Below are 142,358 nucleotides of genomic sequence, written 5' to 3' on the forward strand. Positions count from 1 at the left end.
CTGGATGATTTTAAGCAGGGGTACAGTGGGACCAAGCTGCATTTTGGGGAACAGTAGCTTTGGTAGCACCGTGGAAGTCAGCAGGAAGGGGTGAAGCCTGGGCAGTGGTGGTGGAGGCCAGACTGGGGTGGCAGGAGAAAGGATGACAATGGATGAGACCTGGGAGCAAGGGAGGGCTGGTCTGGCTTGAGCGGCACCCTTCCATGGAGACTGGGCTAGAGGAAGATGACCCGTGATGTTGTCAGTAATTTATTTCAACTTAAACTTTGTGTCTTTCTTTGGTGGGATGAGTTTATTTATTCCTAATTATATTTGGAAATTGCTAGTTACTAAGTAATGGAGTAATTTGGTGGTTTGGAGTTTTATACAGTTAGCACTAAGACTTTACTTGGCCATTTGAGGGCTTAGGTTGGTGCTCCAAAATCTTTTACTCAGAAATGTTTATTTAGGGGCTCCTGGGTGGTTCAGTGGATTAAAACCTCTGCCTTCAGCTTGGGTCATGATCCCAGGGTTCTGCGATTGAGCCCGGCGTTGGGCTCTCTGCTCAATAGGGAGCCTGTTTCCCCCTCTCTCTCTGCCTGCCTCTCTGCTTACTTGTGATCTCTGTCTGTCAAATAAATAAATAAAATCTTTAAAAAAAAAAATGGGACACTTGGGTGGCTCAGTGGGTTGAACCTGGGCCTTCGGCTCGGGTCATGGGATTGAGCCCTGCGTCGGGCTCTCTGCTTGGTAGGGAGCCTGCTTCCCCCACCGCCCCGCCAGCTGCTCTACTTGTGATCTCTCTCTCCCTATCAAATAAATAAAATTTTTATTTTTAAAAAATGTTTATTTAGAACACCCAAATTAGGGACACCTGGGTGGCTTAGTCAGTTAAACATCTGCCTTCAGCTCAGGTCATGATCCCAGGGTCCTGGGATCAAGTCCCACATTAGGCTCCTTGCTCTGCAAGAGGCCTGCTTCTACCTCTGCCTGCTTCTCCCTTTGCTTGTGCTCTGGTTCTTTCTCTCTGATGGTTTCCCCAATAAAGCTTTTAGGTAGTGCTGTAATTCATTTTCTGACCCAAAAGATTCTTTAAACCCAAATCTCTTCTCTCTCTCTCTTTTTTTTTTTTTTAAGTAGGCTTCACGCCCATTGTGGAGCTCAACATGGGGCTTGAACTCAGGACCCTGAGATCAGGGCCTGAGCTGAGATGGAGAGTTGGATATTTAACCGACTGAGCCACCCAGGCGCTACCCCCTCATCCCAAAATCTCTTCTTGACTACCCCAGATATGTCGCATCTGTTGCTACAGGAGTACGTGTTTATCCAGTTCTGCAGAAGGAGTTCTGAGGAGCCAGGCAGAAGTCTGAGTCTGTCCCTCAGCCAGCTCCTGCTGCCCTGAGACCTTCCATACTTTGGAGCAGCCAGAGGTGGCCTTTCAGATCCTGTTTCCATTTCAGTGTCCACAGCCCGGCTCCTGCTCAACCCCCAGGGTGCTGGGAGAAAAGTTTGTGCTCCTTTGTTACAACTCTTACGGTTTGCTTAGAACTGCCTAGTCCTTTAAGTCAGTAAACACCAACTGGCTGGCATTCAGACTGTACATGTTGGGGTCCCCTTGAGCTCCCCTGTAAGGTAGCTGGGCCTCCCTGCATCCTCGAGTGGGGAACTTAGGGCGACTGCCGGTGCACCCTGCAGCATACGTCTGTCACATGAGCCAGTGAGGAAGTTCATCTTCTCTGCCTTCTCACCCTCAGATTGAATCAGCCCTGCACAAGGAGCATGTGATAAACTCTTGGAAAATGCAGGAAGAAGAAAAAAAACAGGTGTGGTAAATGACTTGGGAAATAGTCCTCCGTGCTGTGGTGGGCATGCTGTCTCCAGGGCCTTGAAGTTTTCTTGTTTTCGATGTTAATGACTCTGATCCAGGAATAGACTTGATCAAAGTTGATGTAACATGCTAACACCGAATGGCGGTTGCTCTGACATGTACGACTATCCGTTGTGCTCATTCCCAGGGGCAGAGTCACACAGGGGACCAGGGTGGGCCACTTGCAGGTGGAATGCACATCTTAAAGGTCACTGTTGTTGCTGGCTGTCTCTTTTGATGTAGTTTGCATCGTAAACTCTCAACCTTGGCTTACGGCAGCCCCTCTGGGGACAAAAGTCCACACCTCTGTGAACCCGCAGCTGTGTCTCTGGGTTAATTTTGGAGAGTATTTTGCTGGCTTTTGGAAGGGGAAGGAACCCCAACATTCTTGAGCCCCTCCTCTGTGCCAGGCCCTGTGCTGAGTCTTTCCCCAGTGTTGTCTCTGAGGGAAGCATCACACCCATGCTTCTCACCATGAGAACAGCCCAGGAAGGTGCTCCCTCACGCAGGGTCACACAGCTGATAAGTGGCATGACTCACTCTGGTGCAGACACATCCAAATGAGGAACAGTGGTGGGGACCTGGGTCTTTGCTGGCCGCGTTACAGATACTGACCTGGGTTCCTTTGGGTCCACGTAGCAAGAAGCCACCAAAGAGGAAGAGAACAAACAGTATGAAAATGAGTATGAACGGGCCCGAAGGGAAGCGCTGGAGCGGATGAAAGCAGAGGAGGAAAGGAGGCAGTTGGAGGGCAAACTCCAGGCGGAGGCGCTGCTCCAGCAGATGGAGGAGCTGAAGTTGAAGGAGCAGGAGGTGAGGGCATGGTCCTGGCTCCTCTCTAGCAGCTGCCTATCATTAGAAAATGGCGTTTTAGAAAGCTGTGCTGAGAAGGTCCTATGCGGGGGAAGGGATGAATCTAAGAAATGCAACAATGCTGGGTTCTCCCTTTTCACATGTATTCCCAGCTGTGGTTTTCCATCCTCCTAGGTTGTATGCCCAGATTCTAGAATGTTCATGATATGGAGAGAGTATTTCTCTTAGGTGTGTTTCCAGAGTGGCTGTGTGAGGACCTTCTTAGAGCTTGGATTTTCCAGGGCACTAAGTAGACTTCAATTAGTCTGATGTTCTAGCACACAGCTACACCTCTCCTCAGCTAGCAGGTTGGGGATCTCAAGGCATAAACTGTGAGGGTCTTTGGTTCAGGAGTTCAGGAGGCTCTTTGGGGATGCAGTTGCCCTGAGCTAGATTCCTGGGCTGAGTCTTCCCATTCAGACGAGGGGAAGCCTGTCCTTCCTCAGGCCCAAATGATTCAGGAAACAGGTCCTTAATGCCCATGATCTGCTTGATGCCAAGCACTGCCCTGGGCTCCAGAGACAGCTATGAGCAGGGCCCACAGCCCTGGCCTGCAAAGCTCCTGGCCCTCACGGCAGGAACTGTGTTGGGTGGGGGAGACAGGTTAAGTTACAGTAAGGCGTGGACGAGTGCAGGGTCCTGTGGCAGCATGGAGCATGGGTCTCATCCTTGTCCACAGGCCCGGGAAAGGCTCTTGCAGGAAATGAGTGAGCTGGGCCCAGGGCTCAGAGCCCAGAGGTGGGAGGGGGTTCTGATTGCCCACTGCCATGCCAGCCCTGTTGCCTTGCATTTGGTGAAAATACAGATGAAGAATGAAGGGAGCTCAGATTCTGATGACCTTAACTGGACTTAACTGTCATTGTCACCACAGGCCACCAAACTGAGGAAGGAGCAAGAGAATCTGCTAAAGCAGCGGTGGGAGCTGGAGAGGCTGGAGGAAGAGAGGAAGCAGATGGCAGCCTTCCGGCAGAAGGCAGAGCTGGGGTGTGTGTGAGCAGGGCCCCCAGTGGCTGCCCTGGCCAGGGGGGCGAGCCTCTCACTCTCCCAGACGTGCATGGGTATCCCAAACCAGAGAGGACACAGTCTATAGTAAGCAGCTGTCTGACCTCCAGTAATTGTTTATGAGACACTGAAGGCAGCCCCTGTTTTGCTCATTTCTAGACGCTTTCTGAGACATCAGTATAATGTGCAGCTCAATCGGCGTACGCAGCAGATCCAAGAGGAACTGGTGAGTCTGGGTTAGCCTGGCATTTCTTCCACCCTCTTTGGAAGAAGATGCTTTCCGTTGCTCAGTAGCTGGGTGTGCTCTCATAAGACCCCGGGGGAGATTCCGCCTTGCTCAGCCCTAGAGTCCCCGCCCATCCCCAGAGGGGTCTGCGGTGGTCTCCTCCCAGATACATGGACAGGATGCTGGGAGAGATGAGCAGTGGGGTTCTTTAAAAATCGAAGTGGCATTCCTCAGCGTATTTACCTAACGGCAAACCTCAGATACTGGGAGTGAGCTTGTTCTTTTGTACTAGGTGTCAGTGGGCTCGCTAGTGGCGCAGGGACAGGGAGAGTGAATGAGCAAGCCTGCTTGCCTCCACCCTGGCCTGCAGCAGTCAGGGTGGGCCAGAGGTGGCAGCGGTGCTGTGCTGGGGCAGCACGCCACTTTTCCCCAGCGTGTCTTTCCGGTCGCAGGACCTCCAGAGCCCCCTCGCTCTGCACAGCACCCCACTGTAGCAGTGTGCATCACAGCCCGTTCCGTCGCAGTCGCTTGTGGTTCTTTCTTCTTACAGCATGGCTGCAGTGAGCATTTTGTGCACATGTCTCTGTGCCTTTGGGTCTCCAGTATGTTCTCAGAAGTGACACTGTTGCCCAACAGTGTTCTGGAAAGCTGTGCTGCCAGGCCTGTCCAAGGGCAGGGACATGCGTGTGGCGGCAGAGGGGTCTCCCTTGGAAAGGGAAAGCTCCTGGGCCTCTCCTGTGTGGTTTAAAACCGTCCCTAAGTGATTCTACTGACTCTTCCCATCTCTCTCTCCGGAACCCTTGGAAGCCTCAGGAATGTCTGCTCTCTGTGCTGAGTGCAGGAGGGAGGGGCTGTGAGAGTGGGAGGCTGGGGCCACAGAAGAGCTCCCACCGCCCCGCTGTGCTTCCTCATCCACCCTCCAGGAGGCGGACAAGCACATCCTGCAGGCGCTCCTCGAGAAGGAGGATGAGAACCAGCGCATGCACTTGGCCAAGAAGGAGCAGGCCCTGGCCGACGCGGCGTGGATGAAGCAGGTCATCGAGGAGCAGCTGCAGCTGGAGAGGGAGCGGGAGGCAGAGCTGCAGCTGCTGTTGAGGTGAGAGGTGGCACTGACACTCTTGGCCTTTACTCTGGTCCCTCACAGCCACACAGGGACCACGGGGGTCTCCCTTGTGACCGAAACCTCTGCCCTTGCTCAGCTGTCCATAGTGCACGTGTTTGCTAACAGACCTGGCTTCTGGGGGTGTTTCCCTGAAGAAATCATTAGGGTTTAGAGTAAGGGTCTGTTCATTTAAAATTTTAGAAATTTGATGGGAAATTATTATAAACTGTGGAGATGCTGATACTACAGATGGTTCTGGACCCTAAAAATTCATCCAGGAGATTGAAATAATCAACTGAAAGGTCACGTTTACTAAGCACAGACTGTGGGTCAGATACTGCAGAGTGCTTTCCCGTCCTCATCTTACTGAATCCTGACATCCCTCGCATCCCCCACTGCTTATCTCTCATGTGAGCCAGCAGTGACCTCAGGAGCAAGGTGACAGAGCTCAGGCACAGCAGGGCTCCTCTCTCCAGGGTCCTGACTGCTGCAGTCGCCTGGGTGCTGGTCATCACAGTTGTGTTTTTTAAGGAGGCAGGAGCGTGACAGGCAGCCCAGAGCACTTACTGGAGGGACAGTATCTGGGAGCTTGTTCGTAATTGTCACCTGTGGAGAGTTGGGTGCAGAAGTTGGTGTGAAGGTTGGCCCCACAGGAGATGTGTGTGCGGAGCCCTTGGGTTCTTTTGTGGTCTTCTGCCATCGATGGTGGCAAGGAGCCTGCTATCATCTGCTCTGTGTTCCCAGGGAGGAAGCCAAGGAGATGTGGGAGAAGAGAGAGGCGGAGTGGGCCCGGGAGAGGAGCGCCCGAGACAGACTGATGAGCGAGGTAATCGCGACTGCGAGCACTTACCCTGCCAAATGTTCTGGAACGCAGGCTTCTCTGGTTGTCTTAAAGAGACTTGTAATGTTGTTATGAGAGTAGTATCAACTTCGTAGAAAACAATTCGTGAGTACAGGAAGTAAATACCAAGTCACCCAGACCCCCGGCACCTACAGGCACCATTACTTGGTTTCCTTCGACTACTCGGGTTTCTGTGCATGACGTGTGTCTCTGTGTGTTCCCTCATACCACGCTGTTTGATTTCAAGCATTCTAACATACTGCCACGTCTTGGAGCTGTTTTGACAACTGCATATTATATCACATGTGTGTGTTGTAGTTTGTGTTCTATTCCTTTCTTGGGGGTACTCTTTCTTTTTTCCCCTCCCCTAATTTTGAGGCATTACAAGAATCATTGCAGTGAACATCTTGGTGCATAAGGCTTTCCGTTTTCCATATTTAGGATGTTTTTTTCTTGGGGTGTGTAACCAGAAGTGGATTCTTGGAGGAACATAGCTGTTTTCTTTGTCGGAGTTACGGAATGCACATGAGGCATACCCCCATTAGAAGGAAATCTTTTAGGGGCTCCTGGCTGGCTCAGTTGGTGGACCATGCACCTCTTAATCCTGGGCTCATGAGTTCAAGCCCCACATTGCAGGTAGAGATTCCGTAATAAAAAAAAAAATTTAAAAAAGGAAATCTTTTTAGAGAAAAGCCTTCGTTATCCTTGTATTGAAAGTTAAAGTGGGGACGCCTGGGTGGCTCAGTTGGTTGAGCGGCTGCCTTTGGCTCAGGTTACGATCCCAGCATCCTGGGATCGAGTCCCACATCGGGCTCCTTGCTCGGCAGGGAGCCTGCTTCTCCCTCTGCCTCTGCCTGCCATTCTGTCTGCCTGTGCTCTCACTCTCTCTCTGACAAATAAATAAATAATCTTTTTTTTTTTTTAAAAAGGGGGGGTCACCTGGGTGGCTCAGTGGGTTAAACCCTCTGCCTTTGGCTCAGGTCATGATCTCAGGGTCCTGGGATCAAGCCCCGAGTCGGGCTGTCTGCTCAGCAGGGAGCCTGCTTCCCTTCCTCTCTCTCTCTCTGCCTGCCTGTCTGCCTACTTGTGATCTCTGTCTGTCAGATAGATAAATAAAATCTTTTAAAAAAAAGGGGGGGGATGTTAAAGTGGTTTAAAATGGAAATTAATTTTCTGCTTGTCATTTTGGAATCCATGAGGAGTCGGGTTCCCAGTGGTTCTCTCTCACTTTGGGACTACCCATACTCTGCAGTACCTTCTGTTTTCTTATTAAAAATGTTCCTCCTCGTTGTAGCCACTTACGTGTCTCCGCCAGGGAGCAAAATTGTTTGGTGTGGGAGGTGGCTTCCCACTGTTCCTGGTTCTCCAGGCCTGGCTGTGCTCTGGATGTTATCCTGTGGTGAGGCCAGGTTTCAAACCCAGAAGGTTTCTGGCACTCTAAGCAATACATTTAAATCCAAAAGGTTGAGGGGGCAACCCAGACTCTATCTCTGGTCATCTGTGTGGCTTGTTGTTTCTTTTTCTAGAACTGATGGATAGTGAGACTCACAACCTTGTTGCTATGTTTCTGTCCTGGGTAGGGAGCTCCATCCCCTCTAACCTTGTCGGTACCCAGCTGTCTCTCCCTGCCACAGAGTCTGTGTGCATTTTGTGTGTGGTGGGGACAGGTGGGAGGCAGGGCTGACACCGTGTGGGCCGCTCCTATGATCTGGACTTGGCTTCACCTGGCATATTCAGCCCTGAGGCTGAGGACAAGGCTGGGGCTCTCAGAACAGGTACCTGTTAGCATCACGCTAAAATCTGCTCTTTGCCTTCCCGCTGCGGATAGGTTTTGACAGGAAGACAACAACAAATACGAGAAAAGCTTGAACAAAACCGACGAGCACAGGAGGAGTCCCTGAGACACAGGGAGCAACTTATTAAAAATCTTGAAGAAGCAAGAGAGTCAGCTCGCCGTGAGAAGGAGGAGAGTGAAGAACTGAAATCGGCCAGGAAACAGGAGCTGGAGGCCCAGGTGGGTTCAGCTGGGGGTGGGGGGGGGGGTGATGGGGGGAGGCAGCCTCAGCCAGGGGGATGTGAGCTACACGCAGCAGGCCTCGCTGTGGCCCCTCCCCGCTGTGGCACAGGATGCCAAGACCCTTGACTTTCTTCTGTGGCCTGGCACTAGGACCTTGTCCGAGAAGCCCACGCTAATGGGCTCAGTGCATCTCTTTTCCTATCTAGCTGAAACCCCAACCCTCCTGATTAGTTCCAGCTTTACTCCAGGTCTTCTGTCTGTGTGGGAGTAAGACTGTCATGCCTGGCAAGCCTCTCTCTTTCCTGTCTGCATCTGCCAGGCTTTGGCTTGCTGGGGCACAGTTTATTCATTTCGGGACCTAATAGGAGCACAGAATGATCTAAGCACATGGGCACACCCAGAGCTTTTGTCTTTCCAGTCTCATAATTGCCCTTCCTTCTTGCGGCACTCGCCGGCACTGTTCCTTAGCTGGGATTATCCAGCTGGCACAGATCCACGGGCTTCCCCTCGTGATCCAAGGCAGGGCTCCGTCCCGGGAGCTTGTCCTGGGTGACTGTGCTCTCAGTGGCCAGGTTGCACAGCGGCAGCTGCAGGCATGGGAAGAGGACCAGCAGCAGGAGGAGGAAGAAGAGGAGGCGAGGCGGGCAGAGCAGCTCAGTGACACCCTGCTACAGCAGGAAGCGAAGATGATGGCCAAGCGGGGTTACCGGCCCAAGGTAGGAGTCTGCAGGGGATGGGCCATGCTGCTGAGCCACCACTCGGCCTGGCCTCTGCCATTCCAGGCCTGTTTGTAGCCCTGTGTTTGGCTCCACTTCCCAACCAGCGCCGGTTCTTCCTCGCTCCTCCTCTGTTTCTCCCTTTCTTGGCCAGTAGGGGACCTTAACATATGGTTCTTCCAGTTCTTGTTTGGGCTTGAGATGGTCTTACTCGGGTCCTGAGTGCTGAGCTGCGGGCCATGTGGCCCCCTCTGGGGCCGGGAGCCATCTGAGAGCCCCAGCACAGTGGGTGGGAGGTGAAGGAGCAGTGGTGCCAGGTCCTGGCTGTGCACATGGCGGATCCCAGGTTTCCCTTCCTCTCAGCACCTCTACCTGCCCCCTCCCCACTCTGTGATCCTCTCCTCTCCTTCCTTCCTTTCCCTGTCTCTCAAAGTACTTGAGTCACCCCTGTGCAGGACACCACAGGGCGCACAGAGAAGCAGAGGCTGGCACGCTCCTCCCAGGGAGCTGACAGCTAGAGCACCGGGAACCAAGGGATGGCCCAGCAAGCGTGTCGCTTCCCCTACTGCTGTACCATGGCCGTTCCGGTCCCCCTGGCACTCTGAAGTGCTGTGGTACCGAGACTGGCTCCTTCATGGTCAGATAACTCTGGGAAGCCGTCGAGGCAGGTAGAGCAGGTGCTACACTGGCAGCAGTTTTGTCCTACACTACACTGTTTTGTCCTGACTGGCTGGGGCTCTCGAGGTGCAGGGAACAACATGTTCTCAACTCACCTGACCATGGATCGGTGAGTCCCCCGGGACTAGGCTTCACAGAGTGCCCGTGGACGCGTTATTAAAAAAGGAATAGGGGCGCCTGGGTGGCTCTGTCAGCTAAGCGGCTGCCTTTGGCTCAGGTCATGATCCTGGGGTCCTGGGATCGAGTCCCACATTGGGCTCCCTGCTCAGTGGGGAGTCTGCTTCTCCCTTTCCCTCTGCGCCCCTGCTCCTATTCTCTTTCTCTCTCTATCTCAAATAAATGAATAATATCTTTAAAAAATAATAATAAAATGCCTTAGTTATGGCTTAGGGTCAAAGTTTTGTCACTTGTAAATGAAAAAGCCATTTATTTATACTGCGCTTTTAGTTCTTATTTAAGTTGGGCTTCATTCCCACTGTTCCTGAGATTGCAGATCTTCTCAGACTTGTGTTTTCTTTGTTTCCTCAGCCCTATGGACATCCCAGAATTGCTTGGAACTGACTCCATTGGTACCAGAAGCCCAGAGAGCAGGGATGCTGAGGCCTTCAATAGCAGGCACCAGACAGTTGTACCACATTCTGGTCAAATGTTCGGGTCACTGCGAAATGGTTCAGTGAGCCTCTTCGGGTCCACAGTTAAACAGAGCAAGGGCCTCACGAGACGAATGTGTTGTGGATAGGCAGCACCCAGCAGGAAGCCCCTTCCTGCCTTTCGTATCCGAGGATGGGGCTCCTGTAGTCACACGCTGACAGTGCTGTCACACAGTCCCCTCCTAGACTGCACCTGTGCTAGGAGCTGTGGGGTATGTCCTATTGCAGGATATATGGTTTCCTGTTGCCTCACGCTAATTGTCAACCTCCAGTGAAGAGTCCCTCTGGAGAGAAGTTTCTCAGTTTTTAAACTTGCTATTTTAATTTCATTATTCTGTTGAGAACAGACTCGAAAGTCTTGATGCAGTTTATTTCAGGGTTTATTAATTTCGTGGTCCCCCAAGGATCGTATCTTGTTTTCTGGAAGAAAAAAGCTATGAAACTCTGAGGTAGTCTGATGTGCTTCACAGATGCTTTCTGGAAAGGTGGCAAGAAGTGGGTCTTTCCTCCTTCAGGAAACGTTTCGTAGAGTTCCCGTAGAGAGCCCTGTGTGGGGTCATCCCAACGTGGATGTTACTGAGCCCCAGAAGGGAGCCTCAAAAGGCCACCTGGGTGGCTAACCTTTTGGCTGACACTTTGGACCTCTCGTGTCTTGGGAAGGTCTTGGCAGCATGCAGCCTTCTGGGATGTGTGTGCCCAGAGGAAGGAGCCCTTAGCCTGAAGGAAGTAGATCACACTCAACCAGATAGGCCAGAACTTCCTCTTCCCACTGTTCTATCAATGTGACACAGTTCTAGATTCATCTCTGCAAGGAGTACAAGATCCCTGCAGCAATAATCATATTTTTATGACTTGTATTTTTTTTTTCAGATTCTTCCTCTGAGGTTTCAGTTTTATTATATTGTATTTAAGATTGCACGTCTCAGTAAATTACAGCTAATTATAGGGCTATGTGCCAGGTTATTAAAAACCAGAGTTTATTAGAAAAACTCCTGTGTGTAAGGGCTGCATTGCCTTCTACATCCATTGTGCTGTAAAACAAATGATATATTTTTCATTTTCTTGTCTTGAATTTCTTTGGCTATGATCTCCTGAGCACCACTTTCATTATGCTTGCTCGTATTCGCTTCCCCTATTCAGATGTTCATTTATTGTGAAATAAAGTTCTGGTGTGACAGCATGGCTTCCTGGCTTCCATGGCTTCCCCTGTTCAGATGTTCATTTATTGTGAAATAAAGTTCTGGTGTGACAGCATGGCTTCCTGGCTTTATGGGCCCTGTAGAGTGAAAGGTTTGTACTGACTTAATCCACATCTCCTACAGCTTTGCATATTTCCTAAGACTGCTCACATTTTCTAGGCTATGTCAGTTTTTTCTTATGGAAATGGTTGTGTCTCCCCTCTAATTTTCACTAGATCCTCTTTTAAGTAAACCACAGGGAATTACTAGCTCCACTATAGATTTGATGTGGCCAGAATGCCTGGTAAGTAGGCACGTAAATATCTACTATTTCTTATTTTCAAATTTCTTGTTTTTGAAGCCTTTTTTGTGATGCCGATTTTCTGTCTAATTCATGTAAATGCTTCCTCTCCAAACTCGACCAAAATAATAGTCTCTAAGTTTCGAGCTTCCCTTGCCTTACCGCTTCCAGCATAGCCCAGAGTCCTCTTCTCTCGTGTATAGTTTGTGCTCTGATCATGTATGTATATTGGCCGTGTTGTTTCTAAGCACCTTTTTCTTTTTCCTGTTTTTTCTAGCACCTTTTTCTGTGCCCTGTAAAATTAGTGCTTTTTAGATTATTCTTCACAGGTTCTTCTATGAAGTTCAATTCCTTTGGAACAGATGGTGCTGAAGCCACTACTAATATTTTTTTTTTAAAGATTTTATTTATTTGTCAGAAAGAGAGAGAGAGTGAGCACAGGCAGACGGAGTGGCAGGCAGAGGCAGAGGGAGAAGCAGGCTCCCCACAGAACAAGGAGCCCGATGTGGGACTCGATCCCAGGACGCTGGGATCATGACCTGAGCCGAAGGCAGCTGCTTAACCAACTGAGCCACCCAGGCGTCCCCAGCCACTACTAATATTAAAGTAATTCTTATTTTTCTGTGTTTTCACTCTTTGTGCTCATTCAGCACATACTTCGAGTTGATTTTTGTGAAGGGTGTCAGGTCTGTGTCTTTATTCATTTTTTGGTCACGTAGATGTCCAGTTGTCCCAGAACCATTTGTTTGAAAGAATACTTGTGTCATCACAGTACCTTGGCTCCTTTGTCAGAGATCAGTTGACTGTATTTATTGTCAGTGTATTTCTGGCCTCCTTAATCTGATCCTTTGATCTATTTATTCTTTCGCCAGTACCATAAGCTCCTATAGTCAATACCACTGTCTTGATTCCTGTTGCTTTAAGTCTTAAAGTTGGGTAGTACAATTTGTTCTTTTCCTGCAATATTGTATTGGCTCTTCTGGGTCTTTTGCCTCTCCACATAAACCTTAGAATCAGTTTTTGATATCCACAAAATAACTTGCTGGAATTTTTTTAACTTTTTTTTTTTTTTTAAGTAATCTCTATACCTAATGTGGGACTCGAACTTGCAACCCCAAGATCAAAAGTTGTGTTCTCCACTGACTGAGCCAGCCAGGCTCCCCGCCAGTTGCTAGGGATTGCATTGAATCTGTAGATCAAGTTGGGAAAAACTAACATTTTAACAATCTTCCTGTCTATGAACATGAATGAAATATGCCTTTGTAAAAGTTCATTCATCAGAATTTTGTTTTCCTTCATATAGCTCTGATACATTTTTTTTAAATTTATACCTACAGTATTTCATTGTTTTTGGGTGCTAATGTAATTGGTACTGTGTTTTTAATTTCAAATTCCACCTCTTCGTTGCTAGTGTGTAGGAAAATAATTAATGTTTGTACATTAACTTCCTATCCCATAACCTTGCTATAATTGCTTATTGGTTCTAGGAGGCTTTTTTGGTTAATTCCTTCAGATTTTGTACATAAAGATGATCATGTCATCTGTGAACAAAGTCAGTTTTATTCCTTCCTTCCTGATCTGTATCTTTTACTTCCTTTTCTTCTCTTACTGCATTAGCTACAACTTCTGTGTTGAAAAGGAGTGGTGAAAGGGGACATCTTTACCTTGTACCCAACCTTAGTGGGAAAGCTTTGAGTTTCTCACCATTGGGTATGATACTAGCTATAGGTTTTTGTAGATTTTTTTTTTTTTATCGAGTTGAAGTTCCCCTCTCTTCCTAGTTTGCTAAGAGTTTTTATTACGAATGGGTATTGGATTTTTCCACAGATCTTGTCTTGTCTTTTTAAAAAGATTTTATTTATTTATTTGACAGAGATCACAAGTAGGCAGAGAGAGAAAGGAAGGGAAGCAGGCTCCCTGCTGAGCAGAGAGCCCAGTGCAGGGCTTGATCCTGGTACCCTGGGATCATGACCTGAGCTGAAGGCAGAGGCTTTAACCCACTGAGCCACTCAGGCGCCCCTCACAGGTCTTTTTTGCATCTATTGATATGATGTGATTTTTCTTTTTTAGATTGTAGATGCGATGGATTACATTGAGTTTTGAATGTTGAACCAGTCTTGTATACCTGGGATAAATCTAACTTGGTTGTGGTATATAATTCTTTTTATACACTACTGGATTCAATTTGCTAATATTTTGTTGAGGATTTTTGCATTTATATTTATGAGAGAGATTGATCTGTAGTTTTCTTCTCTGGTAATGTCTTTGCCTAGGTTTGGCTTTAGGGTAATGCTGGCCTCACAGAATGGATTTTGCATTTATATTCTGAAAAAACCTATGGGGAATTGGTATACGTTCTTCCCTAAATGTTTGGTAGAATTCACCAGTGAATCCATCTGGGCCAGCCTGGTACTTTATTTTTGGAAGGTTATTAATTATTGATTGAACTTCGTAAGTAGGTGTAGGCCTGTGCAGATTGTTTCTTCTTCTTTGAATTTTGACAGGTTAAGTATTTCAGGGAGTCGGTTCATTTCTTCTAGGTTATCAATTTGTGAGCATGGAGTTGGTCATAGTATTCCTTTATTGTCATTTTGATTTTGATGTTCATGAGATCTGTAGTGATGTCCCCTTTTCATTTCTGATATTAGTGATTTGTATCCTCTCTTTTTGTCTTAGCCTGGCTGGAGGCTTATTGATTTTATTGATCTTTCTAAAGAACCATCTTTTGGTTTTGTTGATTTTTCTCTGTTGAATTCCTTTTTTCTAATTTTACTCTAGTTAACATATACATTATGTAATAGGCTTACAGTTAACATATTTTTTGCTCCATCTGGGTTGACAATATAAATGAGGTTCTTTGGGCACTTTTTTTTTTTTTTCCATTTTTCAAACTGTCCATTTAGCCTAATGATATCTATTTCTTTCTTTTTTTTTTTTTAAATTTTTTTTTTATTAACATATAATGTATTATTAGCCCCAGGGGTACAGATCCGTGAATCGCCAGGTTTACATACTTCACAGCACTCACCATAGCACATACCTTCCCCAATGTTCATAACCCAACCACCCTCTCCCTACCCCCCTCCCCCTGGCAACCCTTTGTTTGTTTTGTGAGATTAAGATTCTCTTATGGTTTGTCTCCCTCCCAATCCCATCTTGTTTCATTTATTCTTTCCCTACCCCCCAAACCCCCCATGTTGCCTCTCAACTTCCTCATATCAGGGAGATCATATGATAATTGTCTTTCTCTGATTGACTTAAGTCGCTAAGCATAATACCCTCTAGTTCCATCCATGTTGTTGCAAATGGCAAGATTTAATTTCTTTTGATGGCTGCATAGTATTCCATTGTGTATATATACCACATCTTCTTTATCCATTCATCTGTTGATGGACATTTAGGTTCTTTCCATAGTTTGGCTATTGTGGACATCGCTGCTATAAATATTTGGGAGCACATGCCCCTTTGGATCACTACATTTGTATCTTTGGGGTAAATACCCAGTAATGCGATGGCTGGGTCATATACCCAGCTCTATTTTCAACTTTTTGAGGAACCTCCATGCTGTTTTCCAGAGTGGTTGCACCAGCTGGCGTTCCCACCAACAATTTAAGAGGGTTCTCTTTGGGCACTTTTGCTGTCATTCTGGCCTTTGCCAGTTGTAATCCAAGGAGTGACAGCCTTTAGGCCCAGGCTTCTCTTCACTACACAGGCCCTTCCTACATGATGTGAGCCAGGCCTATGGCTTTCAGCACTGTCTACCCATCAGTACATTCTGGATCTGTATCTCTAGTCTAGACTCCTATATCTACCACCCCTTTGGTATCCCTACTTCGATATGCATCTCAAAGGCACCTCCAACTCAGCACAAGACTAGCAAATGATCTCTCCTACTAAACTCCTATCATTAAACAAAACAACAGCAACAACCTGGCTCTTCTCCAGTGTTCTCAGATAAGTGAGTGGCACCCCCAACCATCCTGCCAGCTGCAGAAGCCATAAGCCTAGGGACACTGAATCCTGCTACTTTGAGCTCCAGCAACCTCCAAGTCCATTTGCTTTGCTCCCTCTGCCCCTATCTTTCATGGCTACCACTGAGTTCTGTCTGAAGTCACCCATCCACCTCGTACTTCCTTCTCCATCCTGCAGTCAGAGATCTTCTACAAACACACACCTGAAATGAAAATCTCCCACCTTCTTCAACAGTGTCCCTCTGCATCTTTAGACCAAGAGTCAAATGCTTTCGTGACCTCCCAGAGAAGGCCTTGCAGGGGCCCTCCCTGAATGTGCCATGCTGCCTCCTGGCCAGGAAAAGAACAATACGATTGGGATAAAGATGTTTCTTACAGCATTATTTATAAAAGCAGAAACTGATAACCTGGATGTCCAACACTAGGAGACTGTTTGAATTTGGGATGTTATGCAGTGCATTAAAAGGAAATGGAATGTTGGGGCACCTGGGTGGCTCAGTGGGTTAAAACCTCTGCCTTCAGCTCAGGTCATGATCCCAGGGTCCTGGGATCGAGCCCCACATCTGGCTCTAACCCTTTTCTTTGCCTGCCTCTCTGCCTATTTATGATCTCTGTCAAATAAATAAAATCTTAAAAAAAAAAAAAAGAGGAAATGGAATGCTTTTTTTTTTTTTTTTTTTTTTAATGTTCATGCTGTGTTAAACTGAAAAGTTGTCCCAAAGAGGGGCATCTGGCTCGCTTAGTTGGTAGAGCTGATCTTGGGGTCATCAGTTTGAACCCCATGTTGGGCTAGAAATTACTTAAAAATTTTTTTAATTAAAAAAAGTTATTCAAAAGCAGCATTTATATAATTTCCCCTTTAAGGAAGCAAAACACTCTCTTGGTATTTCTAAAGTTGGGATGATGACTATTTTTCATTTTGGATGCTTTTCTCTATTTTACACAGAGAATATAACCTTTGAAACGAGGGAGGAAATGTTTTTTTAAAAACCGAAAAAGGCAAATTCTAGAGATAATTAACAAAACTACCTGACAAAACTAAACAACTGTGCCTCTGTTCCTTAAAGAGATACTTCCTACTGTCTGGCAGGGAAAATTAAGGACTCTTTTCCAAATATGGATGTGGGAGGTTTCTGGTGAAGGCACAGTCCTACGATGGCCTCTAGGGCCCCTATTGAGTCCCCTGGTCTCTGAACAACTTGGAGGGATATTACGGAAAAAGGCAGTGTCGAAAGGTCATGTCCTGTGATTGCATTTGTATAACATTCTTGAAAGGATGGAGTTGCAGAGCTGAACAGATTCACAGTTGCCAGGGCACAGGATGTGACTCTCAAGGAGCAGCGTGAAGGAGACGCCTGTGGTGATACAGAAGGTCTGTCTTCACTATGGTGTGAAGGCAACAGGAACTGACATGTGGATATGACGGCATGGAACCACACATACACACACGCATATAAAGTCAGGACATCTGAACAAGGTCTGTGATTGTGCTGATATCCACATCCTGATCTTGATACTGTACTGCAGTTTGTTAGAAGTTATCATTGGGGGAAACTGAGCAAAGGGCACAGGGGACCACTACAATTTTTGCAACTGTTCTGTGAATCTATGATTATTTCAAAATAAAACATAATGCTCTAGTGGAGGGGAGGTTTCTTAAGACACAAGGAACACAAACCATAAGAAAAAGATTGATAAATTTGACTACATTTAATAAAATGCTTATTTCAGGGGTGCCTAGGTGGTTCAGTCAGTTGAGCATCCAACTCTTAGTTCTGGCTCAGGTTGTGATCTCCTAGATCGTGGGATTGAGCCCCAAATCAGGCTCTACTCAGTGCAGACTCTGCTTGGGATTTTCCCCCCTCTTCCTCTCCCTCCCCCTTAGCCCCTCCTCCCTCACTCACAGGCTCTCTCTAAAAATAAATAAATCTAAAAAAAAAAAAAAAAAAAAGCCAAACACCTTATTTCAAAAGACACCTAAGAAGGGAAAGATGTGCCACAGAATGTTAAAGGATGTTTGTAACACAGTAAACAAAGGACTAGTGTTCAAAACATTTTTAAAACTCCTATTAAGAATAATGAAAAATAGAACCTAATGGAAAAATGGATAAACACTCAAACAGGCATTTCACAAAAGAGGAAATCTAAATGGCTAATAAACCCGGAAAAGCACACAGCAATATTGTCCAAGAATGCATATTGAAACTGAGACACTACCATAAACCCTGTGGATTGACAAAAAATTTTTTAAAGATTTATTTTAAAGTCATCTCTACACTCAATGTGGGGCTTGAACTCATAACCCTGAGATCAAGAGTCACACGCTCTACCGACTGAGCCAGCCGGGTGCCTCTGGATTGACAAAATTGACAGCTTTTATATCACTGTTCATGAAGATGCAGAACAATGGGAAGTCTCACATTCTGCTGGTACAACACTTTGGAAAAAGGGATAAAAACAGCATTACACATTTGGAGATGTACGTTCTCTACCATCCAGGTCCATATATATCTCCCACAGAAGTATAGTCCTACATGTACCAAAAGACATATCTTTCAGAGTTTTTTAAGAGCCAAGAACTAGAAATAACTGAAACTTCTATCACTAAAATACTAGATTAATAGATCATGTGTATACAAAGCATGAATGCTACACAACATGGAAAATCTAAGCAGAGGCATGCACGTTGACCTAGCTGACTCACAAGATTGAGGAAAAGAAGAGAATACACCAGTAGGGTTCATTTACATGTTCAAAACCAGACAAAACACAGCTCTTACTTAGGTCTGGGAACACACACAGGGCATGGAACCAAAAGCTAGGAGCAGTGAGCACTGAAGTCCAGGGGAAGGAGGGGCCCATGGGGGCTCCTGGGGGAAAGGCAGTGTTCTCTTTCTTACCTGGGTTGCGGCTACCCAGGTGGTCACTTTAGAATTCTACGTGGATGCGGCCGACGTATTTCTGAATTTAGACCTCCCGTGGGAGGTGGTAGCAAACAGAAGTGCTGGAGTGAAGGGTGGAGGGTCTGGCCCAAGCGCTTGGGTTCTCTGACGCTCCACCTCCACCATGTAGAGGCCAGGGGATCCCTCTCTGGGCCCTGTTCGTCTGTGAAATGTGGAGAAGGGTGACGTGTGGATGGGCTAAAAGTAAATAACAAAAAGCGCAGAGCCCAAATGGACCTGTTTTCCTGCCAAGAGGAGGCTTCCCTGTCCCTAGGAAACAACCTGCCTGCACACCCTGGTCCCTGTGTCTGGACTTGGGTAGGATTTCATCTTGATTTAATTGGCAGAAGCAGGTCAGATTCCGGCTTCTAGCCTCCGTGGGGAGCTCTCTCCCCCTACTTGGAACGGGTGACCCCCCTGTCCACGCTGTGCTGGGCCCTGGAGCCCTCCTGCTTCTAGTGGCAGGTCCAGGGCTGCTGCTCCCAGAAGGGCTGACGGGGTGTGTGTCACCACGGAATCTGTGAGGTCCCTGAATCATGGAAACTGGTGAAATGGGCAACATCCTCCACTCACAGGTCAGTCTTATTACTTGAGCAGCAGTTACCGAGAGTTTCAATTTCAAACAGACCGAAAAGACTGGAAATATTTGTGGCAAAAGTAAGGAGGGCACACACATGGGCACCCAGATCCTGTTCCTCTAAGCCTGCCTGGGGTGGGCAGGGGACCACACAGACATGGGCATGGGCCTTCCTGCTCCGCCACTCCCAGGCAGGAGGAAGGTTGGATTGTAGGGCCACCAGGCCTGCTGCGTGTCTCCCTCCCACCTTACCTCTGTCAAAGTCACAGCTGGCCTTCATCCTCCTCTGCTTCCAGAAGCTCTGTCACCTGCCCGGCTCCCCAGCCACCTTCCTTGATGGTCCACCGCGCCAGCAGAGCCCCGTGGCGAAGAGCATAGGCCCTGCCCTCCAACTTCCTGCCCCACTACCAACTGTGCTTTGAGGTCTGAGCCTCAGTGTCCTCGTCTGCAAAACAGGGGTAGTTTCAGTCCCTACTTTATGAAACGGTATAGAGCGCGGTGGCTGCGCACAGTACGTGCTGGTATTCATTCAGCCCTCATTCAGAAAGGAAGAGCTGGGGTGCAGTGGGGAATTGTGGAAAGGGCCAGGGCCTGGGAAGAAGAGGGCTGGAAGAGGGAAGCCCATAGTTAAGTGTGAAGCAAGGGGAGACTCAGGCCAACCTTAGATCCAGGGTCAGAGTGGGGGTTCAAGTTAGACTTCAAATCTTCCCTGTTTGTAAAGTGTTCCAGGCCCGTGAGCCAGATGGGGCTTGCAGGACTCAGCCCCAGCGAAGGGCCATGGCTAGGGGTGGAGTTCCGAGGGGGATGGGTGCAGAGCTGGCCGTGGGGAGGGCAGGACACAGGGGTCCCCGTTACAAGAGTGGGGAATGGGGTGCTTGAGAGGGAAGAGAAGGGAAAGAGGAGTCCCAAAAGAGGGGAGGTGCTGGAAGGGGTGAGAAGAGGGATTTTGGAGGAGAGGCGGGTTCTTGGAGATAAGCTGCATTTGGGGGAAATGGGGCAGAAATGTTCCCATCTCTTGGGTCTGGGAAGGTGTGTGGCAAGAGCCTGGGCAGGAGGGAAGATGGAGGTGAGGTGGGAAGGAGCGAGGTTTGCACACGCCTCTCCCTGTCCCTCCTCCCAGCAGCAGCCCCCACCCCACCCCGGGGGACCTGCTCTGTGTTGAGCTGACCATGACCTGGTAAAGCTGTGGGGGAGCCTGTCCCACCTCACATGGCCCTGGTTTTTGGTGGGGTGGCTGGCTGGCTGAGGCACAGACCACAGTGTCCTCTGCCTGGCGTCTGTGGGCCACAGGGCCCGGCTCCTCGACACTCCTGCACGCCACCCTGCTGGGCAACGGGTCAGCCTCGGGTGTTGCTGAGCTGTCCCTGTGTTGAAGCTGCCCCTGCACAGCCCCATGGGTGAGAAAGCACTGCTAGTGGTCCTTGAGAGCCAGCGGACTGTCCTTCCAGGGGTCATTTGGCAAACGCTGGTGGGGTCCCAGCCCCCAAGGGCTCAAGGGTGAGACAGCCCTGCTTGGGGGGGCCCATCTTAAGAGTCACATGCTGACTGTGCTGCATTTATCCACATAGTCTCATGTCATGCACAGGCCCCCCTCTGATGCCTGAAATAGACCCTGGGGAAACGTGGCACCCCCCCGGTTTCACCTCCAATGAGGCCACGAGACTCCGCAGTCCTGGAGTGTCAGGGGCAGGAAAAACCAACTGGGTCGTTTTGTGTGTGTGTGTGTGTTTTTAAGATTTTATTGATTTATTTGACAGAGATCACAAGTAGGCAGAGAGTCAGGCAGAGAGAGGGGGAAGCAGGCTCCCCGCTGAGCAGAAAGCCTGATGTGGGGCTCCATCCCAGGACCCTGGGATCATGATCGGAGCCGAAGACAGAGGCTTTAACCCACTGAGCCACCCAGGTGCCCCCCAACTGGGTCGTTTAAGAGAAAGACGAACTGGACTACCGACAACTCACAGGCTCCTCCTCAGCGTAACTGCTTGGGGAGTAACCGTCCTCATTCCCGCCTGCTGCACAGGGACATGGTGAGGATTACAGGAGTCAATACCCGTCCGGACCCCAGCACAGCACCTAGCACAGTCAACAGCTGATACAAGCCAGTTGTAATTATGAAAAGCAGATGGCCAGGAGGTGCATGGTAGGGTGCAGTGGCCTATAGCATACTGCGGGCCAGGGACTCCGGGATCCTGGCTGTGTTCCAGTGAGCCCTGCTGGGGCTGTGATGTGGGTGCCCATGAGAACCCCGGCCTAGGAGGAACCTCCGGGTGTGAGCTGATGTGTGGGGCCTCAGACAAGCTAGCTCCCATAGGAAGGATGCCGCGTCTCCCCCAGCCTTGTTGCTTGGAAAGGCACGCACGATGGCCAGGCCCTGCTCCTTCTGTTTGAGAGAAGAGCCCCAAGTCACTGCTCTGGAGGACAACTCTTGGGGGCTGAGGGTGGCCCTGATGAACCCAGACATACCCCACCATCCCTGTGGGAACCTGTGCCATGGGCCTTGCTCTGAGAGTTAGAAGACTGGTGGCCTTAAGAGACCAAAGTAACCCTACAGCCCCCTCACCTGGTAGAGGAGGTGGGAGCACTGTGCCTGGCTGGCTGTCGCTAAACTTGAAAAATAAAAGTTCAGGAATGAACATATCATGATAAGATCAACGGAGCGCAGTGATGTGTAATTTCTTTTACAAAGCTACTTGCTAATAAGCAGGAGGGGGAAAAAGGTCTTCACTCCTGTAAATTGACAAGAGCCGCCAGGGTGCAGACATATTCACTACTGTCTCATTAAAGATGACCTTACAGGAGGAGAATGTTCTTGAAACTTTGGCGGAGAATCTGGAAACATCACCTAACAGCCAGGAAACACAGCATTACCACAAAGATACTACAGAGCCTGTTTATTGCATAACTAGCAGGCACAAATTTCAGAACGATTTTACAACGCTTACAGGGTTGTACAATAATTACAGAAACAGAATGTACAATAAACATGAAAGGTACAGAATAATGGGTCACATGGATAGAAACATTTGAACGAAAGGCATTTCGTTTTTCCTATGCAGCATTTTCTTTCATAAAAACAAGGGTGCCTTTCACAGGGGACAGGGAGAGAAGGAACATTCTAGGATTGGAGAGCTCACTGCCGCTGCGGACAGACACATGCTTGTCTCGCTCTTGGTTCTGCAGCTTCAGTCACTCCCGAGGTGTGCGTCTGTGGTTCCAATTGTGCGAAATATTATATTTGCTCTTTGGGCCCGATTCCCTGTTCTTTGGCAAATAAGAACTATTTGCGTTCCGAGGCAGAGGAGGACTTCAGGGCAGAGCTGTCTCGGTCGGCAAGTGTCCGTTTCATAAAGTGCACTTCCATCCTATCAGCTTGTGGCCCAGGGGCAGGGGGCGATTTGAGAACGAAGAGTAAAAAAAGGACTTTAGAGAACGCAGGCGTTAGTGCAAGGCATGGAACACATGTGCAAAAGGTGGTGAATGGCCGTCCAGACAAGGTGCGGTTTGCCAGCGGGACTGTGGCGCAGAAGAGGCTGAGGAAATGCGCAGGGTAGCAAAGGAGGCATCTCACTCCACCCAGAACTTTTCTGGAGTCCTGGCACTGGGTTCCCAGAGCAAACGTCTGTGGTGCTCTTGTGATTGGAAATGCTCTCTGGTCCCTGCACCTGTTGACCTTCTCTAGGGGCACAGAGACAAGGTCTTTCATCACCTGTCGAGTGTTGCAGTAAAGATGCCGCTGCACCCCCCCCCCCCCCCCCCGACGACTCATTATTTAGAAGCCTGTCCTCCCTGGGAGGCTGAGGCACCGACTCTAGACGGCCCTTCCTGAGGCCTCTGCATGGGCCCAACACGAGGGCAGGTGTTTGTCAGAAAGAGGAAGAGGGACAGCAAAGTATGTGCAGCACGCAGACAATGTTGTCAGATGGTGCTGGAACTTAATTTAAGGTAGGTGTCCCCTCAGCATCCGACAGGAACATGGCACTTAGGATTGTGCAGACAAGTGGATGAGTCTTTTGGAGATGTGGACCTTTCCCCAGGCTACTCAGTGCAGCAAAATCTGGCAAAAGCATCCACACCCCAGGACTTAGTAAACCAACACCATCATGGTGCTTCCTTCACAACAGCATCCGGTCAAGCTATGAAGATATTTGTGGGTCAAACAGTTCTGTGACAAAACAGGCTTATTTAGCATGTACTGAGGCAACTGTGATTACTCTGACTTCTTCATGTGTATGAATGAAGCACTATGGGACAGACTGTATGGGTAAGATGAGGACTAACAGCAACTTGACACAGGGTAGGGGCGCCCAGGGGACACGTAAGGCTCGGAAGTAAACCAAGCGTGGCCTCCCCACTGCAGCGGACAGGACCCCTCAGCAGAATCTGTGAGCTGGCCGCCTAGAGACCACAGCTCACCCCCGCTGTGTGCTGTGAGAATGTTTCGTCGCCAACATTTATAAATAGAGAAATGGCAAAAAAATATCCATATTTCTGGTGTCTCTTAAAAAAACCAAAGCTCTGTCAACCCCTGGCCCACTTTTCCACAAGGTGGCCCAAGTGGAGCTGGGGAGCTGCTGTCCCTCCTGGGTGTGCCACTGCTCCCCGACCGTCCTACGGCCCTGCTCTGTACCTGCCCACTCCATTCATCTCCATCAATGCAGCCTGGCCCGTCCCGTCCACAAAAACACCAAAAGAATCAGGGACAGGGACATGCTTTAGCATTCAGAGCAAGAAAGGTTGTCTTCGCAGTTTAAAAACCAATGTCAGTATGTTCTAGAACCTAAACCTGTACTTTTGTAGCTTCAGGATAGCTGGCAGTCAGCTAGAGCACACTCTCTGAGGAATTTATGAAAGAGGAGTTCTAATTTTTAAGTACCAGCGAGGGGGCGCCTGGGTGGCTCAGTGGGTTAAAGCCTCTGCCTTCAGCTCAGGTCATGATCTCAGGGTCCTGGGATCAAGCCCCGCATCGGGCTCTCTGCTCAGCGGGGAGCCTGCTCCCCACCCCCTCTATGACTGCCTCTCTGCCTACTTGTGATCTCTGTCAAATAAATAAATAAAAAAAAAATCTTAAAAAAAAAAAAAATTTAAGTACCAGCGAGGTAATGGAGGAGAAACAAAATCAGATTGTATAAACCTTACCTTATAAGAAGTCCTTAAAGGTGATGAGATGTGCCAAACAGGCCGTGGGAGGAAACTTTAAGTGGTTAGAGGAACTGAATTCTGGGAGAGAGATACATTACCATGTCAGGGAGTACGTCATTTCTCTTCCCACAATTTATGGCAGTGATATCTGAATGGGGTGGCACAGAATTAGTCATGGCTTGTGGGACACAGCACGTTTGCCACATGTTTGGAATGACACATCTGGTTTCCTGTGGGAAGGCAGAGCACTGAGCCATGTGTGATAACGTGGCCACGCTCCTACCTGGACAAAGCCAAATGACACGGGACGTGGGGGATGAGTGCTCACATGGCACCACAGAGACCTCAGGATGACGGTAAAAGAGACGGAGGTTCCAGACAGAAACATCAAATAAAAGAACATCTAACAAGATAAAACAGTTAAAAGCAAAGGAGCAGTTCATTGTTTCCTTCCAAGAGAGACTGTCACACTACTTTTAGAGAGGAGCAAAGTCCTTTCTCTATATCCGTGTTTGTAGACCCCCCTAAACTTAGAGATCCTTGAACTAGGGCTGGAAAATTCACTTATTGCACAATGCTTGCTTGGGAATAGATGAGGTGGATTTTTTTTTTTAACCCAACTCTCTCCAGAAAATGTTTCACTAAAAATCTCATTTATAATATTAACCCTAAACAGGCAGTTTTCAAAGGGATGGAAAAGGCCTAACAAACCTGAAACAATGAATCTATGCATTTGGAGGACTATGACCATCAACTCAACAACAGTCACTGACAGCACGACAGGACATCAGCGAGGAAACTGGCAAACAGGCACAAAATAAGGCAAGTGGGTTAAATTAATAGTCGAAAATTTGTTAGAAAACATGCAAAAATAATACTGAGTTTTTAAAAAAAAGTTTTAAACTTTCATTAAATGTTTGTTTCTGTAAAAACTGGCAGAATTCCACGTCTCAATTTGAAAGTGGACCTTAAAAAGCCAAGAAAATGCAAGGGCCGGCACTGAACTGTTCAGTTGTTGTTCTCTTTGGTGGTGATGGTGACCAGCTGCTTGGCGGCCTTGGCGATGTCGTAGGCGCACTGGATGACCTGCTGCGTGACCAGCTGGATGTCTGTGGGCGGGCCGGGCTCCCCAGGGAGGGTCTTCTTGCACTCGGACTGGAGTCGGTAGGCACTGGATGTCAGCAAGCGCAGGGAAGTCCTCACCGTGTCAGACTTGGGTTTCTGAACGGAAGAACACAGTCGCCTGTGTGAGCTGCATGGTGAACACCCAAGCGCAGGGACAAGCGTTCCTGAGGACAGCTCAAGCTGTTCCACGGGGCATGCAGTTTCGTCGTGCCCTTTCTCAGTGGGGGTGCTCAGGACACGGCAAGCTGGGCAGCCCACAGTGTGCGAGACGCCCAAGTGCTCCGACTCAAATGTCAAAGTGCTGTTTTAGGACACCCTAGTCTGAGCTGGTTTTTCAAAAACAGTAACCCGCTCGGGTGAGATATTCCAGATACAATTTTAATCTATTACTGCTTTGCCTCTCAGCACGGGGCTCACACATTCTTGCCTTATTAAAACCAATGTTCATAGGGGTGCCCAAGTAGCTCAGTTGGTTAAGCGTCTGACTTTTGGTTTCAGCTCAGGTCATGATCTGATCGGTCCTGGGATCGAGCCCCGAGTCAGGCTCCTCACTCAGTGGGGAGTCTGCTTGAGATTCTCCCCCTCCCTCTCTCCCCTCCTTCTCAACTCTCACGCACATGCGTATGTGCACTCTCTCTCTCAAATAAATAAATAAATCTTTACAAAACAAAACAAAAAAAGCCCATTGGTATGCACATAGGACAAAATGATCTCCAGGTCCCTATGACTGTTTGCATATTTGAAAACTTCTGCTAAATAAAGGTTAATATAGTATCAAGGATCCTGAAGAAATTTCTTTCAGTTCATTTAAAAGGGTCTGAACCAAGTAAGGAAGTGACTTACTTTGGGGAATAATGCTGCCATTTCAGTAACGGCCACGTGTATCCTCTCTGAGCAGGGGATATAGCTGCAAGAACATTGAAGAGGTTATTCAAAGACAGCAGAAGCACGAAGTACTGCAGAGATGGAGAGAACTCAGGGGCCAGAATGCACTCCATTTATATTCCCCCAGAGAAGGGGCTGAGGCTGCCGCCAGCTCCCCGTGGATGCCATGCCAATAGGAGCAGGGTCCCCATCCTTTCCTGAAAGTTCATTCAATCTGCTACAGTCTCCAGGTATGGAATGTAGGCAACACACAGAACTAGCTGGGGAAGCCACAGCCAGCCAGCCAGTCTGTGACGGCAGTCCCACCACTTCCGGGGGGTCATTAGGTTCTCGTATGCTTCACCTTTCTCAGTTCTTGAGAGAGAGAGGACTTCCACACCGAGGTCACAGAACTTTAAAGGACTGAAAAAAGTCCTTAAAATTCAAAGTGGCGCTTACACCTCAACATCCACACGTTGGTTAAAACTGATAGACACATCTCAACTGTTGGGGAATCAAAAGCTTTACTTTGGGTAAAGAGGAAACACTGAGGTCCGCTCTTTTATTGGATCACTCACCCACTTTCTCATGAAGCTGCCATGACTTTGCTTGTAATAATGGGCTAGGAGTACAGCCAGCACTTTCTCTGCCCGCTTGACAAGCTCTAAGAAGACAAAGTACATGGACTCCGCCTGTCCTCATCCTTTCCTCCGGCCACTGGCATCCTAACGGCCCCCTGGATGAGAGCTGAGAGCTGAGGTTTCGGGAACACTGACAGAATGCCAGCTCTGTTCCCATTTTTCAAAAGAGGAAACTGAGGCCTGGAGAAGCAGAGAATGTGTCCAAGGTCCCACAGTCGGTGAGAGGAGAGCCGAGCACAAACCCGACTGTCCAACACCTGAGCCCCGGCCCCTTACCACATGCCTCAGGCCTCTCCTGCTATCAGAGACACAACAGATTCACGCCTTTCTTTAGAGCAGGCCACTTTTCATTCATGACTGGTGACTCTAACTTCTTAGATGAGGAGAAATGCAGGGATGAAGACTTGGACTTCACTCGGCTTCTTATTCTTGGCACTGGGATGTGCAGCATATGGGGCTGGTCTCCTGCACCTTCAAAATATTAGGCTCCCACCCATAGTATGTGTTACGAGGTCCAGAGACAAAGACATGCTGAAGATGGACAGAGCAGCAGCTCTTAGCCAGCATGCTACCACTGGCCAGGGCTCTGGTTTCAGAACAACTGACCCATAGAGCCCGGGGTGTTGGGGGGAATGGGATACGAGAAAAGCTCACTAGCAGCCTGTTTGCAGCATGTTAGGAAATATGGTGTGAATATGCAGGTATAGCCTTCCACAAGCGCCCTTGGGGCTGTTTTAAAATTTCCTTTCCAAGACAGGGAATGAAATATCATTCAGCAACCAGCTTAGCACTTAAAGCCCTCAAGTAAATTCCTTCCCCATTTTTTAAGTCATAAAGTTGGCTTCTGCTTAAACACTGTCTAATAAGCAACCTCTGTATTTCATCTTTGTGAGAAATCTAGTCTCAAAACTATTTTAATTAAGACTGGCTACACTTTAACTAAATCATTACATTTTAAGAGAGTGGTTTATATTATCTTGAAATACCTTCAAATGAGAGATCCTGACTTTTACCTTTGTGAGCAGTTAGAACCATACTCCGTAGAGTAACAAAAAAGCCAAGGCAGAGGGAGTCATTTCCCTTGTAAATGAAGGGGTGACAACCCATCTGGACACACAAACACTCAGGGAAAAAGGCTGTGTCTAAGGCAACACTGTTTCAGCCACAAATCTTACTTGAACTAGTATGTCCATTAATAACATGTTAACAGAGACTCATACCTGAAAGATTTTTGCTTAGAGTTTTCATTTTAACCCAGATATATAATTCAGTCTTCCCTCTGCTACATAGAAGACAATTTTCTTAAGGACACCTCCCCAAAACTCTCTCAGTACGAAATATTTTAGGAAGTCCTCAATGAGCCACAAAAGAAAGCACATGCAGATAAATGAGAAAGTCGTCGTCCTCCTCACTCGGGGGAGTTCATGTTCACAACTTCAAGGTGTTATCCTTCCTCAAAAAAAGGGTTTTGTGCATAATATGTCGTACTCCTGATTTGTGTCTTTGTGCACGCATGTGTGCATGTATGAGAGACAGACAGAGACAGGCAGGGAGTGGGGGGTGGAGGCCCAGGGGAGGGACCAGGCTGAGGCCAGGTCAGGAGCTGTGGGCAGCTTGCTGGGCTCAAGGGACCAGGGCGAAGCCTGAAGGTATCTGTGTAGGCTGCTGGTCTACTTGGGATGAGCATAAGCAACAGATGAACAAGAGGAGAAAACAAGAGAAGGCATGGGTTTAATCAGTACAACGCAAAATTATAAAGGAAGTGTCCTGTATATGTCAGTAACCAGAGATCTTAGAACATTGAATAAGTCATAAAATACCAAATCTCTAGATCAATTATGATTTAAACTAGAAGAGTGAATTAATGACTAAACTCTGCATCATTCTCTCATGCTCTTAAAAAAACCAGATCATGGGCGCCTGGGTGGCTCAGTGGGTTAAGCCTCTGCCTTCGGCTCAGGTCATGATCTCAGGGTCCTGGGATCGAGGCCCGCATCGGGCTCTCTGCTCAGCGGGGAGCCTGCTTTCTCCTCTCTCTCTCTCTATGCCTGCCTCTCTGCATATTTGTGATCTCTTTCTCTCTGTTTCAAATAAATAAATAAAATCTTTAAAAAAAAAAAAAAAAAAACCAGATCATGGGGTTTTTGAATGGGTTTGTACATCTTAAAAAAAAAAAAGAAAAAGGAAAACAAGTACCTTATTGTGGTCTCTGATGCCAAAAATGGCTTCTGGGCAGATATTTCTGACAACTACTGAAGAGAACAATGCAATGTAAACATATTTTTTGGTTTGTTTGAAATACAGCGTGGCACTTCTGAACTATAGTAAATGAAAAGCAAAGCCTGTTGTCGACTGGTGGGAACGCCCTGAGGAGGGAGGCCATCTCGGTATTGGGAGTCAGTTAAAGACTGCCCTTCGGTGCGCTGTGATACGTTTACGCAGGGAGCTTGTGAGGCAGGGGGGTGTATGACAGGGAGGCTTGCCTGGGAAGGGGGTGATGAAGAGCCATGTAATTCTTATGGAAGGAGGCTGAGCAACAGCCTTCCTCTTTTCCTCCGAGGAACCTCCAGCAGTCCACCCAGAAGACCAACTCTCATCCTTCACTAAACACTGTCCACTCCTCTCCTGTTGAGTGGAAGAAATGACCCCGGGGGAAGTCAGAGGTGTGGAAAAAGGGAAAGGGAGAAGGGGAGTCTAGTCTGGCAGTGCTGGGATCACAGAGAAGACAAAAGATACTGGTGCATCTTTATGTGGAGTGAGAGAACAAGGAGGCCAAGAAGGTGGAGCACAGTGTTCCTTGAACAACTTACACTCTGCCGACTACAGAAGACAGTGAGATTGGTGAGGGCTTGTGCCTGACCTCTGTTGCTTTCATAAACTCAATGGGAGGATGTTACATGTTTCACAAGTGTCTCTTGACACGGCTGGCCACGTGAAACTAGGACGTCACCCAGAACAGTGAACGACTCATCAGAAGTTCTCAGAATTCGTGCTCAGCGAACAAAAGGTCGAGCTCGAACAAGAGCCAGTCCCTTCTTCACCATAAGAAATAACTCTGCAGGGGCCGCCCGGGGGGCTCAGTCGGTTAAGCGCCTGCCTTCGGCTCAGGGCATGATCCCCCAATGCTGGGATCGAGCCCCTTATCGGATCCTTGCTCAGTGGGGAGCCTGCTTCTTCCTCTACCTGCCTCTCCTCCCACCCCACTCCTGCTCTCTCGCTCTGACAAATATAAATAAATAAACAAATAAATTCTTAAAATAAAACAAAACAAAACTGCAGGATGTGGTTCTGCTCAGAGTAAGATGCCTCTTACTTCAGGAGCATAGTATTATTTGGGTGTCAATTAGATTCACTTTTATCTGTAACCACTTTGTTTCCTAGATGTTCACATATGCTTGCACACATGCACACACATATGTGCACAAAAAGGAGACCTAAGAAATCAAATTCGTGTCAGGATACCTTTTAAATCAGACAACTCTGCTCTAGCTAGAGATACCACAGGGAGCACAGGGGTTGGAAGAATCAACTACAAGCTCTAAGGAAGCTTCTTTCTTTCCTCTCGATATCCAGCACCAGGAATAGGACTAACCCTAACTAGGCTGCAATTCTATTTCTAGAGGCCTCTGTTTCCAATGCACTTTTCAAAAGAACATGGAAAATGGAAAATACCAAGTAAAAACCAAAAAACCCCCACTGAAATTTACAAATTTGTTCTTAAGCCTGTTACACAAACTGAACTTTTCAAAAAACCTTAAAAATAACAACATGCTGAAATAAACCCAACCCATCCTTGTTGGTAATGGAGCAGCATCTCTTTCAGAGCATGTGCACTTTTCCAGGTGGGATTTCCAAACCCCCTTACCTGTCATGTTTATTTTCTTGAGCTGCTCTCAAGAGCTCCTGTATGTTTTTGGTGATCTGTTCAGTTTTCCGGATGACGTCTTCCGTGCTGGGGAGGACGGGGCTTGGGGCTGTGTGGGGTTCTGCTGTATCTGGTACTGAGCCGTCGCCTTGCCACACCATACTCCTCTGCCTTCCCTTTCTGCCTGACCTGTGACCATCAGAAAGTGACTACATGTGACAGGTGCTTCTCAGCTACCTCTCTGCTTCTAGGAGCCAGTGCATGTGCACCTGCTGAATGCATGAGCTGGCTGCTTGTGTGGTTTCCTATATCCTGTCGGGCAGGAGACTCACGGTGAGGCTGCTTCCTCAACAGGCAGCTGCAGCTTACATGGCGGCTGCTTCATGCTACCACGGGGCTGGAAATTGACTTTCAGAGAAAGGGTAAAGATGGGGAAAGGGAGGAAACAAGTGGAACAGCAAGGATGTGCTGTTACAGAGCCATCCTTAAGCCAGCTCATCCCTTGGGCTACGACGTAGAATGTGACCTCATGTTGACTTAAGAATACTGATTTTAAGCACATTACAGCCTCAGAGACGTGTATAATATGCTGGTAAAAGAAAACCAGGCCCCTGGGGTAATAACAGGATAAGAGGTTGAAGTATGAACTTATGCCTCCATGTTTTATGACCTCCTGGGTCTGAAAATACAGAGCAGGCACATGCGGGAAAAAGTGCATCTCCTGAGCACGGCTACTAGGTCTCAGGTTTGAGAGCCCACCCCAGGGCAGTTCTCCTGCAGCTGTACCCTGTGTCGTCTGGGTCCGTGTCATTGGGGGTGTTGTCGTAGTCACTTTCAGGCGTGCTGTTCTGCTTCTCCAGCCTGGATGCCTGCAAGAGAGAAAGGCAACACCTGTTATGTTTCAAGCATGAGACATTTGGGAGCCTTGCCTAGGAATCATTACCTATTAGGCTACATGGCCTTCAGGCCCCAGATCTCACTTGGGACAGGAATCAACCCTTTATTGAAAATTTAGTAGAAGCTGAATAGTAGATCCAGAAATGATTTCTCTCCTTCTTGGCACCATTTTCTTCTTAGCTCAGTGGCAACTCCATAAACAGATCCCTGGTATAAACTAACGCAGACATGTGAGGCAACAAACTAAATTTAGTTCTCTAAGGAGTATGGAGTTTAACTAAAATACAATGCACACAGGCTAGCACTTACATACTCAAGACCTAGGGGACAACACCAAGGCCACAGAATCAGCAGAAAACCAGCACCAAGAACCTAGGTCCCGTCTCCTACTAACTCCAGTATTCCATGCCTGGGGCCCTGAGGATTGTCATTGCTCAGAACACTTAGGGCTCTCCAAGAACTGCCCTCAGAGACAGTTGGTATGAGCCACACAAGAAAACTGGTATTACTGTTGCATGTTGTTTGTGAACCAAAATGGATTAATCCAGCATGACACTTGGTTTCCAACCACTTTTATGTTTCCCAAAACATCTATCCCTTAGGATACAAATATTTGATGCACTTGTGGAGTTTCAAAACGAGACACAGATTCCATAGAGGAATCCTAAAAATATTTTGGGCAAACGTCAGCACAGTGAAGCACAGGTCTTCCAGGGTGACCAAATTTGGAGGGGACCACATTACATTCCCTTGAAGGGGGCTATGTTAGTTCTGGAGTGTTATAAAAATGATTTTCCCTCAGTATTTATTTTATCCACAATGTTTGGGAATTTCATCCTCCAGAACAGAAGTCAATGGAATCTGATTCAAAACCTAACCAATTACTTTGCAAAATACAAATACGAGCTATTTCTACCTTTACACCTTGAATTTAATCCAAGTTAATTGAAACATGGGACTAAGGAATTTTATTGATGCTGCAATAAATATGGCTAAAGATACGGCTGTAAATTAAGACCCTTGTTCAAACTTATGGAGACTTTGTATCTTCATCCAAAAGAATGGCTAGTGTAGAGTAAGCCAGTTTAAGAGTATATATGAAGTCTAATTATCTGCTCCTTGCTGGTAATGCTGCTTGGCCCTCCGAAGGCCCGATGCAGACTGGCAAGGCTGCCAGCCCCAGGGTGGGGAAAGACTTATTCATGCTGCATTTCGCTTTACTCTCCCCATGGCCTCCTTTTCCCCTCCCAGGGCAAAGACGCCCTTCCACTGTATGCTGAGGTTTTCCCATATTTGAGTGTTCCTATTTGGTTCTCTAATATAAGATGCTTGCCGGGTTCCTACTAAAATTCAATGTGAGCTCATGCTCTATCTACTCAAATTCATTTGGCAAATGATTTAAAGTGTTGGCTTGGAGCCATGTGGAGAGTCTGTAAAGCTACCCTATAAAATCTACAACAACCTTCCAGATCCCTGAGTTTTCCTCTCCTATCAGTAAGCAGTTCTGTTTTACCAGGTGCCTTATTCTGACCTGGCTTTATGAATCCATCAGTCAGTTACTGGATACTAGAAGTGTAGCTGGAAGACCAAAGCTAGGCATGTACCCTGTGCAGGAATAGGGAAAGCAGGCTCTTCTAGAGGTGATCCAAAATAAACAAAAATACCCCATCTTACCTTTCACAGGGAATGCTTATTTCCTTTAGTTTTAATATACACATGCACATACATGTGGATGAGTGTATGTGGATGTGTGTCTGTGTGTGTACATACACACATACACATACAAAAATGAAATGTAAAAAACTTGCATTTAAATAATTATTCTAGAAAATTCATCCAGAGCTGCTCCAGTGGAAAAATCTAGAAAACAGAATTAAACCCAGAAAAATCTCACATTTTTATAATCAATCTTTCTGCTTTCCTTGGTGTAAATGTGATAATTACAAATCAAATGCATTACCCCGCAATGATTAAAGTACCAGGTTTCATTCAAACATTTTAGAAGAGTTAACAACTCATATATCCAACAAGTACTCAGAAAATGTTCCTCAAGCACAGAAAACAACATATAGCAATAACCATCTGGGAAATCAGCTACTCACAGTCTTTCATCGTTGTCAACAAAAGCAAGGTACAGGATTTCAAATTAACCAGCATTTAATTATATAAAAACGATTATAAACATGCAGAGCTAAGATTAAGACCTATTAGTTAAAGTGCTGCTCTCTCAAAGCTGTTAATAGAAAAGTTACCTTATAGCTGGTGCTGGTTTAGTTTACTGAATAGATGTGCAGTTTTCTCTGAATACCATAATAGCTTAAACTCATGATGAAGCTGTCAGGAACAATCAAGATTATCAGTATAGGGGCGCCTGGGTGGCTCAGTGGGTTAAGCCTCTGCCTTCAGGTCAGGACATGATCTCAGGGTCCTGGGATCGAGCCCTGCATTGGGCTCTCTGCTCTGCAGGGAGCCTGCTTCCCAACCCACTCTCTGCCTGCCTCTCTGCCTGCTTGTGATCTCTGTCAAATAAATAAATTAATTAAAAAAATTATCAGTATAAATGACGTAACTGTTAATCTTGTATAAAACTGTCTCAGCAAGCAGCTGTGTATGGATTTTCCAAACTACCAAAAAAGATAAATTTTTTTAAAACAAATTTCACAGTGGGCAAAAGAGATTTACTTAACCCTTATTAGCAAAATTTCAAATGAGTTGTTTCATTTCTATTTAACTGTCCCTCAGTTAACTGAAAAATTACAATAAAAACATTGCAATTTAATTTCTGAACTCTTCAGAATATCAATACAACAAGAATTCCTTTTAATAGATTACCTCCAAGTGTTGAAAGGGCCTCGATGAGCCATATGGCACTGGTGGTGGGGAAGAAAGACTGTCATTCCTACTGATGTGGAAGGAATGGAAAAAAGCCTAGTGCAAACCCCACCCTGTCTGGGAGGGTACTGCGTCACCCACAGCCACCTTCCCTCCTCTCGAGTTAACGCTTCTGTTAAAGAAAGTGTGTCATGACCGGAATGCACATCTTCAAAGCCTGTACACTCTCCCCACTGTTTTCCAGCTTGACATCATGCACTCTTTGTGTAGGAAAGGATTTTTTTTTTTTTTAAAGTAGGCTCCACATTCAGCTTGGAGCCCAGTGCAGGGCTTGAACTCACAACCCTGAGATCAAGACCTGAGATCAAAGGTTGGATGCTAACCGACTCAGCCAGCCAGGTGCCACAGGTGTCTTTAAACTGACAATGCCTTTGGGAGCAGGAATGTCATTCAAGTTCCTAGGATACTTCGACTTACCAAAAGGTTGGGTATAGAGGAAATGCTTAATAAATGTGATTGTCTGGCTACTCCAAAAGGGGCTTACCTGGATCACATACTGTTATAGGGAATGTAAATCATACATCATACATACACAAATGATGTATGATTTACCAGCTGGACTTGACCAACTCAGTAAGTGATGAGCTCCATACTAACAGCTGCCTACACCTCCAAAGCTGCCCCGTGTTGCAATTCTGATGCAGGACACAGGGACTGCAAAACCTGGGTATGTCAGGTATGGCATGGACATAAAAAATGTCAACAGGCAAAGAAATAAAAAAATAATAAAGCATGAGGTCTTAGTGTTTTAGTTAGCCCAAGTATACCAATGTTAATCTGATAACTGTTACTCTCGACAAATTTGACACAATTACCCTGTTACGATATTTAACCAGCAGCCAGCTAATTTTCTGATTGTTTAAAGAGAGAGTATGTTCTGAATAAATGTTATAGGGCAAATTACAAACTTTGTTAATATTATTAAGTGAAATTGAGCAACATGGAGTTAGAGAAAAGGGAGACCGCCTCCTACAGACATGCATGCGTGTGTGTGTGTGTGTGTGTGTGTGTGTGTGCACACACGCATGTGCCCTTGGGCCGCTGTGGTGAGACACCTGGGGGAAGTACTGCCTCATGCAGGACAGAAGGGCAGTTAGTGGAGGGCCAGGAGAAGCACGAAGCGCCCAGGAGCACTGCCCCTCCTCCAGAGAGCAGACCGGTCAGAGTGTACTTAACCCTTCGGGCGCTTTCATCCCTCGACCAGGAAAGTGTGGAGGGGAAGGAAGGCAGAGACGAAGAGGAGGTCACAAGCGCACTCCTCCCGATCTGGAAGGGGAAAAAAAAACACACTCGGGAAAATACAAAACAAACAAAAAACCCTATCACCTACCCTGGCTTCAGCCCAGGGCTTCCCACTAAAAGAATCCTAAAAAGTAACTCACTGTGTGATATCAATGCTGAAATTTCTGTGACAAGCAGGCTCACTGCCATGCTGACGACACATCCCCAGAAATGTTTACTCCTTTAGTGAGATGCCTCCCAGAAATTACTTGGAATTTACAAAGCTACTTTTCCATAAGAGAAAAGATAACATCTAGCCTAATTTGTTCATTTTGTCAGTTTTTTTTTAATGGATAGCCTTAAATGAATATTTGTTTTTTAATCAGGATATACTTGAAATAAGAAACTATATGAATGGTTCAGTTGGTATAGGTTATTAATCTATTCTTCAGTACAGATACAGAACTTTAGCAATAAAATAACATTGCATTCTAAATGTTTCTAAAATAAAAAAGGATACTGTGAAAAGTGACAAAGTTGCTTTTCCTAATTTTTGTTTTCAGTTATACAAAAATAAGATTAAGTTAGTTTGATGGCATTTCCATTACACCAAACGTATCAAATCAATTGCCTTAGAATGTTTTAGCCCAAACAACTTAAAAAGCTGAAGAGACGCCCCCCCCACCACCCAACTACAACAACACTGAAATTTTATTGCACTTAAGCCTGACAAAATTAAACTAGGGCTTAATTTACTAGACCATATCCTTTACTCTGCATTTACTCAAAACCTCTTGGAGACTCCTATAAAATTTGACTAAAGAAATAACAACTTTCAAGTTCATGAAAGATAAATCTTACTCTCTGAAAAAAACAAAGTTCTAAAGGGCTGTAACATTTTGTCAAAACATGGGTTTTTAAAACAAATTAATCCAAAAGAAATGTAACATTTGACAACCTCAAAACACAATAGTTATTCCACTGTAGAACAAGGTGGTTAGAGAGCAGCCTGTTACAGAATGCAATCTTTGGCATACAATACTTGTAAAATTGGTATAGAGGTTTTACATTTCCCTTTTATGAAATGACACAGCAACATTTTCTCCATGAAGGGGAGGAGGAGGATGCAGAAGCTAAGCAGGCAGGCTGACCACACACCGAGAGGCTGAGGAGGCGCGGAGGCTTCCAGACCTACCCTGCACATCCAGGCCACACACACCACCTGCCCCACTGGGAGGGAGCAGAGAAGGCACGCTGAATTCTAAGGGCTCCATTTCACAGAGGGGCACCTATCTGTCTACATCAAAGAAGATGGCACTTCCTCTTGCTGGTGACCTTTACCATTTGTTTTAGGTTTCAGAAATGGGGAAGAAAGTTTGTTACAAAAGAAGTTACAGTACTGGCTGGCTGGGAAAGATATGGATATGAGGGAGAAAAGTTGGCGGGGGGTTGCAGTGCTGAACAGGAACCAGAACCTGAACCTTGCTGGAAAACTTTCAGCCAATGGCTCTGTCTGCTTGCGGGAGTATAATGAGCATCTGTTGACATGTTAATACAGCAAACACAAGGAGAACTCTCCTAGCCCAATTTGGCAAAGCAGAAACACAGGGATCTGCAGGTTCAGAAGAGGGAATGCAGGAGTCAGGCTGGACCGAGAGTGAAGAGCGTAAGCGCCGGTGGTGTTACTTACGTGCGCGGGGAAAGGCTGGAGTCTCGTCCTGCTCTCTTCGGGGTGGTTCACTTCTCCCATTGGGAGATATGGTTTCTGACCTGATCCCGTCTCGTACATGGACATGGGCCTACTGCCCCGGGCAGACGGACGTCGCTTTAAGGAAGAGTGGTTCGAAGTGTCTGTGTACTCAGAACCAGTTTGCACCTGATAAATATTGGTTGTGGCCTGTTTCCTGAGGTTCGAATTTTCACTCTGGAGTGTTTGAAGCTGAAAGAAATGTTTGGCAGTGGGACGGTGTTTTTCTATAGCAAGCAGAAAAAGCAAACACCAAGTAAACGCATACAACTACCAGCTTTAAACAGTAAGAACAGTAACAGCTAGCTGGGTTGAAAGTTACAGGCAACTACAAACAAGAGCTCACTCTCCTAGAATGAGTGACACACAATCAACTTACTTTATCACTCAAGCAAATTAAACAGGCTTGATTTCTCATTGCAGAAAAGTTACAGTTTGGACTTTTTAAAAACAAAATGTCTAACCACTTAAAAACTGGTCATGGTGGGCCTGGGAAATGTTTGCAGGCAAGCCAGACTCTGGATTCTTCTAAGGCTTTTTCAAGCAAGAGCTTGAGATCATGAAGATTTAGGTAAGCTGCTTTTCAAATGAGCCCTGAGCAATTTGCAAATGCCAAAAATGCCAGCAGACACCATGGAAGCAGCACAAAGATAACCGGAGTTGCTTTGCAAAGCAAGAAAGACAGTGAAGTTCAGCTTACGAAAAATCAGATGGGCTATTGCTTCCCAAAAAGCCAACAAGAAAAATTATGATCAACAAATTTTTATTACAGAATACTCTTGATATTCCAAACAATTTAGAACTTCTTAAGAAAGAGAGGGAACCGAATCATGGTACGTTTGCTATATTAACATATCACGAAGAAAACTGGAGGCCTATCAAACTACGTTAACAGCTTCGTCTGAATGCTCCACGTAGCACGCTTGCTTCCCTCTGGTGATCGATCAGCTTTCAGCCAGGGCCGGAATATTTGGCCTCTCTCCTTTGGCTTTGTCACCCAAAAATGCGACCTTGGCGGTGTCAGCTTTAATTATTCTAATCTGCCTGGCACCACCCTATTTTAGTTAGAGGCTGTCACTTGGAGACCCTGATTGCTCCTTCCATTCCTCACATGCAGGCTGCTTCATGGTGTTTGATGAGTTAGAGTTAAGGGATCAGCAAGGAATCGTGTTACTTCTTAGCATCTGGCATTTGAAACACAATTAACTGAGTCCCGTCTGCACAGTGTCCTTCCCCTCTGGTGCTCCTTCATCTTCCAAGACATTTTATAAGCTGGGTGTGGTGTAAGTTCAGCTGTCTACTCTTTGACAGAGACTGTAAACTCTGACCAAATTCCCCACCGGGGCCAAGGCTTAAGTCCGCAAGCAAACGTATTTGCACCAGAAGATCATTACTTTTTCAATAGCAAACCCATTCAGTGTTAGGAGTTACTTTCAATTTTTATTTAGAAAGCACCGATCTGTGAATTATACACCAATAGTGGCTGCTCCTCTTCATTAATTAGCATCTTTTCCAAGCAACTGTTAAATATGAAAGATCAGATACAAATCATGCTACTTTGTCAACTATATAGATACAAAAACTTTTACCTAACTTTGAAATAAAACCAACACATCTTTGCAAAATAAGCAAATTCTACATACTTTACAGTAATAGTGCCAAATTTTGAGGACAGTCTGATTTATATTGCCTCTGCCACAGAAATACCCTCACTTCTGTTTTTTCCAAGGATGATCCACTAAGGAATGACAGAGTGCTTCTACACCATAAAGGCTTATGGGGTAAAACTTCTATGTGCAACTCATTTCCTAATGAAAGAACAGCTGCAAAGTGACAAGCAGCCACTGAAAATTCCTACATTCCAGGATAGAGAGAAGCAGAAGGTGCCTATCAAACTATTTATTGGTGAGCCCATGTCCTAAAGGGAAATGGACACAGTCCAGAAAGTGAGGAGCAGAACCGCACATGCCCCTCCATGAATGACCAGTATGTCTGGTCATGTGACTGTCTGTCTATGTAAAAACCTTCTCTTAAGAGGTTTTTAGATAATGCCTTGTCATCCAAAAATGAATGCCTTGAAATCTGAAACTTCAACTTAACACTTGTCATGCCTCTAAAATATCCAGGGTGGATTTTACTTGAATGTATTTGAGAGCACAAGTTCCTCGTCTTGATTTTAAAAAATTTTAGTCCTCAGTATTTAGAGAGATGTCCTAGAATAAACTTGATTGATGCTATCTTAGTAAGAATCAGACTATACATGTTTGTTTGGAAGGAGTGTAACAGGAAATGAGAAGTTACAGGTAATTCAATAGCTCCAGAAATCAAAAGCATTTCTAAGAATTGAGGAGATAATCCATGAGCAATGGCAAATGATTTCACTTTGCATTTCTTAAGGCTCAAGCCATTTGCTTTCAGAGATATGAGGTTATCTCTGGCAATTTCTACAAATACTAAAGGAGCATTACAGCCAAAAAAAAAAAAAAAAAAAAAAAAAAGAAAAAAAAAGTGATGGTTAGCAGACTGATTTACACTGGCAAAGTCAGCATGTTTCAGAAAAAGTCACCTCAACAAAAATTATTAGTTCAATTAATGGGACAAACTGTAATTCATTAAACAAAAGATATTTCAGAAAAGACAGAAGTGCAAGCCCTGTATGATACAGCAGAAGGGCTCTTGGTCTACCCTGTTCACGGTTGCACACCAGCCCTTGATAGGGCCAGGCTGGCCCAGAACAAAGGGTGAATTAAAATCTGGTTGATCTTCAGGCAGTATTATAGGTTTGGGGCCATTTATCTAAAAAAAAAAAAAAAAAAAAAAAAACATCTAGAACTCCACACCAAAAGAATCCTAGACCAAGCCCCAAGCGAGAGTGTACTGCAGTGTCCTTCCCTGACAGGCAGAGGGGACAGACCTCCTTCTTCTAGTTCCTCGGGCTTCCTTTAGGGAACATGACTGGGAAGGCCCAGCCACACAGGGAGTGCACCTTGTCCTCTGTTCCTGATAATGATTCTGAAACATTACTCTTCAAATGGCAGAATTAAGACACAGATACATACTTTGTTTTGTTTCTATTTAAGGGAAGTGCACAAAATCTGACAGGGACAGCCTTCTCATAAAGAGTTGCACACATAATCCCCCTTTAAGCATACTCCTTGCTACTAGTAGCCATGCTCCTCTTAGGGGCTAATATATTCATGTATTTCTGACTCTCCCAAAAGGCAGTGAACGAGAACATGCCAGGCAATTGGGATTGTCTCTTACGAGTGTACAGCTCTCGCCAGTGCAAACGAAAATGTTTTCTTATATTTATGGAGTCCCTACCCCATGGCAGGCCCTGCTCTAGCCTCTGAGGATATCCTAAATTAGTAAGTACTGGGGATGTGGGGACAAAGCTGCCAGAGCTGGGTGGGTAACAACAGAATATGAGTGAGCAGGGATGGCACCCTCTGCACGGAGCGCTGAGAAGGGCTTCTGCCTGCTCTGTCTTCATGGTGTGGTTCTTTAGAATGAGCAATAGAATGGCGTGCATCCATGAGGGGCATCCGCATTCCCAGGAAGCACGGAGCAGTGCAAGGGTGGCCGCAACTAGGTTCAAGTGCCTGGGAAACTCACTCTCGACTTATTTCTAATCAAAACCACTTCATCTGAAATACCCAAATACATACTGCTTCCAAAAAGCTTGGCCCAAAGGTTTTTAGGTCTGTTACAATAACTGCTTTTCTTCCCTCTGCCCACCAGCATTGTGCCTGGGAGTCTTCTTTATACTACAGGGTTAAAGAGTCAATCATCCTGGCATTTATTAACATGTTACCTTTTTCTGCATAATTCTCAGCTCGTCACTCAAGTTGTTATTCACCTTCATTAGCTGTTGTATCTTGGCCTCAGAAGCCACTAGAGCGTTTTTGACCTCCATAAATTCCTGCACAGTGACTGGTCCATCTGATAAATCTGAATCTAGGCTCTAAAAATAAATTGGGGAAAATGTTCACAATCTGAGGTGACGATAACATGCAAGACTCACAGCTAAAGAATTTTAAATTCTGACCATGCCAGCTGGACTGCAAAGTTAATCAAAGCAAATCAAGGCTTCTGGGAGGAACACAAAAATAAAACATAAAGGTAGGGTTACTATAATATTTGAAAAATATCAGAGTCAGTATTTTCTAACAGAACAGGGAGTGTAGCCACAAATCTAGTCTGATGAGGACTCTCGGAGCATCTGTCTTGTATTGCCTGCCTGCCTTTCTCTTGCTCATTCCTTTTCCCAATACATTCTTTCAGTAATTCCTTCATTCCAACCTATTTGTATTGAGCATCAGGCAGTATTCTAGGGACTTGGGATATATAAAAAAAGAAAATAGACAAATATTACTGCTTCCATGGTGTTTATACCCCAGCAGAGTGGGAGAGGGACAAAATAAAAATAAGTGACTATCTAGTATGACAGCAGATGACAAGTGCTGTGGAAAACAGAGAAAATGGAGCAAGGTGAGGGGCTGGGGAGACAATTAGGGGTGAAGGTGGGTGCCTTTTAATGAGACAGGTGTGATAAGCCTTTGGGTAGGTGAGATATGAGTAACAGCTGGAAGGACATCAGTCCAGTGGCTGTCTGGAGGAATGTTCTAGCCAGCAGCAGAGCTTAGCCAGAGGGAGCAGGTGTGCAAGGCAGAGAGGACGCCAGCTGGTAGGATCCCATCATGACTCTGGCTTTTAGTCTGAATCTGGTGCTTCTGGGGACGCTGGGCAGGGGCTTATCAGATGGGACAAGTGACTCTTGCTGTCCCCTCTGCATTCCCTGTATCTACCGATGGCACTACCCTTCTTGTAGTCATGTGAGCTGGATAGCTCTGGACACATCTTCTGTAGGTCTACGTCCCTACTTCAAACATTTGAACTTATTGCTGAGACCTGTTTATCTGTGTTTGTCCATTCTCAAACGTTTGCTGAACTCCTCTGGGGCGAGATCTGAGGCAAGGTCTTGGGGACTCAGCAGCAGGTGGACCAGCAGGCCTCTGCTGCCTTCTCCTTGGGTCCACACTCCCTTGGCTACTGTGACTTCCCTTCCATCTGGACCCTCTCAGCATGGGCTCCACGGCAGCCTCTTCAGCAGTACCCCAATGGGGTTTCCTTCCTTTGCTCTCTGACCTAGCAAGAACCGTCCTCCCCAAAAAGAGGAACCCAAATTGCTGACTATCGCCCCCCTGCCCTGCCTAAGAGTTTCCTGGGCTCTACACTGCCTGCCAAGGTGGGGACTCTTCCATCTGAGGTCATGTTCCTCCATTGTGTGACCCCTGCCCTCTGCTACAGTTGTGTGTCCCAGTCCTTTTAGGCTGTCTCTACCAAGAGCAGGTTCTGCAAGACATCCTCCTTCACCTTCTCTCTGCCTAGATCACCCTCCCCTGCCTCCCCACATACCTAATCCCATGCATCCTTTAAGGCACATGTTCACAAGACACTTACACAGTGCCCCTTGAACACTTGTCCTTGCCAACAAGCTGGGTGTCCTCTAACACCCCTACCCCTGGCTTCCATTTGTTTCTTATGACATGTATCACTTTGTACCACTGACTGCAGTTCTCTCTCCTAACGGCAGGGGGCGGCCTCACAGGAAAGGGACTGGGCCTCATTTGGGAGAGTATGATCCAGAGAAGTTACTTGACAAACATTTGCTGAGGGAATAAAACACATCAGCCCCTCCTCACAAGTTTTATAAATCACAACCGAGGTAGGACTGTGATGCAGCAATCAACTTAGGGACACAGGATCCCCTATTTTAAAACGATTTACCTTGCTGGCCCAAGCTAGAAGTAAACCCATCTTTACCTCCAGAGCACTTTTCACAGTGGTTTACAAATAAGACGATTTTGCAGGAGGAAAGATTCCAAGAAGAGACATATTCTCCCTTTCTGTGTGCAATGTGTCACCTCACCTTCTGCCTGTTTGCTTTGCTTGCAGTAGCTTCCAGATCTGTGTCTTCATCTGAGGCCACACTGTCATAGTCTGGCTGGTCATTGTCTTGACTCTCAACACTGTGCTGGTTACTGATTGTTTTCAGTATAAGCTCCACATTGTCTATCAATAGAAGCAAATAACTTTTCTTCAGGCTTAAAAAAAAATTTTTCCCTAAAATCCACTGGGAGGAGTTTTGGGTTTAGCCATTTAAAGACTAAAAGAAAATGACAGAAATCCCAATATTATAGTCACACTAATGTAAACATCACAGAGCAAGTTATCAACCAGACAGAGGGCCTACCATCAACTGCACAGAGGCATTTCAGCGTCTCTCTGGGTCACTCACCAAATCTGGGCAAATTAATTAGGTGGTTTATGAAAGTACTGCTCAGACTGAGGAGGCAGGTTCCCGGTTTCTCATCATTCCAGGAGACAGAGTGTAGTTCCAAATCAGGAAACTAAAGTTGTAACTAATATAAAATTAACCGTGATTCAACTGTAAATGTCTTGTTTACAAGGTAATGTCACTGTAAGGACACTGTTAAAATGGAGCCTGGAAACTTGCTGCTCAAAAAACAGGCTCGCTGGCATTTAGTCCTGACTGCCAGAGAGAACGGAGAAAACAGAACAACCCAGTGGACAGACGCACGTGCACACCAGGGAGGTATGGCCTACAGGGGAGCAGGGATGATTCCATAGGCTCTAAAACATTTTGAATAAAAGATTTCACAAATTATCCAAGTCCCTTCTAACTTCTCTGAGGCAACTAACTCAAGGTGACCTCTAATTTCTAACAGGAATTTTAATTTTTCAAATTAATATTTAAGATGGATATATCATCTGAATTACCGAAGTAATACTCAATACAGAAAATCTGAGGGACACCTGGGTGGCCCAGTTAGTTAAGCATCTGCCTTCGGTTTGGGTCATGATCCCAGGGTCCTAGGATCGAGTCTAGGATCTGGCTCTTTGCTCAGTGGGGAGCCTGCTTCTCCCTCTGCCTGTTGCTCCTCCTGCTTGTGCGATCTCCCTCTCTCTCTGATAAATAAATAAATAAAATCTTAAAAAAAAGAAGGAAAGAAAGAAAAGAAAATCTGAAGCTAGTGGTAATCAATCATAGCTGTTGATTTATTTTGGTCTATACCTTTCCGGTCTTTTCCTAAACACATAAAGAGTCCATTTCATCACTTGTAGTTGATATGGTCCCTAAAGGTGTAAAGACTGAATTAGCAAATCTTGAACCACTGTTCCAAGAGGACACACAGGGGTAGGTTCCTGCCAGCCTTTGCTCATGTTTTTGTCCACTGATTGATATGGAACCTTACGTTATGTGTGTTTCTGCTTATACACCATTTTTTATTTTCATTTTTAAATTTTTTATCTTTTTAAAAAATTTTATTTATTTATTTAATTGACAGAGAGAGACAGTGAGAGAGGGAACACAAGCAGACGAAGTGGGAGAGGGAGAAGAAGGCTTCCCACTGAGCAGGGAGCCCAATGTGGGACTGGATCCCAGGACCCTTGGATCATGACCTGAGCTGAAGGCAGATGCTTAAGGACTGAGCAACCCAGGCACCCCAATTATACATTTTTTAAAAACATTTATTTAGGGTCTCCTGGGTGGCTCAGTGGGTTAAGCCTCTGCCTTTGGCTTGGGTCATGATCTCAGGGTCCTGGGATTGAACCCCGCATTGGGCTCTCTGCTCAGGAGGGAGCCTGCTTTCCCCTCCCCCTCTGCCTGACTCTCTGCCTACTTGTGATCTGTGTCTGTCAAATAAATAAATAAAATCTTCAAAAAAACCCCCCAAAACAAAAAACATTTATTTATTTGTTTGAGAGATAGAGAGTGACAGAGCATGAGTAGGGGAGGGGCAGAGGGAGAGAATCTTTCATGCAAACTCCATACTGAGTGTGGAGCCTCCCATGGGGCTCAATCCCACAACCCATGAAATCACAACCTAAGGGGTGCCTGGGTGGCTCAGTCGGCTAAGCGTCTGCCTTTAGCTCAGATCACGATCCCAGGGTTCCTGGGATCAAGCCCTGCTTCAGGCTCCTTGGTCGGCAGGGAGCCTGCTTCCCTCTCTCTGCCACTCCCCTAGCTTCTGTTCATGTTCTTTCTGTTAAATAAATAAATAAAACCTTAAAAAAAAATCATGACCTGAGACAAAACCAAGAGTCAGACACCCAAATGACTGAGCCACTCAAGTGTCCCTGTTCAGACACCTTTAATATACACTGCTGATTCATTAACAGTGAACTCACAGCCAAGAGCATTAAAACCCATGTTTGAATGAAACTTATCTAACACAGGTATTTTCTCCATAAGGCACATCACAGCTTTCTTGTGCTAAGGAGCCCCAGACAGCACTATGGAACTACGCTTGGGGGCCATTTTAAACAGCAGAATCATCAACAAAAAGCACAAAAATGTAAAATGTGGTACTAAGCAGACCTAAAAAGGCCACCTGTTAACAGTATGACAGTTGAGACAAAAAGACATACAAATGTTTTTGTTCAATTTTAACCAGGTATGTGAGTTTTGGGCAACTCAAATTTTTTGCCTCTCTGCACATGTCCATAAGTTGCCATGAAAGTGCTGATTTTGAAGTTACAGATAAGTTTTAGTAGATGAATTTGCAAATATGCAATCTGAAATAATGAGGATTATGTATTTACACAGTACTTAATGCAGTATATTTACTTGTACATATATATGTATGTGTATAAATGTTTTCCTTACAAAATGGGGATTAAATACTTAAAAAAAGACTAATCTATTCCTTTATGTTGTGTCATTATATATTCTTTGGGGGGGGGAAATGTCTGCATTATTCAAATATGTGATTCTATTTGTTTCTAATGTTTTCAAAAAAGTATTACATATTCTCACAACATCTGATTATTTCCCCTCAAATAAACAGAAATAGTAATACCAAATCAAAGAGTATATACATTTTGAGATTTCAAATATATGTATCACTGCACCTTCACCAAAATATAGTAGATTTTCTTAGAATTTGCTTATTCCTGGTTGAGCCAGTAAAATCAAAAACAAACTAATGTCAGTTAATGAACTGAAACCTTAATTTTTATGGTATGTATTTCTTCTGTTTAAATGTTTTATAATTAAAAATGTATTACTTCTATAATTAGAAAAAACCAAGAAGTATATAGTAATAGAGATGGAGAAGAGTGTGTTCTTAAGCACAGAGCTGGGACGTGGAGCTACTAAGCTAGACTCAATAGGGCATCTTGGAAATAGGGCTCGGTGCTCTCTACAAGTTTAAACCACAATAATTCTTACTATAGACATCTAAAGTTTAAAGCAACAAATTTTATTATTTAGAGCTCAATTCTGTTTGTAACCAATAACAGGTGGGCTGAAGTATCAATCAAGAAGGCTGATTTTTCTTCTGCCCTTTAATAAGACCTAAGTCAGACTTTTTAGGTTAATTTCAGGATGCAATTTTATAGGGAAGATAGGTGACCTAAGAGGAAAAAACATATTGGACAAATTTGAATAGCAGTTAACAACACTGAAATATTTATAATCCATCAGGGCTCAAAAGGGTAAACTTTTGATGATAATTGTTTTAGTTAACTTATAATTCTAAATTTAATATCTGTGTCGAGTTTAGAAGGCCAAAGAATCAAATTTTAGCAGCTTGAAACAGTTACCTTTTGAACCAGAAAGAGGACTGCCTTGCTGTCTCCTCTTAGCATCACTGAGAATGTCGATGACCAGTGTGGCAAACTCATGGGCGTTAAACCGAGCAAGTTTCTGTCTGCCCTGAGAGAGGAAATAATTGGAAATATTTCCAAATGTGAAAACATACACGTGGATATTCACATAAAACCAATCACATTGTTAGACTTGAGTAAGACTCCCAAGCAAAGACTTCCAAGCATGATCAAAATATCACCGCAGTCTAGGGGAGGCACACATCAACATTTTCCTTGCAAACAGGGCAGAGCCATCTACACAAGAGAACTAAATAATACCGTGCGCATTTATTTTTATGAACAAAACCAAAATATTTCTACCTGATGCTTTTTTACCCATTATCAATGCAGTTTTGAAGTAGACCCAGTAATGAAATACTGATTTGGAAGAAAATTCAAAATTTCAAGATAAAGTTATAGCCTAGATGCTGGAACTCCATCATTATATATAGCTGTTAACCAATAAAAATTAAAAGTCCTTCCCAATTTACTCAACCTTTCTCCTCCTGACAGAGGCTTAGGCTGTTTTTAATGCTCTATTATTTTATACAGTGCTTTGATGAAAATCACTGTGGATAAATCTGTTATTTTTATCTTACTAGCATACATTCCCAAATAAGGATTATGTATGGGAAAGGATGGACTTAATTTTGAGACTTCTAAAATCACTTAACAAATCACTTTTCTGAAGTCTACAGCAATGAAAACTCTTATCTGTAGTGTAAGAAAGCCCATTTTCCTATATCCTTACCAGCCTGGAGTAGTTGATTGATGAAATTTTAATGAATGCCTTTAGGTTGCTTTCTTGAATTACTAGTTAGGCTAAACATTTCTTCACATTTGTAAGCCACTTATATTTCTTCTGTGAATTATTTTACATTCTTTTCTAGTCTTTGATTTACATTTATTGCTTTTCTTACCGGTTTCTTGAGTTGTGTATATGTGTGTGTGTGTATGTGTAAAAGAAATTAACTTTAATCAATCAAAAAATTTAAAATACCTGGCCTCAGAAAATTAAATACCATATCAGCCCTTCCCAAAATACCACCACTGGTTACTTCTCAGACTCGGCCACTTGCCTGGTTCCGTGTTGAAGAGTACTCGGGATTGACCGGAAGGAAGGGGACGACAGTTGTCTCAGTTACCAGGGTGCTGTGGTTTTGCGTGGCAAGCCAGACTAGCCAGAGGAAAGAGCCAGAGACAGAATCTTATCACCACAAGTGTGCCACTGCTTCTCTCAGAGCCGCAGCTCGGGCGTCACGAGGGAAACTAGGGGAAGCACACTCCAAAACCAACATACACAAAAGTAAATGTCGACAACATGTAACAACAGGGCAGTAGAAGTACTGCCCACCAACAAAAGAAGCTTGTAAGAGAAAGCCACGCTTTCAGTCACCTGCATCGGTCTCTCGCCTGTCAACTTCATCGTACACATCCATGGCAAGTTCTTCAAACAAATGATTACTTAGCTGCAAGTGAAAAAAAAAAATACCAGGAACACAAGGGACAAGGATTAATGCTGGGAGAATGAGTAGGCACTGTGACTTATTCACCCTTTAATCTCCAGTGTCTTACCCAAAGCCAGTGCTTAGTAAATACCCACTGTCAAACAGACAATAATATTTCCAGAATAGTACAGATCCTCTAGAAATATCTGCCTCCCACAGCAGCCTCACTCCTTTGTGACAGCAGACAGGGGTGTGCTATAAAGGAGGGCAGAGTCATCTGAAATGCAGGGTCCAGTTCTCTACTCTCCGCGTGACATCACCCTTTAAAGTCCCCTCTTTTGCTCTTGAGCATTTGTCGGTGCCCACAGATAGAAAGGATCCTAAACGCATGGTGGGACAGAGATGCCAAAACATGCCATTTTCAGAATGTAAAACATGCCACTGCAGAAACCATCATCCAGTCTTCAGTAAGCCACTTTGCTATATTATTCAGGAAGGAGGCCCCCAATCCCGGAAAGTACTCAGCACCCCCCCACAAAGGGCAGCCTGTCTAATCAGCATGCCGTGCAGTGTCAGCCAACAGAATAGTCTCCATGCCAGCTGGCAGCCACTGGGATGGGAAGGATAGCTGGGTCTTCCTCAGTCCAGTTGAGGCTAAGCCTCCACCAGGATGGCTCCAGCTCTCTGCACTGTTTTCCTCATAAAACACATCCTGATGGTTGGTGGCTGTCACTTTTTAGTTGCAATGAATCTTATTCCTTACTGTGTTCCTTATGTCCACCCACAGTATCTGGCCCTGAGATGGGGCCCAGTAAATATCCAGTCACACAGTGACCAGAAGGTATTTTATGTGGCAATTTAAAAGGCTGGCTACGGGGCGCCTGGGTGGCTCAGTGGGTTAAGCCGCTGCCTTCGGCTCAGGTCATGATCCCAGGTCCTGGGTTCGAGCCCCACATTGGGCTTACTGCTCAGCAGGGAGCCTGCTTCCTCCTCTCTCTCTGCCTGCCTCTCTGCTTACTTGTGATTTCTCTCTGTCAAATAAATAAGTAAAATCTTAAAAAAAAAAAAAAAAAAAAGGCTGGCTAAACAGACCTCATGGGAGCTTGTTAAAATTGGTAGACTGTTGGGTGAGAGAAGCAGGATATACAATCCTATAATTAAGATTAAGCTTCCATTAAAAAAAATGACATGCATATAAAATAAGAATCAGAATATATCAAAATATTGAGCCTGAATCCATTAGGAATAATGTGAATGAAGATGATTACCCCTGTCCATTTCCCACATTTTCTCTTGTGTGCTGAATTTATATTTATAGTTGAAAATAAACTCTGAGAGCCTTTTGCTGAATAAAGTAATGAGGGACTGGGAACTTGAACTTGCCTCTTAAATATCCAGTCTCTTCCCAATAAGTGGCTACAAGCTAAGGTTATTATTACTCAGTAACTACAACAGCAAGACTGAAGGCTTACATCCCAGGCACTGTGCTGCTATCATCACATTAATACTCACGACACCTCTATGAAGACAGGAACTACTATTATCCTACTTTACAGACAAGGAGACTGAAGCACAGAAGTTAGGAGCTTGCTTGAAGTCACAAAGCCAGCAAGTGATAGACGCAAGATCCAAGTTTAAGTCTCTCCAATGTTAACACTTACTAATTTAAGAAATATATTAGTCTTCTATTTCTCTCAGCTGGAGAGAGGGAGCTATTTTAGGATAAACACTATAGTGGCACTGGTCCAGCTGTCCCCTGTGAGGGGGAGACCACGGGGTGGGGTCAACAAGTAATTACAGCAGTCCATCCTCACGGAGCATTTCAGATCTGCAGCCGCTGATTGATCATTAGCTCCCTTTCCAGGAGAGGATGCCAAGACACAGAGAGGTTAAGGAGCTGTCAGAGATGAGCTCTGTACCCGACCAGTCTGAGCCAGAGCCCGAGTTCTTGAGAGCTATACTCAACTTTGTTCCACATATTTATCTAGCGCCTGCCACATGTTGGAGATATGACCGACGTAACCCCAACTTTTGTGCAGCTCTCTCAGCATAGCAAATGTAAGTCAGTCAAAGGGAGCTGGAGTATTACCAATAATGTTTGTATTATTTAAAATAAAAATTGGCTTATATACTCTAATTAAAAGGAAATGAGACTATTTAGTGCTATCTGATTCCAAAGCTTGTCATCTTAATCATCCTATCATATGACCTCCTAAATTTAAGAAACGTGGTAAAACAGACACACATAACCACAGATACAGAACACAGAGACACCAAATTGCATAAAATACATTTATTTCATAACACAGTTAAATACTAGTAATGATAAATTCATTTTATGTAATATTTAGTACTTAATATATGAAGTGTTAGTAAAGGGTCTTCTGTGAAAAGAGGAACAAAGAGAAAGTCATACATTAGGGGAGAGGCAATTTCAGAGTCAGGCTTGGGGAAACTCCCTTCTACACTAGGTGGTCAGATTTCAGCTACTTGAATGACAAAAGGACTGGAAGCCCGGAAAGCAGAACACTGCAGAAAGAGAAGATTCCCAAAGAGGATCTGAAGGTGGTCTCGAAGAGTGTTAACCCAAAATGGAATAAATACATTCACACACGTGTACACGCGTGCACACACGCAGGAGGAACCAGATGGAAACCAGGGCAAAAACTGAATGGTGGGCACTGGATGACGCCCTTCAAGGTCATGACAAGAAGTTAAGAATCTTGGTTCTGATCCAGAGAGCTATGAGAACAGCCCAAGGCAGGCAATCTGATGGTTGAGGCGGCGGGGAAGCACCCTGGTGAGGCCTCATCTGTGGAGATCAAACTAAGAGGAAGCTGCCCAGAGAAGCTGATCTGTTGGGCCCCTGACTGAGGCTGAGATGGGCAGGCTGGGAAGAGGGATGCAGACGGAAGGGAGGCTCGGCCCTCAGAACTGGGCAAGCTCTGAGCATGCACCTGGGGAAGGACCACCAGCCCTTGAAAACAAACACTTAAAAAGCTCTGCTGAACAACGTGGGCTCTGCAAGACAGTGATGATGGTGGCCCAATCCCAAATGGCGGCCAAGTGGATCTGCGGCACTCACAACTCCAGCGTCAGCTCCTGCCTTTCCCTAGCGTCCTAGGTGGCTACCGGAAGGCACCCCTAAAAGTGTGTCCTACTCTTGAGAGAAACTAGGGAACTCTCAGGAGAACTAGGGAACTCTCAGGAGAAACAACTCCCTAACATCAAAGGCACAGTCTTCGCTTTCAGAATGACAGAGAAAAACGCCATTACCTGATGCAGAGCCGATAAATCAGATCTACTAAACTTAAGAGTACTTTCTGTCTCTTCTCTAAGTACTTAATGCTCTGCTTCGGATTTTATAACATCCCAGAGGAGGAAACAAAGTCATCTGTTGCAGCAGGTAATGGGCTGAGGACAGGTATCAGCAGGATGCATGGTTTCCCACACTGAACTTCACTAGGAAACAGAGATACTCACGGATTGAAGTTTCTTCTTAGCAGCTTTTGCCAATTCAGACAAATCCAGGCTGCTAAGAAAATGTACAGAACTAATAAGCAAATAAATAAAAAACATTTTTATGAGTTCTACAGAACCTTAAGATAGGCAAGGCATCAAGACATTAATTAACAGTTCAGGGACATGCTCAGAAACAAAAATTCTATAGCCCATTAGAGTTAGCGAGAAAACTTTTGAGCGTAAGAATTTGTAACTCCTTTTAGAAAAATCAAAGTCACGCAACATGGTACAGATAAAGATAGTCACTGAATAACTAGTAGACAAAAACTATTGATGGTTCGTACCCAGGCCCTTTATGTGAGAAGCCTCAATTCTTGAAGTATTTAAAAAAAGCATGACAGAAGGAAATATGAAAAGGGCAGAATGTGAAAAACCAGAATGGCAAGATTACATGTGGAATAACAGCTACCTGTTTCATAAACTCTTGACAGTGTTTGTGCAAAAGTAATTGGATAAATAAGGATTTCAAGTTCATTCCTGCAGCTGTGAACTTTGCTAACCTCACAGACCAGGGGTTGGCAGATTATGGCTCATTTCTTTGTTCAGCCCATGAGCTATGCATGGTTTTTACATTTTTAAGTGGTTTGGGGGAAAAAACCCCAAAGCAAAAGAAAAATATTTCCTAACACAGGAAAAATTATATGGCATTCACATTTCAGTGTCCAGAAAGAGAATTTTCTTGCAACTGATTTGCCCTTCATTTACCTAATGTCCACAGATGCTTTCGTCTACAACTGGCAGAGCTGAGTAGTTGTGACAGAGGCTGAATGGCCCACAAAGCCTAAAATATTTACTATCTAGCCCTTAAAAAATTTGCCAATCCCTGTTATAGACAAAGAATATCCTCTCTTATAATATAGAAATGTTCTGTGATACAACCTATCGACACGATATACCGTCACAACTAGCTAAAACTGTGACAATATCCCTAACTCCAATTTTACTAGTATGTCTGTTACTTGTACTCTTTCAAACTTAAGTTTTACATGGTGGTTTACTTACAGCCGTCTTATTTCCAAATTGTATAGCCGTAAAAGAGAAAAATGTATGGGCTTTGTTAAATACAAAGTATAATACACTTAAACACTATACAACCAAGGAAATAATAGTGACAGATAAAACTGATTGGTATTTCAGTGGCCTTACCTGTCTGCCATTTGAGGTATTATAAAGTGCTGTCCATTTTTGTGATCTGAAACAGAAATCAAGCCAGAGTTTTGTTTATATAAATACTGGTAAGATCGATAAAGGAACACTACCATAATTTTCTTAATTTATGTCTTGCCATCAGTAGTTTCTCATAACTATGAATTATTTGGGGAAGGGGCAGAAGTTGTCAGACTGACTACGAACTGCCTAAGACCTGGCTAGTAGCAAGAATCATATTCCCATTTTCTTCGGGCACAAAGGTCCACACATCATTAAGCAAAAAGGCTGTGCTCACGCTAATCCTACACTTCATTTCATTCCCAGTATAACTGATGATCTTTAGTCATGGAGCTACTTTTAGGGAGCCTAAATGAGCAGAGTGGGCTTTTGTCAGCTCTCCATGTGGGATGGAGGAGCACCCTTGGGCTTGGTGGCTTATCCTCAAATTAATCAATTAGCATAAAACCATCAAGGCTGGGGCAGATGGTCTTGGCAGATCTGGGTGGGGCTTCCTTCTCCTACAAGGCTTACAGAGCCAGTCCCAACCTAGCTTCTGGAGGACAATGATCACATGCCAATGAATAAAAAGCCATTATAAACATTCAAATATAGGTTTTTGTGTAACATCAGTCTTTATTTCTCTGGGATAAATACCCAGGAATGGGAATGCTAGGTTATGTAGGTACTAGGTAAATGTGTATGTAACTTGGTAAGAAACTGCTAGACTTTTTGGCACAGTAGCTCTATCATTTTGTTTCGCAGCCAGCAATATAAGAGTTACAGTTGCTTCACATCTTCCCACTCATGTTGTCAGTTTCTTTGGCAGGTTTTAAAATTTTAGTCATTCTAATAGGTGTATACTGGTGTCTTGTGCTTTTAATCTGCATTTCCCTAATGGCCAATGATGCTGAGCATCTCAACTTCATGTGCTTATCTGGCATCTGGATATGGTCTTTGCCCAGTTTGTACTGGGTTGTTTGTTTTCTTACTGTTGAGTTTTATATATTTAGGTATAAATATTCTGGGTCCAAGTCTTTTGTTAGACACGTGATTTCCTAATATTTTCTCCCAGTCTGTGGCCTGTCTTTTCATTCTTTCTTAACTGTAGCCTTTGCAGAGCAAAAGCTTTCAGTTTTTATGAAGTCCAATTTACCCATATTTTCTTTCATGGGTTGTGCTTTTGGAGTTACATGTAAACATTTTACATAATCCAAGATCATAAAGATTTTCTTCTGTTTTCTTTAGAAGTTTTATACTTTTAGGTTTTACATTTAGATCTATGATCCATTTTGAGTTACAGCCTTTATGCCAGGTGGAAGGTACTGAAGTTTTTATATCTGCATATAGATGTCCAGTTGTTAGAACACCATATACTTAAAAGACTGTTCTTCCCCCGCTGAATTGTCTTTGCAATTCTCAAAAAATCGACTGAAAAAATTTGTGTGGGTCTATTTCTGGATTCTCTCTACTGTTTAACTGACTTGTATGTCTGTCTCTCCTCCATAACCACGGTCTTGAGTTCAGCAGAGCTTTACAGCACAAGTTAAAATTGGGAGGTATGATTCTGCCCACATTCTTCTTTTGCAAAAATGGTCCCATTCTAGTTCCTCTGCTTTTCTGTGTAAATTTCAGAATTGGCACATCTATGTCCACAAGAAAATCCTTGAATTGCATTAATTTTACAAATCAATTTGTGGAGAATTGACACATTACTATTCTAACTCATAAACGCAGTTCTCTCTCCACTGATTCAGGTTTTCCTTGATTTCTTTCAGCAGCATTTGGTAGTTTTCAGCATGCAGAGCCCATGAATATTTTGTCAGATTTATTACCTAAGCATCTAATTTGGAGCTATTATAAATGGTATTGTTTTTCTAGCTTGTTTCTAATTGTTCACTGCTAATCTATAGAAATATGATTGATTTTTCATTATTTCCCTTATATTCTGCAACCATGCTAAACTCACTTATTTGTTCTAAGAATGTTATTGTAGATTCCTAGGGATTTTCTACATAGAAACCATCTTATTTATGACCAGTTGTATCTCTTCCATTTCAATCTGTATGCTTTATATTCTTCTTGCCTTATGGTATTGGGGGATTTCCAGTATCATGTTGAATAGGAATGGTGGGAGTGGATGTCCTGGCCTTGTTTCTGATATTTGAGCAAAAGCATTCAATCTTTCATCATTGAGGATGATGTTAGCTGTGGATTTCTACAGATTTTTTTTTTTTTTTTAAGATTTTGTCAGAGAGAGGGGGAGAGAGCACAAGCCAAGGAGAGTGGCAGGCAGAGGGAGGGAGAGAAGGCGGCTCCCTGCTGAGCAAGAACCACCCACCCCACCCCCGGTGCAGGGCTCAATCCCAGAACATGCTTAACTGACTGAGCCACCCAATCATCCCTCTACAGATACTCTATCCACTTAAAGAAGTCCCTTCTAATCCAAGTTTGCTAAGTTTTTTCTTATCATGAAGGAATGTTGAATTTTATTAAATTCTTCTTCTGCATCAACTGATAAGATTGATGGTTTTCTTCTCCTATTCTGTTAATATGATAAATCATATCAATTTTCAAATATTTAATTAGTTTTGGCATCTAGAAACCATACTTGGTTATTTTATATTTATATAAAAAATATATATATGTATGTGTGTGTGTGTGTATATATATATATATATATATATATATATATATATATATGGACTCAATCTGTTAACATTTTGTTGAGGATTTTGGTGTCTATGTTCACGAGGGCTTTTTTTTTTTGTGCTGTCTCTGCTGGGTTTGGTGTTAAGGTAATGGTAGCCTCACAAAATGAGTTCAGAATGTTCCCTGCCTTTTTCTTTTCTAAATATCATGTAGAACTGATGTTATTTCTTCTTCAAATGTTTGGTAGAATAGTCTCATTTTATGTGCAAAACTTGGGAGTGTGAATTCCTAACCCTTAAAAATGTCCACTAAGAATCATAATTGCAAAGCTAGCAAATCACACGAGTCATAAAACCTATCTGTTGATGGGGCGCCTGGGTGGCTGAGTGGGTTAATCCTCCACCTTCGGCTCAGGATGTGATTTCAGGGTCCTGGGGAGCCTGCTTCCTGCCTGCCTCTCTGCCTACTTGTGATCTCTGTCGAATAAATAAAGAAATATCTTTAAAAACAAAACAAAACAAAACAAAAAAACCTATCTGTTGAATTGCTACATGGCAATATCACTTCAACTTGTTCACAGTACTTACCAGTGAAGTCATGTGGGTTGGGGTTTTCTTTAATGGAATGTTTTAAAGTACAAATTAAAATTCTTTATAATTTAAGATTATGCATTTACCTCTTTCTTCTTGGGTAGGTGGTCGGTAGTTTGTGGCTTTCAAGGAACTGGTTCATTTTATCTAAGTTGTCTAATTTGTGTGCATTGTATTATTTATAATATGGCTAGACATTTATTTGTTTTTGTTTTTTTTTTTTTTTCAAAAATCAGCATTTGGTTTCACTGATTTCTCTCTACTGTTTTCCTTTTGCAATTTCATTGATTCCTGCTCTTATCTTTGTTATTTCCTACCTTCTGCTTACTTGGGGTTTATTTTACTCATCTTTTTGGATGAGTAAGCAGTAAGAAACTCATAGTTTCTTTTCTTTTCTTTTTTTTTCTTTTTGAAACTCATAGTTCCTTATAGAGTAACCTTAGCTGGAGGATTTGAGGGCTTTCTTGTGTTCTAATGTAAGAATTTAATACTATAAAATTTCCTCTAAGAATTGCTTTAGCTGCATCTCATAATTCATTCATCTGAAAATATTTTCTAATTTTCCTTGAGATTTCCTCTTAGACCCATGGATTATTTAGAACTGTGTTAATTTCCAAACATTTGGGAATTTTCCAGTTACAGTTTTATTACTTTTTAGTACCTTAATTCCATTATGGTCAGAGAATATACTCTTTAAGATTTTAATTCTTTTAGATTGGTTAAGCTTTGTTTTATAACCCAGGATATGGTCTAATTGGTTAATATTCAACATGTACTTGAAAGGAGTGTGTATTCTGACAATGTTGGATAGAGCACACTACAAATGTCAACTACATGCAGCTGGCTGATGGTTTGGTTTCAGTTTGCTATCTTTGCTGATTTTCTTCTTTTAAATTTCATTTTATTTGTTTTTTTTTTTTTTAAGTGGTCTCCATCCCTACTGTGAAGCTTGAACTCATGACCCTGAGATTAAGAGTCACATGCTTTACCAACTGCACCAGACAAGTGCCCCATATCCTTGCTGATTCCCATCTACCAGTTCCATCTATTACTAAATGAAGACTGCTGAATATCCAAGAATTGGGGATTTGACCTTTTCTCCTTTTAGTTCTATCAAAATTTGCTTCATGTATTTTGAAACCCTGTTGCTAGGTGTGTACACATTTAGAATTGTTACATCTCCTTGGAAAACTGTTATCTCTATCCCTGCTAATTTTCTTTGCCCTGAAAGTCTACTTTGTTCTTTTTTTTTTTTTTTTTTTAAGATTTTATTTATTTATCTGTTAGAGAGAGAAAGTGAACGCACAAGCAGGTGAAGCAGCAGAGGGAGAGGGAGAAGGAGGCTCCCTGCTGAGCAGGGAGCCCGACATGGGACCCGATCCCAGGACCCTGAGACCACGACCCAAGCTGAAGGCAGATGCTTAACTGACTGAGCCCCCCAGGTGTCCCTACTTTGTTTGGTATTAACATACACTCTTTAGCTTTCTTTTACTGTGTTCCCAGGATATATCTTTTTATACCTTTCTGTTTTTAACTAACTTCTATCATTATATTTAAAGTAGGTTTCTTATAGAGAGCATATAGTTATTAGAGCTCATTTTTAATTTTAAATCCATTCTGACAATCTCTGCTTTTTATTTGGTACATTTATGTCATTAACATAACATTTAATGTAATTATTAATATGTTTGGATTTAAGTCTAGAATTTTTGTTTAGTTTCTGTTTGAGCCTCAGGTTTTTGTTCCTCTTTCTCTCCTTTTTTCTCTTCTCTGGAATGTTTTGAAGTCTCTTTTGTTATTTGAGTAATTTTTAACATCTCATTTTATCTCTAGAGGTTTTGACCACCTTCCATTGTGTAGACTGTTTTTAATGGTTGTACTATGCATTACAGTATACATAATCTTTTCGTCTACTTAGACTATTTTGTCAACTTAAGAAGAATGTAAAATCCTCACCTCCATATTTCTTTTACCTGCTCCCCTTTTATGTCGTCCTTATCAATGTATCACACTGACATATGCTGAACACCCCACTAGACAAGCATTAAACTGCCATGCATATCTCAAAGATCTTAGGAGGTAAACAGTCTATTATATCTATCCAGATATTTATCATTTCAGTTGCTTTTCTTTCACTTCTGAAGTTCCAGATTCCCTATGGTATCATTTCCCTTTTACCCAAAGAACTTTCTTTCACATTTCTGTTAGAGCAACTAGTTCTCTTCAACTTAAAATGTCTTTATTTTGCCTTCATTCCTGAAGGTTATTTTCATTGGAAGAGGAATTATGAATTGATAGTTTTTTCCTTTCAGGACTTTAAAAAATTGTTCTACTTCTTTTTCATCTTGACTCTTTGTAGTTAAAAACCACAGCCATTCAAACCGTCTTTTCATATGTTGTCATTTTTTTTCCGCTTGGCTGCTTTCAATTTTTTTTTTGGTCTTTGGGTTTTCAGCAGTTTGATTTTCATGTGTCTGAGGGAGGATTTTATTGAGTTTATCCTGTTTGGGAATCTCTGAGTTTCTTAAATCTGAGGTCTACGTCTTTTGCCAAATTTAGAGTTTTGAAACCATGTTTCTTCAAATATTTTTTCTGCACCAGGCTTTTGGATCTCTTTCTCGGAGTCTGAGGATACAAATACGACCTTCTGATATTGTCACATAGGTCCCTGGGCTCTGTGTTCACTTTCTTTTTCCTCCTACTCTTTCTTCTCCCTATTGCTCAAACTGGGTAATTTCTAGTGTTCTATTTCAATTCATTAACTCTTTTCTGTCATCTCCAGTCTGCTATTAAGCCCATCCAGTGAGTTTAAAAATTTTCATTATTGTATTTTTCAGTTCAGCATTTCTATCTGGGTCAGTTTCTCTGCTGAGACCTTCTATATTTCTATTTGCTTCAAGAACATTCACCCTTACTTCTTAATGCATGATGTTGCTATCTGCTTTAGTCTTTGTCTGATTAATTCCAACATCTGTGTCATCTGGGGTTGGCATTTGTTGACTATCTTTTCCCCTGCAAGTCTTCGGAATTTTCCTGGTTCTTCCTATGTCAAGTAATTACAGTTGATATCCCAGACATTTTGTGTATGATGTTGTGAAACGCTGAGTCTTCTTTAAATTCTATGGAGAACATTAATATTCTCCATAGAAGAATTTTAGCAGGCAACTGACCAGGTTAGGCTCTGCCTCCTGGCCAAGTGATGAGAGAATAGAAAAAAAAATGCAGTTAGGATTCTCCTCACACTTTTGGTCAGAGATTTAGGCAGCTGTGCTGCCATTGCTGCAGCCACATGACTGCCTAGCGGCTAGAGTGGGGAAAAAGGAAGGAGAAAAAAACCCCAGGGGAACCCCCCAATTCTCTGTCTCATAAGATCCCATTTACTGCTCCATAGACCAGAGAGAGAAGGCTTCTTTGCACCTGTTATACAGTTCCAGATTTCAGGCTATCACAAAGGCCGAATCAGAAGTAAAATAAACAGGACACTCACCACCAGCTTGATGGTACTTTGAGCTCCCTAAACCACCATCCAGAGTCCTTAGATAGCTACTCCATGTTTCTGGTCCAGGGTTTTAAATTGTAGTTAGCAGGAAAGAAAGGGTGGAGTGTGCTTACCCCATCTCCCTGGGAACCACACCAGAGGCTCTTAACTCCATCATACAACCAAGTTATTAAGTCCATCATACAACCAGGTTAGGGAACCACTGTACAGGTGTATGTGGATATTCTAATCAGGGATTGGCAAACTTTCTGTAAAGGTCTAGACAGTAAATATTTTTTGCTTTGTAGCCATATGGTCTTTGTTGCAACTACTCAATCTACTCTCTTCTTTCCTTTCCTTCTTTCTCTCTTTCCTTCTGTAAGCTCTGCACTCAATGTGGGGCTCAAACTCATGACCCCAAGATTAAGAGTCACCTGCTCTGCTAAGTTAGCCAGGCAGCCCTCAATCTACTTAGTTCTGTGACAGTAGCATGAAAACAGCCAGACAATATGTAAATGAATGGACATGGCTATCTTGCATCAAAACTTTAAACAGTGACAGGCTAGATTTGGCCCACAGACCACAGTTTGCTGACTCCAGTTCTACTTCATAAATAAACTTGGCAAAGTTCATTTTTGGACTCTCTTCCATTCCTTTGATAGGAGAATTCTTCAAATAACTACGTAAGTTATTGCTCTGCTCTTCCATTCTTAGTCCCATTATGCACAAGAACTATAGGGCACATTCAATTATGCTCTTTGGTTCTTAAAATAGTTACTCCTCTGGAGCTAAAGTCTTAAAAACCAAAATTCCAGAAGTTTTGACTGACTATACCTTTCATATAAAACTGAATATGTTATAGTTATTTCAAATAAAAATCCTTATTTGCAATTTTCTTAAGGATATGTTGAAGCAGAGATCTTGGGTAACAGTGTTCCAACTTGTTTTTCCAGAGTTTTGTTACCTGACTGAAGGTGTAGAGAGACTGCTGTCCTTTCACTCACCTGGTCTCCTGCCACAGAGATAGAAGGCTAGTCTGTCAGTCAGCTCATACTGTATTTCTACAAGGCGTTCTGCCAGCTCATGGTGCCCTCCTTGCCTACCAAGAGAAAACAAAGTACCATTTATATTCCTCACCAGCCACTGGGTCTAGAATAAAAAAGTACAGAGATGTCTTCTAAGACACCTGAGCAATTTACCAAATGTGACTTCTCAGAATAATCAACCTTTTGTGTGAGGTAAACGGTCAAGGTCTACTTTGATTCCCACCTTTATAAACTGTTTTCACAATCTGAACTACCCCATTCCTTTATTAATTTACAGAACAGAATGCTTAATAAAGAAATTAAAGACTTAAGGGAGCGATAAAGAATAACTTCATCTAATGAGGTAGAAAATAAAACTAATAAATGGTCTAGAGTAGAGGTTCTCAAAAATTAACTGAAGTGTTTTTAAAAACATATAGAAATCTAGGCCCCCAACCTTGGGAATTCTGCATCAGTAAGGATGGGATGAGTGTGAACGTCAGTACTTTGAAGAAGGTTTTTCCCCTAGAGGCTCCTGATGCAGCCAGTCTGATTCTGGGTGAGAGTTTAGTATCCACTTTAAGGTTTGTAATTCAGGGAGAGACAGACCAACAGAATGCACAGCTCCCACTCATAGCTACTTTTACCTCCTAAAACCTTACTTTGCCTAACAGAAAACACAAGATCTGCCTTTCTTCATTCATGAAGTGAATGCTTAAGCTGCTTGAAATCTGTTTAGTAACCAGGCATATAAATAAATTATTACACTGAGAAACTATTATATATGCAAGGCACACGAGGAAACTACAAGGTAAGTGATAATAAGTATCATGTACCGAGGGCTCTCTTCCCTTAAACGCCGAAACTTTCTCTTCCCACCATTCAAGACACTATAGGACGTTCCTTCGATCTACCACATGTTTGATTTCTGAGATATGTATATTTTTTCCTCATTTTTTTTTTAAAGATTTTGTTTATTTGACAGAGAGAGAGAGATCACAAGTAGGCAGAGAGGCAGGCAGAGAGAGAGGGGGAAAGCAGGCTCCCTGCTGAGCAGAGACCGATGAGGGGCTCGATCCCAGAACCCCGAGATCATGACCTGAGCCGAAGGCAAAGGCTCAACCACCGAGCCACCCAGGCATCCCTCCTCTTTTTTTTTTAACAGCTGTGAAATCAGGAAGCACGCTACAATTGATGGTTTGTCATCATTTAATCAGCCGAGTTGTTCTCATTTTTAGTGGTATATGAGATAATGATGACTTGGTACAGTCAGTGGAGTCTCAGATCCAGGGAATACTATATACCTCAGCTCTTATTCCCAGACACATTGCTCTACCTAGTAAAGTCCTCTGCTGTGCTGAACATGCCCGTCCAGCTCTCCCTCCTGAACTTAAATCATGCCTTTCTTTTTCACTTGGAATGCTTTAGCCCCTCCTTCACATACCCAAATCCAACCCATTTTTCAAAGACCAACTAAAGAAGTTTCTTACTGGGACGCCTGGGTGGCTCAGTTGGTTGGACGACTGCCTTCGGCTCAGGGCATGATCCTGGGAGTCCCGGGATCGAGTCCCGCATCGGGCTCCCAGCTCCATGGGGAGTCTGCTTCTCTCTCTGACCTTCTCCTTGCTCATGCTCTCTCTCACTGCCTCTCTCTCAAATAAATAAAATCTTAAAAAAAAAAAAAAAATAAAAAAAAAATAAAGAAGTTTCTTACTGACCTAGGCCACAATGAAGAAAACTTACATATGCCTTTTAAGACCAGTTACCAATTCTGGCAATTAATTCCATATTATCTTGTTTCATTTAACTCTTTTATGCATTTATTGTTCATCTCCTCCATGAGAGAAGAAGAAGAAATTCTGGGATGGCACAGTTTTGGCATCTTACCCATTTTATCTTCTGCAGAACAGAATAGAGCGCTTTGCAGTTGATAAAAAGTTAATTTGGAAAAAGAAGGAAAGATGAACCATCTTCTATCATTTAAATGATATTCAAGACTAACTTATGTATTAATTTTTCCAGCATTTTACAAAGTTTTTAAACCAAGAAGAAACTGAAAAGGATTTTATGGCAAGCACCCAGATGTCTGCTACCTAAAACCTACAATTAACATTTTACTATTACTTGTTTAATCGCTTACCTATCTGCACAGATCTGTTTTTAAGTTCAAGCAATGACTAAACATATTAAGAAACTGAGGAGTGGGTTTTGCAATTCTTTTTTTTTTTTTTAAAGATTTTACTTATTTATTTGACAGACAGAGATCACAAGTAGGCAGAGAGGCAGGCAGAGAGAGAGAGGAGGAAGCAGGCTCCCTGCTGAGCAGAGAGCCCAATGCGGGGCTCGATCCCAAGACGCTAAGATCACGACCTGAGCTGAAGGCAGAGGCTTTAAACCACCGAGCCACCCAGGTGCCCCGGGTTTTGCAATTCTTGATACCTGACTATGGCTCAAATTACCACTGCGTTAGAAGTCATGTGAAACACTGGAAGCGAAGCACACTCGTTAATGGTTCTACCTCCTCTGACTTTGCCAGGCTCTGAGCTCATACGTATCTGAAATGTCTTCATCTGCAAAACGGCAGGATGTAAATCCTTAACTTAAAGGGGTTAAATGTTAATCATACACAATTTAGCCACCTAGCAATGAATCATACCCAACATAAATAATCCCTAACCAAGGCAGTGACAAGAATCTAGGTCTCTCACCTCGCGTAATCCACAGGAGTTTTCCCACTAGAATCCTGTGTGCCTGGGTCTGCTCCATACACTGCCAATAATTCCGCCTGTAAAATCTGCCCTGCTTTGGAGGCGACGTGGAGTGGGGTATTTCCTTTTTCCTGAGAAATATTAATAAAAAGTAGACAAACAAGCAAATTAAATAAAACCAAAGGCTACACAGACACAACCCACTTCGTTTCAATTTAATATCTGAATCAATTCATGCTTTTCTCACAGGGTGAAAGAAGTTGGCTTGTGCTCCTAAAGATAACAGCCTCAAACAGGTTTCCAGATTCCCCGTTCTCACACTTGAGTGGAGTTGCTACAAAACACAAACCAAAAAAATTTTTGTTACAAGTATAAAGAGTGGTATACCAGAGCAGCTGGCACATCATTTTCATATGCATTATATTAGTAATAATTAATCTTTATTTAGCTCAGGAAGGTGGAAGCAGCACTTCTCCCTTGCTGCTCACAACTACCCCGGGGATCTAACGAGGGGCCATGCCTACTTTACTGAGAAGGGAATGAGGCCTGGGAGGGCCAATCTGCCCAGAAGCATGATTTGTCTAGGTGGCGCAACCAGACTTGAAGTGAGAGGTGGTAGGAGAAGGAGGGTGAACACGGCTCTGCAGTCTCAAAGACTTGAAATTCAAACCATACACTGTCCAAGATACGTGACCTTGTGGAAGTTCTTTAAGCATTCTGAACCTCAGTTTTCTCAGCTCTAAAATGGTGATAAAAATGCCATGTATTCACAGGTTAGGAGTTGAAGATATAACAGAGTGCTTAGCATGGAGCCTGTTACACAGGAAATGCTCAAAAACTACTGCTGCTGTCATTATAAACATCATTATTATTTGCTTTTACTACTGAACCTAGGATGTTAGGGCTGCATTTCCTATACTGTGTAAGCTACAGGATTCTGCCTTATAGCACACCCTCTCCACAACACCATTCTTGGCCTTGTATGTAGTATTTCAAGTCTTTCTGGGTGGGAAATGGGCCTGAGTATACCAAATTTTGTACCACTGCATAAAAGCTCTTACATATGCAGAAGATGAGCTGCTTTCCTTCAGGTCTAACTTAGAATTGTCCAAAATGCAATAACCCTTATTGTAAGAACGCAGAAATCTACTCCAGCATCTATAGCCACACCTTATTTTTAAAATTAATGTATTTAACATTTTTAAGTTGTGGTAAAAAACCCATGCCAAGCCTTATTAATAAGCGAAAGTAACAGTTATAAATATTCTGTGCAAAGTTTAAAATTCTGATTGTGAGCACCCACACTGTGTGAACGTTTCCTAAGAGCAGTGCTTTGAAAAAAAAAAATGCATATTTCTCATGGCATTTCTGAAAAACATGCGAAGGCCCACATAAAGGAAGCCATCTACTCATTTTACAAGTATAATAAAGAATCCCAAGCACTACAGCTTTGAGTCATCCTGCTTCCTGAAGATCCTACTCAGTATGCAGTCCAGAAAACTAAAGAAGTCCCTCAAACTTTCTAGTCCCTTCTAGAAACAAACTCAAGGATGGTTCCTACTTCAAAGTTAAACAAAAAATTACAGAAGTATAATTTTAAAACATATATGAAAAATGCAAATCATTTTCTAGATACATACTTATTTTTCCTCTTTGCCCTTGTACTTCCACTAACATGAATGGCTGCCGCTTGAACTAAAATTAAAGATGAAACGAACTGCAAAAAGGGCTGTTATTAATTATTTAGAGTACAGAGTTTTTTGTTTTTTCTTTTCCTCCTCTTTAAGTTTTTTGCTTTCTTGTTTTTCCTGTTTTGTTTAGTTTTTTTTTTTTTTTTTAGATTTTATTCATTTATTTGACAGAGAGACAGCGAGAGAGGAAACACAAGCAGAGGGAGTAGGAGAGGGAGAAACAGGCTTCCCACTGAACAAGAGCCTAACACAGGGCTCAACCTCAGGACCCTGGGATCACGACCTGAGCTGAAGGCAGACGCTCAACGACTGAGTGACCCAGGCACCCCCTCTTTAAGTTTTTCCAAACAAAACAATATAACATTTTATCCATTTTAAAAGGTATGACCCACCTTGCTAAGGTCTTTGGCAGTCACGCTGTCATCATCCCGGCAAGGCAAGCGATGTACAAATGCTAACATCTGATACTTGGCTCTGATGAATTCCGCTTTATTAGGACTGGTTTGCAGGGAGGGAAAAAAAACAGCTCACTCGCAGCTCAGATGTAACATTCCCCATTCTTTAGGCTGTAAAAGGAAGAGGAAGTGACCCGCATCCCCTACTTGAGAAGAAAAGGAACAATAGTGAAGTAAGTTCCAGCAGGAGTTTAAGACCTGAAGCCTCAAAATGTCAATTAGTTATTCTAATGGCCAGGATTGCAGAGTATTTGCTTTTCAGAGCCTCTTTTTTTTCTTTGTAATTTTCTTAATTGACCTAGCAGCCTTGTGAGGAAGCAGCTGTTACATCCAATTGTACAGGGAGAGGCATCAGGCAGACTGGAATCCAGAACCTACATCTCTGGTCTGACTGCCTCTTGTCTGAGCACCTAAGCTTAAGTCTGAATACATTAACAGCCTCCAAGCTTTAGTTTCAAACTGGAGAAGCCACTGACTCGTGCTGTGCAACCATGCAAAAGAGATGGTTCTGTGCGGGGCCTTGTTCTCCATTTCTAATAGCAAAGAGCTCCGTGAGCAAATGGAGTGTAACCACCTCCTGTGCCGCCCTTGGTGGAGGCTGGTCCAAAGTAGCTGCACTCCTTTTAGTGGGCCCCAGGGGTTATGAAGAAATAAAAGTATTGATAAACATTCCACTCACTGTACTTTATCCTGTGGATTAGCTTTACGTCTTCCGCTCATAATAGAGGCAGGGTCCAGCAAAGAATGCTCCCATATAGAATTAGCACCATTATTATACAAGGTTTCAACCATCTAAAACCAAGCAGTATAAAATCATATTTTAATGTTTTTCCACAAATATTCACTGGAAATTGTAGTGACTGAACTGGGAAAACCAAGCCCTACTGCAAACATCAGCATGACGGGGATGTCCTACAAATCAATGCTTCTGATTCCAGAAAGAGAAGGATGACCCCTATATACAGGATTCAGGTCTGACCAGGAGGATGGCTAAGTACCTAAACGCGTTTGATTAAATTGTTCTTACATATTATGAAGAGCACTTTGACACTTGGGGCAGTGATCATTCAAATACAGTTTTGAAGATTCTTAACAACCCACGTACTGTCTAGACCTTCTGCCTAAGATTTTCCTTTAATCCACTCATTTTTAAAAAACTTTTACTAGCAATTATGGCTGGTGTGCTAGTTAAAGTTTTCCTATAAACATTAAACTAATGCAACCATTAAAATAAATATTTGAGGGGCGCCTGGGTGGCTCAGTGGGTTAAGCCGCTGCCTTCGGCTCAGGTCATGATCTCAGGGTCCTGGGATCGAGCCCCGAATCGGGCTCTCTGCTCAGCAGGGAGCCTGCTTCCTCCTCTCTCTCTACCTGCCTCTCTGCCTGCTTGTGATCTCTCTCTGTCAAATAAATAAATAAAATCTTAAAAAAAAAAATAAAAATAAATATTTGAGTATTACCTACATTTGTCTTGAGTACCACTGGTGGTTCCATGTGCCATCCTTTCGGAATTGTGTTTGTTTGTTTTTTTTTTTAAAGATTTTATTTATTTGAGAGAGAGACAGTGAGAGACAGCATGAGAGGTGAGAAGGTCAGAGGGAGAAGCAGACTCCCCGTGGAGCTGGGAGCCCGATGTGGGACTCGATCCCAGGACTCTGGGATCGTGAACTGAGCTGAAGGCAGTTGCTTAACCAACTGAGCCACCCAGGCGCCCCGGAATTGTTCTTTTAGGGTCAAGCCTGGCATTTTAAACTATTCATCTCTGGACTTTCTTCAGGCCCTATAATGAAATCTGTAAAGAAAGTCCTGAGAGCAATAAACACCCACTTTCACATGAGAAGGAGCTGTTAGAAACTTCTAAGCATGAGTTATTAATAAATCATACTTCCCAATTTCATTTCAAAGTATGACTCCTGACACTGCCCCATCTGGGTTTTTTTGCATTGGTGGAGACAGTGTCACATCGGAGACCCAAACCCACTTGTTCTGGTCTGTTGGTTTATATAGCAAGTTTAAGGGATATGTTGAGCAGCTGCCACAGATTTAGTAAAATATGTACTCAAGACAAATGAAGGCGAAACACATGCTTAATTCTGACTTCCAAATAGAACTTGAAGAATGTGCACCCCAAAATAGAAGTACAGGTGACATGACATCCAACCCCAAAGAAAACAAAGAGCTCACTTGACACTTACCAGGGTGTCAGGCATTCTATCGAAACATGTCAACCCAATTTGGTGTCTAAATTGTAACAAGAATTTCAAGAAGACTTAGATCAGACGTTTCAGAGATTTCTGAGGAGTGTCAGTCCATGCTTCCATCAAAGCAGGAAACGTAAGGAAAATTTCCCGAGACTGCAGCTTTCAGAAACATTTATTGTGGTATACGAAAAAGATGGACCATTTGAAAACAATTTCTGGTGACAGTCCAGAAAGTCAGCAGTGAAATGTTACCAGGAAATTTTAACAAGTATTTTTCTATCTATAATTGAGTTTTTGAGACAAAATTTATTTCTTAGAAGGGGAAAAAAAATCCAAATGAGGAATTCAGTTCTCACATACAGCACTAATAGGCATAGCACCTCTATTCAGTTACAACTCAAACATTTTTGTAAGATTTAAGTGTAGTAGGGGAATTTAGTTGCTAAAACCATGAACCCTACAAGCTCAAATTACAAACCATGAGAATTCTTACTGTTTACCTGCAGCAACGTGGGAGGCCACGGTGTGTGTTTCAGATGCCTTACTTGGGAGATGTGGCGCCCTAGGCTCCGATGGACACTGCAGCACTCGTCACATATAAAAGTTCCCCTATTTACTGATGCCCAGGAAGGATCTGGAAAGAAGAATGACATCTCAGTGTCGAGGATACCAGGTGGCTGCTATACTGCCAGATGGCCAACGACGATTGAGGTTTGGTTTTCCAAAAAAACGAGACGTTTCTGTTGTCTTATGATGCTAGTCAACATGCCGAGCTGGTGAGCCTGTCTGATGATACCACCTTTCTCGGCTGACTGGGTACCACACTGGTTGAGATTAAACACATGTGCTGAAGCCCTAAATAAGCAGTTGTCTCCTTTCTGGAGTAGGGCCACAGTCTGTAGCCCTAATGTGATCTACTGTCTCAGATGCCTGCTCCTTCATTCGACATAAGAGAAGCAAACTGGGAGAGGACGGATGAGTCATTTCAAACCAACCTCCACAAACAGCAAGATAACACAGCCATGTCAATGAATAATCCAGACTGTTATCTGAACTAAATGCTGAAGAGACTGCTACCCTGATCTACTGCCACACCTGTGCATGGCTGAAGGCCTGGCAGAAAGCTGCAAGCGACACAGTAACACTGGGTGGCTGTGGTGGCTCGCAGGACACACTGAGGAACCTGGCCTTCTCTGCTAGAAAATATTCTATGACATCCATTAGTCGTTTCAAATAAACTGCTGAGTCCCACCTTGCAACTGCTCTGAAAGAACAGAAGCTGGAATAACAGCTGCTTTAACGGGGCAAAGGTGTAAAATAAAAATGAGTAACATTTTTGGTGCGTGTACAATATTTCTTTCCCATGAAGTCCCATGGAGCTTCAGCAGACATCCTTTGAGATGAGGAATAATTCGCACTTGGTAAGGAGTGAGAATAATCCACATGGGGCAAGTAAACTGAACACATACACTTAGAAACCCCAGACAAAAACAGACTTTCTACATTTTGTCAGACTCACAATGGGGTGACAAAAGGTGCCTGGTCTAAGAGTTATATTCAGAAATTCTTCAATGTCCACAAAAATCTCTAAAATGCATGTACACCATCTTTGCCATTTTTAACAGTTTATTCAAATCCTTTCCAACCATATTATGAAATCAGAGACAAATCCTGGGAGTCACAGGGTGTGGTGGCTGCGAGGGTGGCTCTGGAGACAAGCAGTCCAGGGTTGGAACCGCAACTCTGCCACTTCTAATGATCTCAGATAAGTTATTTTTTTGAGCATCCTCACCACGGGTCGAATGGGAATAACAGCATACCTCAGAGTAGGGGGCATATAAAGGGTAAAGTTCGCTGCATATAGTAAGTACTCAGTAATGTCAGCTGTTACAACTTTCACAAATTATTTTTGAAGTACCATTCAGGTATTTTCAAGAGGCGCTGAAATTCTTGACAACTGGAAAAAGTTTTGATTGTCAATACTTAAGACTTCAATTGTTTCAGGTGAACACTATTATTATAGGGAAAAATCTCAAATGGAGTTTTCAGATAGTTGAGCTCAAAGAACAAACTATTTAAAATGAACTAGATTTGGAGCACCTGGGTGGCTCAGTCGGCTTAGGGACCGACTCTTGATTTCGGCTCAGGTCATGATCTCAGGGTCGTGAGATCAGGCTCCACACTGAGCACAGAGTCTACCTGGGAGTCACCTTCCCTCTGCCCCTCTCGGTGCATGTGTAGGAGTGTGCACAGATGCACACTTGTGCTCTCTCTCAAAATAAAATAAAACAAAACCTTTAAAATGAACTAGATTCATTAAAAAGAGATTCATTAATGTTGCCATTTAAAAAAAAAATTGCTAAGATGTGATCATGGTAAAAGGTTTGCCGTGAAATAAAACAAAACCAAAATAAATCAATGAAGTATAATTCTGTCAGTACTACTATACTATTCTGAAATGCAAAGACTGAAACTGTCAAGACCAAAGATCCCTACAAAGATACATAAGAACACCGTTTTTTTGGGGGCGCCTGGGTTGCTCAGTGGGTTAAGCCTCTGCCTTCGGCTCAGGTCATGATCCCAGAGTCCTGGGATCCAGCCCCACATCGGGCTCTCTGCTCAGCGGGGAGCCTGCTTCCTCTCCCAATCTCTGCCTGCTTCTCTGCCTCCTTGTGATCTCTGTCTGTCAAATAAAAAAATAAAATCTTAAAAAAAAAAAAGAACACCGCTTTTTGTAGTTTGGTACTGATACTTAAAAAAAATAAAAAGACTATTTTGAAGCATAGCTTTTGTTTTCACATATCATTCAGAGGATTCACAGTGTTCCTGAAGAAAATTAAATAGGAGTAAGACAACAAGGATTTAATACACATTAAGCAAGGTTCTCAATTCATCACTTTAGCATCATGGATCACAGTCCCATGGAAAAAATATTAGAACATTCACAGCACAGCAAAATCAAAATCGAGTTCATATGAATGAGGCTGGGTGAAACCGTTGCCTAAAGGTAAACTGTTTTATGCTGGGGCTTCTTCCCCGGACTCCACAATGGGGAGTTCCTCCCCAGGAACACCACAAATGGACCTCAGAAATGTCTGTGACCCCATTAAGAAATTGAATTCTGGATGAAAGAGTGACTACATGTGCATTTTCTGGGGAGAAGGCCTCAGCAGTCATCAGAATCTTTAAAGGGACCCCTTCGAGAAAAAGGCAACTCTCTTGACTGGGGCTCTGCAGAAAAGGCAGCACAAATTCCTAGCTGCTCAAGTTCACACAACATTTCAAGGTAGCCTAATTATATTCAAAACAGGAAGGAAGTGACTCAAGTCTCTGTAGATTAGGCATTTGAGACAACAACGAAAATGATACAATGGAAGAGAAAATGTTCTGAAATATGCACGAAATGCTGCAGAAGGGCAAGACAGTCATTAGCGCAGCAATGGAGAAGCAGTTTTCCTTTGTTCCCTATCACCTAAGGAGTAAAGAATACACATTCCAAGAGGAAGTCTGAACCTAGACTCATGTGAATGAAACACATCACAGAAAGTTCAACTGAAAACAAGAAAATAAGGAAGTGGAACAAATAACATTTTCAGAGAATACGATGGAGTCTGTATAACCCATACTGACTTGAGGTCCTCTTTTTCAACTCCTCTACCCCCTTCCCCATCTGCGAAGGAAACTGGTAACCCTACTTGCACTACACAGGCCATAAAGGAACCACATAAGGTCTGACTTATCACAGTACTATGTAAAATCAGTCTCCACTGCCATGCAACAAGATGAAGTTTGGAACAGTTGCAGAAAACACTAGTGTTCAATGATTTAATTATAAGGGTTAATTGGACTTTATTGTAACGAGAGAAGCCATCTTACCTTTGAATTACTTCAAATTTCAAAGCAGGTTAATCCAAGCACCAAGAACAGCACAGAGACCTGTCAATTCGGTTTCAGTTGCTAAGAGGGATCTGAACTCTAAATCTGAAAACGCTAAATCCCTTATGCAAGGAAGAACGGTTTTGACCTTTCAACACACCCATGTCTATCGGGCCTGAATGCCCAAATGTGTCTGCTGCCAATCATTTTGTTTTGTAGGTTGTAATTAATGTATGATTTAGAACCTCAACTCCAGTTTTAAGAGACAGCAAAGGTTCTGTACTAAACAACGCAATACAGAAAAAACTTAGATGAGATGATCCTAAGAATATTCATCGACTCTTCCTTATCACTGAATGTGGGTCTCCCAATTATCACCATCGGAAAAATGAGGAAATTAAGGCTGGGCCACATGAAATCACCAGTCCAAGGTCACCCAGAGACAAAACCTAGCTTGAACCCAGGTCCTTAAGACCCCAAAACTCGAGACCGGTATTGCCTCCCAAGCGCTGGTTGTGTCTGCAAAACCCCGGACCTGGAGATTCTCCCCCATGGAGGTGGAGCGGGAGACGGGCTCTTAGAACAGGGAAATAGGGGTGTCCTATGGAGAGAGAGTATCAGGAGACGGAAGCGGCGAGCGCACCCACCCCAGGCAGGGCCCCCTCACGGGGCGGGGTCCCGGGGGCTGCGCGGGGAGCTGGGGGAACACCTGCAGCCTCTGGGGGCCGCAGCCGGGAGAACGCTCGCATTTTACTTCTGTAATTGGCCTTCCTGTGGATTGCCCAAGCCCCTTCCTGTTGGGGAAGCAGCCTCGACCCCGCAGCCTCCCCGCCCGGCCTGGGACAGAGACGAAAGGGGATGAGACGGGAGGGAGGGGCGGGAGGGCGGCGGGTCCCTGGCCCGCCCGGCTTTGACAGGCCCCGGACGGGTCCCGCCCGGAGGCCGCGCCGGTGCCTCCTCTTTGGAACCCGGGGTGTGGGGTTCGGACGCCCGGACCCGCCCGACCCAGGGGGCGGCCCCTGGGCAGGGGTCCCCTCGAGCAGAACTGAGGGAAGCGGGCCCGGCCGGTGCGACTCACCCGGCCCGCTGCAATCAGCGCACACCTCGCTGCTCCGAAGCCGCTTCGACATGGCTCCCGCCTCCCACCTGCCAGGAATCAGGGTCCGCGGGACAGCGAAGGCTGCGGCGGAGGCGCTTCCGCTCTAACGGGTCTCCCCGGCGGCGCTGGCTGTGGCGCCTCTCCCCTCAGCGCCTCGCAGCCGCGTCGCAGGACGCACGCGCGGGGAGGCGCCCTTCGCCGAGGGGCAGATCATGTGACCGGAAAGGGCACGCTGCTTTGTCGCCATCTTGAGTGAGGGCAGGTATGTGCCTGAGCATCTTCTGCCCTGCCTATATATTTTCTCCAATTTGGGTTTCTCTCTCTCTTTGGAAGTCCCAGCACTGATTAATACCAGGAGAAGCAGCAAAATCTCGTGGCCAGGGTTCTGCAGCCACATGTTTCCCGAAGCCATCAATAGTCAAGTCACTTAGAATAACTGGTCAAGTTCATTCACTTATTCAATAAATACTTACTGAGCATGTACTCTGTTCCACATACTGTTCCAGGCACAGAAGACATAACAGTGAGCAAAGACAAAATTTCCTGTTCTCATGGCGCTTACATTCTATTGTGGTAGATCTACAACAAAATACATAAAATAACCAACACTAGGTGTTTCTTTGGCTGCAGTTTTAGTCTCATATGCAAAATGGAGATGATGTGTTCTCGACCTCTAGTGCACGATTTGTGTGTGTGTGTGTGTGTGTGTGTGTTTCCCCTTTGGCAAGTCTTGCTACATAAGAATGTTATGCCCAAGTTTTCGCGTCTGAGAGACCACCAAGGAGCCAAGCACCCGATGCAATCACCCGAGGGTTTATTTGACAAGCTTAAGCTTGGGCCCAAGTATACCGGCACAGCGGAGTAGGGACTTGGACACCGCCCCCCCCCAGAGCTTAGTTAAGACAGGGCTATTTATGGGTTCCTGTTACTAAAGCAGGGTGGGGGGGTCTCTGGAACTAAAGCAAAGTAGGGGAAAGTTCAGCCCTTGGGCACAGGGGTCTGAAATGGCTGCCAGAGCTAAGATGGCTGTACCTATGCTAAGGCTAAACCTGAGGTGGAATGGCCTTGATTTTTCTCGGCCTCCACAAGAATAATCTTTAAAAAGACATTTTTAAAGGATTATAAAGAAGAAAAAGAAGAGGAAGTCGATGAAAAATATCTGACAGAACTCATATATGGTCAATGGAGCTAAATATTTACTATCTGGCTAAGGACAAATGGAATAATTTATAGAAAAATGTGGTGTGCCTGCCTCATTGTAAGCACTCAATAATAGTAGCTCCTGCTATTTTTGGTATTTAGTATCTACTAGTTTCTTTCTTTCTTTCTTTCTTTCTTTTTCTTTCTTTTTTAAAAGATTTTATTTATTTATTTGACACAGAGAGAGAGACCACAAGAAGGCAGAGAGGCAGGCAGAGAGAGGAGGGAAGCAGACTCCCCGCTGAGCAGAGAGCCGGATGCGGGGATGTTGCGCTGGATCCAAGACTCTGAGATCATGACCTGAACTGAAGGCAGAGGCTTAAACCACTGAGCCACCCAGGCGCCCCTTACTACTAGTTTCTAATCACAACTTTTTGTTTTTGAAAATAAGAATAGATGACCTACAGTAATCTGTAGGATACATACTGTGAGATAAACACAATGAGATGAGTTTAATCAGTGTGAATGAGAGAAGAGATGCGACCCTAATACTGTGAATACTTATTGTATGTATTACATGTAAATGCAGCCATGATCTGCATTTGGGAAATACTGGATGCCCATTAAGGGCCAGGCACTGTTTTGACTTTAGATACTCTGGTAAGCTGCCATTTTGGAGTTCTTCAACTCATGAATAAGAGATATGTCCAATGAACATTGAATGATGAAAAGAAAGATTAAGTTGTGTAAGGCTTCTGGAAAGATAGGAAGTCCTCAAGAGGTCTTAGAGGCCCTGGATGTTGGTCTACCTCTCCATTTTGATAAATGTGTGGTGTAGGAATGACGGGAATAATTCTCACACATTCCACAGCAAGGGCCTCTGGATCATATCCTGGTGCTCCTGCACCCTGCTTTGTTCCCCAGACTCACAAATCTTCCCGACTCAACACGTGTGGAGAACGGATTAGGCCAGGATTCTTGAACAGCTGTTGTGGCGGGCATCTGAGATCTGGATGCACGCAGGCTGGGGAGGGAGAGGCTATGCTTTCAGGATGCACTGAATAACTTCACCCGGCTGTGTGGTCTAGTTGCAGACAACTGTGCCGATAACTTAGGCTGGGGAATAGCTGTTAAGTTGACTTGGCTCTTCATTGAATCAAAGAGCTGTAGTGTCTGAGGTTGAAACTCAAAGAATGAACTTAATATTTGCAGACTCTGATCAAGTCTGGGTATTCTCCGTGAGTCTTTTTAGCCATAATCCAAAACTCGAGTGGCTAGTATGAAAAACCAATGCCCCTCATATGTGGAAACCACACTGTAGGTCACTTTGAATCCTAACTCGGTGTGGAGTTCTGGTAGAAAGTGGTTCTCAACTGGGGATGATTTTTCTCCCCCAGGGGACATTTGGCAGTGTCCGGAGACATTTTGGCGAGTAAGTGCTACGGCATCCAGGGGATAGAAACGCCAGGGATGTTGCTCAACATCCTAGAAAGCACAGGACAACCCTCACAGAAAGAAAATTACCGAGTTTACAGTGTGCCAATGTTGAGAAACCCTAAGGAAGAACAATCCCCTTGTTAGGCAAATCTTCGATGCCACTTCTCCAGAGTTTGTAATATTCCCTCTTTAAAATTGTTGGGTGTTGCCCACTTCCAAAATGGCTTCTGGCCAATCATGGAAGCACTGCCCAATTCCAAAAAGGCTGCAAGGGAGTCAGTAACTGGAATGGTTTGGTCCAGGCCCCAGCGGCCAACCCCTGAACCCAGAGCTGATGGAAGAGGCCCAGTTGTGGACTGAACCATATGAGACAGCTGGAGCAGGGGGATAGAGGCTGGTGAGGGATAGGCCGAGTTGTCCGTGTCGAGATCCTGGGCAAAGGGAGAGAATGCTAGCTCTGTTTTGAGATTGCACTGTGTTTTCCGGTGTGTAGTTGGGGGTGGGTGCAGTCGGGCCGACTCGGGCCGTGCGTCTGGCCTCGTCTCCCTCCGCCGCGGCGCGCGGTGGTTCGCTCCGCGCACTTCCCTGTTTGGGGCAGTTCGGCCCGCAGAAGTCGGTTCGGGAGCTGTCAGCGCGGGCGGGAGCGCGGCGGGGCACAGGGTGGGCGCGGCCGACCCCGTCCCCGACCCGGCCCGCGACCCCCGACCTCCCGCGCGCCCCGCACCCGGCCCGTAGGCCGCCCCACCGCGTACCGCACCCCTCGCTCACTGGCTCCGTTCTCTCTCTCTCTCTGGTCGGCCGCCGGGCGGGCGGGCGCCGGAGACCCCGCCGGGGCTGAGGCTTGGCAAGCGGGCAGTGCAGGCCCGGCTGCGGCCTTCTCGCCATGTCCTCGGCCCGCGACAACAGCGGCCACTTCCCCTTGCACCTCCTGGTTTGGAACAACGACTACCGGCAGCTGGAGAAGGAGCTGCGGGGCCAGGTGAGGGGCGGGGCGGGGGTCCGCCTGCGGCGAGGGGCGGGGAGGGGGGGGAATCGGGGGTGCTTCGTCCCCCAGAGCCCATCTCCAGCTCTCTGCCTTCGGGGTCCTGCAGACCCCTTCAGTTCTGCAGCCTGCGACAATAATAATAAGAGATGTATCGGAGTGGTTGTTGGGTGCCAGGCCCTGTGCCGAGGGCTTTAGGAACATTATAATATTTTTTTTTTTGCCTTTCCTGCAGACCTAGGAGGTAGGCACTGTTATTATTACATTTGCCAGCGAAGGAAACTGAGGCTCTCAGAGGTTATGTGCCTTGTGCAAGGTCGCCCACTTAATAAATGCCAAGTCGGGATTTTAACTCTGGCCGGCTGGCTCCAGAGTACACTGTCGTAACCAGTTAGGCTTTCCTGCCTCTCCCAAAGAGGTAAGAATGGCACACACCGCTCACCCCCGCGCCCCTCCCCGCCCCCGCCCTTTTCGTAAGGAAGGGCTTGGTTGGGTTTGGAGTCCAGGTTGTAACTCGCCCTGTGACCTTGGGCAAGGCATTTTCCCTTTCTGGCTCTCGGAGGCTGATACATCCCAAAGTTTGAGAATCACGGGGGCACAGGATCCTTAAAATCCCTTCCTGTCCTCCAGTGCTTTGATTCCTTGTCTTTTATTTCTTGCCATCTCTATAAATCAGTGGTTCTCAGTTGGAGGTGATTTTTGACACACACCTCCCCACCCCCAATGTTAATGCGTGGAGACAGTTTTGGTTGTTACCAGTGGGGAATGGGTGCTACTGGGATCTTAGCGGTAGAGGCCAAGGATGCAGGTCACCATTCTCCAGTGCGCAGGCCAGCTCTCCACAACTGAGAATTATCTGGTCCAAAGTGTCAGTAGTATTCTGCGGGAGAAAGCCTGCTTTTAAAGGCATCCCAACAATTCGGGGAGTTATTGGTGTCCTCAGGTTCCAAGCTAATGTACTTTGCCATTAGGATAAGGATTTGTAGTTATTTGGTGTAATTCTTGTTGACTTTGAAGTCGTGATTTTTCAGTGGCTCAAAATCGATGCTAATTTTCAAGAAATTTTAAAGAAAAAGGAGCACTTTTGGTTGGCAAAAATTGAGCAAGGTCAGCATCACCCCGTTTGGTGAATGGTTACTGCTAAGTGAGTGTGTTCTTGCCTCCTGCTATATTAAAAAAAAAAAAAAAAAAATCTGCTGGGCACTTCCTGGAAGTCAAGAGTTGGTCTTTTTTCATTTAAATCCTCTGTCCAGACAGAATAAACTTTTATTGTAAGAGTCATTGGTCTTAATTAGATCACGCCCCCAGAGTAGATGACTCACCATTAGGTGTCCTAGTATACCTGGTGATTTCATTCCCTTTCTGTTACTAGATGTGGCGCAGAGGGAATCCTCCATCATTTTGCTCTCAGCTCTCAGCGTTCTCACCTTGGACACTTGAAAAACAACCAGAGAATCCTGCTCTGTTGTGCATCTGCACTTCCTCAGTGTCCCTGCTGCCCCAGCTTCTTGTGAAATACTGAGATAAAGTACAAAGAAAGTCGCAGAACTAAACTCCCTTTTGATAGAGAAGTTGGTTGCCACCATTAAGCCACACACTCTTTCAATGCTGATTTCTGGAAACAGCAGGCTTTCTATTCATCGGGAGTGAAGAAAAGAGCTTGAATGCAGTGCAGGTTTTCTTTATAGGAAAAACTTGTTTGATAAGAACACAGGCTTGGTTTACAGTCTAAAATGTGGCATAGTTGAATTTTCTCCTTTTCCTGTAGGCTGTAATTGATTCAAAGTTCTCTGTGCCTCTTATCTCAAAAAATGTTAAGGACATTCGTGATCAGAGAATTACAATTCTGCAGCAGATTTTCCTGGAGTAAACTGATTCTTTGCACCTTATACTGTCAAAGTGTGGGGGGGGGTTCAAAGGAAGAATATTAATACTTGCCAGTTATTTGGTTTTGACTTTGTTATCGGTTTTCCCCATAGATCATTTCATAGTATACCAATCCTTTCTGAGTAAGAGGCAATTGAAGCAGATGAATCATAAAGAACATCTGTACTGTGAAAGCTTGACTGTCATGACCACATAACCCAATCTCCATCCTAAAGCTTGGCCATTGAAGGGGTAGAGGTTGGGTTGGCTTCAAGGGGTATGCTTGGTACAATGCTCTGCTTTCACCATCTTGAAATTCTTTTTTTAAAAAAAGATTTATTTGAGAGAGCATGAGCAAGAGCAAGACAGCATGGGAGGGGGCAGAGGGAGAGAGAGAGACTCTTGAGCAGACTCCCCGCTGAGCCATGGAGCCTGACTTGACTTCACAATCCTGAGATCTGACCCAAGCTGAAATCGAGAGTTGGAGCCTTAACCAAGTGAGCCACACCAGGTGGCCCCACCGCCTTGCATTTTCATTTCTCACTGCACCCTGCAAATTATGTAACCGGTTCAGGGTTAAGAAGTTATTCATTGATATCATTAAAACATGTGGTAGGAAATATTTTGTTGCTTTCATATTTGTGAAGATTCTCTTGATTATGAAATAACTACGGAGGTCTGTGACTTACAGGCAGTTGGGTTAATGGCCAGTACAAATACTGATAACATTGTGAGCCTAGGCAAGTTATCTACACTTGCTGAGTTGTTTTATCATCTGTAAAAATAGGGAGAGTAGCCCTGAAAGCCTACCGGTTTGTCAGGCATTGTGCAGAAATGCTTTCTGTGCAATTTCAGATTTAATTCTCACACCAGTATGCCGGAGTGAATGCTATCACGATTCCCATTTTACAGATAAGGAAACCAGGTAAGGTGGGGAGGCTCAGCTGCACACTTAGCCACTGGCTGAACCAGGGTGTGAACCCAGAAGGTCCGGCTCTGCCCTGATGCTGTATTCTTAACCCTTCCATTCTGCTGCTTTTTCCATAAGAGTCCCTCCAGTTCAGAATTGTGGAAGATAAGCCAGAGAGCAGATCTGAAAACGCAGGCACATCATAAATGAGAGTGATCCCATTTATCCTCATTGCTGCTGTGATTATTGTAATCGTCCTGGGCATTCAGTTTCTTTTATGTATGGCCCAGTTTTTCTGCAAGGAACATGTACTGGCTGCAGAGTTAGAAACAAAAAATTCCTATCGGCCCAGCAACACAACCAGCTGCTTCACTCCGTTTGTTTGCCAGTAAGCTTCTGCGGTCTGTTCCTTCATTCCTCCCATCCCACGAGTGAGACTCTAAGAGGGCACACTGGTAGCTGCAAGAATTGTATTTTGTTCTAGGAACAGCAGCACAGAATCAAGTTTATCCAGATGAGGAGGATAGGCGCGTTTCCGAGGGCGCGTGAGTCACCCCCCATCCCAAGGTCTTGCTGAGGGCTGGAGTGTGGAGTTTGCCAACTCTGCAGTTGTTTCAAACTTTCCATGTTGGCTCAGCAGGGGCATTTTATTAAGTGCCTCTTGATGCATCAGCTCTACTGTCTTTAATATTCAGTGGGGCCTTGAAGCCGGTGCAGTGGAAGTGATTTGTGTCATGGTTATGTTGTTTGTCATTTAGCTAGAGAGGTCTGTTAAACATCCCTGGCTTTCTTATGGATGCTGGAAGAATGGGTGAACACTTAAACGGATGTATGCAAAGGTCAGTCAGTGCATCTTGGATGGGGGGAAACCCAGGACCCAGTAGGGTGGAGGGTGGCAGATGCGGCCCGACTCCAGGGCCGGCCCCCAGTGAGGAAGCTGGCAGGTGAAGGGACACCATCAGGGCAAGAAGAAGAGGGTGTTCTAGGCGGCAGCAGTCCTCAGAGCTTGACGGAGAGCTACCCTGGGGTTCTTACCCCCATCTGCCGCAGGCTGAGTGGGGCCCTGGGCACACATTCAGGTTGGTGCCTCTTGGCTGGAGGCCTGCCAGGAGCCAGGGGCCCAGCATCCAAGATGAAGAGCTAGAGCCTGCTCTCACATGGTCCTCCTTGGCCCTTAGAGGCTCAGGCTCCCTTGAGGGAACTATGCCTATGGATACCGTTTCCTGCTGGACTTGGGGTGGGGGCATCAGTTTGGGTCACAGCCGCAGAGGACCAGAGCAGCCTGAGAGATGCACAGGAATGAGAGTGGACTCTGGAGAGAGTGGAAGGCCGGTTCGCAGCCTCTTGGTGGAGGGCTCCCCGCCCCCAGGTGGCAGTGAGGGTAGATGAGGCACTTACTTCGTGCTGGGTGCCGAAGAACAGAAAGGTTGAGCACTGCACCTGAGGCTAGTCAGGGGCCTGGCTGTGGGCCTGTTGTCTGGCTCTGCAGCCTGCGCTCAGAGCTCGGCCTTTTACTGCCTCCGGAGGGCCGCAGGATGTAAAAAAAAGTAGGCTTGCTTTGAGCAAGCCTAGTCAGTGGGCTTAAATTCTTAAGTTAGCAATTAGGATGGAGATGGGCAGAAATCTCCCTGCTTTTCTTCCTCAGGGGCACTATTACAGTTTGAACGGGTGGGTATTTTTAATTTGGTACAGTTCATGACTGGAGAAACATAAAGGAAAACCTGAAATGATCAGCTTCCAATGTGAATTCTAGTTTAGCTCTGAAATCTCTTGCTCACTGAGCTAATGTCATTGGTTGGAGACCCTAAGCCCCACTATTAACTGTAATGAAATCTGAACAGATCCCTTTTAGGAAGAAACTGCTTATATACGCTCTGTAATGTGGGTATATGATAAGAAGAGCTAATTCTTCTTAGTGCTTCTTACAGGGTTAGGTATTACGCCTTTACTCTTGTAAGAACTCCATAAGGTCGATTCCCGCCCCCACCCCGTTTTTTATTCCCAGTTTACAAGGGAGCAAACTGAAGCTCTGGAGAAATTAACTCATCCAACAGTATATAGATGATAGATTCATTTTATATATTACATGAAGCACATACATACATACATAGGTTTTTTTCAAACATCTTTATTGAGCTATAATTCACTAATCATACAATTCACCCATTAAAGTATAATAACACTCAGTGGTTTTTAGTGTCTTCACTGAGCTGTGCAACCTTCACCAGCATCAAATTCCAGAACATTTTCACCTCTCCAGAAAGAAACCCCGTACCCTGTAGCCACTCTCCATTTCCCCTCCACCCCTCCAGCTCCGTGCGACTGCTAATCTACTTGCTGTCTCTTTAGATTTGCCTATACTGGACATTTCCTATAAATGGAATCCTACAGTATGTGGCCTTTTTGTCTGGCTCCTTGGACTTACCATGTGTGTGAGATTCATCCACACTGTGGGACAGATCAGGCCTTCATTCCTTTCTTTGGCTGAATAGTATTCCATTGTCTGGGTGTGCTGGATTCTGTTTATCCTTTTACCAATTGATGGATATTTGTCCCTGCTGAACTTTTTGGCTGTATGAATAATGCTGTATGCACATTTGTGTACAAGTTTTCATAGGGATGTATGTTTTTATTTCTCTTGGGTCGATACCCATGAGAGAAATGGCTGGGTCATATGGTTACTCTGTGTTTGACTTTTTGAAGACCTGCCCACCATTTTTCAGATTGGCTGCACCATTTTGCATTCCCACTGGCCATGCGTAAGGGTTTCTAGTTTCTCCACATCCTTGTCCACATTTGCTGTCTTTTGGACTGTAGTCATCCTCATGGGTGTGAAGTGGTATCTCATTGTGATTTTGACTGAGATTTCCCTAGTGATGAGAGAAATTGAGCCTCTTTTCATATACTCATTGACACTGGCATATCGCCTTTGAAGAAATGTCTATTCCAGATCCTTTGCCCATTTAAAAATTGGGTAGTCTTTTTATCCTTAAGAAGTTCAAGTTCTGGGGCACCTGGGTGGCTTAGTGGGTTAAGCCTCTGCCTTCAGCTCAGGTCATGGTCTCAGGGTCTTGGGATCGAGCCCGCATCGGGCTCTCTGCTCGGCAGGGAGCCTGCTTCCTCCTCTATCTATGCCTGCCTCTCTGCCTACTTGTGATCTCTCTCTCTCTGTGTCAAATAAATAAATAAAATATTAAAAAAAAAAAAGTTCAGGTTCTTTGTATAGTCTCGATACTAAGTAGCCCCTTGTCAGATAAATGACTTACAAATATTTTTTTCCCCTTTTGTGGGATGTCTTTTTACTTTATTTATGATATCACATGAAGTACAAAAATTTTTAGCTCTGATGAAGTACTATTTATCTCTATTTTCTCTGGTCTCGTATGCTTTCGGTATTGTATCTAAGAAGGTTTTGCCTAACCCAAGGTCACAAAGATGAACTTCTTTGTTTTCTTCTAAGAGTTTTATTGTTTTGGCTCTTCTATTTGGGTTTATGATCAATTTACAGCTAATTTTCATGTATCATAATATAAAACTTCATTCTTTTGCATGTGGATATCCAGTTGTTCAAGCACCATTTGCTGAAAAGATTATTCTTTCCCCACTGAATTATTTTGGTGCCCTTGCTGAAAACTAATTGACCATAAATGTGTAAGTTTATTTCTGGACTTTAAATTGTATTCTGTTGATTCTGCCTTTCTGCCAATACCACACTCTTGATTGCTATAGCTTTGTACACAGTTAAATTTTGAATTTGGTAAATGTGAGTCTTCAAACTTTGCTCTTTTCCAGATGGTTTTGGCTATGCTGGTCTCCTTGTACTTCCTTAAGAATTTTAGGATCGGCTAGTCAATCTTTACAAAAAGTCAGCTGGAATTTTGATAGGTGGTGCATTGACTCTGTAGCTCAGTTTGGGGAGTACTTTTTTTTTTTTTTTAAGATTTTATTTATTTAGGGACGCCTGGGTGGCTCAGTTGGTTAAGCAGCTGCCTTCAGCTCAGGTCATGATCCCAGCGTCCTGGGATCGAGTCCCACATCGGGCTCCTTGTTCTGTGGGGAGCCTGCTTCTCCCTCTGCCTCTGCCTGCCACCCTGTCTGCCTGTGCTCTCTCTCTCTCTCTCTGACAAAAAAAAAAAAAAAAAAGATTTTATTTATTTATTTGAGAGAAAGAGAGCATGAGGAGGGGGGTGGGGCAGAAGAGAGGGAGATGCAGACTCCCTGCTGAGCAGGGAGCCAAATGCGGACTCTATCCCAGGACCCTGGGATCATGACCTGAGCCAAAGGCAGACACCTAACTGACTAGGCCACCCAGGTGCCCTCAGTTTGGGGAGTATTAACATCTTTTTTTTTTTTTTAAGATTTTTTTTTTTTTTTAATTTATATATTTGACAGAGATCACAAGTAGGCAGAGAAGCAGGCAGAGAGAGGGGAGGAAGCAGGCTCCCTGCCAAGCAAAGAGCCCACGATGCGGGGCTCGATCCCAGGACCCTAGGATCATGACCCAAGCCGAAGGCAGAGGCTTTAACCCATCCAGGCTCGCCTAGTATTAACATCTTGAATATTAAGTCTTCTGAACCATGAACATGGATGTTTTTCCATTTATCTAGGTCTTAAATTCTTTAAACAATGCTTTATAGTTTTCAGATTGTATGTTTTGTACTTTTATTTATTCCTAAATATTTTATTCTTTTTGATGCTATTGTAAATGGAATCGTTTTCATAATTTCATTTTGAGTTGTGTTACAAGTGTATAGAGATACAATTGATTTTGTTTCGTTTTTCAAAATGGAAGTATAATTAACATACAATGTTCTATTAGTTTCAGGTGTACAACATATTGATTTGACAGTTCTATACATTTTTCAGCACTCACCGTGATAAGTGTAGTCACTACCTGTCACCAAACAATGTTATTACAATATTATCGACTGTATTCCCTTTGCTGTACTTTTCATCTTTGTGCCTTACTTATTTTATAACTGGAAGTTTGTATCTCTTAATCCCCTTTATCTATCTTACCCATCTCTCCATTCACCTCCCTGCTAGCAACCACTAGGTTGTTCTCTGAGAAATATAATTGATTTTTGTATATTGATCTTGTATCCTCCAATTATGCTGAACTCCTTCATTAGTTCTAACCTTTTAGTGGATACCTCAGGATTTTCTGTGTATAAAATAATGTAAAATATGAATAGAAATCATTTTACTTCTTCCTTTCTAATCTGGATGCCTTTTCTTTCTTTTTCTTGCCTTATTGCTCTGGTTAGAACATCTAGTACAGTATTGAATAGAAGCAACAAAAGAGAATGTACTTGGCTTGTTCCTTATCTTAGGGGGAAAACATCCAGTCTTTTACTGCTAAGATAACGTTAGCTGTGGTGTTCATAATGGGATGCTCTTTGAGGAAATTCCCTTCTATTTCTAGTTTGTTGAGTGCTTCTTGTTTTTTTATTTTTATTTGGTATCATGAAGGGGTGTTGGATTTTGTTAAATGCTTTTTCTGCATTGTTTTAGCCGTGTTTGGGCCACTGTAACAAAATATCATAGAGCGGGTAGTTGATAAACAATAGAAACTTACTTCCTGAAGTTCAGGAGGCTCTCAGTCCAAGATAATGGTGCTGGCAGATTTAGTGTGGTGGCTGGAGAGGGCTCTCTTCCTCGTTCATAGCAGGATCTTTCCAGCTGTGTCCTCACATGGTGGAAGTGGGGCTAGCAAACTCTCTGGCCTCTTTTATTAAGGCACTAATTCCATTCATGAGGGCCCCACACTCATGACCTAAGCACCCTCCACAAAGGCCCCACTTCTAATACCATCATCTTTGAAGGGTTAGCATTTCGACATAAGAATGCAGACTACATTCAGACCGTGTGCATCTATTGAGATGGTCATGTGTTTTTAAAATTTTATTCTATTAATTTGCTTACAATTGATTTTTTTTTTTTTTTACTAACAAGTGAGGACACTCATTTAGTTATGCTTTTAATGAATTATTATGTACTTGGAGAAATTTTTTGCTGTACTAGGTCATCTAGGACAGTCAACTGATTCTTGAAAGTGATGAAATTTTGATAGCACGAATTAGCAGAAAAACATCTGCATATTATAAAGTAGTATTTTGCTACCCCCATTTAAAGTTTTTTGCTTACAATTGATTTTTTTTTTTTTACTAACAAGTGAGGACACTCATTTAGTTATGCTTTTAATGAATTATTATGTACTTGGAGAAATTTTTTGCTGTACTAGGTCATCTAGGACAGTTATTCTATTAATTTGATGCGTTACAGTAATTATCAGGTGTTAAGCCACTTTTGCATTTGGGACAAATCTCACTTGGTCCTGGTGTTTAATAACCTTTCTGTGTATTGCTAAATTTGTTTTGCTACTATATTGTTGAGGATTTTGCATCTATATTCATTAGAGGTATTGGTCTGTGGTTTTCTTTCTTTGGCAATGTATTTATTATCAGGATAAACCGGGCTCATAAAATGAGTTGGAAAGTTTTCCTTTATCTTCTATTTTTGGGGGGGTGGATTTGTGAAGAATTGGTATTAATTCTTTGAATGTTTGGCAGAATTCACCGGCAAAGCCATCTGGGCCTGAGCTTTTTTAAAGTTCAAACATTACTGATTCAGTCTCTTTACTTGTTACAAATTATTCAGATTTTCTGTTTTTTAAGTCAGTTTTGCCGGTTTGTATCTGTCTAGGAATATGTGCCTTTCATTTAAGCCTCTAATCTGTTGGCATACAGTTGTTTATAGTATTCCTTTTATTTTTTATTTTTTAAGGTTTTATTTATTTATTTGACAGAGAGATCACAAGTAGGCAGAGAGGCAGGCAGAGAGAGAAGGGGAAGCAGGCTCCCTGCTGAGCAGAGAGCCCAATGCGGGGCTTGATCCCAGGACTCTGAGATCATGACCTGAGCTGAAGGAAGAGGCTTAACCCACTGAGCCACCCAGGCACCCCACATAGTATTCCTTTTAAATACTCTGTATTTCTGTAGAGTTGGTAGAGACACCCCTTCTTTCATTCCTGCTTTGGGTAACTGGAGTTTTCTCTCTTTCTTTCCTGGTCAATCTAGCTGTTTGTCAATTTTTTTGATATTTACCAAGAACCAATTTTCAGTTTTGTTTGTTTGTTTGTTTGTTTTTCTGTATTGATTTGCTGTCCTCTGTTTTGCTAATTTCCACTTCAATCATCCACCGTCTTTAATCCCAGTCCCCATAATATTCTTCCTTCCTTCTCTCTTCACATGATTCTCACGTGAGAAAGAGGCACAAGAGGCTCCGAAGGGCTACAGTCAGCAACACAAAATGTTGCTGCTGTCTGGCTCATACATAAGTTTTTTTCCTATGGTCCAAAAAAAATAGGACAAAGTCAACAACTTAATGAATTTGGCTTTGATTTTACACATCATATCTAGTGGTTGCCCAGGAGCTTGAGTGTCAGTCCTTGGTCCGAAATGTTAGTTTTGTTCTGGGGTGTGAATTGCATAAAATAGAATTTGCCCTTCTTGTTTGACAAATATCATTAAGCATCGCCTCTCTCTCCGGCAGTGTGCTAAAACCCAGCCCCTTTCCCATAGACTGAATTGTTAGGTGAGGAAACAGTTTATATCACAGATATGTAAAGAGGTAATGAACTTGTTAATTATGTCTCTCCTGCTAAACTGCAACTCAGGTAAAAATCTTTAGCTAGATTACTTTTTAAAAAATAATGGTTTAATGCAAATTAGAGACCAGGGTTGTGGAAGTTAGGGAATATGGGATATGAGACTTAGATCCAGCCCTTTGGAAGATGATCAGTGTCTCTGGTGAGAGGGACAAGCCATGCCCTTGGGGAAAGCCAGGGAATCCTGGGAGGTGCTGTGGGCCCCATTCCAGGAGATGTGTTGGTATTCCAGCGCCAGAGAGAACGCTGATGCCTGGGATTGGTCCAGGAGGACGTGTGCTTGCTTTGCAGAATGTCTTCGGCCACTGCTGTCATTCCTCGAGAACAGTTCCTGTCTTCACTGCACGGTAGCCATGATGCCCTTTGCAGAACAGGGAGGTTCAGTAGCTGTTGGGCAGTTGCTGTTTAGTTCTGCTTACCTTTCTCCCATGTGGCCAGTAAGTGGAACATTCTGGTTATCTTTGGAGGCTGCAGTTAATGCCTGCACAACAACTAGCATCTCAAATCAAGATAAAAGCACATTTCCTGAGAAATAGTTGAGCACTTAAAATGTTTTACATCCTAGAAGTCCCATGGTGGTTTATTGTGTCCTTGGAAGAACGTTCAGAGCCATCTTTGGAAGGCAGCCTTCGGTCATTCAGACTGAGTTCAAACCAGAGAAACTGCCACTTGGCTCTCCACCCAGCGCAGGTTGGGGGAAGGAGGGCGGGAATAGGAATGAAGAGTAGAAGCCAGATGGCTGTGTCTAGCATGGGGAAGAAAACCTTTGAGGGGAAATGGACAACAGTGGCATGCGTCTCTTCTCACATTTACCTATAAATATGTCCACGTCCCTGTTTGGCAAATCGTGCTCATTGTAGGACCTGTGGATGCTGCTGCTTCAGGGTACTTGGAACTCCATACAGAGCAATGAGAGCGGCGTTCTGGTGGGAACCCAGCTAGAGAATGTAGTTTTAGTCTGACCCCAGTTCTCTTCTGTGCTTTCCGTTTGGTTAAAGTCCTCTACTTCCTGTTCTAGACCTAATAACATGCTTGAGAAATCCCCCATGTTCTGTGTCATGGGCTGGTTGCATTCATTAAAGCCCCGGCTTTATTTAGTCTTCATTTGAGTGCTGTGGAGGGCATAAGATGTGCCTGATGATCCGAGGCCTACGGCCAGTGTTTATTAGGTGCTTCACTTTATAGAAAAAGGAACTCAGTAACCATCATCTTTATTATAGTCTCAAATTAATATTTCAGCCACTCCTGCATGCAAGCATTCTTTCTTCCACACACTGCTGTAACGTGCAATTTTCCATTTTATACTAAATTTTATCTCTCATACATTTCTTTATTTTGATTTAATATATACAGTTACATAAATGCCAGTGTTTACTTCACAGAATGTGGAGGCTCTGGATCCACGAGGTCGAACCTTGTTGCACCTTGCTGTTTCTTTGGGACATTTGGAATCTGCTAGAGTCTTGCTCCGACATAAAGCAGACGTTACGAAAGAAAATCGTGAGGGATGGACAGGCAAGTATATTTTGAAAATATCTGAAAGCCTTTTGTTTCAGTGTCTCTTTCTGAATAAAGGCGAGTCTCAATGATAATTTCCCTTAAGTTATCTTTATATTAAGACTCTTTCTCTCTTGGGAGTAGGGGCCGGGGCGAGGAGATGTGGGCCTCAGAGACCTGCGGCACAGTGGTCCTAACTGTGTCCTGGGCCAGAAGCCCTCAGTGGAGGGCGACTCCTATCCAGAAAGGAGCTCTCAGTGCAAACCCTTCCATTGCACATGAGTGTGGAGGCCAGATTCCTCCTGAGGAATGTGATGGTAACTCCAGTGAATATGTCAGGATAGGCAAAATGAAAATGAAATTATGGCTGCTTCCGGGGATATCCTGGCATTTCACTTGCTTGCAAGCTCTCTGTTGGTCAGAGTAATTCTGTGTTGGCTGAGCAAAGATACACATAAGCCCTACCTGCCCGATCCACATATAACCCCAGTTGTGTGATCACACAGGTAAAGCCTGCTCTCTGAAGACACTGTCAGGATTTCAGAACGAGTGGTAAGAGAGGGGGTGCAGGGGGAGGATGGAAGTTGGCTTGCTCAAGAGGCTACAAGCCCTGTATTTTCTTTTCACTCAGTTAAGAGCTAGCGATAAGCAGTCATGGTTGTAAAAGTAAGGTGGGGCTGTAGCCTCTCTTGCTCTTTGAAGAAAATGTTTGTCTTTGATCTGTAGACTCTCTTTGAACTAGCTTAGGAGTCTGTCAGAGTATGAGACTACTGGATGATGAAGTTTCACCTTTTTGGTTTTCAGTTTTACACGAGGCTGTGAGCACCGGTGACCCCGAGATGGTGTATACTGTTCTTCAGCATCGGGACTACCACAACACATCCATGGCCCTTGAAGGAGTTCCTGAGCTGCTCCAGAAGATTCTTGAGGTATCCATAAAAATGTGGCAATGCCATAATTTGAGTTAAATGCTGACAACATAGCTGGAGAGACACAGTTAGACGTCCACATGTACCTTCCCACGAATGTAATGAATGGTAAATATGGTATATTTAGTACCAAAGGGCATTACCCCTCATCTATTAAACGTATGAGGTCTTTCACAGATTTTGTTTCTCCGTCACTAGACCTACCCTTCTAAGTGCGGCTCAAGAGTTGTAACTGAACACAAATGGACATGAAGCAATTTGTCTAGGTAACTGTTTTCTTAACAGTGGCGTTCTAAGCATTGGTCATCTTTTTTTTGAGAGAGAAAGTGTGTGCGCACATGTGAGTGGGGGCGGGGGGTGGGATGATGGTGCAGGGGAGGGCAGAGGGAGACAGAATCTTTAGCAGGCTCCCCACCCAGTATGAAGCCTGAGACAGGGCTCGATCTCACGACCGGGAGATCATGACCTGAGCCGAAATCAGGAGTTGGATACTTACCCAACTGAGTCCCCGCAAGGTGCCCCTGAGCATAGGTCATCTTGAGGAAACTGTGATGAGCATTGGTTACTGTACAGGGATTTCCAAGGCCTCTTGAGGCTCTGAAGTGTGTATGCACCTTCTCCTTGCCACTTGTTGATCTAGGCATTAGCATTTTGTGACTTCTGGTCCATTGGCTTAATTTATTTACAGCCATTGGCTTTGGGCCCGTAAAGACCGTTATCTGTGAATTAAAGCGTATGGGCTCTATGACACTTGGAGGTCATTTTTGTGAAAATTTACTTCTAGGCTCATGGACTGTTTTGCATCATGGTTGCCCTTCTCCAGAAAGTGTCTGTTACCTGCAAGAACCATCTTAGGAGCCAGTCATGGAATGTTCTCAGAGCTGTGGGAGACAAGAAAGTATTAGTGCTTCAATTTCCGTATCATTTATTCTTAAGCACATAAGGGAGCTTCCCAAAATATCTCCAAAGATATTTGCTAGATAAATCCACTTTACAACTTTAGTCAACATGTTTCTTGAGAAAAATTAACAGCTCTGTTGAGAAAAGGAACAGCTTTGCTGTAAGACAATCACTGCTCATTATCTGAGCACACTTTTTAAAAAATGTATTTCTCTGACACTCAAGCAAAATTGTTCCTGGAGTTACTCATTTTTCACAGAGTACACAAAACCTTCCATGAAATATGAAATAGTTGTCTGCATTGTTTTTAAGCTGCGTTGTGTGTGAGTGTGTGAAAGATCAAGGGGATTTCTTGTTTTCTTGTCTAGCTTACTGGAGGAGGAACTAAAAACACATTCGCCCACTTGGCGAACCAGAAACTGACTTAATGTGGGGTCACTCTTCATTTTAAAAATGCCACGTAAAGGACTTTCTGTTTTTTAATCTGTACTGAGCCATACCAGTAACCTGCATTGGGTTGTGTTCTCTGCTTGAAGTTAGACAGAGCCTGTGAATGACCTGTGTGCCCAGTGGCACCAGATGTTGTTGCTGACATTTTGTCTTTTAACATTGGCTCTTTAAAACAAGCCTCCCCCCCCCCCCCCCCCCCCCCCCCCCCGCCTTGTCTGCTGCCCCTCGGAGAGCCTTTGCCCATCACTGGAATCCTGGTTTTACTCTAGGGTAGATTCTTGGTCTTCCTTTCTATTGCTTCTGTAAAAACCACGACAAAGCCATTGTGGACAGAGGGGGAACAGAGCAACACCTGGAATTTCTAGCATTTCTCTTCTTGGATGGTAACTGTTGGATTTCTTAAGTAAGCTCTCCAAGAACCTTCTGTAAGAATTCAGGGCAGATCAGAAAGTCATCCTAAACAGGACTTCTCTGGTGGTGTAAAATTTTATAAAGCCCAATTCTCAAAGTTTAAGAGGAAAATGAGGGCAGAAGTCTGTTAACTGGAGGGAACATAAACTTCTTGGAGAGGTGATGTCTGGCAGCCTCCTCTGGTTTGGAGGTCCAGTAAATATGAAGCCCTTCCCAGCACACAAAACCTGTTGCAGTCAGGCAGATAGAATAGATGGAATTGATGTTCCTTTCTCTTTGTTCAGAATAGCCTGTTACCCACATTGCATGGCGGTGCCTAGGCCCATCTTCTAGGCTCATCTTTCTGCTACTGTTAGGAACCAGACTGAGTCCTAAATCAGATTTGATTTTATCCCTCTCTAACCTTGTTGCTCTTAGTTAACTTTATTAACTGTCTAGACATATTTTATATCAAGATAAAATAACAGCCTGCATATAAAATAAGCCTTTACTTTGATGGGTTTGCATTTTATGTTTCTTATTTTCTGTGTTCTCTCCTCCTCCCCACCCAAACTTAAACCCCCAAACTTAAAACCTCATTAACCCTTACCATGTTTGTGTTCGGTTAATAGTGCTAAGGATCATTTACTTTAAACCTTTGTCCTTCAGGCTCCAGATTTCTATGTGCAGATGAAATGGGAATTCACCAGCTGGGGTGAGTGGCTCTGGGCTTGTATTTTATTTGTTTCCAAAATTATTGAGCCTGAATATACGTTTACTTTTCCTTTATAAAAACAGAATGTTTTTTTTTTTTTCAAAATATTTATTTATTTGACAGAGAGAGACAGAGAGGGAACACAAGCAGGGGGAGTAGGAGAGGGAGAAGTGGCTTCCCGCTGAGCAGGGAGCCCGATGCCGGGCTTGATCCCAGGACCCTGGGATCATGATCTGAGCTGAAGGCAGACACTTAACGACTGAGCCACCCAGGCGCCCCGAATGTATTATTATTTTTTTTAATCTAAGAAATGTGTAGGAAAGAGTAAGAAAAAACAGCCACCTATAGTCCCACTTAATTGCAACTACTGTTAATGCTTTGGATATTTTCCTTCTAGTTTTCTCCTCCACTCATAGGGATTTTTCTCTCGAACATCTGTAAAGATAATATATAGACAATTTTGTCTCCTTTTTTTGTCACTTAGAGCTGATACCTATCCATATTATTAGGTTTTTTAAATGGCTAAAATTTTAGTAAGTAGATTTGCCATAATTTATTACTCATTTCCTTATGTGGTTCAACTTGTTTCATTTAAACTTGTTATTCTATGGAAGAAGATGAGACAAATGTTGGGATAGCTTAGTTTTTTTTACAAAATGGATGTACTTCTCTAAAATCTTATGTAAGGCAAGTTGACTGACAGTAATTTTCATAGATGTTCCACTTTTATTTCTTGTAGATCAGTTAATGACAGCTCTTAATTCCCAGGTTCCCAGCTGTTTCGCACCGACTTTTCTGTCAGGCAAAAAGTCATATTTGTAATGAAACATTTAAATGAAGTAAAAAGTATGTAACAGAAGAGAACTTCAGGTTCTTCTGGAAACCTTACAAGTTCTTTTCAATGCCGAAGCAGCCACAGATCTTAGCTGTGTTAGGTCTGATATTTTGAAGGGTGGATGTGGCAATGTGGCAAGCCATAGCCACGTGGCCAGAGCAGCGTATGTGAGCGAGAAGGCCAGGTGGACACGCTGTATAGCCCTGATGGTGGTGACGGTCACAGAGAGATGTTCAGTTTTGGGATCGAAAATACCTCTGGGAGATTCATTCGGGGTCTTCTCTGGGTAAGACATACACCTGCACTTTTATAAAGAGCTATAGAACAGAAGGTCTATTTTTTAAAAGTGACCACCTGGATCCTCAGTGTGGGAGCCAAGCCCAGTTCTGTCTGACAGTCACTGTCCAGCCACTGCTTCCTTTTATTAAAGTCCCAATCCTGATTTCCTGGGCCTTTATGTTCTGCTTGGCCCTCAGGTTTCTCCTCAGTAGTACGTTTCTCTTCTCTAGTGCCCTTGGTTTCCAGAATATGCCCGAACGATGTGTGTCGCATTTGGAAAAGTGGTGCCAAGCTGCGTGTGGATATCACATTGCTGGGATTTGAGAACATGAGCTGGATAAGAGGGAGGCGTAGTTTTATATTTAAGGGAGAAGGTGAGTGATTCTGTTCTGTTTTCATAATCACTGCTCACGATAAGATATAGACTGCTTTTTGACCATCAAAATGTGTTTACATTCCTATACTTTATCTGACCCTGTCTGGGGCTTTTTTTTTTTTTTTTTTTTTTTTTTTTTTTTTGGTTATTCTTGTTAACTTTACAGCTCTCGATTCCTCAATTTTATTTCTTTTTGGGGTAGTTCTCTTGATTCTCTTGCCCGTATCATTTACCACCCAATACTGTTACCCTTTTGACATGCGTCTGTCCCACATTCCTGAGCGTTGAGTGGGAGACTGTCGTGTATCTCCTTATATTCACTCAACAAGCAGGTGTAATCCTCCTGATGGAGGGTGAGAAAAATTGTATTGCCAGCCCAGCATGATACATAAACAATTTACATTAATTATGTAAATTGTATATTTGTAAGTTGTATGCACAGATGTGTTGCCAATGAAAAAGGCAAATTGTTTTTAATGCCTGCAGTTCTGAGGAAGATGGCCTATGGGCTGTGGAAACTGGCCAGATAATCCCCATGTAAGTAGGTAGTGAATAATCAATAGTCTTTAGGTTTTATCTGATAGCACTTGAGGGGAAAAATGTGAGATGATGCATTTTAACTTTTGAGGCTTCCTTGTTTTTGTGTCTTCTTTGCCTGGCGCTTGGTTACGCTCTTGTTTCCATTAACAGACAACCGGGCGGAGCTGATGGAAGTCAACCATGATGACCGAGTGGTCACCACTGAACACTTTGACCTTTCCCAGGAAATGGAGCGCCTCACTCTGGACTTGATGAAGCCAAAAGGCAGGGAAGTTGAGAGGCGGCTCACAAGCCCAGTCATTAACACCAGCCTCGATACTAAAAATATTGCTTTTGAAAGGTACGCATTTTGGTTCTGCATTTTAACATCTAATCCCTTTACGGCTATCTTTAGTAGCATGTAGATATGAATCGGAAATTATGGGTGGATTAGGATTTTTCTAATCTGGCATAATAAACAGTAGTGGGTTTTAACATTGCTTTCTGTTCTAACCAAGTAAAAGCCATAGCTGACCTCCTCTTTCATAGATCATTTTTACAGCACATTGGTTACATCTTGGAGAAATGTCTTCATATTCTTTTATGGGCCCTTTCTAATGGATTTTATTTGAATTTTTTGTTTTGGTGTTTGGGGATCCATAAGACTCCCTAGTCCCAAACCATGGAGCTTTGAGTTTCTGGAAGCTAGAATTGACCCAGTATTGATTGTGGTTGTACTGATATTAGTCAGATTCACACTTACTGTATAGTTTAATGTGGCCCTTTCCCCCTGTGAGGCCTGAGAGTTTAGAGAAAAAGTCTGGAGGAGTTTTCAGTTCTTTTCCAGATTCTACCAGAAGAAACTTCTGGAGAGGTTTGTACCTTGGTTAACCTGGACGAGAACTGGTCATCTGCCTCTGGACCGGGCAGAGGCATGGAGAGCTTTTGAGTGTAGGGGAAGCAGAGGCTGTCAGAGCTGTTGGCCTGAGTGTTTTTACCTCCAAACACATTGAGCTGAGGGAGTCTGCGAGAGCCCTGAGTGTTTGCCTAGGATGTCACATCCAGCTCTCTGTAATCCAAAGCAGCACAACCTGAGATAACATGGACATATATTATCCTGGATTTAGGCTTTCTTTACTTTTAGTGAATATACTACCTTTCCTCTCTTTTTCTTTTCTTTGTTTCCATAAAATTAGTTTGTAAGACTGAGAGTTTTCTGATGAGTCAAATATAAGACTGAAATGCCCCTTTCTTTGAATTTAGATTGAGCAGTGGAATTAGGGCATCCGTTAGTAGCGGAAGAGAAAACCCAAGTATCAGCCTGTGTGGTGTCCTGATACCGCTGCTGCTTGGGTAGTGGTACCCCTGTGAGGCAGGGTCAGCGCCCCATCACCAGCCTTGCCAGGTGATAGCTGTCTACTAGGGACTGACTGTGACTTTACCTGGGAGGGTTTGGGGCAGACCCCTGAGGCTTGGCACACACCTCTGCAGACACCTTCAGCTAGGGTTCTGTTGGGAAAGCTGGGAAGAGAGGAGCCTGCCCTCCCTGCTGCAGCCCAGCTGTGGAGATGGGGGTGAGAAGAACTGAGTGCCACTGGCAGGGCCCCTGAATGACTATGTGACTTTGGGGAGGTGGCTTGGTCTCTCCGGATTTCGGTGTCCTTGAAAGAAAGAAAGGAGTGAATCTTGAGATATGCTGTTAAAGTCCCCATGATCCTAAGATGTCATGAGAAGAGCTGCTGTTCCCTCTAGTTCATTGGCAGAGTTGGTAGAGTCAGTCATTTACAAAGATCGTGCTGATTACTGGCTGAAGGTAGATGGTATATGAGGGCACGTTCCATTTGTGTGGAGGACTAAGGCACATCTGATGGTCATATGGTTACTAGGTTTTCAGAAGGTTCAAGCTAACCTCCTTTTTTGCAACTGACAGTGGGTCTCGGAGAAAGGGTTTCTGGAAGACGTGCTTTTTTTGGTGGTGCTCAGAATTAAATATGCAGTTAGTGAGTTTTGGAGCCACTCGAGTGGTAGAAATGGTGCACGCATGTCCTTCCTACTGGAGGTGGGAGTGTGTGTTTGATTGAATCTGGAAGGTGTGCTCTCTTGCGATAGTCGTTCTTGTCCGTCTCTTTCCTCTCTCTGATCTGTTCCTGACAGCCTGAGGCTTGCTTCCTGCATGAGTTTTTGGCCTCCCTTATATACCCTCTGGCTGAAGTCTGGGTTGGTCTCGTCCCTGAAAGATTAGGCTCTGCCAGCCTTAAACAGAACATTCCCTGCCACCCTCAGAGCCTTTCTCTGCATGGCTCAGCAGCCTCCAGGCTGCAGCATTGGCTCAGTGGCCCCTGGTATGGCAGTCTCGACAGAGGTAAAAATGGCAGAGGGGGAGCTGGTGTCCCCCTGTCATTTTCAGATGCCTCTGCATGTAAAGTTAATGAAGTGCCAAGGAGTTATTAGACTTTTGGTTTTAAATTAGGACGCTGAATTTAATAAGCAAGCTGTCAGAGGGGGAGTGGAAAGGGAAGGGGAGCAGCCAGGACTGCAAGCCAAGCAGATGCAGAGAACTGAGCAGCATGGCGGTCTCCAGGGAGAACGGCGCAGCTCCGTTTCCCCAGCAGGCCCGCAGGATGAAGGAGAACAGACTGAGTCATCCTTTGGTACCTCGGAAGACTGTGTGCCAGGAAACAGTTCTCCCCAGGCCAAAATATCAAGTGACTTGGTGAAAGACAAGGAACTGAGGACTGAATCTGTTAACTAAAAGGACTGTCTTGATTTTCAATTCTTGATGACTAAGAGGGGACTCGGGTTTATGATTCAGTGTGGACCCTAACCCCTTGGCCCCTAGATTTCAGTTTTGTTTTTGAAATGTGAAGTGGAGATAGCTAGCATTTGGTGTAATCCCTTTAGGGTTTCTCGCTCTCTGTCCATGGGTCATGCTTCCTTCATTGTGGACTAAATGGAAAGGTGAAGCTCTGGTCCCTCCTTTCTCTGATGGGCTGTAATGTACGCATAAAACTTTGCATACCCCATCTGGACTAATAAAGCCGTTTGAAAACACGAGATGCAAATGGCCTCTATCTTTGTTGTGAGTTGGCTCACCTGCCAGTTCCCGGAGCTTCCTGCGTGATGTCCCACTTCCCTCTGGGGTCAGAGCAGAAAGCAGGCAGGCCAGTTCTGCATGGGGCCAAGTGCAGCATGGAGCTAGAATGTGATGGAGTGGAGCTAGGATGTGATGTCCTAGACAAAAGGGCGGACCAGACTGGTCAGGGCTCCCCTCTGAGTGGTAGTATTTCCCAGGATGAGCTGCTTTGAAAATGAACCACAGCCTCTTGGCCGCTCTTGGCTCTAAATGCATTTTTACCCAGAAGTATGTTGAGTGGAATAACTGGGTTTTCAGGCACCTTGACCAACGCCGTAGTGGCCGCTGGAATGCTGGGCTACTTTAAAAGCAGTTCCACAGACCTGGAATCAATGCCTGGGTTGAAAAACTGCTTTTAACATAACATCCTTTCCTCTGCTGCACCAAACCTGATAAAACATGTGACTCCCAAGCCATTTTGCAGGCATTAATGGCTTCTCCAAGCAGCTCGCCACAGTGATGAGTTCCTGCCCCACCTCCTCTCTCCGGAGGAGCAGGATGGTCTGTGCCTTGTTGTTCTATGAATTCCTTGATTGAGATGCGGCTGCTCATGGGGATAGAGCTGCTGACGTCCATGCCCACAGTTACGATGATCCAGACAAATGCCCAGACCCAGATCGCACCTCGTGGCGAGCCCTTGGACGCTGGTCATCTTCATTTCTTTAGGACAGCTGTCTAGTCAGTGTCACCACGCTTGTCCCCTGTGCTGGCGGTTCTGTAAAGAAGCCAAGAGTGGAGGCTTTCTATGCCAGGGGTGAGGCGAATTGATTAATAACTGTGGGAGGGGGTGGGGCTGTGTAAGCCATCTGTCACCAAGAGCATCCTTTTGTGGACAGTAGGACCATATTCACCAAGTGGCCTTCACTGCCTTAAGCTGGGGGAAGTAAACTATACAGGCGGCAGGGATAAATCTGAATGGCATTTTGTACATGTAGAAATTTGTGGTGTTCACTTTTTATCAGAACTAAATCCGGATTCTGGGGCTGGAGGACAGATAAAGCAGAAGTTGTTAATGGTTACGAAGCAAAGGTAAAAGGAAACTCTTAAAATAAGATTTAATATAGCTATTTAGCTTCTATGCAAATGAGGAGTCTGTTCAGATTGTTTTCATGCCTCTGCCGTGGAGATGCTCTGGGGAATAACGTACTGCTTGGCGTCTCTCAACTTGGATTTGTATCTGATCTGACGTTCAGAAAATAGAATAGCATGTCCCGAGGAGGCCCCTAGGTATGCCAAAGAGAAACAGTAGAGAAGTGAGTCTGGGTGCCATTCTCCCCCTGGGGAGTGACCATTCCTTTAATTCTTTAAGGATGAAAAGAAAGGATTAGACTTAGACCTGCATGTTGATCTTTTTTTTTTATAACCTGAGTGGGTTTAAAGAAAAAAAAAAGTAAAGTAGCTTTAATAATCTCTCATTTTCGTAGTCAGCCTAATTGTAACCAGTGGCTTGACAGCCCACTCGCATGACATCAGTGCATTATACAGTTGTCAAGAGTGGAGACTGGTGTCTTGTCAGCGGGAGCGCTCTGCTTGCTGGTTTCTCTGTAGCTGTGCAGTCTAGCAGGGATTGCTGGCTCCCAGGGCCGGAGTCGGCTGCTGCAGGATCCTCTGGTGACCTCTGAGCGTGCAAAGACACTTAGCGTCATGCTCAGCAAGATGCATTTAGACACAGTCACTCCAGTGCTGTGTGGGTTTCCTCTAGTCTCTGATCTTGCAGGAATCCACATACATGCAGGAGGGCACATACAGTTAATTCCGTTTACCATGAGATTTGGTCTTCCAGAACCCCACATTCCTCAGGCGTCCTTGAGAACAAGAGCCCTGACTGGTGGTGAGGATAATTTTTTGTCTGTAGAGGGAATAGCTTTTTAAATAGTGACTTGCCAGTTTCCTCGTTAAGTCTTAATGGGTATAGCGAACCTTGTGTTTGTTCCGTTTTCCTTCCGCCCAGCAGATGGCTGTCTAAGTCAGTCCTGTTATAAAATCACCACAGATAGTACAGAAGCCCATGATGCGGCTTTGGGATAGGAATAGCGTGATAGGAATCCAGCAGGGAGGCCTAAATTTCAGGACCTTTGTTCGAGGGTGTTTAGCAACACAAAGGGCAGGCGGGAAGCTGCAGCCGTACCTATTCACTCCTCGGTATTTAAAACTGTCAGAGATGCAAATTAACTGCTGATGCATTTCTAAGTTGATAGCTTATATATTTTTCTCTGAAGGATCCTAATGATTGTCAACCATTTCTCATTTTTATTTTGCTGAATTTTTTTTTCTTTTTTCTTTTTTTGGCTTCAGCATTCTTGCTCTTGCTATGCTTATTTTTTGAGTTTTGATTCCCTGTGTCACTGTTTTCTTTTGCACACGTCTCTCAAGGTTTACACAGTAAATAATGTGAGTGTGATAACCAAAATCCGGACAGAACATCTGACTGAGGAAGAGAAAAAGAGATATAAAGGTAATCCCCACCTTTTGTTTGACCTAGAGAGAGAGAGAGCCTTTGTTGGCTTAAGTTTTGGGTTGAATGTGGTCAGGTCAGGCTCATCCTAACCCTAACTCCTTTTTACAAAAATTTCCTTAGTCTGGCCCATTCTTTTTTTTATTTTTTAAAGATTTTTATTTATTTATTTATTTAACAGACAGAGAGAGAGAGAGAGAGAGAGAGATATCACAAGTACAAGTAGGCAGAGAGGCAGGCAGAGAGAGAGGAGGAAGCAGGCTCCCCGCTGAGCAGAGAGCCTGATGCGGGGCTCGATCCCAGGACCCTGAGATCATGACCTGAGCCAGAGGCAGAGGCTTAACCCACTGAGTCACCGAGGTGCCCCTGTCTGGCCCCTTTTTGAAGATATTACCTATAGTTGGCTTCAAGTGGAATTAAAGCCATGCAGGAGGGTTTGTGCTTGTGTTCTGAAGAACAGTTGCTGGATCTGACATATAGGTAGATAAGGGTATTGGAGACTAGTTCTCCCTGGAATGAGCGAGTCAGTCCAAACTCATACTATGGAAGATCTGGACAGAACCTGGACTATGAGCCCAAACTCTGCCAATGCGCGGTGGTTATATCCGAGCCCCACCAGTGGCCTGTTGTTTGGCCTTAAGTTACCTACCCTCTGGGGCTCAGGTTCCTCAGCAGTGAAATGGGGGTGCTTGGGAGGATGGGACGAGTTGCTTCATGTGAACCTTTGGAAGGTTCCCGCAGAGTGTGGCAAGCACATGGTCATTGCTGGGTGCCTCCACCACCACCGCTGTTATTAGGATTCTGGTTTGACAGATGAGAACTCTTTGGCCCCCCACCCCAGGCTCACTCCTAAACCCAAACTCTTTCTACTCTAGTTCTTGTAACTGTTGCTAACCTAGGTTAGAAACCCTAATAAAAAATGTCCTATGAGGGATAAATTAGCTGATGGTTATTATAGATGATTTTACCAGCCTGCCCATAAATGGACTTCCTAATGTAGGTAGCTGAGATCCAGAACTTTAAAATAGGACGAGAATCTCTTTATGTAGGCACAAGTAAGGCATAATAGTAGACATTAAACTTTTCCTTCCTTCTCTAGCGGACAGGAACCCACTGGAATCTTTGCTGGGAACTGTGGAACACCAGTTTGGTGCTCAAGGGGTAAGTGGAAGCAGCGAGCTCTCAGGTTCAAGAAAGGACATGACTTTGCTGTGCTGTGATGGCATTTACTGAACCTGACCAGGCCTCTCTGTCTGCAAGGCTGAAGAGCACTCCTAGCTGAAATCGGAGATACTCTTTGGGAAGAGAAATAAATGAGTCTTACAAATACAGATTTTAGAGGAGGGTCATGACTGTGGAATTCAGGTGCTTTCTCTCTCATCAAACTTAGAAAGGATTCAGGACTTTCTGTTTTAACTGAGCACCTTAACAAACATTTTCTTATTTGATCCTTATGAGAACTCTGTGGAGTTGGTATACTGGCTGTCAGAGGGTCAGAAAACTGAGATTCCCTTTCCAGTGTCCTGAGCAAGAGCCTGACAGAGTTGGAATGTAAGCTCCAGGTCTCCTAGGTCTTATGTGCTTTCAGCCATTTCTCTCTTTTTTTCTTATTTCCTGTCAGGAGATAAAAATGCTAAAGAGAGTGGAGAAACGTTTGACATGGAGAGACCTGTTAGGCTTCCTGTGTCATTTCCTCACACCTTTGTGGATTTTCTTGTTCTGTGTCATAACTTAGTTAAAAAAAAAAAAAAAAAAGAAAGTATGTGTGGGGTGCGGTTGGGGGGGAGGGAAAAGACTAGAATGTCCTGATCCGTAGCTGGTTAACACATCCACCTCTGGGGCTGACTGCCGTAGGTCTCCACTTGTGAGCACCAATTGGCATTTCTGATTCCCCTGAGTTCTGGCTTGGCAGGACCTCACTACGGAATGCGCCACCGCCAACAACCCCACGGCCATCACGCCTGAGGAGTACTTTAATGAAGAGTTTGATCTGAAGGACCGGGACATTGGAAGGCCGAAAGAGCTGACGATTAGAACGCAAAAGTAAGAGGGGCTCAGCGGCCACACGGATTCTTGTTTCAGAAGTTGTACTATTGGGGCGCCTGGGTGGCTCAGTGGGTTGGGCTGCTGCCTTCGGCTCGGGTCGTGATCTCAGGGTCCTGGGATCGAGTCCCGCATCGGGCTCTCTGCTCAGCAAGAAGCCTGCTTCCCTCTCTCTCTCTCTCTGCCTGCCTCTCCGTCTACTTGTGATCTCTCTCTGTCAAATAAATAAAATCTTAAAAAAAAAAAAAAAGAAGTTGTACTATTTCGTGGGGTCGTGTTGTCATTTTTGTGTCCCTTTCCTTTAAACATCATTTGAATGTTACTTTATCTGAGAAAACCAAATAGCAGATTTTACACCTTCTTATTAGCCCTTTTCCAAATGGAGTAGAGATGGGATATAAGAATTCCTTGTACTTTTTACTGCCAGCAAGCTTCAGCTGATCCAGTGGAAAGATCCACCAGTGCTCAGTTCCTTCACGCTTGCTGTCAATTCCAGCTGCTGCAGGGGGAGGTCAGCATGCTGGGCATTTCTCCTGATGGCCAGATCTCACGGTCGTGCGAATTCCGCACAGGTCTAGTCCCTTCCCTGCTCCACATTAAGAGAAGTACGGTGGCTGGGAAGGCTGCATTCAGGAGGAGGCTGGTGCTGTCTCGCCAGCTGCATGCAAGTCATTCACTTTCCCTGTCTGGGGGTGTTGGCCTCACTCTTATCTTGGTTTGTCTTGCAGATTCAAAGCGACGCTGTGGATGTGTGAGGACTTTCCGCTCTCTCTTGTGGAGCAGGTCATTCCCATCATTGATCTCATGGCCCGAACCAGTGCTCATTTTGCACGGCTGAGAGATTTCATCAAACTGGAATTCCCACCTGGATTTCCTGTCAAAATAGGTACTGACTACTAAACCACAGGAGCACCTGCAGGTTCTGGCCATTTCTGTGGGTGACGGAATGTGCTTCAGGGCACTGGAATGTTTTTTGTTTTTTTAAGATTTTATTTTTTTTATTTGGATAGAGGGCAAGAGAGAGCACAAGTGGGATGGGGGATGAGGTGTGGTGGGGAGAGGGAGAAGTAGGCTCCCCGCTGAGCAGGGAACCAGATGTGGGACTTGATCCCAGGACCCCAGGATCATGACCTGAACTGAAGACAGATGGTTAACCAACTCAGCCACCCGGCACCCTGGCACTGGAACATTTTAGGCAAAAGTAGCAGACAGTACACATAATGGAGGAGGTCACAATGATCCTTTAGCTTAATATGGCTTAAAGAAGTGTCATTGGGAATGAATGGAAAACATTCATTGTTTTCATGTCACACTTAACTTAGGCATCAAATTAGATTGTTTCTGAGGAAGACCTCTGACGCCAAGATCTTTGATACCTAAGTATGTTTTAGGGCCTGTAGTGGAATGTATAATCCTATACACAATACATAGAACTTGCGAGGAATCTACAGTTCGGATAGTTGCATACTGGTGACACATTCTTCAGTGCGGGCTCAATCGCTTATTCACTGTGATCTAGGAAAGCTGCTTAACCTCTCTGAATCTCAGTTCTCCCATCTGTATATTGGGAAGGGTAGTTATGTTAATGTATTTGATGTGTACAAGCACAGTAGGCACTCAGTAAATGGTGGCTATTATATTCTCGTAAAATTTATTTATAAAAGATTTTATTTTGTTAGAAATTCCCTTGTTTCATGTCTTAAATGCACGGATTACATTTGGAAACGTCAATGGCTGTAGCACTGCTGAAGAAACTGGATCTCAAAACGTGGAAGGGACCCAGGCTGATACAGGTAAAAAAAGAAAAAAAAAAAAAAAAGTTAGGCTTTGTGGTTTTAAAAAAAAGCACACATCCAGTTAATTACTGATTATTCAGTTTGACATTGGAGTATCTTATGAAATAGATCTCTGCACTGAATGAAAATGTTAGATTTCTTTGAGAGTCAGTGTAAAAACTTGTAGAATATGACCCCACTTGTATTAAAAAAAAAAAAGCATAGTTTTAAAAACCAGCTCTATTGAGGTGTACTGTATATACAGTAAGATGCTCCCACTTTAAGTGTGACAGTTCAGTGCTTTTGGACAAATGTGTGTACCCACAGAACCACCACAGTCAAGATGTAGAGCATTTCTGTTACTTCACAAAATTTCCTCAGGCTTCCTTGCCATCCATCCACATTATCTTTTGGAGGCTACTGTAAGTGGATTATTTACTTACTTTCCAGTTACTCGTTGGTAGTATATAGAAACAAAACTGATTTTTTTTTTTTTAGTTGTTTTGTCTATTTTACTGGGGTAAAATGGTGTTCTGTGTCTTGGACTAGTTGAAGGATACACAGGCATTTACTATTTTTTGAGAGAGAGGGACAGAGAGCATGTGTAAGCTGTGAGGCGGGGTGCAGGGGGAGAGAATCTCAAGCAGACTCTATGGTGAATGTGGAGCCTGACTCAGGGCTTGGTGCGGGACTCAATTCCATGACCCCAAGATCATGACCTGAGCCGAAACCAAGAGGTGAATGCCCAACCGACAGCCACCCAGGTGCCCCGTTTTATTAACATTTTTAGTTTAGTTTATAGACATCTTACTTTGTTTTATATGTTTACTGTATTTCATAGTAAAAAAAGGAAAACTACAAAGAGTCCTTGGTGTGACTATGTATTATTCACACACATACACACACCACATTTCTCAAAAAACATGCAAGGGAACACTGGTTACCTCAGGACTTTGGAAATAAGAGAAAGGATGTAGGGAGACAGAGATCTTTATTTTTTTATGACCATGAGTTAATTTTATTACTTAAAGAAAAAGACCGAAAGAAAAAGGCCATATTTTGGTATTTTTCTGTCAAGGTTATTGTTCCTCAAAATCTCTCTCACATAGTAGCAAACCTAGATCTTAATCATTTTAATCCTTTTGTTTTTTAACTGAACAAATTTTTATACATTTAAAATTTTAAGTTTGAAGTGGAAATTTATTTTGCTGATTCAGGCACCGGACTCTTACCCTTTGTGTTTCAGCTTCCCACGTCACAAACTTTGAGGTGGATCAGTCTGTATTTGAAATTCCAGACTCTTACCACATTCAAGACAATGGCAGAAATGTGCATTTACAAGATGAAGATTATGAGCTAATGCAGTTTGCCATCCAGCAGAGTTTACTGGAGTCCAGCAGGAGCCAGGTGCATTTAGCGGAACAAATGGCAGGGCACGGGAGGGCTCAAGCTGTAGCTGACTTGTGAGACTCACTGGACATCACAAGCTGGGCATATTCTCTGGTGTACACAGAGGTCCTATTTTCTGCACCTGGTCTTTCCCAAAAGCTGCTTCTCTGACACCATGTGCACAGCCCAAGTCAGCATCATTCACAGGGTGTCTCCCGACAGACTTCCTTCTCCTCAGGTTCACCCACACAGCCCACAATCACGTAGTTTTCAGAGCATGCTATCTGATATGCTAGTACCAAAACCGTAGGTTCATGCTAGCTTCCCCCATCCTGTTTTTTTCTGGAATATTGTCCACATGTTGGTCGTCTTGTAAGAAGGCATGTGGATTTGAATCCTAGCTTCCTCCCGAGGGAAGACCAGTCATTGTGTTGTGGTTGCTCAGTGTGTGATGAAAATGGTGGTTGAGTCTTTGTTAAGTTTGTTTTTTACTCCTGTGTTTTACTCTGTTGCAAAGGGTATAAACCCAAACTGTCAGGGACTCTAAAGGGTAGAGCTAAGGGTGGGGCAGACCAGAGTAAGAACAGGTGCCCTTGGTCTCCTCAGATGGTTCTTCCTCCAGGTCTCACCTGCCTGGGACAGTGCAGGCCTTGAGCTCCTCCTCCCCCGATGTCAAGTCCTTCCAACCCTGCCCTCTTGTGCTTTTCTGATTCTGCTGTGGTGGGCTGTCTTTCTGTGTCCCCCACCTTTTGGTGTCCTGGGCTCCTGCTCTTTGTTCCTTGGTTCCTTGTTTCCTTCCATCGCTCATTTGGCACATGTTTGCAGAGTGAGGATTCTTTGATGAAGCAGGCCCAGCCCCTGAACTCACAGGCCCCCCAAGGTTTGAGGGTGGTACCCACACTCCATCGTCCAAGCTCCGGTTTTTGGCATTATGGTTTTATTCTTAAGACTCCAAGGTTGGGCAGTGTATGCCTTTCCCCTCCTCCATTCCCCATCAATCCATTCTTGGAACCATTCAGTTTTCTGAAGCTGCTGGGCCAAGGGCCACACCCAGAGCCAGCATATTCCCTTTGGGAGGCCTCCTGGGAGAAGCCCAGCCCCTGGACCTCACTGTCTCTCCAGTGCACTTTCCCCTTCTGCAAGTGAGCTCATTGCTACCCCCCTGCCCAGTATCTGCACAAACCTTGTTGACCATAAGTTTTGCAAGGTGGGGGTGGTGGCCAAAGTCAAAGCTGACAAATGTTGAGTTATGTATTGTCACCTTGCTTTACAAGAATGACCTGCCTTGTTCATTTAAACTTTGCCCAAGGTTGTTTTTGATAGATTCTGGGTCAAGTATGAGAGGCTCTGGCCGTTAAGCAGGGTAGTGTACCACATTCCACCTGACATTTAGGTGTCGTTTTTGAGATCACCCCAGTTTCTGTTCATTTTTCACGTGGTGTTACCAGTAACGGACATGGAAATAAATTACATTTTTGTTCTTGTTGCTTTTGTCACCTTATCAGTATGATGCCTCCTTCTTCTAGGAGGTATTCATGTCCATCATGTTTGTTTTTCGCAGGAACTTTCAGGACCAGCTTCGAATGGAGGGATTGGCCAGACACATGCCTATGACGCCCAGTATGAGAGGTGACTGGCGTGACTCTTAAACTGAGGCCGACATGGGACTTAGTGTTGATCCAGTTGGTGACTAGCCACAGGCCAGTGCCATTGGCAGAAAGGCTCCCAGTAAATGCTTTTTGAGCAGTGTGGTCTTCTGCAAGGAGTATATGCTCACAGGGTCTAGATGCCCTCAGCAGGAAGTAGATAGTTTTAAGAATGAGGAGACTTTGGGGAACAGATACGGGGATGAGTAGATTGCCTTTTTAAAGGAGAGGGTAAAGACTGGAAAGATTTATTTTATGGAGTATTTTTATGTACTCCAGGCGTATATGAAAGCCCACTGAAAGAAAACTTAGGTTTTGCTTTAAAATAGATCCAAATTCAGTTCCTGACCCCATCCCTTAGCATCCCTTAGCTGGGTGATCCTGGGTGGGTTTGCTCACCTCTCTGAGCCCCAGTTGCTCACCTGTACACAGCACCCTGCCTCCAGACGTAGAGGGGACTGAATGGCACCTTGCCCGTGGGACGTGTATGAAGTGCCCAGTATGGTGCGTTCTCGGCAGGCAGTTAAATGTAGGTGCTGCTGCAGCCCTGATGATACTGGTAATTGGTTTCCTTTTTTCGCCTCTTTCCCCCAACAGGGCCATCCAGGAGAGCCTCCTCACCAGCTCAGAAGGCCTGCACCCCGAGGCTTCGAGCGAGACGAGCCGTTTTGATAGCGACCTGCAGCTGGCCATGGAGCTCTCTGCCAAAGAGCTGGAGGAGCGGGAGCTCCGGCTCCGGGAGGAGGAGGAGGAGCTCCAGCAAGTCTTACAGCTATCTCTCACTGAGAAATAGACTTTTCTGCTCACAGGCTGCACAAAGCAGAGGTTCTGGGCCGCACGCGAGTGCTGCATCACTAGTGCGGGCGGAGGGACTGCACCTCGCATGCATGCAGCCAACAGCAGCTGCCCTTCCTTCTGCAGAGGTGCCGGACCAGGGACTCCCAGGCCCATCCATGACACTCCCCCCGGGAGGGGCTGGGGACCAGCAGGCCCCATCTCCGGGCTAAGGGGAGGAGAGCATCGTCACTTTCCATTAGATGTATTGGCTTGCAGGTCACGTTTTTACTACCAGCTTTAGACAAAAACCCCAGTCCCCGCAAGTTTGTAGATTAATTTTTATCAAGGAGTGATAACAAAACAAGTTATTGCAGAGTCAGGGTGCTTTTATATATGAGAGCAGCAGCCTTTTTAGAGCGTGGTTTATGAGAATTTATGAGACACTTCTTTACAGTTCACCAAAGAAATGGATAGTCTGTGCTGATCTATTCTTTTGTTTTTACCTTTATACAGGGTTTCTAGGACACTCTCACTGCTCCTCCTCCATCTCCACCTTATTCCATCCCTCCCACCCCCGCTAGAGTCAAAGAGGAGACATGTACAGGATATGTTTTAGATTAGGTGTAACTATTTGCATCACATTAGGATATACAAATGACCACGGATGTTGCCTTAGCCTTAAAAATTACCAATAGTTTCAAACCACCTCACTCCACACTGAGGGGTCTGATTTGAATTTATAAAGGCACTTCCTTTGAGAGCAGGATCCTCCAGGCTAAATCCAAGGCAGCTAATCCTGGCCCCGAAGGAACAGCTAGGAGAGCCTGAGGCTTGTTCTCGGAGGCCGCAGGCTGGCCAAAACATCAGACAGCACAGAACCAAACTAGGTGTGTTCCGCATCTTCCCTAGTGACAGATTGCCACGGAGAGGCCAAGGGAGACCCCACTACAGGCCTAGGCTCACTAAAGAAGGGGTGGCCTTGTAGTTAGAAAGGGAGCTCCAAGCGGAACTTAATATTAAGCTCTGTATTCAAAAGGGAAAATGAGGATTCTGCATTGCTTTTTAGAGTTCAAATCAACATCTTTCTGGATAAATATATTTTTTAACAGAATCTTTTTATTATTTTTAAAAGATATAAAGACAACTACTCCCATCAGTAGCAATACAAGGTTATACATTTTAACCAGATTTTCTCAGGCCTTTTTTGGATACCTTTAGTAGTTTAACGATTTTATCTGACCCTTCTGTAAATAAGCACTGCACACCACACAGAAGAACCCCGGGGAGGAGAACCGAGGGCGCCCTCACTCTGGCCCATCTGGTCGTCCCCACAGGCTGACTGACATGACCTGGTAACAGTGGCCTCCTCAGCTCCCTGTCTCTTTCCTGTCTGCTGTGCTGCTTTCAGGATGGGAAGAGACAGAAACTACGTTGCAGTTAGCATCCGTAACCCCCAGTTAGTGCTGCCAGTAAAATGTTCTTAGTCACAGAGGATTGTGCTCTGGATTCCACATAACCACCTGCCTTTTTAGTCACGGTCCCACCAGAATTCCTTCTGTTGGGCGCACACACGGCCAGTATACCGCGGGGTCATGTTTGTTTCCAACACACAGCTTGGCATTCTGTTTACTCCGTGTTCACCCTGAGTGAAGACACTTCTCGGGAATCCATCAGGCCGCAACGATTACTCCCTGAGGTGAACCAGCCATGATTTCTGGGTTTGCATTCCACTGTCCTGGTTCCGGAGGAAGGGGACTCCCCGGGAAGTCGGTTAAAAAGGGACTGAGCGTTCTGTCCATCAGTTGCAGCATTTCTCATCTATGTGTTCACTCTCTTAAAATGCAAATAAAGACTGCTTCCCGAGAGGGTGCTCGGACAGTATCCTAGCCAGCCTTTGAGTCTTTGTTCCTTTTCACAGGGTTTCTCTAGTAGCTGAATGTCCCCACACTCCCTGTTACGTATGTGACTCCAACAGGAGAATGCGTCGTGCCACCTGGCGTCCATTACCAAGGTGACCTGCTCCTCTCAGCCTCCCCACCAGGGTCATATAGTCCACATGCCCCATGCTGCTCATTTCACATAGAAACTGAAAAGCCCACCAGCACAGGGGCTGCTGGGAGAGACTGCAGTGGTCCTGCTGGAGGTGGCCTGGCTCCTCTGGAGTCCGGGAAGCCGTGCCAACTTCAGATCGCTCATGGGACTGAAGATGCTCTCCCCTCTGAGGCTGAAGTGCTCTGTGAGGCTGATCTTAGAAGTTCAGGTGATAATTAGGGCTTCCAGATTTATCCTACACCCAATTACTTTGGTATTAAACAAGAAACGGGGATGGGGGTGTGTGCCTGGGGCTCAGTCGGTTAAACCTTCAGTCCAGGTCATGATCTCTGGGGCTTGGGATCGAGTCCCTACATCTGACTCCCTGCTTAGTGGGGAGTCTGCTTCTCCCTCTGCCCTTCCTTCCTCCCTGCCCTGCTTGTACTCTCTCAAATAAAAAAAAAAAATCTTGAAAAGACACATAAAAACACAAACGGAGGCAGTGACCAGTAGAAAAACATCTGGGCTCCAGAAATGTGGCCTTGGTATTTCCAGGGAGATGTGAAGGAGCTGCTTTGCATTGGGGGAAAGTAAACAATACTGAGCCAGTGGGGCACTGTGAAGAAAACTCATTCGCCTTAGGCCAAGAGGCAATAGCTTAGGCAATAACTGGGGATTACCTAATTAAAAAAAACAAAACAGTTTCTTCACCTTTAGGTTCATTAAAGCTGAGGTGGTGCAGTACCAGCAGGAAACAGAGCCAAAGCACTTGAGATACTCTGTTCCATGAGCAAGCTGAACACACCATACGTAACATGGTGTTGGGCCTCTCAAGGAAGGGAGGTCTGCTCTTAATAATGACCGGGAAGAGATGGCCAGACTTACTGTAACCAGGGTTTCCTGCTAAATGCCGAAGACCTCAAGGAAGGCAAGTTGCACGACAGCTGCTTCCCAGGACTATCTGCAGTGCAGCTAAGTGTTGGGGTTCAAAGTCCAAACTATGCCCACATCTGGAAAAGTGTAGAATTCAGATTGGGGTCCAGCTGAAAAAAATGTAATATTAGTAAGACTTCCAGAGCCCCCAAATCCCAAGCAGCACTCACAGATTTATTCATCTCAAATTTAAACAAAGTTAAGATTAATACTAAGATAAGCCATTTTTATGGTTGGTATAAATGAATACGTTCATTTGGGTACACAGTGCGTATTCTGGGCACAGTTCAGTTTAGGGGGCTTTGGCTGCCTCCCCCCAACCTCGTATTCCCAGAGACACAGGTAAAGGAAATAATGGTACTTCAAAAGTATTAGTGGTCAGTCCTGGTGCATAAAAGTTTTCAGTAGAGTTCTGTCTCTCTCTCTCCCAGAATTGAGGTTTGTATCCTTACTCATCTCTGTAATAAGCCTCTTTCTACAAAGATTACTCTGTGTCTGACTTCAGATTGAAATTTCATGCTGAACAGGTGGTAACGTTGGAATGAAGACATAGGCTGGGTTTTGGGATTTGTATATGGAATAACTATTGCAAGGTTGTTTCTGAAAATTGGGACATGATTCTATTGTAAGCTGCCTAGTTATCACTGGGCAAATAGCAGGTTACAAGGTTGGTTTATGGGCCTACCAAGTTTTCACTGTTTCCCTCTCAAGTCCTAAAAATGCCAGTAAATTTTTAGGCAGCATATCAAAATATGGTATTCCAGATGAGGTGGGGATGTGCCCTCCTGGGACTTAGCTGTCAGTGCCAGCCGCTCAGAATCCCACCTGCTCCTCCCTGCAGTCCGTCAGTAACCCTGGTTTTTTATGGGACAGGCCAAAGGTGGTGACCCCACCCTTGTCACCACTGGTTTCACAGTGTTTGATCTTCACCATAATTAAGAAAGATAAGGTGTGTATAGCACCACTTTGCAGGTGAAAAACCGAGGCTCTGAAGAAGCGGGGACACAAATCCAGCTTCAGACCCCTGGCCTGGCCTGAGAGCTTACTTACAGCTCAGTCTCCGGAAATAATACCTTGCCTTGGGGCAACTGTCTTACTTCACATATATAAATTTTAAAATGCAACTCCACAGCACTTCCCTGAGTAGAGCAGATGCAAACACACACCTGCATTTTAGACGCTTAGAAAATAAATCACTAGGAGTCAAATAGCATGTAAGATTTTACTTTAATTTTAATTGACACTTTGCTCAAAACCACAAAACAGTAAACATTTCAGCGGCTCAATGTTAGGGTTACACACAAAATCCTGATGTCCGACAGTCACAGTATCCTACGTTAGTTATTTCACATTCAGTGTGGGTTGTTAAAAAAAAAACCAAAAAAACAACACACATCAGTGAGGTGACTGGAATACAAGACAAGCATTTCAGTTCAGTAACAAATTAAGCGTAGCACCTTTAAAATAAATACTGTTAACCACTTTGTAAGTATGAAAGTATTTCAACAGGAAAAAACAATCCATTTCAACAGTGCAAAACAGCAGCATTTTCAAGGTTGAGATGAAATCTGTGTAAACACACATCCACCTGCCTCTCAGCCTCCTACTATGAACACACACTTTTGTGGGTTGAGGACCTCCCCACCCACAGCTAAAAAGAGCTCCTGCTGAGTTTCTTTTAGATTCCAAATCTGAAAAGCTGCCACAAGCTTTAGGCCAGGAGCTGGAAAGGCTTGAGTGCAGCCCCAGGGAGCTCGATGTATTTAAGCAGGATGGAGCTCTTTTTCAGATGGGCCAACCAGTAATCAGCCCAACTCAGAGCCTTCCAGCCCCAGGGTGCTCATGGTCACAGGCCTAGCTAATGTGGCCTGACTTCATCGGGGGCATCTGGGTGCAGACCCAGATGTGGCACGAGGACCGATGGCCTAAGTTCCCCACAACTGACACTGCTTTGCAACCAGGGCATTCCAGGCCAGCTGAATCTAACTAAAAACACGGGTGACTCTTAACCCCACTGTGACCAAATGGTTCTCAAGTACGAAATGTCTACATGTCAAGTCTTCCATTTATGAGTATTTTCCAATATTCGGGATGAGTCCTTTCCAGTGTGGTTTTCCCACCACTAACATAGTTAGCTGTTTTCCCATCTTTATACTGAAACTTGTAGCCTCAGGTCCTTGTAACAAGTGTTAAGTGCAGCCAGATATACAAAGAAACACCGAGAAGCAGAGTCAGTTATTTACATTACAGTGTTAGGAAAAAAATAACTGCCAGATGGATGTTTTTTCTAAATCATTGCACATTTACCAACTGTCCAGACTGAAGGTCATTTCCAAGTGGTGAAGTTCTAATTCCAACTTCTCCAATGACCCATGTGCAACACAATTTATACTTTCCCCCAATACTTGTGGAAGAACTTGGTCGCTCAGCTGTCACCGACGGCGAATGGGCTTGTAGACACAAAATGCCATAAGGATCACGGTCACTAGCAGGATGCTGAAAATGGTTCCCATCAACACTGCAAAAGGAAAACAGGTTACCTCCTAATGGCAGCTCCATGTTGTCATTCATCCACTTTTTGCCAATAATTTGCCAAATGCCACTCAGTGCCAGGCACTGTGCCAGGTGTGTGGGAAACAGACACCAACAGATTCTATCTAAGGATGTTTCCAAGTAGGTGGGGGAGAAAATGTAAACAAGTAAGAGCAGCTCACAGGGCCTGAAGAAATGTGACAATGATAGGGGTAGAGCGGTGAGGAGGGGTTAGGGTAGGTAGGGCAGTGGGGAAAGCATTTGAGGAGGTGACACACAAGCTGGGACGGTGATGAGAGGAAGGAGCCAGCCCCGTGAAGATCTGCAGGGACAGCACTGTGGCCCCAAGGGTCAGCAAAAGCAAGCGCTTGGGGCCAGACAAGCCTAGAAAGCCAATGAATAGAAAGAGGTGAGCATGGCTGAGGGGGGAGGAAGGGAGGCAGGAAATGAAGCCAGAGAGGAAGGCTGCAGCCAGTTCATGCAGGGCCTCGTAGACCACGATGCCAACATGGGTTTACTGTAAGTTTAAAGGGAGGGCCAAAGGCAAAGAGTGACATGATGTGATTCACGTGGGAAACCAGATCCTTCTGGCTGCATGGAGAACCACCCGATTATAGGTGACAAGAACAGAAGCAGGGAACCCAACGTTTTTAAAGCCATTCATAAAAACTGGAGATGAAAAAAAGAGTAAAGCATTTTAATCTCCAGAAGAGACAAAGGCCTTCGGATCCAAGAAGCAATGAACTTCACAAACCTATTCCATTCCAGAGAGTAAATTTCAGGTCTAAAATCTCCAGGGAGCTCAAGTGAGAAATGGAACCTACAACTAGGTTGAGCCCCGGTAGAGGACTAGACCTAAGGACTGAGGCTTTAACGTAACCAGCAACCCATGGAAGGGAAGGGCAATCCCATTTGTGTGACTACCTCAGAGGTCTAACAAGAGTTTAAGATGTTACCTTTACCAAGCAAGTGTACATTTGTAAGTATGTGGGCCCATCCCAGGTTCCAGTGGGAGACTAACCATGGCTGTTCTCTAGTGTGCCTACTGAAAAAACAAGATTTGACCAAAGTTTTATTTAAATCAGTAATCTGGGGGCACCTGGGTGGCTCAGTGGGTTAAGCCTCTGCCTTCGGCTCGGGTCATGATCTCAGGGTCCTGGGATCGAGCCCCGCATCGGGCTCTCTGCTCAGCGGTGAGCCTGCTTCCCTCTCTCTCTGCCTGCCTCTCTGCCTACTTGTGATCTCTCTCTCTCTCTGTCAAATGAATAAAAATTAAAATAAATAAATAAATAAATAAATAAATCAGTAATCTGGGGTATTTGTGACCCCTACAAAATGCCCCCATATGGAACCCAGTTATTTAAATACTGACCATACAGAAATACTTTTTTTTGGTGAGGAAGGGGAAGAAAGAATGTAGGTGATACAGACAACCTACAACTCATATAAGCTAAATGTCCTATCTCAAAACAGGCCTTGTTATCTAAATACCTGCCCTTATTTGCAAAGTTTTGAATTCCACGAATTTCTAAGGTTCTCACTGTAATTGGACCTCAAGTTGCCTTATTCCATTTAAACCATTCTCCTGCATTTGACATTCTGAAAGGACTCTCAAAAACAAAACAACCCTCTTTCTCCCCCCACCTTCCCCCCAAAAAGCCCCCAACCAAATTCCCAAAGCAGGAATGTAGGAGGCTGGAAGTAGAGAACAGAATCTCAAAAAGCATTTGAAAAGGTTTAAAATGATGGGTTGTTAGGTACATAATGCCCGTGTGGATAGCTATCCATTTGGGGCTTGATAGATTCTCCCATTCTTCATCTTTGTCCTCTCCTGCACTTTACACATGGTATTAGCTGCCTGAATGGCAGGCTCAGGAAGAACCTAAGACTACTTGGGTCCCTCCTTATTGGTCACTTCCAATTGCCGAACTTCATTTCCTACATCTATAAAATGTGGCAAGTGAAACCCACCTCAAGAGGGTTTCCTGAAACCTAACTGTGGTATCCTATGAAAAGCACTCAACAGAGTACAGACATAGAACATGCAGACGGTAAGTGAAAGCCGTTATGATGACCAAAACAGGCAACACGGCACAGCGGTCATGAACTCAAGGTGTGGGGTCAGACTCAGACAGGCTCCCATCTATACTGACAGGCTATGTGTTCTCAAATAAATTACACGATCTCTCTGTTTCCTTCTCTGTAAAGATGGAGACAAAAATACCCCCTGCACAGGATTGTTTAGGGTAGTGTTTTCTACGCTATCTGTAGTAAAGGACTAGTTTTTATAACTTGTGGCCAGTCCCAGGCCATTACTATGTGCATGACTAGTAAGCAGCTCCCTCTACCTATGAAGCAGGTCAGTCCATGGACACCTAGGTCTGGCGTTTACTTGCTCGGATGTGGTGACAGTGTCAAATTGTTAATTTTGTTAAAAACACTAAATTTCTGGGGCGCCTGGGTGGCTCAGTGGGTTAAAGCCTCTGCCTTCGGCTCAGGTCATGATCCCAGGGTCCTGGGATCGAGCCTTGCATCGGGTTCTCTGCTCAGCAGGGAGCCTGCCTCCCCCCCCACCTCTGTCTGCCTCTCTGCCTGTCATCTCTGTCTGTCAAATAAATGAATAAAATCTTAAAAAAAACAACAACAACACTAAATTTCTGTAGTCCTCTCTTTGCAGATAAATAATTTGGAAACCGCATTGGCCTGCAGACCACTCTTTGAATAGTATTATTGTTCAGCAGTGGTTCTCAGCCAGGGCAATTTGCCCCCAGTGGACAGCTGGCACTCTTTGGAGATATTCTGATTATTCAGACTGGGAGTCAGGTGTGCTACTGGCATCTAGCGGGTGAAGGCTGGAGATGCCCTCAACATCGTACAGTGCTCAGGACAGTGTACCTTACCTCCCCTGCAAAGAACCATCTGGTCCACGATGTCACAGTACCACTGTGGAGAAACTCTCCTGCTCCAAAGGATTAAGCAGCAGAGCACGTGGAAACCACTCAGCAGAGTGCTAGGTACACAGTAAGTGGTCAACACAGACATTCAATTCAAACGTAAACAAGTCTCAAGATAATCCAAAAATTATACTATTACGTGGCACAGAGATTCAGATATATCATTGAGGAATAGAGGAAAGGAAGGGCTTTGGCAGAAGAGGAAGTTATTGGGAATTTTGCGAAGCTTTAAGCTCCAGGACCCCTTCCAAACCCATGTACACCGTATATACTTGTGTGTGTAAATAGGTGTCTTCACAAAACCTAGGTTCCAGTGCTAGTTTCCTACGTTCTCTGAAAGTCCTGTGCCCATGAAAACTTTCATAAGCAGAAATGGCATAAAGCAAAAAAAGCTGCCATTAATTTAAGTGGAAAAAACTGAGCCTCCCAGACCCCAAAAATAACTTTGGGCTTTTCTGATACCTTTAACTAAGGGATACACAAAATAAATCGAGAACACGCACAGATACTCAGACACATTTCAAAGCTGTAACAGCATAATGCTAAGAGGCTGAGTGTAGTTCCGGGATCGGAGTTTGGTGCTGTCACTCTCGCTGCTGGGGGTGTGCACTGCAGAACACCTGGTGAGCTCTCTTTTCACTTTTTTGCCTTTTTTCGTAAAAGGGAAAAATCCCCTTCAGATTTCTTTAGGTTAGCGAAAACAGATACTCATTCGAAAAGCAGGCTGTGTGTGTGTGTGTGTGTGTGTGTGTGTGTGTGTGTTGGGGGGGGTGTACCAGTACTGGCTGCCACCGCTATCCTAACTGTGTAAACGTGGGCAAATAACTTCACCTGAGTTTCCTCTTCATCCGGAAAACGGGGCTGCACTCCTGAGCTTTCTCATTAAGACACCCTTGTTGCCTAGCCTGGGCCCACGCAGCCAAAGATGGGGCTCAACAACGAGCTCATTCATGCAACCAGCACACAAGGAGAGCCTATCTGGTACAAGCCTGGCGCGGAGTGGGACGGGCTGAGCACAGCCGCAGCTGCAAAGCCCTCCCTCCCATGTCCCCTCTGCCCGCCGCCATTCGGCGGGCAGCCGCTCACCCAGGTTCTGCCCACGCAGCACAGCGTATGGCCGGCTCCGCTCTGGCGGCTCCATGGGGCTCGGGGCCTCCGCCTGCCCCGCCAGAAGGCTGCCCAGGCCGAAGCACAGCCACCAGCACACAAGATGCGCCATCTTTTCCAGGCCGCTGGGGCGGAGAGGTCACTTCCACCGAAAGCCCCACTTCCGTTCCCTCCCCCCGCCCCCGCTCCTTCCGGCGCTGCCCCCGCCCAGCTCCCCCCATCCAGCCTCCCCCCCCCCATTGTTGCCAGGGTAACCATAATCCCGGCGGAGTGATGCTCGGTCCCGCGAGGTTCCTCCGAGATTGACATCCCTCTTTGGCAAACGTTTTTAGTTTGCCCGGGCCATTTTTTAGAGGGATCACTGTTCCCTCTGGGGCAATGTCCGTCTCCATCACCACTCCGCCGTGACCAATGTTCCCCTTTTTGTGGGCGCGGGGCGAGCCTCTTTCCGTAGAGGGCTTTTGGGTCCGTTTTGGGTCTATTGAAGTTTTTTTAATGAATCCATGTATTTTCTTATTAGATCTTCGCTAAAGGCCCAAGAAATATGTTATGCCCCAATAATGGGTCCGTGATTAAAGGAGCGAGACTGATACAAAGCGAAGGTCAAGCAAAGCTTTATTTTGCGCCAAGCATCAAGAATCTAACGGAATGTTCGGGGCCGCCCCTCTTACAAGAGAGGGTGACCCTTCTCTGTTTCACAGTCTAGCTTTTAAGGGCAAAGGTCATGCGGTCGGGCCTGGCCACACACAGGTGACCAATGAGATTGTAACACACACAGGAAACTCCACAGTGATGCTAGGTGACCAATTGAGTTACAATTTACCCTAGTAGACATTTGATTTAGCTTATCACACCTTGGTTAGGATTGGCCCCAAAAGGCTCCCAAAGGGCGGGGCCCATAGTCCTTGGTAACCTGGGAGACTGTATGCATCCCCCCACTGATCAGATGTTTCCACCTGGCCTGACCCACACTTGTATCTGGGCTTTGTTACCTGGAGCTGGTTTCTGGGACTTGTTTTAAGTGAATCCCCTGGGGGAAGGGGAGCAGGGACAGTTTCTAAATAGGTCCTTACAAAGGGCCTTGGGTCTCACCTCTGAATCTGAGTGTCTGTATACCCTTCAGACTGAGAACCCATGTCCCAGAAGCTTTAATGAAAGCCTCTTGCTAAGTAGGTCCTTACAAAATAGACACTGTAGTACCATTTGACAAATGCCACCTTCTCGGGAAACCCTTACCCGGACATCCTTTTCTAAAATCTCCTACAACAAAGTGACTACCCCTGCAGCCCAGACAGTGAGAAACTGTCATCACGCTGAATTCTTGCTTTTCTGTGATGGACTTTCCTTCAAAACACACCCCCCAACTTCCTCCTTCTTTGTCATAAAATAAGTCCCTCTCCTTTGTTTGTTGAACTTGTCTATGGTTTTGCCATAGCTTGCAGGTCCTGAATTGCAATCTCTCTTCATCCCAAATAAATGCATGTAAATGACATGATACGTTATAAGTGATTGAGCTTATTCTGTTATTCTGGATTATTCTGTTATTATTATGGAAAATATGTCTTAGAAAAGTGGGCTTAAAATGGATCCTAAAAATCACTGTAGTCTACAATAGTTTGTGGATTATTGCAATGCCTAGCTTTATTTTCTTTCTTTGGCTGCCCAACATTTAACTATTTCAGTTTAAATGCATACACCCTTCAATAAAAGGACTAGGAAAAAAAAAAGAAAAAAAAAGGTGATTGTTTAATGAGAATGTACCATGTGTAATTACGTCCCCGGCACTTTGACCTCGGTTTTTGTTTCTGCTTCAGGATTTTTACTGTTCCCTTTGATGAAATGCTTTTCCCTATGCCATGTGCATGACAGGCAGCTATATAGCACCGAGGCCTCCGCCCAAGGGTCTGTTCCTCAGAGTGCCCTTTCCGGAGCCCCCAACACAGCCTCCACACTCAGCCTACCTTCTCCTATGGTTGTCATTACTATCTCAAGTGATTCTGTTCTTTGACGTTTCCCGGTTGTTACCTGTCTTCCCCACCAAACTGTGAACTCTATGAAGGCAAGACAATGTCTGTCTGGTTCACCACTCTGCCCCTGGTGCCGGGAAAAGTCCCGGGAACAGGAAAAGTTTTCTCAAATGTCTGTTGTGTGGATGTGGAGTGAGCAGAAAGGCGAGGGGAGGAAGAAAAACAAGAAAAGTATTGAAAATAGCCCATTTTCTCCACTTAGTAGCCTACATATATTTGTACACTATATGTACTATATGTCTACTGAAGTAGCAGACCATTTACAATTAAATATAATATTTTCTACCTCCAATTTCTCACAGCCTTTGACCTTTTGATGCTCGGCTCATTGTACTTTGTATTCTGGTGACTTGTGAATGTCTTATTTCTCTAACTGGACTATAAATTTCTTCCATCGGGGGTGCAGGGCATTCATTTAATTTTAATTTCACATAAACAATGAATAACAATTAGTTAAAGGACATTCCTAATATTGCATGGGATATTATACTTGTTGCTTATCTGAAATTCAAACGTAAATGAGCAATGCTGTGCTTTTATTTTCTGCTATATCTGACAATTCTACCTTCAGAGCACAATCTGAAATTCATTTGTTTTTGTACCCCTCTTCCCCAAATTCCTAACATGGTGTGTGCTTTGCACATAGTAGGTGCTCAGTAAATGCTTGCATAGTGAATACAGGCATGATCACAGACTGTAGTATTTATCTGTGATATCTAAGTCCCTACATTTCAGGTAATACATTTCCATCTATAATTCTTTCTTCTAAAAGCATCAACAAAAGCAAAAATGACAAAATTTTGGGAGTTGCTAATCAATCAACTAATTAATATTGTGATTAAATATACATAACATATTACTTATCATTTTTACCATTCACAAATGTACAATCAGGTGGTATCAAATACATTAATAATGTTGTATAATTACCATTACTGTTATCTAGATCCAAAACTTATTCATAATCTTCCACCAAAACGCTCTATGCATTAGACAGTAACTCTCCCTTCTCCCCTCCCTCAGTTACTCTATTCTACTTTCTGTCCCTAGGAACTTAACCTGGGTACTTAATGTAAATAGAATCCTCTAATATTTGTCCTTCTGTGTCTGGCTCATTTCACTAAGCATGATGTTCTCAAAGTCCATTCATATGATCAAATATTTCAAAATTTCATTCCTTTGTGTGGCCTAATAATATTCCATTATATATATTTCTTTTTAAAAAAGTTTTGTTTATTTAAGTAATCTCCAAACCCAATATGGGGCTTGATCCTACAACACTGAGATCATGACCCAAGCTGAAATCAAGAGTCCAAAACCCAGCTGACTGAATCACCCAGGTACCCCCATCCTAGTAGTTTTAAAGTCATATATCTCTGTGGTTTTGAAGATTTTATTTATTTATTTGACAGAGAGAGATCACAAGCAGGCAGAGAGGCAGACAGAGAGACAGGAGGAAGCAGGCTCCCCGCTGAGCAGAGAGCCCGATACGGGACTCGATCCCAGGACTCCGAGATCATGACCTGAGCCGAAGGCAGCGGCTTAACCCACTGAGCCACCCAGGCGCCCCATCTCTGTGGTTTTGATTTGCACTGGGAGGCACTCGTTTTTTAAAATTTCCTTTTTTTTTAAAGATTTTATTTATTTTTTTATTTGACATAGAGAGAGAAAGAGAGAGCGCACAGGCAGGGGGAGGCAGAGGGGCAGAGGCAGAGGGAGAAGCATACTCCCCGCTGAGCAGGAAGCTGGATGTGGGACTCGATCCCAGGATCCTGAGATCATGACCTGAGCTGAAGGCAGACACTTAACCGACTGAGCCACCCAGGCGCCCCTATTTTTCTTTTTAATTGCAGTATAATTAACATACAGCATTATATTAGTTTCACTGTATAATGTAACAATTCAACAATTATTTTTTTAAGTAGGCTTCTTGTCCAGTGTGGAACCCAATGTGGGGCCCAAACTCATGACCCCAAGATCAAGACCTGAGCTGACACCAAGAGTCAGACACTTAACCAACTGAGCCATCCAAGTGCCCTATGATTCAACAATTCTGTACATTATTCAGGGCTTATCATGATAAGTGTACTCTTACTCTCCATTGCCTATTTCACCAATTCCCCACTCACCTCCCCTCTGGCAACCACCAGTTTGTTCCCTATATTTAAGAATATAGGGAACAGTTTTTTTTGCTTGTCTCTTTTCCTCTTTGTTTATTTTGCTTAAGTTCCACATATGAGTGAAATAATATGGTATTTGTTTTTCTCTGCCTGGCTTATTGCACTTAGCATTACACCCTCTAGTTCCACCCATGTAGTTGCAAGTTGCAAGATTTCATTCCTTTTCATGACTGAGTAATTTTCTGTTGTATATACATAACACATCTTCTTTATTCATCTACCCATGGGCATTTGGACTGCTTCCATAGCTTCGTTACTATAAATAGTGCTGCAATAAACATAGCGGTGTGTATATCTAATTCAAAAAGATACATACAACCCTAGGTTGACTGCAGCATTGTTGTATAATAGCCAAAATATGGAGGTTGGGGGGGGGGGATGCCAAAGTTTTAACTTAGGAAAGAAGTGTTTTGTGACTGTGGTTTAGGAAAAAACTTTAGTGGCCTTTTTGGTTATGAAAGGCAAAGCCCAGAGCACAGTCTGGAATGGAGAATTGAAGACAAAAGAAGCTAAACTGCTTAAATAATAAAATCATCTCAATTTCTAATTGTCACCTGGTACCGAGAAACACATTGTGTAGGTCTTGAGATGGAAGCATGATACAAAGAGCTGGGAGAATGGCTGGCTTGGGAGGAAACTGATCCCAGCCCTCTAGCATCACAAGATGGACAGTCAGTGCTATCTGGTCTTTGGGGTTCTCTGGTTTTCTGTGATGTGCTCTAATTCCAAACCCACTCACTGTCCAAATCTTTAGTCCACTTGGGCTGCTATAGCAAAATACCATAGACTAGATAGTTTGCAAACAAAAAAATGTTCGCTCATAGTTCCAGAGGCTGAAAAGTCTAAGATCAAGTCAGCATTGTTACTGAACCCAAGTCTGGCTGCCCGTCACCTGAAAGATCATCATAGAAGAGATGAGTTTCGATTGGAAAGGAATTTGAATTTCATTCAGGAGACTGGCAACCTGGGGAGAAGGTGGACTCCTGTCCAAGAGCCAACTCTGAGGTTTCTGCCTGGCCCAGGAGTTTTTAAAGGAGTTTAAGGTCATTCATCAGCAAAGGGGGTGCAGTGGCCTGCAGAGTTTCTTCATCATGTGCAGACTCTGTGCTAACTACAAATGTTGCCTTGGTGGTCTGGGGTTGTACAAGGAGATCTGATTCTAGTTCTGTGATGTGCAGGAGTCCTCTGTTCTTTCTGCAAAGGAGGGCAAAGTTTACACCTCCACAAAGGAGGTCAGTAAAGTCATTTGTGTGACCTAAAAGAGAAAAAAATAGGCTGATCAGAAAGCTGAGCTGGCTTCAAACAGACTTGCTGGCCTCTGTGGCCTGGGAAAACTCTGGTTCTTCATTCCTTAAGGGGAGCAGCCTGCAAATCTCAAAGCAAGGCCATTAGTTCTGTTACAGGTCAAGGGCATTAGGTTAGCAAGTAAGGAGTGTGTTCACTTGAAGCAAGTTATGCCTTAAGACCAGATGGAGTGTTATCAGGGCATCATAGTCATTTTCTGGGGAGAGCCCCCTTCCTTGTTCTTAGCTGGTGCCTTCTTGCTTTGTCATGATGGAAGGGACAAGGGAACTCTGTGGGATCTCTCTTTTTTAAAACTTAATTTAATTTTTGAAAAGGTTCTACTTATTATTATTATTTTTTTTTTTTTGAAAGAAAGCATGAGCAGGGCAGAGGGAAAGAGCGAAGTAGAGGCTCAGCCAAGCAGGGAGCCCAATAAGGGCCTCAATCCCAGGACTCTGGGATCATGACCTGAGCAGAAGGTAGATGCTTATGGACTGAGCAACCCAGGTGCACTCTCTCTATTTTAAAAAAATATTTATTTGTTTATTTATTTGAGAGAGAGATTGAGAGAGAGAGTGTATCCTCAAGGTGATTGCATACAAAGCATGGAGCCAGACACAGGCTTGCTGGCAAGGACTGGGGAGATCATGACCTGAACTGAAGTCAAGAGTCAGCTGTTTCATTGACTGAGCCACCAGGCGCCACTGTGGGATCTCTTTCATTATACCATTTGTGAGGGCTTCACCATCATAACTTAGTCACCTCCCAAGGCCCCACCCCCTAACACCATAACATTGGGGGTTAAGATTTTAATATATGGATTTAAGGGGACACACACATTTAGACTATGGCAGGGATTATGCATATTAATGCATAATAGGGGCATCTTGGGCAATGGAAGAAGAGGGTCATGGCCATGTTTTGAGGTGATTCAGCCTAAAGCCACAGAACCCCGACCTCGGGAGAGTTGAGGAAATTATCAAGGGTAACTGGAAAACATATGGGAGAAATTCTGAGCAGGAAGCGAATATCAGGAGAATCACTGGAGATATTCAAGAAGGATTGGACATCCCCTGGTGTGATAGTGTGAATTCAGTTTTTGCCTGCCCAGGATCTAGTCCTCTCCTCCCAATTACAGCAAGAGACCTGTGGGGAATCACCCACCCTTCCAGGTTTATAGGGTAATAACACCTCATCCTGAACTCCACCAGTGAACACATGACCCAGATGTGACCAATCAGCTTCAGCCATCCCTCTGGCTACAGTGATTGGTTCGGAACCTGGAGCATGTGATTCAGAGCTAGACCAATGGGGATTATACTCAAACTTTTTTTTTTTCCTTTTTCTTTTGCCTGATCTGTTAAAAGCCATTTTGGGCCTCTGTGGCGGTGATGAAGTCAACACGGAAGAGAAGAGATCTGCGATGACGATGGTGATGGAAATGGTGGAAGTCTGATGACACTGATCACCTAGCCCGGGACTCCTGGGCTACATTTTCTGCAGTCACGCAGAATTCATGAGCAGTCATGCAGTCACTAAGCCAATTGATTTCATTTTTTTGCTTTAGCTTGTTTGTTGGGTTGGGTGGCTGTGATTTTCAGCCTGAAGGATCCTGACACATGGTGGATCCAGAGAAACCCGAGTTGAAGAAGAAGTACTCCAGTTATCTTAGCGAAGGGGACGGCTGTCTCAGTTGTTGTCCTGTCTGGTCAGCCAACACAACTGTCTGTGCTCTCGCCTCCTCCCTCTGACTGGGGCAGTTCATCCCAGTGTGCAATGTCATCAAACCGGAATCCCCTTAGAGCCTTCACGTTCTAAAGTCTAAAGACGATTTATTTTTCTTACTTGGGCACTGGAGATTACGTCTTGAAAATGTTCAAAGTCTGGCAGAAGTGGAGTGTCAGATGATGACGGTGGACTGGCTTCCAAAAAAGTTATATATTTAAAATACAGCTGCAAAATGTGTATTTTTCAGCTACATTTTGAGCAGAGGAGCAAGGGTCTTCTCCTGGACCGTTTGCCTCTTCTGTTGTTGATTAAGGTTGACCCTTTTATTTTCCTCAAACAGAATCCTGTTTATGCTCTTGTGTCCTGAGACAGGGTGAAATTTAGTTTTGTTAACATTTTAAAACCATCAGCTCTAGCAGCTTTTGCCTTCTGCCAGTCCCAGTACACCTACTTTGACTGCTTCTAAAGTTACATATTTTCTTTTTGATGACACTAAGTCACAACTGTATTCCAAGGCTTGTGTCCCTGGCCAGGGAGTTTTCTGTAAAAGAAACTCTTCCTCCTCCTCCTCCTCCCTCTCCTTCTCCTTCTCTTCACAGACCCTAGAGGGTGGGATTTAGCCTTTTTCTCCTGCAGCTAGTTACATTAATTTCCCCAGTGGGAGTTTGCATAGAGAGGAGCTTGCCTGCCTTCTGCTGGGGCAGTGGTAAAGCTTTCCTTGCCCACAGGAATGTTTCTGCATGGTAAGGTTTGACTGGATGCTGTGTTTCAGCATCTCACTTTTCAGGGGCCAATTCCTTCCTCTTGTCCCTGGATGTGTGTCACAGAACCCAGGACAGTACAGTGGCCTCACCCTGGAACTTCACATCCTGAGTTAAAGTGGAGAATAGTTCCTGTCAGGGCTCCAGGTCCCTGATCTTGGACACCAGCTCCCTCAGCTGAACACTTGTCTTGATCTCGCTCTTCTGAGGGACCACAGATCAGAAGGGACACAACAAACCTTCCCCACGGGGCTCCTTCTGCCCTGAATTGGTGCACTTGTGGCCGCAGACATAAGCACATTTTAGATACATGGGTTTTTCAAGATAAGACATCTACTTCCTTCTTTAAAATGTTCAGCCAGACCCACTCTCTGCAGAAAAACATGTAGACTGGAGTTTCCTAATGACCCAAATGACCTTGAGTGCTTGGGTTCTTAATCTTCTTTGCTTGCATAGACATGTTATGTAGCTACTACACGTCATCCCTCTACTAGGAAATGACACACAATATAAAGATAAGTGACTTTTGGCCACAAACTTCTGATATTTGAGATGCTAATGAGAATAAAAAGCTCGGTTGGTCCTTCAGCCTTGACCTGAGCTGGTGAATTGAACCAGATCGTGGGTGTCCAATACTGTAGCCACCGACCACCTGTGGCCATCGAGCACCTGGATTTCAGCTCCTCTGAGTTGAGATGTGCTCTGAGGGTAAAATGCACACTGGATTCTGAAACTAGAAGAAGGAAGAAGAAGTTAAATTATCTTATTGAGATCTTTAAAATAATTCTTACTGATGTAAATACATGTGGAAGGGATACCATTTTTCCAATTACAATTATTTTGACTTCCTTCCTTTTACTGTGTGTAATGTGATTACAGAAAATTTGTAACTGACGTAGGCGGGACACATTAGGTTTCTGCAGGCATTGCCAGACTCAACTCCCGAGAGCCTCCAACTTGGAAAACTGGTCCTACCTGGCTGCCACTCAGAACCACAGCTGCCACTGAGGGGTAGAATCAGTCAGTGGGGAAACTCAGTGCAGCATCTCGTAGTGTAGTCTGAGCTATGATCTGGTTAAGGAATAAAAAGACTTGGTCCTCTCTCCAGTGTGGGTATTGAAAATCTAGTCCTGCCCACAGTTCCTAGAGCAGAAAGCCCGAGTGTATGCAGTGTCTCTAGGTGCAGATGCTGTGTTTGGAATTGAGTTGGCCTCCAAAACATTGCTGTGTTAGGAAAATACTTCATTCCCCAGACTTTCTCTCTCATATTTGTTTTTTGTGGAACCCTGAGAGTTAAATAAAAAAAGTTTCAAGATTGGATGTGTCCTCTATGAGAGTCTTCTCCAGTCTCCCACTCCCTCCAAGGTGACTCGGTTCTGGAGTGAGATTGATCTGGATGGGATCTCTGTTAAAGGGTTCTCCTCTCACTCTACCATAGCAGCAATCACCTTTTAAATTTTATTCTTTTTAATTTAATTCTAGGAGAAAAGCGATTTACTGATGACAGAAAGGTGGCCACAAATGTTTGTACTCAACATTCACTTAGGCCTGGGACACTTGTCTGGCGCTGCCATACACCCTTTCCGCAAGGCCTCTCTTCTCAGGGAGCCACGAGGACGTTCTTCGGAAGGAGGGCCTCGCGTAGGTGGGCTCTCCTCGAGAAACGCACCCGCCAGGCCACTCTCCTCACGCCTGCTTAGGCAGGGCCAGGGCCTACTGCTCCGGTCAGACTGAGAGCGGGGCTTCTCGGAAGTGCTCTTGGAGGACTCAGAACTGGAGTCTGCGTTGTGCTGTGGGTCCTGGCACAAGGGATCCTGCTTAGGGCACCGGCCTGGCAGAGCGCAGCCACCAGAGCCCTGTCAGCGTGCCGGGTTGCTCTGAGGCCTGAGTTCAGGTGGGCGCCTTCTCGGAGATCCTCTGAGCCGAGCACCCGCCACCTTCCTTCCGCTTTGTGCACCGCACATGGGTGGTGAATCTTTCTCTCCCCAAGGAAGAGCCTAGCTCGTGAAAGGCTTCCTGGTTAGAGGCCTTGTTTCTCGTAGTTGCGGGCATGGCACACGGCTTAGGCTTCCTGGCTGAGGTTTGTGAAGCTCTTTCTCCTTGGAGTTGCGCATCAGGGGACAGTGGTCACCTTCCAAATAGACTTCTTTCCTCACAGGGCAGCAGCTAGCCATTTCTGCAAGCGTTTCCACACGTACCCACGGAAATGGCTTCCCCCTTCAGGATGCCAGACGGTGACCTGAGCGCCGCTGGCCCCTGAGCCCCATCTCTCCCATGTCGGGATGCGCGCCACTTCCTGGCAGAGCGACTCTTCCTTCTTCCTGGAAAGTCTTCGCGTGAGGAGGTTTTGCCCTGGAGAGTTGTTTCTTAAGCTTCAGGCCTCTGCACGCTCATTGCACTTCCCGGAGGCTGTGTGGAAACCGTGCTGTCTCCGTGAAAGACAGGCAACGCAGGAGCTGCGGACGTGCCCCTCCGTTGCTCCTTTCTGGCCTAGCTGAGTGAAGGGGCGCCTACTCTGATGTCCTCTGACGCGAGGGCAGGGTACCTGCCTCAGGCTTCCGCACCAACACGCGGGCACGCGAATCTTTCTCTCTTCGCGAGAGAGGCCTGCACGTGAAAGGCAGCATGGCTTCAGGATTGTTTCTTGGAGGTAACGCTGTGGTTCTCTCTCGAGTTGTCCGGGCTCAGCTTTGAGAAGGCATTCTCCTCCGTGGAGCCACGAGTGCGGGGACGGTGTTGGCATCCCACACTGACTTCTTTCTCACAGGGAGGCAGAGGGACATTATCTCAGGCATTCACACACACTCTGAGTTAGCAAACCGCTCCCCCATGTACAACGCCAGGTGTTGAGCCGGCAAGGGCAGGCCCCTCAACCCGGGCACTCCCCCGTCAGGAAGCGGCTGCTTCCTCGCACATCCACGCTTCTCTCTTCATGGACACTGGGGGAGGAGGCTTTTCCCAGAGAACGGCATTGCTTTGATTTCAGGGCCCCGCTGGCTCGTTTGGCTTCTGAGCCCCTGTGTGAAACAACTCTGTCTCCCTGAAACACGTTATCATACCAGAGGTGCTGGCGGCACCCAGAGTTCCCTGGGTTGGAAGCCAAAGCCCTCAGGGTGAGTGTACGATCACCAGCATCTGAGAGAAGTCATTTTGGCTTTAGGGGAAACTGGAGCTGACTGGGTCCCCTCCATGAAGCTCCTTCAGGGAGGTGAGGGGGTTCGCGCCTTGCTCTGTGCTTCTGGGTGTCACAACTGCTTCTATCTTCACGGGACTGAGTGTGGCAGGCAGGGAAACTGCAATGTCCCGATGTACTCCTGTGGAACTTGCTTTGGGCTTCCATACCTCCTCCACGCCAGCCCCGCCTGCCCCCCCATTTCAGGCAGGTCTCCCTGCATAGGCCACATCCAATGATGTGTGCCTGAAGGAGGGCGTCAACGACCTGTCCTCTGCGTGAGACGGGTATGCAGCGCAGTGCTTTCCTAACGCTTGCTCCAGGGGGGCCCAATGATGGCGACGGTCAGGCTGAGATAAGCGGGGCTGCTGTCCGAAGTACACCCCGCAATCAGACCTACAGTGTGTTCTGCAAGGGTCCCGCGGGCACGGTAGCAGCTAGAGCCGGTTTCGACACCCTTGTGTGGGGCTTCTGTGAGGCCGAGTGAAGGGCCATCTTCTCACATGTCCTACAACCCTATGGTCAGGAACATTTTTTATGCTTCTGCACCAACGCCCGGGCGCGACCCAGAGGTCCCTGGGGTGGAGGCCCAAGCCATCAGGGTGTGTGCACTTGCGTCCGCTTCTGAGAGAAGGCTTTGGGCTTTAGGGGGACGCGGAGCAGACAGGGCCCCCTCCGTGAAGCTCGTTCAAGGGGCTGAGGGGTTGGCGCCTTGCTCTGGGCTTCTAGGTGTCACCCCCGCTTCTCTCCTCATGGGACGGAGTGGGGCTTGCTGGGCCAATGCGTCGTCCTGAAGCAAGCCTGTGGCATTGGCTCTGAGCGTCCACTGCCCGATTCAGGCAGGCCTCAATCCTCAGGGCACCACCAGAGAGGTTTGCCTGAAGACCGGCGTCACCATCCTGTCCTCTCCATGAGCCGGGTGTGTAGCACGGTGCTCACCCAACGCTTGCTCCTGTGGGGCCGACAGAAGGGCCGGTGTCGGGCTGAGGGAAGCGGGGCTGCTGTCAGTGGTCCTCCCAAGCCCTCTGAAAGAGAGTGTTTGTTCTGCGGTGGGTCCCGCATCCCAGTCGCTCCAGGAGCCGCTACCGACACCCTTGTGCGGGGCTGCAGTGAGGCCGAGGGACGGGGCCGCCAGCTTGAATGGTCCCCTTAGGCTTCCGCCCAACCCGCCAAGCCGACTCTCTTTCCACGTGAAAGGAAGCTCGGCTTCAGGCTTGTTTCTGAGAGGTAAGGGGGTGGTGCTTTCGCAAGGTTTCCAGGCTAAGCTTTGAGAAGGCATCCTTCTCCGTGCAGCGACGTGTGTGGGGACGGTGTTGGCATTCCACTCTGACTTGTTTCTCACAGGGAGGTCGAGGGGCTTGACCTGGGGTGTTCCCACACACTCGGAGGTAGGAAACCGCTTCCCCGTGTAAGACTGGAGACGCTGCTCCGGGAGAGGCTGGCCCCACTGCCCGGGCGCTCTGTCCTCAGGAAGCGGGCCAATTCCTCTCCTATCCATGCTTCTCTCTTCGCCCACGTTGTTCAGGGATGACGTGTTTCCCGGAGCACGGTGTTGCTTTGAATGGAGGGCCGCACTGTCCCTTTCGGCTTCCAGGTCCCTGGGTGAAACGACTGTCTGTCCCTGAAGTCCGCTGTCGCACCAGACATGCTGGCGGCACCCACTTGTCCCTGTGCTTGAGGCCCAAGACATCAGGTTGTGGGTACTTCCCTACGCCTTTGTAAGAAGGCTTTGTGCTTTAGCGGAATGAGGAGTTGACAGGGCACACTCGGGTAAGTTCATTCAAGGAGCTGAGGGATTGGCGCCGTGCACTGTGCTTTTAGGTGTCACCACTGCTTCTCTCTTCATGGGACAGAGTGGGGCTTGCTGTGCCAATGCGTTCTCCTGAAGCCATCCTGTGGCAGTGGCTCTGCGCTCCGTTGCTCATTCCGGGTAGGCCTCCCTGCACAGGGCGCCCCCAGAGAGGTTTTTCTGAAGGACGGCGTTGCCGTTCTGTTCTCTCCGCGAACCGGGTGTGCAGCAGGTTGCTCTCCTAACTCTCGCCACATTAGGGCCAAATGCAATGCATCAGGATGAGGGAATTGGGGCTGCTGTCAGTAGTCCACCTGCGCCCTCAGAACTAGTGTTTTCCTGCTGAGGATCCAGCATCACGGTCGCAGCAGAAGCCCCTCTCAACAGGCTTGTGCGGGGCTTTGGTGAGGCCGAGGCAAGGGGCCGCCTTTTCCGATGGCCCCCAATCCGAGGCCCGGCAGGCAGACTTCTTTAGGCTTCTGCACTAAACTGCCAGGGCGACTCTTTCTCTCTCCATGAAAGAGGCCTGCCCGTGAAAGGCAGCTCGGCTTCAGGCTTGTTTCCTGGAGGTAAGGCGGAGGTGCTTCCTCGAGGTTTCCAGGCCAAGCTTTGAGAAGGCATCCTTCTCCGTGCGGCGACGTGTGCGGGCACGGTGTTGGCATTCCACTCTGACTCTTTTCTCACAAAGAGGTCTTGGGGCTTGACCTCGGGCGTTCCCATACACCCCCAGGTAGCCAACCGCTTCTCCGTGTAAGACAGGCCCTAAGTGGGAGCAGGAAGCCTCAGGTTCCGACACAGTTATTTTCAGAAGTCAGTGGGATACACCCAACTCCCAGAGATCTGGCTTCAATTCGTTAAGCTTAGATGATTAATTACAGGGCAATTAAATATCTGATTGAATTAATCCCAAGGTTTTTAAACATTCTTTTGTAAAGAATGTTTGCTCATTAATTAGTATGGCTAAACACAGAATGAGGCAGGGATGGGTGTGCAGGGGTGTGGGGAGACAAGGAACCGTAGGGCACCCCTTAGTGGAGGCTCTTTCTGGGAACCTCCCTGCTCTGTGTCCTCATTTGCAAATCAGTGCAGGCAGATGGAGCCTTGAGGAAGTCCAGGCAGGTCAGGTCAGCATGAGGAATAGGGACATCCTGCCCCTGCCTGCCCTTGCAAAAATGTGAGATTCCAAAGGCAAGGAAATGAGCGGCATTGTCATTGGGACTGAAACCGGGCAGGGCTTGGGAACTTCGAAGGGAAGGAATACAGTCTCCAGGAAGACAAACAGGACCAATGTTTGGTAGCAGGTGTCTGCTGGGCCATCGCAAAATGATGGGATGCAGGGAACTCTATCAAACAGGCCTTCCTGGGCTCCTCCCACTCCCCATACCTCGCTCACAGTATGACGTAGCTATCTACCAAGAGAGCGCTCCTCCTGAGTTTTTCTAAACTTTCAGGCAGTTTGAGGAGGTCACGGTTTCTTCCTGAGTTTTTTGGCCTTGACTGTTTCCAGCTCAAAATTATCTGCATGGCCAAGTGGCCCATCTTGGGGCAGTTCGTGCTGAATCCCAACAGTGATCCAGACAGAGCAGAGGACCCTGAGTCCAGACAAAGGTGGCTCCAGGGGTGCCAGGACAGGAGCCAGGCCAGGATGGGTTAACCAGGGCAGGAGGTAAGGGCTTGGCGCTGCAGACAGCTCACAGGCTTTGTTGGGGAGTCTGGGGGCAGAGACAGGGTGGTGGCTGGAGGGAGGTGGGGCCAGGGAATGACAAGATGTTTCATTTTTATTTTTTTTAGATTTATTTATTTATTTATTTGACAGACAGAGATCACAAGTAGACAGAGAGGCAGGCAGAGAGGGGGAAGCAGGCTCCCTACTGAGCAGAGAGCCCAATGAGGAGCTTGATCCCAGGACCCTGAGATCATGACCCCAGCAGAAGGCAGAGGCTTAACCCAGTGAGCCCCCCAGGCGCCCCGACAGCAGGATGTTTTAGAACAGGAATCGCAGAGCCTGTTGGTGCTGTCAGCAGATTCTGCAGTAAGTGAGGCCTCAGTGGGCACGTGCGCGTGCTGGCCTTTTCCTATAGATTGCAGCCACTCCCAGCTGTATATCTTCTGCTCTCAGAGCCCTGGGGCCTCTCACTGATCTGACCAGCACCCACACGGGGATGGGGTCGCCTGTGGGACTCATTGGGTGGGCAGCTTGGAGCCCTGGACCTGCCCTGCCTGCTGGGATGCTACAGGTGTAGCTGCTCCAGCGTCCGTGGCCCATCCACAGAGCCCCGGCTGGGGGATGGGAGCCCTGGGTTCACCTGCTCTGCACCTGTGGCTGTGTGACCCTGGACTCCTCACTTCTCTAACTCTGGAGGATTGTCTGCTTCCCCACAGGGTGTTTTGTGAACTAGCCTCTCAACTCTGTCCACAGCCCCACCTTCTGGGCTGGTGTTCCCGCTCTTCTCCTTCATTCCCCATGGGATTTTTCCATCTGTCCCTCCCTCCTAGTCCCCTGGGGCCTCCTCCCACTCAGAATGGGGTCTGTTGGGCTTCTCTCCCACCTGTAGCCCCTCCTCACCTGGCAGGCCAGACCAAGCCCCTCTCACCAGGTGCACTCTGTCCTTGAGCCCCTGGGGCATGCAGGCCCTCCTGGCCAGCCCTGAGCACCTGTGGGCAGAGCCCTTTATATTGGAATGCCCAGGCCACCCCCTTTCCTCCTGTGCCCACCCACCCTCCACTCTGCTCAGCATTTGGGTTACCAAGAGGATGAGGTTTGATTTGCTTTGTGAGAATTAAAACAAAATCGGGGTGAAGGCAGTGAGGGGTTCCCTGTGCCCTCCCCAGCATGGCAACCCCTAGGTTTCACACTCTGGGAAGTCTCAAGTTACTTAATGCAAGTACACACTTACCTCCTGCAGTCGTGGGTATTTGAGTTCTCTAGTTTGAGCTTGAAAGGAGATGAGATTTCTTGCAGTAAGACGGTATGATATGGTTAAAAGAACTGGGGGTCTGGAATCGTATTGGAGTTCACTTAGGATTTTCTGCCCTGCCATTTCTTAGCTGCGTGTGTTTCATGTCCATCCATCCATCTGTACAGTGAAGGGCCTTAGTGGTAACCCCTGTCAGCCTGCCCCACGGTCTAGGCCTTGGATCAAGCGAAATGAAATGTCTGCAGGGATGTTTTGGAAACCCGTGTCCTAGAGAGGGTGGGCAGGAAGGTGACTCAGCTCACCACCAGGTGCCCACATAGCAGCAGGAACAGCGCTCCCCGGGCTGGCCTGTGCCCTGCTGGATCCCAGGGAGCAGTACTGTTCTGGCTAATGGGAGCAGAACAAAATCTCCCCCAGTGCATCGCAGAGAAGGCAGCCAGAGAGGGTGGGGGTAGGAGCTGCAGATTGCAGAGGACTAGGGGCTGGGGGCGCTGACGGGAAGTCTGATGGCCTCGGAGGGGAGACAGAGAAGGAGATGTGGGTACCGAGTGCAGGACCTTCCTTTGCCAATTGTACTTGGGCCTCCGTTAAAGTTTAGTCAAAAGAGCCTAGTTCTCCATTCAGAGAGAGAGCGTTTGCCATCAATTCTCTAGTCTTTGCGTTTTTTGTTTTGTTTTGTTTTTTAATTTAAGAGTCAGTGTCGTGCAGCTGCCTGGTACTGCCTGTTTCACCACTGCCGTTGAATCCAGGTGTCCTGACGTGCTGCTTCGAGGCAGAAAGAATTCTGTCCAGAAGCACCTTGCATCTGCCTGTTCGCTGGTATTGTGGAGGAAGAATTTTCCTCTGCCCTACGGGATTCTTCCGGTTGGCCTGAGCCTCAGGTCAATGTGAGACAGACCGGCAGGAGAAAATCAGACACAGGGTTACATGTATACCTCCTGAATACATGGGAGAGACCCAGAAAAATGGCTGAAGCCATCACCTTAAATACCATCTTCAGCTCAAGGCAAAAGGGTTGGGAGTGGGGAGTCTGCTATGGGAGGTTCCCGGGAAAGCATAGTGAACAAGGGTGAGGCCATCATGCAGACTTAAGTCCATGCCTCCTCCACTGATAAGAGTTTCTAGAGGTTTAGAATCACCAGCAAAGCAATGGGGACACCCTTCCAAATGGAGATTCCCTTGTGCGTGGAAATGTCTCTTACAAAGGGCAACTTCTCCTTGGTTTTTACAGTCCTGTTGGGTCTGCATTTTCTTAAAAACCACTGGCTTAAAATAATATGCCAGAGAGGCTTCCTCTGCGGTGGCAAAGTTTGTTCCCCTGCACTGGTCCTCTCACAACTCTGAGCACGCTCCACCTTTGTGAACCAAAACACACCTTCCTAGAGGAGGGACTCCGTCAAACCATGTGGGGGTGGGAAATGGGAGACTGGGTGAGGACCCCAGCTCTGTCCCTGGGGAGAAATGTTCATGATTCATTCAACACGAAGGACAACATAAAAGGCCTAAAATCGTCCTCACAGCTACCTGAAAAATAAAAGTGATAAGATTCAACCATTTCAAACAAATTAAAGCTAAAGAATGAAAGGACTCCTTGCTAGGGTGAAGCACAAGGAAACAAAGTGGCTTCAAACTTAGGAACAAAATACGTTCCTGCTACCATTGCACTGATGATTAATGAATAATAATTAAGGAACACCCTCCCAGGCTCCTAAAAACACTTAAGGTAGTTCACCCTGGTCTCGTTTGGACATTCTAGTTAACTCAGAAGGCAGGACAAGATAAGCTGGAGGGAAACACCATATGAGAACCTTGGTGTGGTCAATGGATACAAAGGAATCGGCAACAGTTGAGAGTTTAAGAAGGAAGACGATTGCAAGCCACACACCTGAAAGCTGGTTGTCTTCCTGAGCACGAGCAGTAGCTGGAAAATATAATGAAAAAATCCATTTGTAACAGAAACAGGTGAACTGACTGACTTAGGAATAAACATAATAAATGCCTGACCTTTGTAAAGAAAATTGCAGCCCCCTTGGGGTAGGGACAAGGTAAGAGACATGATCTATCTCACGATGAGCACACGTCGTAAGGGGAGAACACGTCACCAGCTTCATTTGCAGACACAGCCTCCCTCAAATCAATCCCAACCGTATTTTTCTGTGGGTTCTGCAGAAGCAAACAGATGAGGGTTTCATAGGACACTTGAAAAATAAAAAGAACAAGTCAGAAGGCCTCACCTTTCTGACATTAGAACACTTTATAAAGTAATAATTAAAAATGAATGATGTTGAGAAACCAGATAACAGAAGAATTTTAATTTAGATCCGCCCCCCCACCCGTCATGCTGGAATAGACAGCAGATGCCTTGAAGAGCCAAACCTCTTTAAAAAACAAAACAACAACAACAACAAAAAACAGAACAGTTAGTGCATACTGAAATATTTATTATACTAATGAAGAAAGACCGCTCTCAGCTTTGAAGCCTCACAAGAAGCCGCAGAGGGAAACATGGGTAGATGACAGCAAGAACAAAGCCAAGACCCATGTACATGGGGAAAGGACAGGGGGAGGGAGGTGGTTGCGTCAGCTGGGGTGTGCAGACGGGGTATAGCTGTACCCACGAAGGGCTCGTGACGGTTCACGAGAGGCAAATGGTGACCCGGTACCCATAGGCTCTGCCTTCCAGCCCAGCTGCTCATATGGAGTGCTCTGTAGAGCCAGCCACTCTGGGAAAACTGGGAGCCTCGCTGGTCAAAAGAGCGAGGGCAGTCGAAGCCATCTTGAGGTGCTGCATGCTACCTGCTAAGCTGGCAGAAAGTGCCCCCCACCAGATGCCCTGGCAGGGTTGGGGTTGGGGCATGAAGGTGGCGTTGCCCTTGAACTCGGTTCCTGAGGTGGTGAAGGAGACTTTGCTGCTCTACACAGATGGTGTGCAGTATAGTCAGAAACAGCCGTCCTTTGGTCCAGTCAGTTTACTTCTGGAAAGAAAAAATGTTCCCCTGGAGATGTGCAACGCCACCTCTGTCAGTAATGACAGTTCGGCAGAAACCAATGCACCCAGTGATGGGGTTATCAAGTAAGTTAGGGCCATTTATGCGGTGTTGTTTGTGCAGCTGTTAAATTTGATTATGAAACCTGTGTGGAAACTTGACGAATGTTTATTACATATTGTTAAGTGGACAGCACCCCCCCGGATGCAAAGTGACGTATATATTACACTTGCAGAGTGACAAGGACAGGACGAGGGCTGGAAGGAGGGCGAGACAAGTGGGAGCAGCTCTGTGAGGCTGGAGCTCCGGTGGCCTGGTTGTTACTGCTGTTTTCATTTTAAGCACCTGGGGGTGCCCCCCAAGGCTGGTGGGGCCTGCATCCCAGGCTCCTTCCCACCCACAGCCCCTTCCCTGGGTCTGTCTGGGCACCCAGTTTGTGGGTGTTGGCCCTGCTTGCTTTCTCCAACACGAGTGTGTGTCTGCACCCCCTGGATGGGCACAGCCAGGCCAGCAGTTTCCCCGGAGCCCCAGAGGCCCCTGTGCTCTCAGCGGCCACGAGCCCTGTGGGTCTGCCACAGCTACAGGACTGGACTGTCCACCCCCCACACCTGGAGGGTTATTGCTGCCACTTCCAAAGTGACCAGCTCAGCCACGGGACCAGAGCCCTCAGCCCCAGAGCCAGCAAGGAGCCTTTAGGACCAACACAGGGCCAAACTCAGCTTCTCCCCCAAACCCCAGACAGGGAATCAGGAGCCAAACCCCTGCAGCTGTCCTGTAGGTTAGGACCACCCCCAAGAACCGGGGGGCCCTAACTGAGAGGATTGCCAGGCCTCCCGCCCCAGGGGCTGCGGGGTCTGGGACCCCCATGCCTCTACCATTCCAAGAGCTGCTGAAGTGTGTGCACAGGTGCACAGGTGTGTGCCTGTGGGCACTCGTGTACTTGGGGTTGTCTTCTTCTTCTCCCCCTTATGCCACAGGCATTTGCTAGCTGTCTCCCATGTCCTGGCTCTGGGCAGCTGCATTTCCCCAGTGCAGGATGGGGAAGGGGACTTGATGACTCAGGTTCAGGCACAGCTACAAGCGCACACATTCCGGGGCCTCCTGAGGGTCTGCAGCACCTGGTGGGGAGTTTGGAGTCTTTCAGATGGGCCCGGACCCTCTCTCCTGCCCTCAAGGCAGGCACCACACCTTCTCCTGCCTGGCAGGTGCTTCTAGGTGGCCTGCATGGCTCTGGGGAGGGGCTCCCTCTGTCCTCACCCCATCTGGGAAGTCACCCGAGCTCTGCAGTTGGTCCCTCCCAGCAGCTCCTGCCCCCAGGCATCACCCACATCACCTCCCGGTCAGGTCTTCCCCATCCCAGTTCTCTTGCTCTGGAACCCTCCTGCATTCCAGCCCTGGTCCTGAGCAGCCCACTGGCTGGGGGCCCCTTCATCTGGCACAGGTGGTGGGAGGCAGGCCGGCCGGCCGTTCCTGGGGAGGATCAGAGCCCCGATGTGGGGCTCGATCCCAGGAACCTGGGATCATGACCTGAGCCGAAGGCAGAGGCTTTAACCCTCTGAGCCACCCAGGTGCCCCTAGCTTTCTTTTTAATTGAAATTTTTGTTGAGATAATTACAGGCTCATATCCAGTTTTAAGAAATAACACACAGAGGTTCTGTGGGTCTTTACCCATTTTCCTCCAGTGGTAACATTTCGTAACATCACAATCAGGACACTGACATTGATAAACCCATGCCTCTTATTCAGTTTCCCCAGGGTTCCTAATCTTACTATGTTACTAATGTGTGCCATCGTCTTCAGTTATGGACAGCGGGTCACTCACCAGCTCCCCCTGTTGTCCTGGGGAAAGACAATCCCACCTGCCAGACTGTTCCAACCACAGGCACCTCCCTTTTGCCCCTTCCCTGTTCATAACCCCATACAGCCTGTCTCCTTCTGCCTCAGCTCTCTCCTGCAGCACGGCGCCCCAGAGAGCCTTCCAGGCGCTGTGTCTGTCTGTCCTCGGCTCCTGTTTATGGCTCAGCTGTATGAAATGCTGTGGGCATGCCTTTCATTCACTTTCATTCATCAAAGTACATCGGCGTGGCCTCAGGTTTTGGCTCTGAGAAATCAAGCTTCTGTGAACAAGTCTGCGGTTTTCTGGGGACACAGCCTTCATTTCTCTGGGATGCTGGTTAGTAAGAGCTGCACGTTTCCCTTTACAAGGCGCTGCCGAACTGTCTTCTAGAGTTGCTCCCTGCGGCGCATTCCCCATCTCCGTCACCATGTCCGTTTCCGCCAAGCTGATGGATGTGCTGTGGTGTCTCACCGTGGTTTTTCCTTTGCACTGTCCTGACGACTGCCTGTCCTGATGCCAAGTATGTTTCATGCGCTTTTTTCTCAAAAATGAAATGTCTGGCTATGTGTTTTTCTCATTTTCTGATTGGATTGCTCTTTTGGTTTTGGCTGTTGGGTTTTGAAGTTTCTTGGTATATTGTGGCCATGTCCTCTGTAGGAACGACGGTTTGCAAACACCTCCTCCGGGTCTCAAGCTCGTCTTTCCATCCCTTTTACAAGGTCCTTCCCATTCTGATATGCCCCAGCTCACCCATTTTCCGTGCTTTCTGGTGTCAGCTCTGAGAGCTAGCTGCTTGTGTCTGTATCAGATTTTTTTCTTCCTTTTTTTGTTCTAAAAATGTTATGATTTCGCATTTTAATTGAATTCCCTGATGCATTTCGACTTAATTTTTATATGAGGCGTGAAGTAACAGGCGAGCTTCAGTTTCTACCTGTAAACGTTCTTCCTCCACCAGACAGTCCATGCACCTCTGTCAAATGTCAGTGACCCACACTGCTGTGGGCTTGTTTCTGGGTTCTCTGGTCTGCTCTGTTGATCTGTGTCTCTCCCCCCGCGGATACCACGGTCATGGTCTTTATCACTGTGGCAGTGGTTTCGAACAGCGATCTCACCCTCTCGGTTCCTCTCCACCAAGATTGCTTTAATTATGCTGGGGGCGGGGTGTCTGTGACTCTCCGAATAAATTTTAGAATAAGCTTGTCTACACCCATAAAAAAAAACTTGCTGGTGTTTTGACAGAAATTCCATTAAACCCGTACATCAATCTGGGGCTCATTTCACCGGTTTGGATCTTGCAACCCATGAACACAGCTCATCTCTCCATTAGTTTGGGCCTTTTCGCTGTCTTCCATCGGCATTTTGGAATGTACAGCGTGGGCACACCTGAGGATTTCATCCTCTTCGAGGTGGTTGTACATGGCCTTGTGTTTTTAATTTCGGTTCTGGCATATTTGTCATTAGCATACAGGACCAAAGTGGATTTTTGTGAGTCGGTCCTATATCCTAGAATGTGCCGAGCTCATGTACTAGTTGTTGGAGTGTTTTTGTTGATTTTATGAGATGTTAAACGTAGATAATCTTGTCGTCTGTAAATAGAGACAGTTTATTTCCTCCTTTCCAACCCACAGGCCTTTTATACGTGTACATATTTCCTGCCTAGCGCAGTAGCTGGAATGTATAGGACTATGTCAGACGAGCTTTGTTCCTACTCATAGGGAGGAAGCATTCCATTTTTAACCATTAAATATAACGTGAAGTGTTGCTTGTTTTTGTAGCTGTGTTTTATCAACGAAGTGATTTCTTTCTATTGCAAACTTCCTGGTTTTTAAAAAAATCACGAATGACCGCTGGATTTTGTCAAGAGCTTTGTCTGCATTAATTGTTAGGGTTTTTCTTTCATTTATTGAGGCAGTGGATTACATCAATGGTTCTGAATATTCAACCAGCCTTGCACATCTGGAATAAATCCCACTTGGTCATGACATGGAATACCTGTTAGATTCTATTGAATTCTCCCTGAAAGTGTTTCGTTGAGAGTTTTTGCATCTTAATTCATGAGCGATATCAGCCTCTGTGTTTGTCTTTCATTGTACACCGTCTGGCTTTTCTTTCAGGGAAATCCTGGCCTCATGAAATGAGCTGGCAAGTGCTTCCTTTTCTGTTTTCCAAAAAAGATCGTGGAAAATTGGAGTTAATCTTGTCCCCAGCTTTACTGATGTATAATTGATGAAAAATGTGTATACTGCCTGGGAACAGCGTGGCGTTCTGATGTACATACTTGCTGTGAAATGCTCACCAGGTCAGGCCGTTAACACGTTCATCCCTGATGAAGTTGTTTCTGTGTGCCAGAACATTCTAGAATTCTCTCCCAGTGCATTCCGAGCGTGCACTGTATCGGTGTTGGCCACAGTCACCGTGCTACATGTCTGACTCACAGAACTCCGTCCTGCATAACTGAAGCTTTGTCCCTTTTACCCAACACCGGCCCACTCACCCCTCGTCCCTGGCGGCCACCCTTCAGCATTCTGCTTCTGGAGTTGACTTTTATGTTCCACACATAAGTGAGATTATGCCTGGCTGATGTCATTGGGCATAGTGTCCTGCAGGGTCTCTCCTGTTTTCCCAAATGGCAGGATGTCCATCTTTTTTAAGGCTAAGATTCCATTGTGTGGACAGCCTGCATTTTCTTTACCTGTTCATGGATTGGTGGGCATCGGCGGGTGATCCCACATCTTGGCTGTGGGGAGTCACGTTGGATAAACATGGGGGTGCAGGTGCCCTTGAGATACCACTCCTTTGGGCAAATACCCAGAAGTGGGTTTGCTGGGTCGCAGGGCAGCTGTATATTTAACTTTCTGAGGAATCTCTGTGCTGTTCTCCAGAGCAGCTGCACCAGCCCGCACTCCCATCAGTGGTGCACGAGGGTCCTCGTTCTCTCCTCCCTCGCTGACCCCTGCTCTCCTGCGCTGCTGACTCTTGCCATTCTGACGGGGGTTAGGGGATACCTCATTGTGGGTTTGACCTTTATCTCCCTGAAGCTGAGTGTTGCTAGCATCTTTTCATGTGTCTGTTTGGCCATCTGGACGTCTTTTTCTGAAAAAGGTTATTATTATTATTTTTTTAATGTTTGGTAGAATTCTCTCACATAACCATCCAGGCCTGGGATTTTCTGTCAAGTGTACTTTTAATTATGAATTCAATTTCTTTCATGGTTATGTTTAGACTGTGTTCTTATTTTGGTTAAGTTTTGGTTAAGTTTTCTAGAAATTGGTTCATTTCTTCTTCGTTGTATTAGAAATTGTGTCGTGGCCGGCGCAACAAATCGACCAGAAACGTGAGGGTAAGAGGATGGTGAAAAGAACTTAAGAGACAAAGAGATGGGGGCAGGAGGAGCACTGAGGAGGATGTCCAACAGTGCTAAATTTATTCAAAGCATTAAGGCCATATATATAGTGATAGGAGAAGCAATACACCAGTGTCTAGTTAAACAACACCGAGTTCCCATAATAAGTTTCACATTTAACTATAAGCAGACCTCGTGACACCAAATGGCTGATGCTAGTACAATTGTTCTGTATTGCTACAGCAAACCTGAAAGTAATTTATGAGCAGTATTAGGGCAGCAAGGACCAGCAACCAACTTTTGACCCCAACCGAATTGTTCTCATTTGTTTAGCAAGCGTGTGGGAAATCACGTAGGCGAGCGCACAACACATAGCACAGACTCTTTCTCAGTGCTACTCAACTTTGCCCGTCCTAAACGTTTTGTTAGGTTATTCGGACTATAAAGGAGGCACAAGTCAGGGCCTGGTTTGGTCCTCGTCTCAAGCCTTATTGCGGCCTCCCACAAAATTATTTGTCCTCTTCTCTCCTAATCCTTTTAATGGCTATAAGCTCTGTAGAGATAATCCCTATTTAATTCCTGTTACTGGAGAACTGTGGCTCCTTCTTTTTTAATTTTCATCAGTTTTGCCAGAGGTTTGTAAGTTTTACTGACTTTCATGCAAAGAACCAGATTTTTGTTTCATCGATTGTTTTCTACTGTTTTCTTATGTTCACTTTCATTGATTCCTACTCTGATTTTTATAATTTCCTTCCTGCTCCCCGCTCTGGGTTTAGTTTGCTCTTCTGCCCCGGCTTCTTGCAGGACAGACTTAGCTAACGGGTTGGAGATGGTCCTCATGTCTGGTGCATTTCATGCTGTAACATTTCCTCTCCGCACTGCTTTGAAATCGCAGTTTTGCTGTTTTTTAGCATGAGAAGTGACTTCTGATCGTGTGCTGGACGTGCCGTCCTTCATCGTGGGGGATGTGGGGCCCCGTTTCATTTCTCTATTTAGCAGGGAACCACTGTTGACTCTGTGGGCTGTGGTTCTGATGACAGCTTCACTGAAGGCCTTTGTGGTGTCCCTTTGCTCGTCTCGGGTCTGCCCCAGGGCAGTGTCTCCAATGGGGGAGAGGCCTCTCTTCTCCCCCACCTCCCCCCCATTCTCTGTCCTCCCTTATTGCTTGTAGAAACTGAATTCCCTCTCAGACTGTGTCTGGCCACATGGTTGCCCCGCGGAAAGTACATGTCTCTGGCATCCCAGTGCCCTCCTTCCCTGTCTTCCCTGCTTTCCCACAGCAGGCTCCGCCGCATGTGCCCAGGGCTGGGCCAGCTTCGAGCCCCACTGAGGGCAACACCTGCCAGAGACATCGAGACAGGTGTGGAGACCCAGCGTTCTGACTGGTCCCATGGTGCAGAGCTGGCCGAGGACGGTGCACGGGGAGCAAGTCTGGGAGCAGACAACAGGCAGGCCAACCGTGCGTGTCTTGTTGGCCATGGGAAGGCTTCCTTCTTTATCCTGATGGTTTGAGAAGTGGGTGACAGGACCCCATTCGTGCGTTGTCGGGATGGGTCTGGTTGCTGCGTGAGGAAGGACTGGAGCTGATAAGAGTGTAGCCAGCAGGGGATGGGGAGGGAAGAGCGGCAGCCATAGTCGGAGGAGCAGCTGATGAAGACTACCCCCTATGCCCGCAGCAGGAGAGGGACCCCAGCGCCCAGCGCAGCACGTTCGCCAGGACAGAAAGGAAGGCGAGGTTTGGGAAGCAAGATCCTGAGTGTGGTTTTGGGTTTGCTGAGTTGGTGGCACTTTGTGACATCAAGCA

General features: G+C 45.3%; 3 protein-coding genes across 23 annotated transcripts in view; 2 read left to right on the forward strand and 1 right to left on the reverse strand.

Moving 5' to 3' along the window:
* The window catches only part of TCHP (trichoplein keratin filament binding), a 15,410-nt gene extending 4,229 nt beyond the window's left edge, over window positions 1–11,181 (forward strand). For all 3 annotated transcript variants that reach the window (XM_047697938.1, XM_047697940.1, XM_047697939.1), the window contains exons 5-13: window positions 1,734–1,802; window positions 2,486–2,659; window positions 3,570–3,682; window positions 3,860–3,926; window positions 4,850–5,022; window positions 5,773–5,854; window positions 7,698–7,883; window positions 8,459–8,602; window positions 9,809–11,181. In XM_047697938.1, coding sequence (XP_047553894.1) covers window positions 1,734–1,802; window positions 2,486–2,659; window positions 3,570–3,682; window positions 3,860–3,926; window positions 4,850–5,022; window positions 5,773–5,854; window positions 7,698–7,883; window positions 8,459–8,602; window positions 9,809–9,841 — 1,041 coding nt within the window. In that variant the 3' untranslated portion in view covers window positions 9,842–11,181. The remainder of the gene's footprint in view (window positions 1–1,733; window positions 1,803–2,485; window positions 2,660–3,569; window positions 3,683–3,859; window positions 3,927–4,849; window positions 5,023–5,772; window positions 5,855–7,697; window positions 7,884–8,458; window positions 8,603–9,808) is intronic.
* A 13,493-nt stretch (window positions 11,182–24,674) lies between these two features.
* On the reverse strand, window positions 24,675–73,029 carry GIT2 (GIT ArfGAP 2). Of its 18 annotated transcripts, XM_047696232.1 has the most exons (21): window positions 72,839–72,982; window positions 71,761–71,820; window positions 68,385–68,518; window positions 66,363–66,475; window positions 65,621–65,726; window positions 63,785–63,871; window positions 63,538–63,668; window positions 60,809–60,903; window positions 53,085–53,130; window positions 51,900–51,951; window positions 48,365–48,437; window positions 48,048–48,145; window positions 46,924–47,035; window positions 43,223–43,365; window positions 41,105–41,254; window positions 37,234–37,482; window positions 35,499–35,588; window positions 31,320–31,402; window positions 30,534–30,722; window positions 26,007–26,070; window positions 24,675–25,259 (listed from the first exon to the last, which is right to left on the reverse strand). In XM_047696232.1, exons 4-21 carry the CDS (start codon window positions 66,473–66,475, stop codon window positions 25,047–25,049), a joined length of 2,094 nt encoding a protein of 697 aa, XP_047552188.1. In that variant the 5' UTR covers window positions 68,385–68,518; window positions 71,761–71,820; window positions 72,839–72,982; the 3' UTR covers window positions 24,675–25,046. The 18 variants fall into 18 exon arrangements, with proteins under 18 accessions (XP_047552188.1, XP_047552182.1, XP_047552183.1 ...); XM_047696226.1 differs by lacking the exon at window positions 71,761–71,820 and having other exon boundaries at window positions 51,900–51,948; window positions 72,839–73,029; XM_047696227.1 differs by lacking the exon at window positions 71,761–71,820 and having other exon boundaries at window positions 41,150–41,254; window positions 72,839–73,029.
* Window positions 73,030–76,059: 3,030 nt separating this feature from the next.
* Window positions 76,060–108,852, forward strand: ANKRD13A (ankyrin repeat domain 13A). Of its 2 annotated transcripts, XM_047697069.1 has the most exons (15): window positions 76,060–76,415; window positions 88,246–88,378; window positions 89,165–89,289; window positions 91,699–91,744; window positions 93,089–93,232; window positions 93,925–94,114; window positions 97,849–97,915; window positions 99,260–99,341; window positions 100,441–100,502; window positions 101,254–101,384; window positions 102,113–102,270; window positions 103,064–103,177; window positions 104,406–104,566; window positions 106,110–106,177; window positions 106,792–108,852. In XM_047697069.1, the coding sequence occupies exons 1-15, from the start codon at window positions 76,320–76,322 to the stop codon at window positions 106,985–106,987; spliced, it is 1,773 nt and encodes a 590-aa protein (XP_047553025.1). In that variant the 5' UTR covers window positions 76,060–76,319; the 3' UTR covers window positions 106,988–108,852. The 2 variants fall into 2 exon arrangements, with proteins under 2 accessions (XP_047553025.1, XP_047553026.1); XM_047697070.1 differs by lacking the exons at window positions 76,060–76,415; window positions 88,246–88,378 and adding an exon at window positions 88,861–88,912.
* Window positions 108,853–142,358: the final 33,506 nt, after the last annotated feature.

This window comes from Lutra lutra, chromosome 12 (genome assembly GCF_902655055.1).
Source record: "Lutra lutra chromosome 12, mLutLut1.2, whole genome shotgun sequence".
In the NCBI taxonomy this organism is placed as follows: domain Eukaryota; kingdom Metazoa; phylum Chordata; class Mammalia; order Carnivora; family Mustelidae; genus Lutra; species Lutra lutra.

Excerpts from the sequence above, each read along its gene's own strand:
- GIT2 (XM_047696225.1), bottom strand. The coding sequence starts at position 72,890 with ATGTCGAAGCGGCTTCGGAGCAGCGAGGTGTGCGCTGATTGCAGCGGG. Across the intron at positions 60,904-63,537 it reads ACTCCTGTGGATTACGCGAG|GCAAGGAGGGCACCATGAGC; the intron begins GTGAGAGACCTA and ends TTCTCTTGGTAG. Across the intron at positions 47,036-48,047 it reads ACTCTTCAACACGGAACCAG|GGCAGACAGAAACTTGCTCG; the intron begins GCAAGTGGCCGA and ends TTCCTCTCTCAG.
- ANKRD13A (XM_047697069.1), top strand. The coding sequence starts at position 76,320 with ATGTCCTCGGCCCGCGACAACAGCGGCCACTTCCCCTTGCACCTCCTG. Across the intron at positions 94,115-97,848 it reads AAAAATATTGCTTTTGAAAG|AACTAAATCCGGATTCTGGG; the intron begins GTACGCATTTTG and ends ACTTTTTATCAG. Across the intron at positions 103,178-104,405 it reads AGGGACCCAGGCTGATACAG|CTTCCCACGTCACAAACTTT; the intron begins GTAAAAAAAGAA and ends TTTGTGTTTCAG.